This window comes from Mytilus trossulus, chromosome 3, assembly GCF_036588685.1.
Source record: "Mytilus trossulus isolate FHL-02 chromosome 3, PNRI_Mtr1.1.1.hap1, whole genome shotgun sequence".
Taxonomy (NCBI): domain Eukaryota; kingdom Metazoa; phylum Mollusca; class Bivalvia; order Mytilida; family Mytilidae; genus Mytilus; species Mytilus trossulus.
In genome coordinates this window covers 43,878,650-44,022,828 of record NC_086375.1, presented here as the reverse complement: position 1 = coordinate 44,022,828, position 144,179 = coordinate 43,878,650, and the positions used below count along the sequence as shown (strand labels likewise).

The window sequence follows — 144,179 nt, the reverse complement described above, 5'->3', positions numbered from 1 at the left end:
CAAAATTTGTATCAGTGTGATTCTTCACGTCTTCAAGGATAGCGATACTTGTGTTTTTTAAAGCACCATTGATATCGGGCAAATAAGAAGCCAAGTCTATTCTGATATCCGCTTCTTTGCGTAAATTACTTCCCCTTTTGTCTCCGCATTTAAGGATGCTACTTTCCACGGTAAGGCTGACAATAGCTGCAATAATTACCCTTACATAAGCTCGACGCACCAACGAACCAGCAACTGCACCAAGGGCAGCTACTAATAAAGCAGTTTTGAATCCTACTTCTTTACAATCTATTATCAAAATGTTGAACATATCATTAAAACATTTCCTCGAGAAAGTGATGGAGTCTGCGTCTGTTTGATCACTGACGCTCTCTCCGGTAAAAATATGGTTAATTACATGCTCACAATTGTTTGATAATAATTCGTACTTTCTCTCACCAATTCTACTGTTTAGACGATTAAAAGCTTCCTCAAATTTTTCTCCACTTGGATAGTTTTTATTCGTAACTAGATACAAACCCTCAACAAAGTCGAAATTTTTGTGTGTAACTTTTTCTCCGATAAAGACCGTCTGCTGTATAAATTTACCGATGCCATCACAACTTTCCATCCCAATTTCACCCGAGCTTGTGTATTCTCCGATGGTGACAGCATCTATAGCATTATCTACTTCAGAGATTGACGACACCACGAAATGGTGGAAGTAGCCACCTTTTCGTTTCACTTGTAAATGAGACATCGGTTTACACTTACACTTACGTCTGAAATCATCATAATTTTCCAGTTTAACTAGACCATTTAAAATATATCTAATTGCATGCTCACAATTATTTGATGATATATCATACTTTCTCTCACCAATTCTCTCGATGAGACGATTAGAAGCTTCTGCAATTTCTTTTCCTGTACTTGGATAGTTCTCCTTTTTAACTAAGAATACATCCTGCTCAAAGTTTAAAATAGCATGTTTAAGTGTTTGTTTTTTGATTTCGTCCATCAAAAACGTCTGCTGTACAAATTTACAGTCGCCATTACAATTCTCAATCCCAGTTTTAGACGAGCCTGTGCATTGTCCGATGGTTACAGCATCTATCCAATCAGATACTTCAGAAATTGCCAACACCACGAAATGGTGTAAGTAGCCACCTTCTCGTTCTACTTGTATATGAGACAACGGTTTACACTTACGTCGAAAATCATCATAATTTTCTAGTTTGATTAGATGATTTTCCTTTTGATCACTGACACTCTTTCTGGTTAAAATATAACTAATTGCATGCTCACAATTATTTGATGATACATCATACTTTCCCTCGCCTATCTTCTCGCTGAGACGATTAGAAGCTTTCTCAATGTCTTTTCTTGTACTTCGGTAGTTCTCCTGTTTAACTAAGTATACACCCTGCGTAAAGTTTAAAATAGCATGTTTAAGTGTTTGTTTGTCGATTTCTTCCATCAAAAACATATGCTGTACAAATTTACAGTCGCCATTACAATTCTCAATCCCATTTTTAGCCGAGCCTGTGCATTGTCCGATGGTTACAGCATCTATCCCATCAGATACTTCAGTAATTGCCAACACCACGAAATGATGAAAGTAGTCACCTTCTCGTCTCACTCTTATATGAGACAACGGTTTTTTTTTACACTTACATCGGAAATCATTATAATTTTCCAGTTTATTTGGATCTTTTTTCTGGCTAGGAGTTTCTGTATTTTTCTCTTTTAATTCTAAACTTTCAGTATCATCTTCAGCGTGACTAAAGCTCTACAAAATTAAAAAAAAATTTGTTTTTACAGTGATATTTTATGAGTGTTATATTACCAATATTGTGTTGAATTTTATTATGAATATTAACGGAGATGATAGACAAATGTCGAAAGGAAAAAAGTTCTGAAGTCGTAACTATAGAGCTACATGTATATATATATATATATATAAAAATATTAAAATTCAAAGGAAAAAATATTGAAAAAATAATTGACAAAATTCCATGTCATCGGCAAATAAATATTTTTTTAATTATAGAAAGCAATTCTGAAGCACTTCCGAAAATCGAAAAGCCCTCATTATTTACAGCATAACACTCCAGGATTTCAACTTTTCTCATTGGAGTATGCAAGTTATTCATGACATTTCATAAGCATGCTGGTGTTAAAATGTGAAAAACGTCAGTTTATCTGAATCTGATTTACGTAAAAAGACCTCCATAAAATGCCGGCTCCTTACACTTAAGAGAACCATTGTAACTTTTCGAGGATGAGGTGGTCTATTTAAAGGCAAACTTACTGCTTTTAGTTTCCGAGGGCAGTGCCAGTCTAAATTCAACGCATTGCAACCCCTTTGTAGAACCTACTTATTAGAGTTATGTTGATTTTTTCTCGTCCTGAATTGGGTGAAACATTTGCCGCTCGACCCAAACAAATAAAAATTAAAAAAAATATCATGTATATAAAATAATTCCCCAATGTGTTATAGCACTATAACCATCTCCTTACTTTGGATAGGTACATAAATAATGTGGCGAGTTTAAACATTATTAGCGAGTCATTGACACTACCTTTAATTTGGCTCTGCCATTTGAAAGTGCGCAGTTTCTTGACTGTTGTGGAATATACGTTTCACAGATGATATGGGTTATGTTCCTGATGTCGTAACTACAATCCGGTTCCTTCTGTGCGAATTTTACCTACCGAATTAGACTATTTACTTGTATTGTAATAACATGGGCAGCATGACCAGTTGCAACATGTGGAGCAGGATATGCTTACCCTTCTGGAGTGCCTGATATTACACTTGTTTTAGGTGGGGTCTGTGTTGCTTTGTCTTTAGTTTTCTATGTTGTGTTTTGTGTACTATTATTTGTGTGTATATTTTTTTTCTTTTTTAGTCATGGCAGTGTCAGTTTAATTTTGATCTATGAGTTTGACTGTCCTTCTGCTATCTTTCGCCCCTCGCGAGGTCAATAAGCAATGCAAAACTTTCAAATAAAAAGGAAATACTGTCAGAAATACAGACTGGTTTGTTAATTTGTCAAATAAATAAATAAAAGGAGAAAAATAAAGGCATGATGTTGTGCAATTAAAAAAAAGAAAATTAAAACATTGACATGCTGTATGGCTGCCGATGACGAAACGTTCAACCGTAAATCAAGGACAGATATGTAAACAACTGCATGGTGTCATCGTACAGCCTTAACCCTTTCACGTTCCGCCAAATTGGACGTAAACTTATGGAAAGACACTACCAAAGTTCAATCGCTTATAGCCGCAATGAAGTTCACACAAAGGTCGTTTTGGGTCCATTTGAGAGATAATTGATAAAATATTTCAAAATAATAACATATCAGAATTTTTTTCTTTTGAAGTCACGTGTTATCTGTCCAAAAGTCACGTGACTTGCGGGAAAAAAATGAAAAAATACAAAATTCTAGCGAAAAAGGTCGTGTGGAGACTTTTTTTTCTGGCTAAAAGGATATAGTTTTGGTGTCAAAGCAATGGCCTAAGTCTCATAGAAACAGAAAAGTTGCCATTATGGTATAGTTGGAGGAAATACCTGTTATATGCCTTCCATAAGTTGATGCCCGCAACATGCAAAATATCGGATTTCAGCCGTTTTTTCGACCAAAATCTTATCCTTGACACAAATTTTAGGCTAAATTGTGTTTATTCAAGCTGCACATAGAATTTTGACTTTAAAAGTAAAGATTCAATGAATTACCAATAATAAATTTGGTGTTTCGGGCCTATGATGTTTTAGTATCAGGGGGGTTGCAACTAGGACACACATTCTTTAAAAACATACAAACGTTGTTTTTAATTTGAGTTTTGTATGTATTCATGACTCTCTTTTTAAAATTGAAAGTAAAGTTAAGTTAAGTTAAGTTACACAAGTTATGTTAAGTCAAGTTAAGTTAAGTTAAGTTAAGTTACACAAGTTATGTTAAGTTACATTTAATATAGACTAGTAATTCATTTTTTCATCTCCGGCTTTGAGGTCCGAACATGCAATATTCCTGCTGTGGGCTAGTACAGCTTCCCACTGAACCACTGGAGTTCCAGTTAAAACTATCGAAATACTGAATCAGCCTGTTTTCGTTTAGAAATTAAGTCTCGATATATATAACACATAATTGTTGTAAATCCCATTATTTCGAGCAAATATAGGATGATATCATACTTTAGTCTGCCATTTTTTCTAAACTTTTACCGGTTCCTTAATTTCAACAAAAGTGTTTTCGGCATTTCCATAACCAGGCACTTCAGAAACAATGTTCTGTTACATCTATTTCAACTTCGAAAAAAATATCATGACTTTTTTTTTCTTTTTTGTCTCTTTTTCAATTAATTTGGTAAGAACTTACCACAAATTGAGAGTGCATTTCAAGTTAATGATTGCGTTGGTACACTTTAAATCACTTTTTTAACTTAAGTACAAGTTAAAATCCAACTATGAATAGTTTCCCTCAAAAATACACGGCGAAGTTAATAAAAAAAGAGTTATATTGCCCCAAAAATCAACAGTATATTTTCCCATACTCTACGAAAATATTGTGTTCAAATTTAATTAAAAACCCGGTTTTTACAGGAGAAAATGTTGTTTGTTAGGGGCGATTTGATACCAAACCGTACTCGGAAGAAGTCTAAGGCACCATGAATCACACAACTGTGATACAGGGGATTGATTTGAGCTCTCAACCACTTCTGTACGTCAACAAATGACAAAGATTCAATACTTTACGCAACTCGCAAGTTGCCCAAAAACATAGCCCATCGGTACCAGAGTACCGATGGGAACGTGAAGGGGTTAAACGAGTAATACCCATATCGAACGCCCGCCAAACAAAAAAATGCAGAGCAGATTCATCTATCTGCATCTTTATTTTAAGCTGGAAAATGACCATTTTATTCAGAAGTATGTAAATTATTCTCTTGTTTTACTTTTATTATTATTGACAATGTCATGTCAAATACATTACATATGTTTTCATTTTTCTTGTACATGTATCTCATTGGTTTATTTTTTTCCAAGATATATTTTGTATTTCAGTTTTTTTCACTATTTCCAAAAATAGTAATATCGAGTTAATATCCTTTCCAAAAAAAGTAACATCGAGTCAACATCATTTCCGAAAATAGTTACATCGGGTCGATATAATTTTCAAATTTACCGTTATTCATGTGTAATATCAAGGAATTGTATATTTAAATATAAAAAAAAGGTTTTTGAAATAAAACATTTTCGAAATTCAAAATGTGAGGAAAACTTTCCCTAGTTGTTTGTTCTTTAAAAAAACACTTACTAATAGATTTATTGAACAACTTACCCTATAAGCAATATTCGAATACCCCACGACCGCATTACTCTCCGCCATCGTTTTGATTAAAATCCAGATCTCACGGAATTACTCGTCGTCTTAGAAAAATATTCATTGTTCCAAAATCAAGGTCCTTGATTGACAGCATGACCTGATATATACTCACAAAACAATACACTACGATTTGTAACAAAAAAAACCCCTATTTCTTGCAGTAGAATGAGCATAACAATATCAGACATCTATATTTTCTAGGTCTGCAATCGGTCTGCGATCAAACTTTAAACACAAATACTAATGTAGTATGGAATGTTACGGTTCAAGTTCAAGCATTTACAAAAGGGATTATGTGACTGACATGGCATACCAATCTTTAGAAATTAAAGGTAGTAAACTGAACCTCAGAAATTACCGTCCTAGGCTATTACTATTTCTGTCTTGTCTTGGCATGATTTTTACATCTACTTTGAACACTAGATTATGTGATTATTTCGATAAGTATTCTATTTTACTAGAATATCAAGTCGGTTTCAGACATGGATATTCCACTACTGATAATTCACTTTCATTGTAAACGATATTTGAGTTACTTTATCTTTTTTATCTAAACTTTTAGAGAATAATATAAACGGTAATTTTTTCCAATTTATACAAAATATGTACGAAAATGTAAAATCGTGCATTATATTTAATGGTGAGAAATTCGAGTTGCTTGCTTGTGAAATACGTGAGAGATAGTGCGAAAATCTTCAAATGCTTTTTTGCAATATTTGTAAAAGATTTACAGCACTTGTTAGCTCTCTTAGTGATGACCCTGAACATGAGTTGACAGTATTTAAAAAAATATGTTTTTTTATAAGCAGAGGAGACTGTGATGTTTTCTGAGAGAAATGAAGATCAACAAAAACATGTTAAATGAATTTTGTGATGATTGTGGCAACTAAAAATAAATATAAAGAAGACCAAAGTTCATAATTGCTTCAAAGTGAGACAACCCAAATATATAAAATTACTTATACAAAGTAGAGATCGAACTAGAAATTGTAACTCTAATAAATACCATTGTATATGTTTTGCTATATGATTTCTAAGGACCCAAAAATATATTTGTGAACAAGCTACAAAATCAGTTAGTTTTATCAGATAGTTTTATGTTCTTCTTTATGTTTCGGCAATTTTGGGATTTGAACATTTTGATTTGATAAATCGTGTTGATTTAAAATTTTGTAATATAAGCTTGTTCTACACCTAAAACCGATGACACCTAGCTGTATTGTTAATGCAGAATTGGGAAGATATACTCTTATTATTAAAGGAGACCTGACACGATTTTTAAAATAAGCAAAAATCAATTAATTTTAACTCAATTATACTATATAAACATATTTCAAACAAAATATTCATTAAAAAACTCCAAATTAAACTAATAACACGTTTTGTAATCACAGAGTCCCCTGGCCTATGAATTTTAATTAGATAGAAAAAAAAAACTTTACACAAACATATTAGATAGAAAAAAAACTTTACACAAACATATTTCAAGCCAAAATATAGAAAATGAAGCAAAACCCCGATTCCGTGTCAGGTCTCCTTTAATGCTAAAGTACATATGGTCTGTTTCTTGTGTAAATTACTGTTGAAAAGAAAGTAATTTTTCATGTATTTTATATAATCTATTCTATATTAATTTTCTCAACTATGGTCTTGAATGTAAATGGATACAAATGATCAAAAAATGATTTTGATACTTAACTAGAGGCTCTAAAGAGCCTGTGTCGCTCACCTTGGTATATGTGAATATTAAACAAAGGACGCAGATGGATTCATGACAAAATTATGTTTTTGTGATGGTGAAGTGTTTGTACATCTTATTTTACTGAACATTCTTGCTTACAATTATTTCTATCTATATAGAACTTAGCCCAGTAGTTTCAGTGGAAAATGTTAGTAAAAATTTACAAATTTCATGAAAATTGTTAAAAATTGACTATAAAGGGCAATAACTCCTAAAGGGGTCAACTGACCATTTTGGTCATGTTGACTTATTTGTAGATCTTACTTTGCTGAACATTATTGCTGTTTACAGTTTATCTCTATCTTAGTAATATTCAAGATAATAAGTGAAAATGGACAAAATGTACCTAAAATTACCAATTCAGGGGCAGCAACCCAACAACGGGTTATCCGATTCATCTGAAAATTTCAGGGCAGATAGATCTTCACCTGATTAACAATTTTACCCCATGTCAGATTTGCTCTAAATGCTTTGGTTTTTGAGTTATAAGCCAAAAACTGCATTATACCCCTGTGTTCTATTTTTAGCCATGGCGGCCATCTTGGTTGGTTTGACGGGTCACGCCACACATTTTTTAAACTAGATACCCCAATGATGATTGTGTCCAAGTTTGATTTAATTTGGCCCAGTAGTTTTGGAGGAGAAGATTTTTGTACAAGTTAACGACGACGACAACGCCGGACGCCAAGTGATGAGAAAAGCTCACTTGGCCCTTCGGGCCAGGTGAGCTAAAAAGGAATGCCATGTATATGGTTGAACCAATCATTAGATAAATGGGTAATTAAAAGTATATTATATTTGTTATTCTCGTGGTGTTTTGTCTGATGCTTGGTCCGTTTCTGTGTGTGTTACGTTTCGGTGTTATGTCGTTGTTCTCCTCTGATATTTAATGCGTTTCCCTCGGTTTTAGTTTGATACCCCGATTTTGTTTTTTGTCCATGGATTTATGAGTTTTGAACAGCGGTATACTACTGTTGCCTTTATATAGGACTTAAACTTAAGAGATGTTTTTTTGCAGAATTGCCTAAGCGAATTAAACACTCCTACCTAAATGTTTAATTTGTATAAAAACTTCCAGACTGCAAGTTCAAATTATTGAAATAATAACCCTGTCACATTATCTGTATAAATAAAAACTTCTGAACTTTCAGTACGTGTTATCTTGATAACACATATTCCTGAATATGTGGACAGCCTTGCTTATGAAGTTCTTACTAAACATATCAAGAAAACTTTATGGCCTCAATGTGACTTTGAGTTGAAGAACAGCAAAACAGTACTGTTCCTTTTCTTTTTGTGTTTTTTGCTGTGCACATATTTTTTTTGGGGTCATGGATGGGTAACCTCATCTCCATTTTTTTCTTTTAGCTTTTGACATGCCAAGGTGACCCTTGATAGAATGACATGTAAGGTGACGGTACCCAAATTGCACCTATTTTGACGTTTTTTTCACATACATTTTTTTTTATGATAAAGACAAAATTTTCCACTTTGTGTTTATTTTGTAATCGTATCCTTCTTTATCATATAGGTACAACAATTTAGTTTTGAAACCCTATTGAGTGATAGAAAATTAACTCTGCACAAAAAAATTATGTAGACCAAATAAAGTTGACCTAATTATCATTTAATTGAAAACCAGATACAGCCAAAATGTTAATATTATTCAATGAATCCAGTTTATGTTACTCCTATAAAATTGTTAACTTTTTAACTCACAAATTAATTTAAATCTGAACTTTACATGAAAATTGGCATATATCATTGAACTGTAAAGTGAAGTTAAAAACAGATGGTAGATATGAAGGTATAATAATAGCTTTCTTAAACTGATTCTATAAGAATGGTTAACTAAAAATATCAAAATACCTCAAGATGGTCCTTTTGACAAAACATATAAATAAAGGCAACAGTAGTATACCGCTGTTCAAAACTCATAAATTGATGGAATAAAAACAAAATCAGGGTAACAAACTAAAACTGAGGGAAAGGCATTAAATATAAGAGGAGAACAAACATTAAAAATGTAACACACTCAGTAAAGGACTAAGCATTAGACAAAATCTGATGAGAATAACAAATATAAAAGATGAAATAAAACTTTTGAAAACCTTCATAATTACTGAATGCACATCTTAATAAAATGTTTTCATAGTGATCATGTTGAAATTTCAATACTTATTATTTATCAGAAAATAAAGTATTACTTTAAAGTGGAACATAAAATACTTAAAAAAAGAACACAGATTTTGTATAAATCCTTAAGAGTATTTTGTTGAAAATTTTCAATCCCAGATTCAAGACAGTTTGACTACTGGCATTAGTATTGTTGAACAAACATTATACTGGTTGCATTTTGAAGGCAAAACACACAAATAAATGAACTCAATAAGTGTTTATATCTTTTATGGATATATATCTTAAAGCTGACACAAAACAAACCAATGGATATCACAGCCTGTTACAAATGTTATACATACCCCCTCAATGACTAGCAGGGGTATAAATATCTTCAATTTCTTCAACACATAGTGTAATATTTTATCTAATTACATATGTGTTCTATCTCGAGATATGTGTATGGAAAAATGTCACAGCCATGTTATGTTTAAGTCATGCTGCTAATTATTTAAAAAGAAAAAAAAAGTATTTGTAGTTCAAAATACTCACAATATATTTATTTTGGTTATCACAATAAATTTATTTTGGTTAATGGGCTGTAACAATAAACATATGATGAAAAAAATCTCCAGGTGTACGTTAACATTTTGTACATTTTAAATTTTGCTCATTAATCCCATATCTAAATGATGAAATATATAAACTATTCATATTTCAAATCTACTTTTTATATATAACAAACTCTACTGACCTGTTCTATCACATTGTTTGAATGATATATTCACTAACATAAGCAGCTATAAATGTAAGAAAAACTAAATTCACATTTTATAATGAAATTGGCTGATCTAAACTCCTTTCGGTGTAAGTATCAGAAGCAGTTGCAAATGAAGCATCAGGACTATGGTCTAAATTAATGTACAGTAAACCATAAAACTGGTCAAGACTGCTTTTCAATCTAATTAAAACTGCATTCTTTAATTGCTTCAAATCTAATATTTCGCGCATCAAGGTGCGACATATCAGAACAGGAGCAATTGAAGAATTTAATTAGATTGACTCCTTTTTAAAAATCCTTTATCTGCAACTTTTTTTTAATAATAATATATATAGTTGTAAGCTGTGTTAGGTCACCAGTTTATTAAATAAATATTTGTTTAGGAAGACTACAATGTATATATATTAAAACATTAAAATATAATTAGATATTATGAACTTTCTGAAGACTCAATTATTTGACATGCAGACGACAAACACATGACATTTCAATACAATGTAATCTTTTAAATAAAATGATATAATTTCTGTATGACAACATTACAACAGTGCATAGGACAAAACTGTATATAACTTTATGGTAATATCATAGAAATGTAGTTCAAAGAATTGATCGAGTGCTTCTTTTCTCCATTTTAAAAGGTTGTCAAAGCTCAAACATATAAAGTGCCTTCATGTTTGATGAAAACTTGTTCCAGTCAATATTTTAACACACATCCCAATAAAATTATAAAAAGAACCATTCAATTCTTAAGTGAACAATAATTAGATATAATTCACACAAAGTTTAATTAAGAAGTTCTTGTCTTCATGGTATCAATTTTTGTGGATTGTGAAAACATATTTGGTTTGTTAGGTTTTCAATTCATGGTTTTAAGATAAACAGATTTGCACTCAATGAAAATATGAAATTTCTTAATGATCTCCCTTTAGTTGGTAAAAGGTTTGACCAAATAAAATTTGATTCAAAACTGCAAACAATACATTAGTTAATTGTTAGTAATGTTTTATCACTAAATTAAACCCAATAACAAGATTAAAATAGAACAAATGTAGTATACCTAAAGATAGACTAAATCCACTAATAATTTAGAAAGATACCCCAAGAACAATACTGGTCATTTTCCATACCTTTTAACTTAAATAAAGTAACAATTGTTTAAAACATATAACAAAAATCAACAAATAATGGAAAGTCTTCTGTATTAAATACATAAACATCAAAGTGTAGCTCTTTCATACAACAAAAAAACAACAACATAAAAAGATAATTGTCTTGCATATTATACAATATGTACTTTGTACCTTTTAATGTCACTTACAATATTAATCAGAGAGCTTGTGAGCACCTGAGGTTACAGATTTGCATTCATTTTGCAATGTGAATTTAGAACTCAACATTCATGTTTTGAGTTATGAAAGGCATTATTTTGAATTGGGAGTTATTTTCCTTTGTCAAAAATTAACTATGCCAAGAAAATAATGCTATATGGCCAGTGTCAAAGGAGTTTTGATTGTATTTCATTAAATCTTTAATCCAAAAACAAGTGTTGAACAAACAATTTCATTCTTCCCTTTCACTATGGTGTACATTGAATGAACTGTAACTAGAATTCAGTCAGATTGTGTCTTACAAAGACTAATGTGAATGTGCAACATATAAAATAAAATATTCATTCTATTAAAAAGCACTGGTTAAGTAAGTCATTTATTCCAAGCACAATATATCTACAACGCTCTTTCATTTCATAAATAAAAAAATACTATTTGTAAAAATAAAGGGCAGATAGCCACTTCTAGTCAACTTGGGCTTCATTTAAGTCACAAGAAGCTGTACCTTTACTAGATTTCTATATTTTACATTAAAAATCAAAGGTGCAAAAACAAAGAACAAAGAAATGGAGATGGCACGTTGTGTAAATCACACCCCAGACAGTCAAACTTTATACCCAATAAGAATGAAAATGCAAATAGAAATGCATCACAATCAGATTGAAAATAAAACTTGTGAAATGTGAGATATTGCAAACTAATGCTACCTGTAGTTCCTGAGAAAAAAAAACAACTAAAAATTGATGGGATGGACAGAAGGACAACAGATGTAAACCAATTTACTCACTGCTTTAGAGCTGTGGTAAAAAAAGAACTCTATTTGCTTTTACATATGTATGCATAAAAACACAATCCCACAATGAACATTTTAACATACAATAACAGACACTTATGCTGTAGATAACTTAACAAAGCCTTGTCAACTCATAATAATAGATGCCACACTGAGTTTGTATGTTCAACTTAGGTACATCTTTGACACATAGCCACTCCCCAACCTTAAAGAATCTCTAATTCCTATTAAATTGGTACTTAAGAGTATTTTTTTTTTTTTTATCTTTTTACTTAAAAACTATGACTGCAATAAATTTTGATTAAAAAGGATTATTAGTGGTTTCCATCTGGTTTATGTGGGAAACAATGGCTGCTCACCATAAAATAATCAATTATTAAGTTATTTTGGTTAGTTGTAGAGATGATCAAAAATAAATAACCCAAAACAGAAAAAAGACATAAAGCAATGGCAATAGCTCACACTTGTCTGCGTGGAAATCAGGTCAGAATACTGTACATAAATGCAGCTTACACAACCAAATTATTCTAATTTTACCACGGTAAAAAAAATAAATCATAAAACACAAATTTTCTACATTGTAGAATGATGCCCAATATTAAGAATTCTACTTGTAGCTGCTGTTTAATGGTCCAGAATTCTCAGATTTCCTGACACAATTTTATTTTCTAGTAAAGCTCCAGCTGGGATATCTATTCTGTCTCCATGATTAGCAATAATAATCACAGTTCCCTGTAAAACAACAAGAGCATTGTCAATTGTTTTGCTTCTCCATCATGAATTTGTAATTATTCACAATACTGTTAAACCAGACATGGTCCAGAAAGTAAACATCAAATAATTGTTTTTCTGTATATAAAGAAGAAGAAAGAAGATCATAGTTTTAATGAAGATCTAAGATTCTTGTTATCTCCCTTTAATTTGTATTGAACAAAGCCTTATCAACATTACACATTGCATACTCATGAAGATAGTATGAAAACATTATAGAATCATTTCCATAACACCGTGGACACCCGCAATAAAAAGAAATGGTCCTGTCCACACTGTTATGAAAATGATTCTATTGACATGCCCTGTTTGGTAATAGAGGACATAATGATTCTTCAAGACAAAAAGACATACCATCTTACTTAGACACATTTTTTCTACCCACAGCTGATCAGTCTTTTATACACCTTAATTTCATGTGCTTAGCAGAGAAACTGCATATTCTCTATAAGATTGCAAGTTGAAATGAAAATGATTGCCTATTTCCCAAGTAAGAAAAAAAAGTTTCACACACTGTAAAACGGACATAAAAGCAATGACAAAGTGTGAAACTGCTCACTGAATAAAATGAGATAAAAAAAGGTTGGAAAAGAAAGCTTTTAGAGGTTACAAGAACAGGGGGCAAATGTCCATTGACACATTTTATCAACTCATAGGTAAGTACTTGGAATTATAATATTTCAACAATAAAGCTTTTTCTGTTAGCTTCAAACAATAGGTAACATCAGTTTTTATGTTGATAATAAACAATAGGTAGTACCAGGTTTTATGTTGTAAATACTCTATAGTAATTGCAATTATCAAGTAGTAAAGTATAAAAGAGAAGAGACATTCCTACTGTTTTGAAGCTTAAACTTCTCATTCAAGATTAAATGAATTATTATACCTTTAAAGACACATTTTTGCCAAATGTCACATCTCCAGACACAGTCAAATGGTCTAATTCTAACATATCAGGTATGCTGGAAAATCTTGACAGGTAATCTTTCACCTGAAATGATATGTAAAACATTGTAAATGATTATTTTCCTCCTCCAAAAAAAAAAGATATCTAAATGAATTAGATTTTTTGAAATATGAGAACTTTCTCCATGGCCTAAGCTTTGTAAATGAAATCCTAATTTAAATATGTGGTCCCAATGAAATTGATTTATTAATTTTAAATGTATTACATGTACTACTATATCAAACTTGTGTATTATTTGAAAAGATGTTTCTATGGCAACTTCTTCGGATTCAATTCAAATTATATAATTATATTTGTACAATAGAAAGGGAACGTATTTTTAGAATATTTCCTTTAAAGAACTATTTTGTGCCATTTTGCATTGTGATATATCCTTTATAAAATTTGATTCTATTAGGCTACTTCTTCATATTTATTTTGAATAGTGATATAGACTTTGAACAAATAAATTAATTACCGGTATCAGTTATGGTTGTACCTTTGAGAAATGTGATCCTAGTTTGACTAGAGGTCCCTGTGGGAATGATCTCTTTGGGTTCATCTGTAATGCTCCAGTATGTAGACTGTATAAGTTAGACATCACAATGAGTAAATCAGATGTAGTCTTCACTGGCAAGAACCTTCTACGTGGAACATTGATTCCTACAAATAATGTTTGAGTTACAATTAGTCAAACAGACCTAACTTTTTCAAAAAATGTGTTTTTTTGTGGAATCAAAATTCAGTAAGACTTGTTTTGGGCATTATTGTAAATGTTGCAATTTGAATCTTTTTATTTGATTATTATACTTGTATAATATGTGACCTGCATTTGCATATTAAACTGTATTTGGTATTTTGATGATCCAGTTTGCCAAAAAAACATTGTCAGGTTTAATCTAGTTCTTGTTCATACTTTATCTAATGATTTTGGTGATGTCTTGGTAGCATCCTCAATTGCCGGAGATTGTGAGTTCCATTCCCCACAGGGTCAAACTAAATACTTTAAAATTGATATCTGAAGCTTTACAATAAGCACTTAGGAGTAAAAGTAAAGACAATCCTTTTCAGATTAATGTCCAAGTGGAATGTCACTACAAAGTAAACTAGCAAGCAGATTTAAAATCTGATTCAGCCCATCAGATAAGTGAACAGCAGGGTCCCTATTCTTATCACATTTACATGTTCTCATTCTGATATGTACAGAACATTTCACTAATATAATACTATTCTGTATCAACTTCCCTTACTCCATTAATATCATATAATATTTGTCTGTAATTTTTTTTTGTCATATGAAAATTGCAACTACTGCCTTGTACTTCCAGATGAAGAAAAGTTAGTAGAAAATGCATATAATAACAATACATATGGTTATGTAGACATAAGTTTACACTTGTTTTAATTGATATTTATGCTATTCTAAATAAATTGGTGTTTTTTTCCTCAAAACATAATTCATATACTGACCCATAGCACCCTCAAAACTTTTGATAGCAGCTCCAACAGCAGTTTCTAATTGAATAACATTTACACCATTGTCTAATGTCTGAAAAATAAGATTTCATTCTTAAATAACAAAAACCTTAGAACAGATCTTTTAATATTTTGAATTGGTAGCGTACTGTTTATATTGAACAGAGTTCTATCATCCATTACACAAGGTCAAACACTAGTGAGGGAGGGTAGGAGGAGTCCTGATTCCAAAATCCAGAGCTTAAAAACATGAAATCCGGAAATCCTGAGGTCCAGAAATTCAAAAAAAGAATTCCCCCCTCACAAGTGTTGTTCAAACATGTGTAACAATAATTTTTCTACAAAAACTACACAAATTATTACAATATATTTATTGGCATAGAGATAAATCTGAAATCAAATTATTCTTAATGTTAATTTAAAAGTTTGTTTTTTTTCAATATAAACAGTACATTTTTTGGTCTTTTGTGGATAGTTGTCTCATTGGCAATCATACCACATCTTCTTTTTCATATAAAATGTTATTAAAACTGAAATGACATCCTACTAATACAACATTGAACAATTGAAACTTTTTAATTGTCCTTTATGAAACACTAAACCATCTTTGTATGTAAACTGTTCCTACCTTAGGGTTGACAATGATCTCCATATGTAGTGACTGATCATCTGTAACTCTTTTGATTGCATCTAAACTTATCCATAAATTATTGGTATTGAAAATTCTGTAAAAAATATTAGTTAAAATTAAGAATTTTTATGCATGTAATTCCTTTAAATTCAAAAATTATTGCTATATCATAATTGCAAATCTTAAGACAACAGAAGATGAATGAGATAAAAAAAATTGGGGCTATTGCACATCAAGTCTGCTTATGAAATGTGAAAATATTTTTTGAGAGAATTTGATACCACTGCTACTTTTTAAAGAGGTCTTTTGTTGTTCTTGTCTTAGGTATTTTTGTGCAGTGTTTTATTGTCATATTTTCACTGTTTTGTTTTTTTATTTCTAATGTAAAAAGTTTTCTGACAAGTTCTGTTGTCCAGTGAATATCTCAGTTCTTGGATTATGTGTTGGTTCTTTTGATTACAATATCTTTGCTCACATTTATTTGGTAAACTATGCATTTATGACCTTCTTAGTAGTTAAGTGAAGATCACGCTTCATGCAATTTTTCAAGTTATAAAGGGGCATAACTCTAGAATGATAAATGACTCACTGCCAAAATTCAAATTCTGTCTGCAATTTTTTTTCTTAGCATCATATATGAGTTTAATAAAATATGGATGAGGAAAACTAAAGTAAGAGTGGGTAAAAGAAAATGGTATAAACAAGACAGACAGACAGAAGGAAGGAAAGACAGATGGTCCAGAATAACACTTCATGCCCCTTCCTCCTAGTAGCATGGGCATAAATACCACCTCAAAACAACAAAAGTAATGAATGCATACGCCTTAGTTTAAATGCTACTTACTTAAACTTTGATACACTTTTAAATTCATCAACCTGTAAAAACACAATATAATGTTACAATAGTTAATTTTAATGTCAATTTGTTTGCTTTTAACTACATGTATGTAAAGAATTAAATCAAGGTTAAATTTATTCAAAATTAAGAAAAAGATGAAAATGACTACTGTATCAAAACAGGAATATGACAGTTGTTGTCCATTAGTTAGGTGAGTTTTATTATTCTATTTTGCCATTTGATAGGGAATTTCTATTTTAGATTTTCTTCAGTGTTCAGTATTTTTGTGATTTTACTTTTTTTCTTGTACATTTATTCTTTGAAAAACATTTTTTTCCGAATACTGGTGGGAGGATCTGTGTATCATCCTTATCCTCTTCACTATGAGAAAAGAGGATGCTCTTTTATAAACTTTTACTGTGTCATATATTCTATTATAATCTCTTGTTTGGTATTTCATTATAATAACAATAACCAACACATAATCATTCTGATAAATGATGTAATAAAATAGACATCCTAAGATAATAGAAGTATGAATTATTTCTAAAGGATATATTAAATCCTAAATACACCTACAAGAAAAGCAAATTTTATTTTCGATAGGAAGTATTATTTTCTTTTTCCTTCTATAAGTCAGATTAAAATAACTAAATGTAAGTTAAATAGTTTATCCTTTTTAAGAAGTTTATATATATATACATGTAACAAATTCCTGTCTCTTCTCAACATTACATGTTAATATAATTACTTACATGTTCTTTTGGAACTTGAGCAATTTCTAACAACCGTAATTTGCCTTCATATTCCACAAGAGTACCACCCTGGAAAAGAAATAAAAAGTTCAAAATGTTATAAAACTGATAATCTCTAAGAAATCTTAAAAAAAAATGCAAACATTTACTACTTATATTCTATGAAACAAAAAAATCCAAAATACGTTGTTATGTATTTACCTAAAAATAAAACTTTTAAACCATACGGACATCCTGAACTGATATAATAAAAAACGGAAAAGCACGAAACATTTTGAGCTATATAATTATCATTCATGAACTTTAGCTTTTATTTGTTTCCCTGTATTTTCTGGGTAGCTGGTAATATATGATTATAGTCCATTCTTTCAACATTGAAAATGATTTGTAATATTTTATATTATCGGTGTCATTTGGTATTTTGAATCCCCTGAATAGTGAACTTAGGGTAAAATTATCACGTGGGTCATTACATGGCATTTTGAACCTGGGTTCTTTTTTCATGGTTTAAAAATACCATATGAAAACTGAACATTTATTTAGTCAAGAACAAACGTATAAACAATTACAATTTTCAAATCCTTGTTTTGTTCATTATAATTGTTGCCTCATGGAAAGTTCCCATTACTGTATAAATAACTGTATAAATAATGAATAGTGAAAAGCTGAGACTATGTAGCCTTACCTTGACATCAGCTCTAGTTTTATCTGTAACCTCCATTACAAATTCTGGTGGCTGTTCTTGTTCCATTAAAAAGTTTAAAATGTCTTACAATAATTAAGGAAGATTATTATATTTTTTAGATCGGCATAGCTCTACTTTTTATTACTTTCATTTTTTTGTGATCTATTTTGAAAAGATTTTCTGTACTTTCCTGTAATTTTTCTTCTACTTTTTTCAACATTCTTATTAGTTTTAATGAACCTTCAATTTGACTCAATATATTTTTATGCAACTAGGGTCAGATAAGATGCTGACCCTCATCCTTATGTGAAAATAGTTTAAGACACTTTGAAGCCAGACATTGTGGATGTAAAAATCAATGGAAATTTTAAGATTTACATTTTGAAAGGATACTCAAATCTACTGTGGCACCAAGATTGTCAATATTTGATATAAATACATATTTCTTCCCACTGTCCAGAAATTGTTTCAATAAACCAGAGTTGACTAGACTTTGATAAACATCTCCGTGACCAGGTGGGTACCAGCTGAAAGGAAGTACAAAAGTTTAATAAAGTAATTTACACTTATATATTTTCTAATTCCCCATTTGACTCTATTTACAGTATAGATGTATAACCAGATGAACTGTGACCTATTTATAACTCACTAATGATGAGTAAAGGGCTTTTCTACTCATTTTTATTTTTGTTCTTTTGTTGAATCGTAACACCACTGTCCAATTTGCAAGGTTTCTGGGAGGGTTTGGCACTAGGAAACATGTTAAACCCCGCCACATTCTGTATGAGACTGATATAGGAATGTTACTGTTGGAGAATTTTCTTATTGGCAATCATACCGTATCTTATTTTTATATGGAGTTGACACCCTCTTTATATTGTTTGTCTTTTTTATTGTTTTAGATGAGTCTGTGGTAAATAGTGAGTGATTTTATTGTGATGTTCACTATTTTGGTAATTGCTGATCTCTTTTAAACATTTTATATTACCTTTCAGAATGAACAGATGTAAAACTACTACCCATTGGCAACAGAGATTCTGTTAACTTTTTGATATCGATATACAGCTTGTCCAGCATTATTCTCCATTCAACTAACAATAACAGATACTACCTTTCAGTATTATCAGACGAAAACTGTTTCCTATAGGTAGCAGGGATTCTCTTTATATTCAGGTAAATTCTGTGATGTAACTTACCTTTCAGTATTATCAGATGTAAAACTGTTACCAATAGGTAGGAGGGATTCTCTGTTAATTCTAGGATATCTGGAAAAAGATATTAGCATTACAGTTGAATCATGACTGTGGTAACTTGTTAGAGCAATTTGAAATAAACCATTTCATTTCTAAGCACTTTAAATATAACAATACATGTTTTAAACATATTGATATCACAAATCTTTCTATATTTTATTTTTCAAATATTAGTTTTACATAAAACACAGAAATTATCTTCAGAAACTGATAAATGATTAGAAAAATAAATAATTGAGTTTTCTTTGGTTCAATAGTGCTATTTTCCAAATAAAGTACTTATTAGGGCTTGCGGGTCTAAATCATTTTTTTTTAATTTAATATAGGATTTCGCTATATTTTTCTAAAAACAAACTTTATCTTATACGTAATAAAAAAATGATTTAAAAAAATGGGGTCAACGTTCATTTACGCTCACAATATGCCGTCGGAAAAAGCATACATTTTTGTTAATGTCCTTTTTTCTGTTGAACTAATAGGAGAAATAGCGGTAATATCTAAATAACTAAATTACAGAAATCACTTAAATTTTACAATTAGTTAGTTTATGTACAGCTTATTCGAAAACAACAATAAAAAAATATATGTCACTGATGAGTTAAAAAAGATTTTTCAATGTCAATGCCAAAAATGGCATTTTTGCACCAAAGGGAGATAATTTGGAGTTTTTTATTGATTAGCCTGGGATCCGGCCCAATCTAGCTGTGCATCGTAATACTGGCAAGATTAGCCAGGACCCCAGGCTATTCATTGATATCTTCATTTTAAAAGTCACCTGGGGCCAACACGGAATTATTTTTTGGAATGATTTTTGTACCAAATGATAAAGTAACAACTACTAAAGGCAATTAATAAAATTTGTAATGAAAAATAAATGTTTATTTTTTTTTCGGAAAATCTTATACCTCCTTATAAAATTTAACCAAAACCAAATTGGTTAAATGTATAAAATTAATCTTGATCACATATCTTACCCAAAACATACCTACTGAACTTAAATGTATATATCTACATACCTGGTTTGGATAAATATAAAGATCCACCTACCTGCTTTGGTTAAATGTATGTATCTGTAGCTGTAGTTTTCCATATCTCTGTAAAACCTTGAGTGTATCCTCGTCAGTGTTGAAGGAATTCATCAATACAAGGGGAACATCTGTTCCATGGGTTCTGTTTAAATGCTACAATATATACAAGTTATCTTATTTCTAAAATCCTTCTTTTCTTCAAATTTGCCTCTGTATATAAGAAGAAAGAAATTTTTAGAAAAAAATAAAGATTGTAAATAGAAAATAGTAATGTACCGTTAAACTAAAATGTTGTATGATTTCCCATGAGACAACTTTTTATCCGAGACCAATGACATAGAAGTAACAAGTTACTGGAGTGACTGTTGCTTCATGTTTATTTTTCGTTGTTTTAAAGGTTTTAAAAAAGTATATTACTGGTACATTAATGATTGAAACATATATTTTCATCAATTTTTTGTCTAAATGATTTAATAAAAAAATGTAATCATTTGAAATGCTAGCTGTTTGCGTACTCAAGATTTGGTCTTACAAGTGCCTTGAATAATAATGTAAATGTGCGATTGTCTAGGTGGACAAACAAACGGCGAGTAAGGCCTACGATCTGATTAGCTTCATTGACAGCTATATTAAGTACTCAATTACATATTTATCTTTTTTTTACACATTGACATTCATAGCAAAAAATGCTTTTTCAGATAAATATTTATTTATTGGATATCTCAAGATTCTTCAGCTGTTTTCACCTTATTTTGAACCATATGACTTATAACGTAATCCTGACGTTTAATTAAAATCTTTTAGATAGGTCATTTTAATACAATATATCAATAAATGTATTATGTAACAGAATGTCATGAAACATCTGTATTCCCTATATAACATTACCTACATAATGATAAACTATGATTTTCAAATAATAAGAAAAAAAAATAAAAATAGAAACTTAAAATAACCCAATGTTTTCTTTCATCTAGAATCATTTTCATAACAGTGTGGACAATCACAATACTTTTGTTGATAACCAAACTGAATCATTATAAACCTTTAACTTGTTTGTCATCCGCTTCGATAACCTGAGCTCCCTAAGAAATGGTCTTGTCCATGCTGTTAAGAAAATTATTTTAACTATACATGCGTCAACAGACGCCTTTGTTATGAAATGATGTAATCTATTTTGTATATTTGTATTGATTCATGTCTGCAGATTATTTAAAGCAAACTCAAATTTTAAATTATATGACATAACAAGATATAAATGAACTGCATTGATAACCTTAATTAGATTTTTTTCTGAAAATTTTAGAATACTATATCCAAGATTTTGCTCTTTTAATTGGTTATGAACATATGTATTCTGAATTATTCTAAATATCAGCACTAATTTTAAATCTGCAGGATTCAAACTCATGCTTTGCAAATTTGCAGATAAAACATCCAGCATAACTTTCTCAAACAAGTGTAATTTCACATCTGATCATGAGTAAGGCTAAATGTGTAGTTTTTTTTAAGAATGTGTCTATTTAGCTTTTCTTACCTCTATTTGTTGTACTGTGAGATCTAAGAAGGTCAACTCATTTCTGACACTGATTGTACTCTTTGGTCCTTTACAGCCCATACTAGTCCCAAGACCTCCATTTAATTTGAGGACTACTAACTTGTCTAATAAGTCCTTAACCTTGGCTGTTTCAGGCCTTGCTAGATCATTATATGGTTTTGCCTATGGAGAATCATAATCATGAATTTTTATTTTTTTTTAGAATGAGACAAATTGAAAGATAAGCAGCAAGTACCACAACATTTTCATATGAAATTAGCTTTCACTGATTTTTTAATATGCAGAAGGTCCATTGATATTTGAGGGTACGCAGCCTTCATTTACCAAGAACAACTAGCTAATAGTTTTAGTATAGTTAGAGTGTTTAAAGTGGCATTAAAATCTAACTTTCAATCAAACAAAAATGTTTATGACTGCAAATTTTCTTGTTTAAAAGGTAAAAATCCTCAGATGAGTACACAAATGTATGTAACCCGCCCCCCTGATATATTATTCTGACTATGATATGAGCAGTTTTTGCTCTTACTACTAAATGCTTGGTACTGTGCTCAAAGCAGTAAATACAAATTCTAAAATATTTGATTTGACCAAAATCAGGACCAAACTCACAACATTTCACACTTTATCACAGGAACACCACCATGTTATGTGTATAGGCATTAACCATTTTATTTCTTGGTTTAGGAACGTTTGGTAAAAAAACATAAACCAGAGTTTAATATAATTGTTCAAGCCTTTGTTACTTTTATCAAATAAATGAATAGCAAGGTGCAGACTTGGATAATGGAATTTTATGAGAACCAAACAAACACTAAGAAAATCAATATAATATCTAACTTTGATAAAATTGCAACACAATTCTAGTATAATATGTTTTCTATATACCAACTGGTACTTACACCTCCTTCTGGTAACAGTTTAATTTTATCCCATAATACTGATGGTCCAGTTTCCTGTAGGTATCGACCAAATAACTGTTCAAATCCAGCTAACTCAGTTCTAGCTAACTAGAATGAAAAGTGAAAATATAATTATAAATCAGTTAATTTGCAAGAAAAATATTGTTAACCTATAAAGGTGGACAAGTTGACAGATAACTTTTTTTATGGTCATTAGGTTGACATTAGAGGTTTAAAATAGAACTTCTTATTATGGTCAACAGGTTCACAAGATGATGTAACCAAAATATTGTAGCCTCAACTGAAGTTCAGCAATATGTAGTTACCGTTATTAAAATGATATGTATCCATCTATTATGAAATTTGTAAACAATCTTTTGCCATGATTATAATGAATAAGCAGCAATAACCAATAAAAGGGCTTTTTACTGAACTAAATAATAAATGCAATGTTCAACACTGTGTAATACAATATGAATCCATTATAGTCCTCGTCTGTTAATTTGTAATTTAAATCTATTAATAATTTAGTAAACAGATGCACAACTTGACAGGGCAACAGATGTAAAATACAAAATAAATAATGTGTAAATAGTTGTAAACACATTTTACTTTTGTTTGTATAAATTTTGTTTCATCCACGAAACAGGTAACTTGTAAATGAACTAAGTCAATACTTGACATAAGTTTAATTATCAACAGCTAACAATTGGGTGCATACTGATAGGTATAGTAAAAAAAAGCTCAATAAAATCAAAATCCATAAACTTGATGAAATACAAATTCATATTTGGATAGTATGGAACATTTTGGGTGAAAAATACATTCTACATTCATAAGTTTAAAGATCATTCAGACATTCCCAGTAAACTTATTAAGTGCCCTAATACAACAATCAGATGCAGGACCTTATACAATCATACAAGGTACCAACCTTTCACCCCTTGTAAAATATAAATCAAAAGATTTTAATTCTTAAATTATTTTTTTTAATTATTTTTTTTATTTTCAATTTAATTTTTTTTTTATTGATACTTACATCTTGTTGTGCAGTAGGAGCAGTCAGAATTAATTTCTGAAGCTCCTTGCCCATGGACTGCTGAGCATCTTGTCGTGTTCTTTCTATGAACTGAACATCACTTCCAGTTCTTCTGTGTCCACGTACAAATGCTGTCTGTAAAACATGCAAACATCTCATAAAGCTGGTATTCAGACAAATCATTTATATTGAAACAGTGACAGTACACAATCTCATTCAGTGACTGCATGGGAATTGTTAAAAATCTGTTACTTTTAGGAACATTGCAAATGATATTTTGGGGTTACAAATAAGACAACAACAACAAAAAACACAAAATTCATAAGATTTTTTTCAGTGGAATTAAGTGTCAGAAGAATAATAAAAATTCTAATCTGTGAAACAAAAAATATTTCCACCTCTCTAAATGGTATCTCTATCTGTAAGTAAAAGTATACTGTTAGTAAGTTTAGAATTTAATGTGCATATTTATCTATGTCCAGCTTCTATAGCAATATCAGATTAATATTAAGTAAAGCATTTAAATTTTCTTACAAATCTTAGAAGGATTCATTGAAAATTTTAGATAACAGTTTATATCCTTACCTTAATTCATGTAAAGCAGATAAATTGTTTTAATATTAAAGTTTATTGACTTATATAACCTCATGCAAGTGAATATACCTCAAGTAATGTATAAAAAGATAGGCATTCTACATCTTCAGTTTCCATGATTGAAGTGGAACAATAATGGGATGAAATCATGTAATATCATATATGATTTAAAGTACTTATTTACATTAATTTATATATATATGTCTGAGGCAACATATGTTTGAATCTCTCAATGTTCTTTTAAAGACATCTTACTTTTAATGGTATACACAAAACAAATGTAAATGAAATTATCAATAAACTTCAATTGAATCATTACAGGACCTTATATGACAATAGCTTTGCAATTTTATCTATGGCTCTCCACACAATGACACATTGAGCTTAAACGAATGAACTCTGTACAGTACATGTAACTAAAAAGTACAGTGAAACCTGACTAAAACTAATGCTGCATAAACCGAAAACCTGTATAAACCAAACATGTTCTTAATCAAATTGTATACGTTGTGAACATATTAAAACCGAACACAACCTTAAGTCCCTAAGTGGTTCGGTTTACAGGGGCAGGTCCAGGTAAGGGCGTAATTGGCGTACCCCTTTATAAAAAAAAAAAAAAAAAAAAAAAAAAAAAACTACCGTTGTAATCTGCTAGTATTGTATTGAATAATAGTAATTTATCAACCTTAACTGATGTAAGGGCATGCTCGACATTATTTCCAAACATCATGAAAGTTCTCTTCTTACTTGCTTTGACGAGCGTCACGTCAAGCTCTACCGAAAGAGCTAACTCATCCCTTAAGATGATCAAGAATGATTTGAGAAGCACCATGAAGGAGGATCGCCTAAATGCTAGCTCTGCTTCTTTTATATGTTCACAGAGACATTAAACTTGATTTTGATATATTATTGCCGATTACGCCATGAGAAATCCACGTAAAATGGTTCTAATGAATCCACTCTAGTAATTCAAAATGAGAGTCCGTCAGTATTTTTCTGTGTTCATTTTAGGTTTTGCGTCAAGGTTCATGTATACTAGAAATATGTATATTTCCACATTAAAGCAATACTCAGAATGAAAGAACTTTATTCTTCAGTGTTTATTTGTCTTGTATCATGTGTGTCGTTCAATGAAACCCGAACTTAATCAAAAATAGAGGAATTACTTCATAATTTGATGCTAAATTGTTGAAATTCAGGAGCTTCTGAGCTTCCCCATGGACCCTCAACCGTAATAACGCCTCTCGTTCATAAAATCCTGGCCTAAGAATTGAAATGTTAAGTAACTCCTTATACCCTTGAGTTTGGAATTTCTCGTTATTGGTCTACTGCTTTTAAGATCCATCCAATCATTTTAATATACCATAGACAATTAATGGATAGAACTCGGCATAAAAAATGTCACACCCTGACACTTTAACTATAAAATATACATGCACCAAATCAGGAACCGTTACATTAGTGCAATTCTCTATTATTTTATGTTTTTAAGCCAAAAAAAGGTCCAAATTTTTTTTTTATTCTACGCCCCCCCTTTCAAATATCCTGGACACGCCCCTGGTTTAAACAGGTTTCATTGTATGTAACTTCGTTGAAACTGTTTACCTCTGCATATATTACTACATGTGAATTTACATATATTTCATGTTTTAATGAATATATGAAATTTTTTTGTGTTTTAGTGAAATTATTTTACAAAGTTGTAACATTTTCAAACCACAATCACCAGGGATGAACACACAGACAGAGGTGTATCATCACCTAATTATGTATAACAAAAACATTAAATTTAAGTTCATGAAATTTAAATTTATAAAAAGCTAATTTTACATGTAAAAGTTTATAATTCTTTAATTTTTTGTAAATCTTGTGGTATTTAAACCTTTCAGTGTTATATTGATATGTATGACATGTACAAATTTACCATGTAACAAGTTCATATTAACTTTTTTTTTTAAGAACATGTAAACTTTTAAGACTTATTCATTGGATTATGAATACATTTCCTTGGTAAGGTAGTGGAAAATTTCTGCAACTGTAGAAGTCTTTTCTGACTTTTGTTTTACCTCAAAGAAGATTTAAAAAAAAAAACAGAATTAGACATGTTGTTTACAGTATATGCTGCAGTTAGCTGGCTGTTTGCTGTAGTCTGGTGGGTCAACAATGTATTCGTTTTTGATTAGGTCAGTTTATCTTTAGTGGAAGGTCTGAATGATATGTGGCATGCCAATGTGATAACATTGTCATTTCCATGGTGATTATTTGGCCCTACCCACTCAGTCATGGTCTATTGAGTTAGAAAATTTTAAAAAGTTTACAGGTTATAATTTGTGATTATGTCAGTCTACTGGAAACCTAGTGGTATGCAAATGATATTTTGAAGGGGGTCTCATTGGGGGGGGTTCTGATCCCGGATCCCGCTTAGTGTTTTGTCAGATTCCCGCATCCCGCTTACACTGTGTACGTAAGCAATTATCATTTTTTTGTAATTTCCCATTTCCCGCTAGACTTCATTTCCCATTTTCACTGCACAATAATTTGACTTTCATGTGTCACGATTAGACCCCAATAAGACCCACTTTGAAAGCATTTGTATTAGCATTGGTGCATCTCATCTCATATAGCTTATTTTGCCCTGTCCCCTTAGTCATGGTTCATTGACTTCAAATGTTTTCCATAGTTTACATGTTAAAATATTGCCATTTTAATTTCAGCACTTGCATTATACCATTAGTACATGTATCAAAATTACATAAAGGTAAGATATATATTTGTGTCAACAATTTAGTAGTATAAAGTTTTTCTAATCTCTAGCTTCATATAGGCTATTTCCTCTATAAAATGTTTTATTGTTAATGTTTTATTGTATCAATGAAGCTATAAAAAATAAAGACTGAATAATGTTAATAGACCAATATCCCTGAACTGTGAAGGACACAAAAATTAAAATACTATGCTGTCAAAATTGGTTTTACTGATTCTAATAAATATCTGCTTCAGAAACACAAAAGCTTGGAAAGAAAAAAAACCAGGTTGAGAGCATAAAAAGAGAGTTGCAACCTAAGGTTTAAGTAAATTAATTAAACTTATTTAATGGAAATTAGCAAAGAAAATGTATCATTTATGTCATGCCAGTACCAATACACTGGTTACAGGGCACATGGTACACTCAGGCACTGAGTAAGTCCACCAGTAGTGGTAACAACCAAATGTTGGTAAAACAACTGTGATTCCTTTTTACTTGAGCGCAAGATATATATTTCTTATATAACCATGGTAACTATGGAAAGTCAAAATTCATTAAAAAAAAACATTGAGAGCAAAAAAAAACCCAAAAAACATTAACAAATAAAATACATGTAGAACAGCTAAAGTGAACTTATGGCATTGCTCATTGTTGAAGGCCATTTAGTTGCCTATAGATATTAACTCCTGTGTTATTCGTTCTCTTGTGAAGAATTGACTCATTTAAATATGCTGAGGAAGTTACAATCTGAGTTAAAACTCCATTGAAATAAGACATATCACTGTTCATTTCAACAACTGCAAGCCTAACAAATCCTGTTGAATCTGTGTGGTTTCTTTTGAAAAACTGATGGTTGCATAAGGAACTTCAAATGTTCTGACACCTGCCACAAAAATTGCTCATCCAGAATTAAACCCAATCTAAATCTGTAAATGTTTTAAGTATGTGTGACTCTATACCAAATGTGTAATCAAGTGATATTTTCTGTCAAATTAGTATAAAGTAACATAGTTATTATTCTTAACATAATAATTCCATACTTGAATCAATTTCTAGAATAGATACATTATGTTATGTTGACATTTGTTATTATCCCATAAGATGTGACATAAAGTTGGTAACAGAATTTCAGCAGCTACACTGATCACTTTCAATACAATTAAAACCATAAACTTCATACATTTATAGAAGATACCACTAATTTCAAAATTGAAACCTTAAAATTTTGAATCTTTTCAACTTTTCACTTTAGTAGCTTTAAATCTTACATAATCAAATTTCTATTTTCAATTCTGTTACTGAAATAATTCTCAAATCAACTTACCTCATATAAGTTAGTAAACAAGAGCCTCTCAAGAGCCTGAATCGCTCACCTTAATTTTTTTGGTTAAATCTCTCATCAATGATTATTTTGGCTTTTCAATTTATTTAAATGTTCTTTGAATCGTCCTATTTTCTTCAAAAGCAAAAAAAATAATCATTTTCGCCTATATTCTATTTTAGCCATAGGAGCTATGTTTCTTGACATACAAGGAAATAAAATATAAAATTTATACTAGATACTCTGAAACTCATTTAGCCTAAGTTTGGCTGAAATTGATACATCAGTTTCAAAGGAGAATATTTTTTAAAGTAAGTCAACATGATGAACAAATTGTGAAAAAACTCTTTAAAGGGCAATAACTCCTTAAGGGGTCAATTGACAATTTTGGTCAAATTGACTTATTTGTAGATCTTACTTTGCTTAACATTTTTGCTATTAACAGTTTATCTGTATCTATAATAATATTCAAGATAATAACCAAAAACTGCAAAATTTCTTAAAAATCATCAATTCAGGGGCATTATACCTGCAAAACCAGTTACCCGATTCGGCTGAAAATTTCAGGACAGGAAGACCGTGACCTAATAAATACTTTAACTTCTTGTGCTATTTGCTCTGAATGCTGGAATTTTGAGATATAAGCCAAAAACAGCATTTTAACCTGTGTTCTATTTTTAGCCATGATGGCCATGTTTTTTAACGAGATAGAAAATAAAACAAAATCTTTATTTTATACACCCTACTGATCATTCAGTTGAAGTTTGGTTGAATTTGGTTGAGTAGTTTTAGAGGAGAAGATTTTTTAAAGTTGGCAAATTTGATGAACAAATTGTGAAAAATTGTCATTAAAGGACAATAACCCCTTAAGGGGTCAATTGACAATTTTGGTCATATTAACTTATTTGTAGATCTTACTTTGCTGATCATTTTTGCTGTTTACAGTTTATCTTTATCTATAATAATATTCAAGATAATGACCAAAAACTGCAAAATTTCCTTAAAATTACCAATTCAGGGGCAGCAACCCAACAATGGATTGTTTGATTCATTTGAAAATTTCAGGGCTGATAGATCTGGACCTAATGAACATTTTTACTACATGTCAGATTTGCTCTAAATGCTTTCGTATTTGAGATATAAGCCAAAAGCTGCATTTGACCCCTATGTTCTATTTTTAGCAATGGCGACCATGTTTGTTGATAGATCAAAACTTCGGATACAATTTATAAACTAGATACCCTAAGGAACATTCAATTAAAGTTTGGAAGTATTTGGCCTAGTAGTTTCAGAGGAGAAGATTCTTGAAATAGTTTACGACGACGACAGACGACGACAGACGACGACAGACGACGACAGACGACGGACGACGACGGACGCCAAGTGATGGCATAAGCTCACATGGCTATGCCATGTGAGCTAAAAATGTATTTAAATTGAAACTGTTTTTTTCTGTTTTTAATAATATGATTTAAAAAGAAAAGAGTTAATTGGTGAAACAAGATATACAGCTTTTCACTTCTTTACAAAAGCAACCTTTCTTGTATAAATATATACATTTTGATAATATCAATAAATATACTGTATATTATTTCTAGCCTATGATATAGTAATGGTGTTCTTTTTTGTCAAACATAGAGTGTCTCCCATTTGCAAGTATATTTGTTTTCATAATTTCATAATCAGAAATGTATATAAATGTCATATTGCAAGTATAATTCATCATTAAAATTGTCCAAATCAATAAAATAAAGGTAACCTGCAAACAGTATCAATAATTTAAAAAAAAACATCCCGGAAAAAAAAAGATTTATCATTTTTCTCCTCAAATACAAACTTGAAGGTAAATAAGAAGTCTATGTATAAAAAAAATATTACCTTATTTTAAAATCCAAATATGTCATATATGAATATAGCACAGAATTCAAATCAAAGTTGAAAAATATAAAGATAAAACTTAAAAAGTAACAATTAGTTTTAAATAATTTTTTCTTTGATTTACTGAAGATTTCTTTACTTTTTTTCTGTTAAACTTTTATGAATCAAATAACTTTGTGTGAACAAAATACATTGCAAAATATATAGTAATAATAATCAAAATATCCCTTATATAATTACAAGTGGTTAAAATGTCTTGAGAATTTACTGGCCAAGAAATATATCGTTTATATTATTAAAATTGGTGAATCTCATTAAACAATGCCAAAGATTAACAATTTCCTAACCTGCATACAAGTGATGAATTATTTTCCTAAGAAGAAATTTATTAAAAATCGACAATTTACTCTTTAACATTTTTACTATTTCGACTATCTGTTTGTTTATAACCCTCTGAAATTACAACAAGTGAACAAGAAATCTATTTTCAAATTTTTAAATTGTCTTGCAAATGGAAGTATTGACCAACCAGAATCCCTTGCAAATGTGAGATAATCAATTTCTACTAAGCATAAAGCGTGTAAAAGTAGAGAGTCCTCACTTTTTAAGATCTGAAAAATAAAATGTACATAGCACCTACGCCCACACAATGACTTACCTCTGGCCACTGGAGCTGTTCAAAGAAACTTTTATTACTGTTCTTTATTTTACTCATACTTTTTTTATGAGGAGGAAGTATAACTAGAGGCTCCAAAGAGCCTGTGTCGCTCACCTTGGTCTATGTGAATATTAAACAAAGGAAGTAGATGGATTCATGACAAAATTGTGTTTTGGTGATGGTGATGTGTTTGTAAATCTTACTTTACTAGTCTTGCTGCTTACATTTATCTCTATCTATAATGAACTTGGCCCAGTAGTTTCAGTGGAAAATGTTAATAAAAATTTACAAATTTTATGAAAATTGTTAAAAATTGACTATAAAGATCAATAACTCCTTAGGGGGTCAATTGACAATTTCGGTCATGTTGACTTATTTGTAAATCTTACTTTGCTGAACATAATTGCTGTTTATAGTTTATCTCTATCTATAATAAAATTTAAGATAATAACCAAAAACAGCAAAATTTCCTTAAAATTACCGATTCAGGGGCAGCAACCCAACAATGGGTTGTCAGATTCATCTGAAAATTATAGAGCAGATAGATCTTGATCTGATTAATAATTTTACCCCATGTTGGATTTGCTCTAAATGCTTTGGTTTTTGAGTTATAAGCCAAAAACTGCATTTTACCCCTATGTTCTATTTTTAGCTGTGGTGGCCATCTTGATTTGATAGTCGGGTCACCGGACACATTTTTAAAACTAGATACCCCAAAGATGATTATTGCCAAGTCTGGATTAATTTGGCCCAGTATTTTCAGAGGAGAAGATTTTTGTAAAAGATAACTAAGATTTACGAAAAATGGTTAAAAATTGACTATAAAGGGCAATAACTCCTAAACGGGTCAACTGACCATTTCGGTCATGTTGACTTATTTGTAAATCCTACTTTACTTAACATTATTGCTGTTTACAGTTTATCTCTATCTATAATAATATTCAAGATAATAACCAAAAACTGCAAAATTTCCACAAAATTACCAATTCAGGGGCAGCAACCCAACAACGGGTTTACCGATTCATCTGAAAATTTCAGGGCAGATAGATCTTGACCTGATAAACATTTTTACCCCATGTCAGATTTCCTCTAAATGCTTTGGTTTTTGAGTTATAAGCCAAAAACTGCATTTTACCCCTATGTTCTATTTTTAGCCGTGGCGGCCATCTTGGTTGGTTGACCGGGTCACGCCACACATTTTTTAAACTAGATACCCCAATGATGATTGTGGCCAAGTTTGGTTCAATTTGGCCCAGTAGTTTCAGAGGAGAAGATTTTTGTAAAAGTTAACAACGACGACGGACGACGACGGACGCCGGACGCAAAGTGATGGGAAAAGCTCACTTGGCCCTTCGGGCCAGGTGAGCTAATAAAAAGTAACCTCACAAACTTAACTGCTAATAATCAACTGATCTAGAGTAATGAACAGTTTATAGTCTTAAGAAAAGTCAAACTATGTACAATTTAATCCTTAAATCATATTGATGATTAATTTGAAACAGGACTTATTATTATTTGTATGTTAGTTTTTGTGTCAGTTAGTAAAAACGACTGATTATGATATACTAAATAAGAACAAACATTAACACTTCCTTCAGCAATTTTATATGTAGTTCCCATCATTTTGCTCTATCACATTTGCAAAGGTGAATGTATTCATAAAATAATTTCTGAGAAAAATCTTGTGTGGCCTACTATGGTAAAAACAACTGTTTAACAGCTCTTAGTAAAAAAAGCCTTTTATGTTAACATACTTTTCTTTTTTTACTTTTAAACAAGTAGCGACTGTAGTGTGGGATAAAGTAAAACATATTTGACATTATATATAAACCAAATGTTCTCAACTTACAAATTAGATGACACTGAAATATGAAACTATGATGATAGGCCACAATAACATAATTCTTCGGCTTCTCAGTAGAAAACAATAAAGAAGAAAAATATTTTAACCATATTTCCTTTCATCATTCTTTTTCTCTTTAATTTTACCTGTCAGAGATAAAAAATATATGTGGCCTTACATTTTTTATTCAAAAAATAATCATTATAACTCTTTAGTTTGAAATAACATTTTTTTTAGTTAAGTTTAATATGGATCTTTTATAAATAGGTACCTTTTTTTAATAATTCAATAGCGATAAAATAGATGTTTAATGCAGATTTTAACGATTTTCACAATATTGAACAAAACATATTTGTTCACTTTGCTATCATATCACTCTGCCAATAAATATAAATGATGTAACAGATATATACTTATTAAAAATTCAAAGGTAATGATTGTACAAGGTGTGAGATGATACTAAACGTCTATAAGTCAATACACAAATTGATCCTGTTTTGCTTTTCTAACAAACATTTCATGCTATTTACTAAGGATGTCACAATCCATTTTGGTGGCTTCTTAGCAGTGTGTCTGCATCTAAGCAATGTTGATTTTTTGTTGGAAAGTTTGGGAATTTTAAAAGTGCAAAAACAATATACAAACAGTGTTGATAAAAAATATCAAATTTATTGGTACTCACTTTGAAACAGGGGTAAAGGTCCAAACCAAGCTGGCATTATATATATTCTTTATTGCCTCCAGGAGGAGAGTGAAAATAATGAACAAGTTTCTAAAGCTTGTACAAATATATTTGATATTTTCCAACAATATTCATCTAATGCATATGTATTTTTCAACAGTATGTGACTAATAAGCCACTAGTCCTATACCTGAGTAAAAATTGATGCCTGCCATTGGAAATTTCTGATTTGGGTTAGTAGCTGAAAAACTTTTTAGCAGACTGATACATAGTGCGCTGAATGGCAATTTAAAAAAAAAAAAAATGAACTCAGACAAATCAAAAGAAATGAGGAAGTTTTTATGAGACAAACAGGCTAAACTATTATCATGTTATTGAAACAATTTTCAGATATTTTCAGTGTTTTTATAGAAATTTGAAAACATCGCTACAAAGTATAATATACAACAAATTCAAACACTTACAATCAACGATGACATTGTTCATGGAAACGTCAGCATAAATATACTCCATTAACAGCTGTCTCTACTGTTACTTTTTTTTTAATGGTGAAAACATTTAAACAACTTATGTTTACCTTTGGATGACATTCACAGGGGGAAAAAGATGAGATAAGATAGAGTTTGAAAAAAAAAAACTGTCTGGCATTTTGTATTAATTCAGCAGTTTACATCAGTAAACAATGCATAGCCCATAGCCTAAGCCACTTGTCTCAAGATTTTTTCCCCCTTAAAACCATAATATAACATGTTAAGGTATATATATACTAAAAAAAGTTGGAGACAAGTGCCTGTGAAAGAGCCATTAAGAATATTTTTTTTTGGTTCACATGTACAGCTTGATATTTATATAATCCTCAAGCATCTCCTCATAATGTACCATCTAAATAGTTGGAAGAAGAAAATAAACTATCTGCTGTAAAATTTTGAATTATAATGTACTGCAAAGAAGATGATTGCTGTGGTCATAAATTCACACCTTTACAACAAGATTTTGACCTTTAACCTTCAACTAAACACAACCTTTAACCTTCAACTAAGCACAACCGTTTAGCCTTAAATCAAAAGGTGATATCCCTCTAACCATGCAGTCTAAACAATGAACTTAAAATCTACAGGCTAGGAAATCAACTTTTGGAAAATTTGATTTAGATTCTGTTGATCTGTAGATATGATAATTATAGGCCTGAGAGCAATTTAACAAGCCTGAGCTGCTGGGCTTGTGAGTTTCAGGAGGAGACTGTGCATTGGGAGTCCCAAAACTATACATTCATCATGAAGAATGTGAAAGTTGTTTATGTGTATGAAATGTACAGCTAAACTCCTATCAATGAGACAACAACCAAACAGCACAAAGGTTTACACAGCCCCTGGTATATCCTACTTTGTATATACATCAAATGCTTCCATGGAGTGCAATTTCAAGGAGGTAAAATGTAAATGGATAGTTATACATATGTCAATTGGACAATTTTTTTCAACTTCTGGTTAACAAAATGTAAATATAACTGATCAAAATAAATATATCAATAATCCAATAATGATAACACCTATCATCTGCTGGATTTTTCATTATTTGTCAGTTAAATAAAGGCTATAGATATAATTAAAATGTGACAGATTGTTGGATACCTGAGAAATATATGAGTGTTATAATTTTGCTATGAAATACGTGGACAATGATTTCACAACAAAATTTTAAGATATGAATTGAGAGCTTGGTTTTTCCCCTTGCTCACAGCTCATGTCTGTACACAATTTTAATTTAAACATTGAGAACTGTAGTCTTCAAAATAAGCAAAGGACAACAGGATATGTCCTGTAAAAATATTTTTCAATCCTGTCTTTTTTTTGTTAATTTTGTAGTACATTTCTAAGAAAAAATTGAAGAGTAATCAGTTTGATCCTGAAAGTACAATTTCTATGACTGAACCCCCTCATTTGACCTAGTGATTGGTTCTTAACATAAATCAACTGAATTATGCCCGTGTCATAAATTGGTGCAAAATTGCAATACATGTATAAATATGTTAGAAAGTTGTGTGAAATTTAATGTTTACCACTTATTCCTACTATTAACAGATTAAATTACAAACTTTTCTTTAATTCACTGCATTCGATCACTACTTTAAAAAAAAAAAAAAATAATAATTGAAGATTGATTTTTCTTTGTGACAGAACAATTATACGTTTTCACCTTATATTAGGTTTAATAGTTTCTTGGAAAGATTTGTATGCTAATAATTTTCACAAAAGAAATTCATATTATGATGAAATAAATTTTCCAGGAAATGGCTATACAAAAGAGATGCTTTGTAACTGTAGTGGTGCGATTTAAAACTCATTGAAAATGAATTCAAATGAAATCAGTTTTCAAAATGTACACAGGCTTTTTACAATATTTATTTAGAAGATTTTCCTGTTAATATCATACATGATTACATGAAGGACATCTCCACTTCTTTATGATAACTGGTACATTTCTAATTATGTAAAATGAAGAAAACTCAGTAAAGTATTGTGGTAGACCCCTTTCACACTAGGACATTTAGACCAATTGGAAATAGATCTGTTTGCTTTAAATCGATTTAAGGGCTAATGTGAACTCTTTGATTCAATCTATAATCTGTCTAAAACAGAGAGGAAATTAGTTAACCACCTGCATACATGTATGTACATGTGCTTTTTCTTATACCCAATCAGTGGTTGCATGATGTCATATCATATTGTTTTATGTTATTAGGAGACTTTGGTGTCAAGCACAGATCTTAGATAGTCCCTGATTAATTTAATCACAACTCTTTTTAGACAGGGACAATTAATAGCCTTGATATACTGTATAGTGTATAGATACATCATACCCGTCTATTGTTGAAAATAACTGGGTATGTGTTGACCTTGACCATTTGAGACAGTGCGTTCCTACCACTTTATTGATATGTATACATAGGTCTCCTTTTATTCATTCAGTTAAAACTGTTCATATATGTTACTTCAAAGAGGGTGATATCTAATTTACACCATGGTACTACCACAGCTAATGTAAAACGATAGCTTTCAATAAGTACAGAGGGTGACTAACACTCGTATATACTAGTATATGGTGGTTTATTTTAACTCAATGATCGTGAGAGCTGACATGAAGGTTATAATCAGTATGTGTACAATTTTGACAACAACAAGAATGTGTCCTCAGTACACGAATGCCCCACTCGCATAATCATTTTCTATGTTCAGTGGACCGTGAAATTGGGGTAAAATCTCTAATTTGGCATTAAAATTAGAAAGATCATATCATAGGCAACATGTGTACTAAGTTTGAAGTCGATTGGACTTCAACTTCATCAAAAACTACCTTGACCAAAAACCTTAACCTGAGGCGGGACAGACAGACGGACAAACGGACGCACAGACCAGAAAACATAATGCCCCTCTACTATCGTAGGTGGGGCATAAAAATATAAATCAAAACAAATACATGTTTGCAAGACCAATTAAGGGAATACAATTAATAAGCTCTGCTGACATGATCAAAATTAAATTCAAGTCAGTAACGAAAAAGATCATCTTCAACTACTTTTGTTTGCTAGCTGTAAAGCTTTCTTTAGTTGCATACTAAAATTAATATATTAGATTTGGTAAGAATGGGAAACACTTTAAAATCAGTGAGATATAGGCAATATCAGATCTTAAAATTTAAGTTAAATATTTAAAATTTATGTGAGTTGCATTGAATATTCAGTATAATGTATTCACTTTTTTTTCAGCTAGTGTGGATAATTGGTTAATTTCAATTTTAGAGCTAGGATATTGATGCATGTTTCAGTTATTACATTACAGTTAAATAAATTACATCATACATAATATTGCTGACGACATGGGTATAACAATTAATTTAATTCAATGCTTTTAAATTTGAAGTCATAAAAAAATTTGATTTTGTTTGAAGGGACAACACCTTGGTTCATCCATAGTCCAAATATTTAATGAAAAGTTTAAAATAGAATCAAATTACAATATAAATCACAAACAGCCATTTAAGAATTATCCACCAATCCATTAATAGCTTGAAATAATAAACATTAGGAACAAGGATTTTACATGGATTAATACAGGATATTGTTTGCTTTTCAAATTAAATTGCTTCTTGAAAAAAAAATCCTTTATACAAGACAGTGTATATCGTCAGATCATATGTTTTTGTACGTCATATGAATTTATATGAATTCGTATACGTATCATGCATACTTTTTCAATGGAAATTCTGACGTCACAATGAATTCTTAATAGCATGAAAACCCAAAATACGATGATAATATTAACCCTATGTTTAAACATATGTAAATGCTATTATAAATTAAATAAAAATGAAATGGAATATGAAGTTCATAAATAATATTACACATTTTACAAGGACACAATCTCACATTTAGTGATTTTAAATAGCAAAACAATTAAAAGGAAGATAATTATAAAAGCCAACAATTATTTTGAAAAGGTCAAATATTCAAGTCATATAATAATACATGTACATGGCAGGAAAATCTCATTTCACTGTCTTATTAACCTCCCCTCACAGACGTCTTTGGTGCCACTACATTATATATGTGCCCTCTTGAGCCAGGAGCCTGTGGTTAAGAGGTTGTTGGTAGCTGTCTAACATATTTTTTTGCCACTTAAAGTTATAGCTTATTAAAGCCTTCTCTTTCTTGTTTTGACTATTTTACCTTTTGTCATGTGGGGAAAGAGGGGGGGGGGGGGGGGGGGATTACCAATATACCAAAATATATGGTCAAGCATTTAACCTGTCACAGAAAACATATAGTGACAAACAGTTACATAATTCAGCACCCTTCGGTCTCTGGTGGATATCTATTTCATTGATAATTATGCAGGCGCTGATCCAGAGGGGGTTCGGGGGTTGGAACCCCCCTTTTTTTGGGACAATCAATGCATTTGAATAGGGACATGTAGTTGGAACACCCCCCCCCCCCCTTTTGTCCTAGGTTAGGACCCCCCCCCCTTTTTTTTAAATGGGTGGATCCACCCCTGTTATGCCACAGTGCCTTATCACTGTACTTGTATTTAACAGTCAAACAGTCAAAAGATAAGAACAAGGGAACATCTTTAAGAGGGGCATCAAAATGATATTTCTATTTACAATTACATGTTTTACATTGTATATCTTCTCAAAATAAGTGCCTTTAGTCTGTCACCAAAAATACACAAAACACATCTTTTATATGAAATAGCTAGTTGTTGTGCATTTTAAATATTAGGGTATGTAGTGCATTATAATATTATCATTTCACAGAAATTAAAACTCTCTTTGATATTAACTTTCAAAATCATGCATGACTTGTAAATACTAGTTTTACATTTAACATGTTTAAAAACAAAAATCAATTAAATGCTTTAAAATTTTACTTGTTATTTAAATTACATGTAATTTTATATTTATTATTATTTTCTTACCCAATTCTCAGTCATGTTCTTATCATTCATAGTTCTCTCCTACTCCTAACTCCTTACTTAGTTCATGATATGTCGAGAAAAAACCCAAATAAAAGTACTTGTTATTCATTAAACAATCTGACGAGTACACATAGTAATCTTGTCTCAGGTGTTCATTGATTGTTTTGCAATATGGAGTTCAATTTCTATAGTCTTTGTGAGTTTAAATAGCCAAATGGTTTAAAAAATATACCGTAATTCTAGAAATCTGTAGAATATACTAAAATATTCATAAGAATTGTTTATGTACTAAATTGCTGAAGACAAATTTCAGATTTGTATTTTTCTGACTTTTATAAAGCACATATACAGGTAAGTGATGTCAAAGTTGTCATTTGTGAAAATTATGCAAATTAATAATAACAAATGCCTTTTCAAATTTTATTGCTTTTTCTTTTTTTACGTTTTTAAACAAGGAAGAACAAAGATTTTGAAACCTTATCCTTCAAGCATATAAGATAAACAAGAAAAGATGGGGTTGTCTGACCATAAATTACTATTGAAAATAAGAAAAAAAATTAAATTAAAAAATACTGTTCCAGTGTTGGTTTAATTTGTATAATGATTCTAAAAAAACATGCGTCAACATTTAGTTTGAGGTCCAAAGACTTATGATTAAAAAAAGATGTGGGTTACTAGGTATAGTTTGTCAAACACTGTAACCAAATGACAAAACAATCCAAAACATCTTTAAGTCAACAGATCAGACCTACCCTAATCATTAATTCATTGAGAATTTGTTTTACATGTATTCTTCAATACACTTTTTTTCTAAAATGCTCATGCCCATGTCTTAATTCAGCTAATGCAGCAACAGTACTTTATTCACTTTTTTATTTGACATATAATGAAAACAGGTAATATTTACCTATGTAAAAAACTTCAGTGGATGTGACCCATGTGTGAATGATTGGTAGGTGTTATTACTTGCATGACAATAAAGAGTATCACAAGTCATAAACACAAGCATTTGTCCCTGAAAAAATACCTTTCTACTTTAATTTCAGAGACAAGTACCTGTGGTTATATAAATATTAGAAAGCATTGTTGACCAACAGCTATCAGAAATAAGCCATCCTCTAACAAAATAATTTAGGCTTCCATTCAAATAACAGTTCAGCAAGACTCTGTGGTGACAACAACATGTCAAATATGCAGGTATGACAAATATTCTGCATCTTTCCAGAGAAAAAAAGATAAATAATTGATAACAGAAGATAAGGGGAGATAACCTTCGAGTTTATAAAAAAAACCATAAGTTCAGCATTTTAAAAATATGCACATGTATAGTAAATGAACAATTTTATGGAATATCATAAAAGACAAAACCAATACATAACACTCATAAAATGTTTTGGCTGAGCGCAGCCTGATACAATCTCAGATGTCGAACCCTGAACAGTTGGGGCAAATTTGGACACAATATTCAAGCTTTGATTGTGATCAGATTTTGACAAAATATAGGTTTCTGACACAAAATATGAGATCCATACACTTACACACAAGATTTTGTCTGGAAACTAGAACAAGAGTGCACACACTGAAATGTAACGCCTTCTTTACTAATCATTGCATTTTTTGATATTATGTTGATAGTCCTAAGTACATGTATAAAGCTTTATTACAACTGTCACATAAACTTAACATTAACCAAGATAGATAAACAAAGACCAATGAACCATGAAAATGAGGTCAAGGTCAGATGAACCATGTCAGGCAGAAATGTACAGCTAACAATGCTTCAGCACATTAAATATAGTTGCCGTATTACTTATAGTTAAAGAAAAATAGACCAAAACACAAAAACTTAACACTGTGCATTGAACCGTGAAATAAAGATCATGGTCAAATAAAACGTGCGGGACTGACATATAGATCATAAAATATTTCCATACACCAAATATAGTTGACCATCTGCCCGCTAGACATATACACCTTACAATCATTCCATACAACAAATATAGTAGACCTATTGCATAAAGTATAAGAAAAACAGACCAAAACACAATAACTTAACTTTAACCACTGAACCATGAAAATGAGGTGAAGGTCAAATGACATCTGCCCGCTAGACAAAAACACCTTACAATCATTCCATACAACAAATATAGTAGACCTATTGCATAAAGTATAAGAAAAACAGACCAAAACACAAAAACTTAACTATAACCACTGAACCATGAAAATGAGGTCAAGGTCAAATGACATCTGCCTGCTAGACATATACACCTTACAATCATTCCATACAACAAATATAGTAGACCTATTGCATAAAGTATAAGAGAAACAGGTCAAAACACAAAATCTTAACTATAACCACTGAACCATGAAAATGAGGTTAAGGTCAGATGACACCTGCCAGTTGGACATGTACACCTTACAGCCCTTCCATACACCTGATATACTAGCCCTATTGCTTATATAGTATCTGAGATATGGACTTGACCAACAAAACTTAACCTTGTTCACTGATCCATGAAATGAGGTCGAGGTCAAGTGGAAACTGTCTGACAGGTATGAGGACCTTGCAAGGTACGCACATACCAAATATAATAATCCTATTACTTAAAATAAGAGAGAATTCAACATTACAAAAAATCTGAAACTTTTTTTCAAGTGGTCACTGACCCATGAAAATGAGGTCAAGGACATTGGACATTTGACTGACGGAAACTTTGTAACATGAGGCATCTATATTCAAAGTATGAAGCTTCCATATCTTCCAGCTTCCATAATATAAAGCTTTAAAGAAGTTAGCCAATGCCGCCGGATCACTATCCCTATGTCAAACTTTCTGCAACAAAAGTTGCAGGCTCAACAAAAATGTTTGTTTTTGGCCCTTTTTGTGTCCTAATTTCTAATCCGTTGTGACAATCATCCCCAAAATAAGTCTCATTCGTTCTTTTGTGGTATTGAACCTTCTACAATAATTTATAGAGATCCATTCACTAAAACTAAAGTTATGGTCTGGGAACAAAATGTGTCTTTAAACGACGAAGCAGATGATGCTGACTATGCAGACAACAACATGATGACCATCATCATAGCATTATATGAACAAAAAAAATGCTTGCAGTCTTATAAAAATATGTATAAAATAAGACTAATACAACAAGACTGTGTCCATAGTACATGGATGCCCCACTCCCATTATCTTTTCTATGTTCAGTGGACCGTGAAATTGGGATAAAAAATAAAATTTGGCATTTAAATTAAAAAGATCATAACCTAAGGAACATGTGTTCAAAGTTTCAAGTTGATTGGACTTCAGCTAAATCAAAAACTACCTTGACTAAAAACTTTAACCTGAAGGACGGAGGGACGGAAGGACAGACGGACGCACAGACCAGAAAACATAATGCCCCTCTACTATCGTAGGTGGGGCATAATAAAATGTATACTATTTTACTTTAATTTTTCAGGCAAAAAAGAAGAATACTTCAGACAGCCAAATAATAGATATGAGGATGATTTATCAAGGACAAAAATAAAGAAAAGAAAAGAACAGTTCTAATGTCCCCTGTGTTGCACTTTTTTTTTATAGAGTAACAAGGTACGAGAGCAATAATACACTATTTTTTTGTTATTTTAATTTTTTTGTAAATATCTTAGAGAAATGAATGCTTTTGAGTTAGTTCTCCGTGATTTCCATAATAATTATTTTTTCTAGACATAGCTTGTTTTAAACAACATTTGATCAGCACTTGTTTTTCAAAAGTGTCAAACTCATTACTGATATAAAGGTGCAATACCACCATTAATTTTCCCTTATTAGTCTTTGCACTTTTGAAATTTACACTTTTCAAAAAATTATGTAGAATTTATCTTTGTTTCAAATAAAGAAATACTAAGTCTTGGCATGAGTGCAGTTTTATCCTGTCTAGTACTAAAGAAAAAAAATTCACATAATGCTTCATTTCATATCAAACTTTCTGTATAAAGGGAAATAACTCAATCACATAATTACAACCACTTTTGGTAACTAGAAAAGGCTTTAAGTCAACAATGAGAAAAGCTTAAATCCTGAACAATGAACTCTACTGTAATTAAGTCACAGGAAATATCAACATAGCATATTCATGTTAATGAATGGACACTGTTGGTCTATTTGTGGTGTATATAAAAAAAATACAGTTTCAAGTAATTGTCTGATCCAAATTAAAAAAAAGAAAAAAAAGTCTTGAATTCCAGTGAAAAATAAAGGCCCCATTCTGAATTACCACAGACATATAATTTTATCCTGAAGTCCATTAAAAGTATCTTCTATCCCTCATACACCAAAAAACTGATTATTCCTAACCTGTTATTCCCCCTAATTTGATCTTAAATTTGTTTACAACAGTTCATATGCTTGATTTGAGATTAAAAAGTAATTAAAAGACTAAAACATATATATACAACAATATTTACAATAATACATGTACTATTGTTGCAATTTATACTATTGTTTCAGAAAAAGGGAGAAGGTTACCTACCATTAAAACGTTTAATTCCACTAAAAATGTTTTCACCTGTCCTAAGTCAGGAATCTGATCATGATGAACAGTAGTTGTAATTTTGTTTATATAATATACATGTTTCTCAGGTTTTTATATAGATAAGACTGTTGGTTTTCCTGTTTAAATGGTTTTACACTAGTAATTTTGGGGCCCTTAATAGCTTGTTGTTTGGTGTGAGCAAATTCTCCATGTTGAAGGCCATACAGTTATGGTAACCCACAGCTTAAATGTAGCCCACATGTATAGTCCTATACAAAAAAAGCAGAAATTTAAGTAGCCCACTGGCCACACAAAATTTTAGGGGTCATTGGACTGTGGGCCCCTGCTAATTTCATATCCTGCATGATTGATCTATAATAGTTTACTTTTATAAATTGTTATTTGGATGGAGAGTTGTCGCATTGGCATTCATACCACCATGTATCTCAGTCCGAGATTACTCTGACGTCCGACGGCTGTTTTGCCAGATGGCCCCAATCATGCAGGATGTTCAATGTGTCCTGCAATGCACATTAATTCACGCAGTATCTATGTACTGTAGTAATAAATTTGTAATTGATTAAGTTTGTTTTTGATAAAAGGCCATGCATGCAATAGTAAATAATCAGGTTTCATAACTTCAAAACTTATAAAAGAAGAAAGAAGAGTATTACCAAGGATTTTTCAGTTTGTATACAAATCTAAGAATTTGACATCTGCGTTGCACAGACTTTGCTAGTGTTGACTTTCATGACTGTCGTGGACTTTAAATAAATCAAATTTGAATGCAAAAACCAAAATAAAGAAAAAATCTTACAGTTGTAGGCACAGCAGTCCCTGTATTTGTTGTCATCCTTTCTGTACGAAGATTTACACAATATTTATAAGCAGATTAATGTATCCTTGAAAATTGGATTTTCTGGAATTTCGGATATTCTTTAGAGTATTCAGTATAAATCGTTTCCGAATGTATAAAATATAAATGTTGAATCAGGTCGGTACATTTCCGCAATTTTTGCCCAAGGTCATCCATCTAAGACCTCAGAACGAATTACTAATATTATTGTTCAAAGTAAAATAATAATGTAAAAAAATAAACAACTCTAATGGCAACTCTGTCTTATGCAGATGTGGCTCTTGCAGATCTAATTTAAAAAAGAAGACTTGATATTTTTAATTAGACGAATATACGAATATTTTATTTCTCATATTACTACAATATTACATAGTTATAGAGAACATAAACAAATGTAACTATAAGACACAATTTTATACAAGCATGTGTGAACAATACAATGAAATTATCTTGGAGGACTGACTTTCACATCTATAACTTTGATAACTTTACATAGTTTTTTTCTAATATTACACATGTACAATATAACATCAATTAAACAGTTGATCAAGTTTATAGATATTAGGGTTTGAAACAGTATGTAGGTATTAATATTTCTTTGTTTCAAACTTCAAAGATCCACAATTCATAATATAATGGTACGCGTCACCAATGCCGTTTGATTCAGTCACAGAGACGGCAGATTCTGTCTTCTCTCGGCGGTAAACCCTGCCACCTTCCAGACTCAATCGATAAGTCAGTGGTAGTCAGTCAGTGGTGACTACCACATCTATATTTGCATAATGCATAAATGAAATTTGGAGTAGACTGTTTTAAATGTAAAATCCTTTTACAAAATTGTAAATGTACACGTTTAAGTATATCTATATTTTCAAAACCCAATAAGCCTGGTCCATATATTAATAATTATTTATATTTGTAAAACTATTTTGTCAAATAAATCAAGTTGGCATACTATTAAAAAATTGTTATGTCTACCTTTTTTAAAACACTATACATAACTTTTGCGGCTTGTTCTTATAAATATTTTTTATTTGATAAAAAAGGGTCCACTTTAGACTGAAATAAAATAACTAAATATTTGTATTCTTTTACAATTTCAATGTCATTACAATATTAGATGTGAACTTGAGATTTGCTAGCATGTTTTCACCCCTGGTCATGTATAGATAATTTAAAAATTGTGTAATATACTTTATGTATGATTGACTATTGTAATAAAAACTACATCTCAACATTTTCAATTTTTTTGCTTTTGTCAGATTTTCCTAGCTCTTACTACATGCAGCGATTTTTTTTTATCCCTCTTTCCTATTTTAGCCATGTTGGTTGGCATGCAGGTGTAGTTTTCGGTCACCTTTTTTTAAAACGAAATGCCAGAAATGTGAGTCAAGTTTTGGTTATGTTTTGGTCAGTAATTTCAGAGTAGAAGATTTTTGTAAAAGTTAACAGACGACGGAAGCGGCTCACGGTGACGGACAAACGACGGCCGCCTAGTGATATCAATATCTCACACTAGACCTTTGGTGAGCTGGTACATATATTTGCATGAGTATTTAGTGTCACTCCGTGGGACACACAAATAAATATATTCATTGATATGTTATAGTGTGTCTTTCTAAGTTGTGATGTTGCACTATTGTTACAGGTAAGGGTGGAGGTTGGTACTTATTTAAATGTTTAAACCCGCTGCATTTGTTTGCACCTGCAGTTGTCCGAAGTCAGGAACATGATGTTCAGTGGTTGTCGTTTGTTGGCGTGGTAAATAAATGTTTCTCGTTTTGCTTTTTTCATATATAGATATATTTCCGTTTGAATGGTATATAATTACACTAGTCATTTTGGGGCTTTTTACAGCTTGCCTATTTTCCCGTTTGAATGGTTTATAATTACACTAGTCATTTTGGGGGCTTTTATAGCTTGCTGTTCGGTGCACGAGAGCCAAGGCTAGAGGTGTTGAAGACCGTACTTTGACTTTAATGGTTTACTTTTACAAATTATGACTTGGATGGAGAGTTGTCGCATTGGCAGTCATACCACATTTTTTTTTATATCTATAGGTTGTATTTGTGAAACAAGTATATATTTTCGGCATTGCATGTCCAGATGGAAAAGGACTGTGTGTCAAGTTGGTTTACCCTCTGTAATCTGCAATTTCTGAATTGAAACAAACAAACGAAATGAAATTTTAGAATGAATGACTTTTAAGTCTTTTAAAAAGTATAGCATGTTTGAGACTGATATATGCATTATCTCCGGGTGTGCAGGTTTTCGCTTCTTCCATTAGTTTAAAACTGTTCACCACAATGTAGCCATACTCAATCAACAAGTGGCATTGAATACAATTATCAATCTGCAACTCTAAAATTTGATTGTCAAAATGTATATGCACTATACTACTACAATGAACATAGAATCCATAATAAGTGGGGTTTAAAATTAACTATTTGTAGAAACACCACAGTCTTCTTTCCTTCTCTAGCATTAAACCCGTTACATCTTCTATCTTCACTGAGCGCCGTTCTTTAAATCTTCAACGCTGAACTTTAGCGCTAGAGTATACATCCAAGCGCTAGAATATATATTTAAGTGCTAGTTGTCATTCTCTATAAATAGCGGCTACACGTTACATCCTCGTTGTTTAACTTTACGTGTATCTTTAACACAAGAGGATACATTTTCGGTTCTTAACTTTAAATCTCTTGCGCTGGAATAATATCTCACGGCGCTTTGACTTTCATGTGTCTACTACTGGGCTTTATATTTTTAGCGCATAATTTTATACAGTGCTGATTTTTTTTTCATATTCAGTTAGTGGTAGATTTTTTTTACAAATATCTGGTGATATACTTTACATACACAGTAAGACACTAGAGTTAACATCCCGCTGCGGAGCAGTGTTGACTTTACATCTCCGTATAGTTTTTATCTTCAGCTCTAAAAGGAACACTTGAACGCTTAAGCTTTAAAAACCACAAATTATCTGTTGTTAGAGAGAACAAAAACTCATACTTAGAATACATGTTATTGTATCTTGTATGGAGGTCGGTAGGAGTGAAGTCCGCCTAGGATTATTTCTGGTTTCAGCAAGAAAGATGAGAAATATTTTGTATAGACAAGGTTTTGATTTTACAAGGCTCAAGCGTTTCCAACATTACTGGACACCACAGATGATGGATTGGTTTGTTGGTGTTTAATGCACTTTCAAAAAATACTGTCCTTTTTGTGATGGTCAGTTTTTAATAATTGGTGAAGAAGCCGAAGTGCATTTTTGGAGATAACCTCCAACCTCCGGTAGGAAATGTAACAATCCTAGTAAATTAAGATTGGAATCGAACGCACCTGTCCCGTGTGGGCCGGATTCGAACTCGAAACCTCATGCAGTTTTGACAGGCTAATGATACAGTATTTGCACTACTTTTTTCTTTTGATATGAACCGAGATTCCCATCATCACAACAATTTCCATAAATTATAAAAAAGAAGATGTGGAATGATTGCCAATGAGACAACTATCCACAAAAGACCAAAATGACACACAAAAAAACATGTTACAAGACAAAATGAACAAAATAAACAAAGCTGAAGCTGAATCAAGAATAAAGGACTTTCAATTGTGTATGAGTTTCAGACGAGCTTGTTGAAAGTATTAAATGAACCGATATAAAACGATTTTTTTTTTCGATAAAAGGGAGACCACTCTAAATGACTTGTGATAAAAGTCATCACCAGGATAATATAAAAAAAGAAGATGTGTTATGATTACCAATGAGACAACTGCCCGGCCACAAGAGACCAAAATGACACAGACATTAACAACTATAGGTCACCGTACGGTCTTCAACAATGAGCAAAGCCCATACCGCATAGGCAGCTGTAAAAGGCCCCGATAAGACAATGTAAAACAATTCAAACGAGAAAAACTAATTTCGGCGGCCTTATTTATATAAAAAAATGAACGGAAAAAAATATGTAACACATAAACAAACGACAACCACTGAATATTAAGTCTTTATTTGTGTGTAAAAATGATAAGGTGAAAAATGTTTACAATAAATTTAAATATACAACAAGAGGTGACAGTAACTTTGGAGAAGCAAGCAATTGTTTTTATATAATTCAATCCCTTAAATCTATTTTTACTGCAATATGCCATTCTTTCCATCTAAATCTTTATGACATATGACGAAGATGAACTATATAGCAAGGTCAATGATTAAATCTAAGTAGTTGCAACTTATCAAATGATAATTCGGTTTTTACCACTGTCAAAATTGCATAACAAATCACAACATGCACACACCAAGAATTTAGGAAGAAATTAAGTGTACTCAATTTCGCGATAATATATATGTCAATATAATGACAAACAAATCGTAAATAAAAACGACACAAAGATAAAGTCAGCTTAATGTCCAGAAATGAAAATAGAAGTGGGAAATGTGTCAAAGAGACAACAACCCGACCAAAGAGCAGAAAACAGCTCATGAAAACTATTATGAATTTAACAAATAGTGAAGTTTTAAATCAATTACAAAATGTAGTGACATAAATTACCGTAACAAAACTTCCCACTTAAGATAAACATTAAGACATGCTACATTTAATTTACCATAACTGATATCAGGGTGATATAAATGGTTTAAATAAGTGACAATGTACCAAAAGATTTTAATCATATAAGTACTTGCGGTCATCAAACCTGGTGATAAATCAATGTCCTTCTGAATAAGAGTATTATTTATTATACCTGGTCAGTTGTTAAGTGATAATAAACCTATTTATTTTGTGAATATTAATATAGGACACCGAAATAAACATCGACAACAACAAGTTAACAACGAACGTAAGGTGCAATCTTCATAAAATAGAACGTAATAAAATTCTACACGATTAGCGAAGTATGTACAATGTTGAAACAACCTTATGATATTTTATATTTATTATTTTATACATATAAGAAGATGTGGTATGAGTGCCAATGCGACAACTCTCCATCCATGTCACAATTTGTAAAAGTAAACCATAATAGGCTCAGTCTGGATCATACGAATAATGCAAGGATTCGGTAAGAATAAGGGCACATTTGGTTCCCATAAGAATGTCGACTGCCTTCTGTAATAAAACCCCCACATCTACCATAATCTATATGAAAATATTTCAAATGCTCTGTCAGGATATCAAGGCAATGATTTTGGAGATGAATTGGAGTTTTTGTTGACATGGTGGCTTTCGAAATTGCTGTTTTCAGTACCATTAGAACTTGTCATCAACTACAAATTATAACAACTGTTAGGAAGTGGGTAGCAAAACTAATCAATAAAAGTCTGTGTGTGCCACATGCATTCTCACTTGAAGTCGCTGTCTGATTTTGGGAAACTTCATGAACGTGAACTAGCTGTAGTTCATATATATGAGTATTCAAACGGATTTACAACTGATTTTACAGTTTGCTCTTATGTTGTGCTGCAACGCCATCGTGAAAGTCCCTGTCTAGGAAAGGGTTGACAGGTCATTAACAAGTTTAACCCTAGTCACAATATTAATTCTTTACATTAATATGGGCTTTTGTCCATGGTCGGCGTTAACAACTAAAATAATCAAGCGAGGTTTATTTTTTATATGACAAGACAACAAAAGCAAATTCTACTTATTCAAAATACATGGGATAAGAACACTAAAGGCATATTAAACATATGTATTTAAATATCTAAATTCGAAAACTTTACATTAAATATCTCAAATAAATATTTATTTATTTCTTCAAATACAAACAGAAACCATAATAGTTTAATACCGTTTAAAAAAGTTCAATGAAATATAACAAAAGAAGATGTGGTATGATTGCCAATGAGACAACTCTCCACCAAATGTCGCATAACTTAACAAGTTCGAATTGATCTATAGGGTTGGGGTAGGGGTGGGGCTGGGGGCAACCCCTGGATCCGCGCCTGTATAGCTCACCGTTCAGTCTTGAAGAATGATCAAAGCCGGTATCGCATAGTAAGCTATACAAGACGTGTACCCCGAAATGACAAATGTAAAACAATTCAAACAAAAACAAACGACCTAATTCATGTACACAAAAATGGACGAAAAGCAAACTATGTAGCACGTCAACAAACGACAACCACTGAATTAGAGGCTCATGACTTGGGACAGGCATATACATACAGAATGTTGCGGGATTTAAAATGTATGCGGGATCCCAACCCTCCCCTTACATCAGACAGTGGTGAAACAGTACAACATACGAACGAACTATAAAAATATATGGCTTAACTCAATAGATGGATACCAGAGGCGGATCTAGAACTTGTCATAAAAGGGGGAGGCTGAATAACCTAAAACAAAAAGGGAGGGGTCGTAATTCTTATGTGATCCCTGCTATAATCAACTCAGTAAAGGTCCCCCATCGAAGCCCCCCTTCCTGCATGGATCCGCCTATGAATATAAATAAATTTACATCTAACAAAAACACAGAGTGGAAGTGGCCGGGTACTTGTATATCCTAACAATAAATTAGACACCAAGTAGACCTACTGATCTTATAGTACTAACAGTTGCTGGCAGCTTGTTTCAAAGCCACTAACAACTTATAAAAAAAAATAATGCATCTAAGACTAAATGTTCATTTTTCTTGTTTTTCTTGAATTATTATAATATCTTTGATGCAACCCACGCATTTCATCGGTAAACCATAGTCCGTATGTGTATCTTTAATGACGTTTCTGTAATATCTTTACAAATATTGTTTTATGTAGACCGGGATGTCGATCTTGACAGATTTTGAAATAGCCGACATTTAGTTTTTTATTTAAAGACCCCTCTTTAAAGAAATATTCACAATTTTCCTTTTTTTTCAGAGGTTATAATTTATTTGTAAAAATTATTACAGAACGAAAAACTTTTTATCTTATCGTTTCTATTTCGACTGTTTTTACAAGTCCAAAATGTAGATATTTGTTTGATATGTTTTTTGTAAATCTGATAATCTTTTTCTTTCATACAAAAAATGTAGAGTCTATGCCGGTGAATCAGTAAATATACTAACTGACACAGATATACGACTGCTTCTATTCAACCTTTCCGGGCTGACCCGCTATCAGTAGAGTGGGGCGCTCATATTCGCCATGGACACAGTTTCCCGTTTTATGATTTTGAGGTGTAAAAACTTCAAAGGATGATTGAAATGGAATAAATATGTAGGACTCAAATCTATGGCGGGTTCCAAATCTGTGGCAGATTCCTAATCTATGGCAAATGTGACGTTACAAACGCCAAACAACTCAAATCTATGGCAGATTTTTGTTTACTCCAAATCTATGGCAGATCTTGTGGAAAGGGTACCGTATAACGTCACAATTGAATATACCGCCATATTACATCTTCGCCGCAGATAACGATGGCGGAACCCATAGATTTGAACACCATTCAAGATAAAGATATTATCCTGGCAACAATTTGCGGGTGGTTTAAAGGAAGATGTGACATATTATCCCGAAGATGGACCAAATGCGCTGTACTGGCCGAGTCCCGCGATGAATTATGGCGCCGCTATTTTGAGTAACGCATATTTTAGAAAAAGGATTTTTAGATCCTTTTATAGTTTGCTGTTCAGTGTGAGCAAAGGCTGCGTGTTGAAGGCCGTACCTTGACCTATAATGGTTTACTTATAAATTGTAACTTGCATAGACAGTTGTCTCATTGGCACTCATACCACATCTTCCTATATTTAGTTTGTAGTAGTTTACTGTCTACGGCTGGCAAAGTTTCTATGATATATAAAATTACCGGATACAAATTTGATTTAAATCGTCAGCAAATAAAAAAAAAGATGTATTAAAGATATCGCTGAAATAATATTATTTGAAAAATTCAAACTGGTTATTTTTCTTGGCCGTTACTTTTTTTATTTATTTTTTTATAATTAGCGGCCTCCTGGTTTGTTATTATTCTGACTTTGTTTTATTAATTTGTTTAATGAATTCGTTAAACAGGTACCATGCACAGATTAAAGAATGTTAATTTTTTACAGAGCACATCATTTTAATCTTGAAGTCTGTATTAAGGCATATGCTTTTATCATTTATGATTTTTTTTGGTTGACCATTATGAAATGTTTATTTCACAAATATTTATAGACATGCTCCCGTTGTCGTATTTTTTCCGCTTGCTTATGACAAGTCATTGGTAAACAATGTACTGCATTGTTTTTCATTTGCACAAAACTTGCCATAAATTTGGAAACAACATGAATCCGCCATAGATTAGGAAATTACAAAACTTGCCATAGATTTGGGATGGCATGACATCACATTTACCATAGATTAGGAATCTGCCATAGATTTGGAACCCACCATAGATTTGAGTCCTACAAATATGCCGTTAAATTATATTTTTATAACAAATATGATTATTTTTGAAAATTATTCTAAATTTCGGCACTTACGGCAAAGGACCGAAAAATGTTTAAAGCTGCAGTTATTTGGTTTTAAATAGATATGTAAAAACGGCGAATATGTGTCCCCCCTTGACAAAAAATTAGGAAATTTCAAACATCCTTTAATCCAACTTAATTTTCAGATGATTTTACTCAAAACAAACACGTTTTCAAGCTAAGAATATTTTGCATTTGAAGTTATCTTCATATAGAAATGTTAGTATACTTCAAAAACATAAAGACCTGAACATAAACTGAAGAAAACATTGAAAGATATGGCGAAAATGAGCACCCCACTCTATATGATATATTTCACATATGATCAATACTGATCGAGAGCTTTTTTGTCATGTTTAAAAATTATATTCTATATAAAGGTATTTTCTATTGTTAACGAAATTAATTGTTTTTTTTATAAAAAGTAACTACTAAAAATCATTTTATCTATCGGAGACTCATAGCGGTAGATAAAAAAATCACTTAGTCTAATATGATTTCTAATATCTATATTTTTGCATGATACATTTAAAAAGTCATTTCAATTTAGATATAATTATATTGCCATTTACTTGATAGATCCTGACATTGATAAAGAAAAATCTCAGTCATTACACAGAGGTCAGAGTCTGACTTTCGGTCATTACATTATCATAAACACTTTTTTGAAACAAACTTTACTACAAAATATTGTAAGTTTTACGGGTATAATAATATTATCCAATCATAATGTTTGTAACTAACAGGCTTAAATATCAACCAATCAGAATACAGCCCGCCAAACAATTGGTCGCGTCTGTCAAGAAGAAAGGGTGAAGAAGGTAAATAAACAATATTTCAAATTAATATAGCATGCTAAATTTAAAATTAATTAATAAAATAGTGAAAAGTTCTCCCAATGTATGTGCCAAATAGGTTACAGTAGATATAGCTACGGGGAATTGTCATTCTCGGACAATAAATCAGCTTTTTTTCAAATGAATGAATGACAACTGCTGTTGGTTGTGTCGCTGAACATTTACGACATTTACTGTAATTTCTTTCTTTCCAAACTCTAAAAGAATGAAAATGTTAACTGCACATCTTTTTGTATATTATAAATTAATGTTAACGAGATTTTATTTAGTTGTACGCTTAATATTTAGTCCACGTGTCTTTGTTTACTTTTAGAAATGTAAATTTCGTGAGAACTCGGCATCCAACAAATTTTGTGTTGTGGTTCGTTTGGTACGATATGACCTACATGTATTGACGAAATTCAAATCGGGTATTAATTTCTCTCGTCTGTAAATAAGTCCGTCCATTTCACTTTGATAACGTTACATGAAAAGTACAAGGATCGTCCTTGCACAATTTTCGCAACACTGTCAGAACAGAAATTGATAACTTTCGACTCATCTTTTGGGATCTTGTATATGCATACATACATTTGAACATAAGTGGACACTTCCATATATTTTACATATATACATGTAAATACAGGGAAATGTTTTATTGAAATTCAAATTTATATGGAGCATTTTTAGGAATTTTACTAGACAAACATCAAATATTGAAATAATTCAAATAAACTTTCTATTTTCAGTCCCAATAAAATTATTTAAAAATGAAACAAAGAAGTTTCATTTGATATTTCAAATTTTATCAATGCTTTAATTTGCAATACAGATATGAACACAATTAAGAATAAAACTAAAATAAGGAGATGTAGTATGATTGTCAATAGGACAAATATCCACCGAAGTTCAAATAATTATTGGTAACAGGATGGCTTTTTTTCATTGAAAAATAACGCATTATGCCATACTATATACATTGTAGATAGTTCTAAAAGGCCTGAACATGAAACAAATTCAATTGTGAAAAGAAATACATGTACCATTATTTAAATATAACAAAACGATTTTATAAAAAAACAAATTACCAATCACGAACCACTGACATCTACAGCCAGGTGAGATCTACATGACAGGCTAAGCATACTCTATACTCTAATAGTATATCTATAACTGGAAACAAACATAACTTTCCATTAACAGGTGAAAAACTGAAAGAATAGAAGATGGCATCACCAAGAAAGGTAAGCAAAGGCTTCATTTATTCCCTTTTCTTTCCCCCTGAAAGCCCTGTGACACTTCAAATAAAACAATGGTGGAATATTTTTTGCATACTTAGAAGGCAAATTTTACTTTAAAACAGATGGTATAGAGAAGGATTTGTATAGTGACACTACAAATCCTTGGTATAGACTTAGAGTATTGGTAAGCTATTACTTATATTATTAAATTCAAACCTACTAAAATTATGTAAACATGTGTTATGACTGCAAAAATTATGAAAAGTAATGTTTTTTAAATTTATTTATTTTCCTATATTAGTTTGTAAAAACATGATTTTCAACGTCTTCATGTTCTGAAAAAATGACTTATTTATAAAGTCTGGTATGATAATTATCTATTAATAACTGGTCAAGCAATAAAATGTATTTAATTTTATAATATGATTAAATTCACAATTCATTTTTGCATCACTGAATATACCTTTTATTTATGCTAAAAATAATACCTGTGGCCTAGATAAAACAAAATGTCTTTCTTCGACTCCCTAGTTAATTGTTTAGCAGTGGGTTGATTTTCAACCTTTCAAATAATTTGATTGAATATTTGTTTTAAAAAGTCTTTTCTGTTTTTTCTTTACCTCATGTGAGAAATGCTGAAATTGAAAAAAATAAAAACGTCTAATAACTTGTATCTTTAAATTTAATACATATAGAGATAAATACATCATTTAAAATACGGGTAAAATATGTACACTTATCATATTTGAAAAAATATTTAAACTTTAGTTAGGTCACATAAAGTTAAATAACTGAACTTTGGTCACATGATATGCCTTGAGTTCAGAGGTGTACATGAATCAAACCATAGGTATAGTCCATCAAAGGTTGACAGGTAAATTAAATTGTATTGTTATTTTAAATTTAAAAAGAAATGTATGGACCATAATCCTTAACTGATGATTATCTAAAAAAATGTAATTCTTATATTTTATAGTCTGTTTCTAAATTATTATCATGTTTCATAACTTCACATTGTTTGGCATGCTGCTGGAATAATAATGTATCATCCTGGGTCTGGTGTATACATGTACAGTGAAAGACCGAAAGTTTTTTTAAATGAATTTTTCAATTTCCTGTTTCAATCTTCCTAGGTCTTGACATTATTTATTCATTACTTATACATGATTATTCCTTTGCCACTGGAGGTTAGAAAATTTAGAAACAAAGTAAATGATCTGCAGGAATCTACATGCTAGATAAGGGTTGAGTTCCTGCATCTCATTAACATTCAGACTATGTGAGAACAATTTGAAAATGAACCAATGTCAGGGTCTTAGTCTGCCTATTTAAATTACACGTACAAAGATGATCAAACACATACGAAACATGTTCTCCCAGACTTGGAAGTAAGCATTACTAAATGTGGCTGGATAGCCTACACCAATAGGCAAAAACCAAATCCTATTGCAAGCAATAAGCCTTTTAGTGCTCCACAATGATAAAATGTAAAACAATGCAAATTTTTCCATTATACAATACTTTTTTTCTTAAACATCAAACAATTTAAATTCAATTTTCTGTTATACGAATGTTGTATACAAATTTATGATTTAAACATGTTGTATTTGTAAAAAAAATATACAAGTGAACTTGATTGTGTCATTCCAGACTAGATCATCAAAATCACCTTCTAGAAGGAGATCTACAAGTTCCTCTAGAAGTACGAGGTCAAGAAGTCGCAGTAGAAGTCGTAGCCGTGGAAGATCTGTACGCTCTAAAAGATCAATTTCCCCAGCAAAATCTACTCCAGCAAAAACTTCTCCACCAAAGTCTACAAAGAGACCAGCAACACCAGCTGCTGGGAAAGTGAAAAGGGAAGATAGAGCAGTAACTCCTACTAGGAGGTCTACTAGACTTGAAAATAAGGTATTCTTTAGTTTCATTTTATAATTTTGACAAGTAATTGAAAGCTAAAATGCTTTCATACTTATGAATATGATATAGTTTACAGATTTCAATATTTAATATCTGTTTATCTTCAAGTTCAAGAATTGTAGCTTCATGTACAGTATAACTGGAATATAAAAAAGAATTGAAATATGTATATGTACATGCATGTAGCTTGAAAACTACATGTACAAATGTAACCAAGACAATAAAAATGTCAGAATAAAATTGAGTCAGTCTTTTTGTATAAGTTTTATACATGCTAAACAGATTATACAAACAAATTTAATCTATTGGAGTTGTTGATGCATGATTGCTACAACACTCCAAAATAAATAGTAAATATCTGTTAAACAGCTTAAATTGAAAAAGTAATAAACACATCATTTCATTAGATACCAATTATTTTTACAATGCTTGAGAATGGAAAAGTAATTATGTATTGATATTTACAGCTAAAAAGTTATAATATAATTGGCATTCAATGATCTCATCTTTCCACAGACACTTCCAAAAGAAGATAAAAAGCCTGTTGAGTTTCAGATGATGGAAGAACCTGAGAAAGTACGAATTGGAATGACGAGGTCCCGAGAGTTTGGTGGGGCTATAGGATCATTCTTTATGGTCTTAGGATTACCTGTTGGAGTACTTGGGTTGAATATCTTGTGTTCTCAGGTATGTTTTTTTTTAATTGGTAAAGTACACTCATCAGGAATTAGTTCAATACCTTGTGTTCCCTGGTATGTATTTTTTAATTGTTAATGAAATAATTTGTCAATCAGTAAAGTACACTCAACAGGATTCAGTTCAATATCTCGTATTTCCAGATACAATATATATAGGGGTTGTGGGCCTGAAGGCACTTAAGTTGTTTTTGTACAGGTGGTGCCAGGTCATGAAGTTCCAATTGTGTGGTTGTGTACATGTATGCAAAGTTAAACGCATTGTATGGGTGATGGCCATTTTGTTATAGTTATTATGATCATGAAAGGGTAATAGCTCTTTTAATCAATCAAATATTATGAAACTAATACACACTTTTTATTACCACAAAACATAGATCTGACAAGTACATTTTGTGTAGCAGCACTTTTACCGTTCCTCCATTATGTCCCTTTATAACTTTAAATGATATGCAAGTGGGGGCTTATTGGACACATTTCCCATTGTTCATCTTTTATAATGAAAAAAATACAAAAGCCTACCCACTTAAAATGTTTATATAGCAGTGATGAAATTGCAGGGGTCATGAACTCAGTCATAATATGTTGACTGTATCCGTGACGACATTAGACTCATCTACATGTGGTAGATTTGTTGCTTGTTGTTGTGGATGAAACCGCAGTATTCTGAGCTATAAACATCAAGAATATCAACATTATAGACAAACTAACTCCTTAAAAACAAGAAGACATTAAAATTTATACATGTATAAGGCATACATATATTTTCCATTCCCTCGTTAATTTTCATTCTGCATAGGTTTGAGGAAGGGATGAATTTGGCAAGTTATTATCCTGCAGGTGTGATATTTACAGATTTGCAATTTTTACATTCAATATAAATGGGAGGGTTCTTTTATCTAAATTATAAAGTGTGCTTCCTAAAATTTGTGACAAAATACACAATCACAAGTTCACAACAATTTGTATGTGTCAAAGGTCAGTAATTTTATTTTGTCTAAAAAGGTGAAAAATAGTTCATGTGAAAAAAAGGTTATCAGTAGATATAGGTGTTCTGATTCAGGATAAAACAGGTTTTAGTTTTTGATGAAGTCCAATCAATTTGAAACTTAGTATACATATTCCTTATAAAATAATCTTTCTTATTTTAAGGCCAAATAAGAGTTTTGATCCCAATTTTATGGTCAACTAAACATAGAAAATGTTAACTTAGTGCGAGTAGGGCCTCCATGTACTATTGACACATTCGTGTTTATTATTATTTTAATGCATTAATTTCAGAATAAATGTGGAGTGCAAATGCCAAAAATTTCTACAAACTGGAAGCATTATTTGGACAAGGAAGCTGCATTAATATATGTTGGTTGGTTCCTGTTCCAAGCTTTTCTTTACATGTTACCAATAGGGAAAGTTGTCAATGGACAGCCACTTAAATCTGGACAGAAACTTCAGTACAGATGTAATGGTAATATATTATTTTGCAATATTTGTAAAAATGTAAAAACAGCAGACTGCTGCATTAGCAGTAAAATTACTTTTTCATGCTCATTGAAAGTGAAGAAAATAAAAGTATTAAAAAAAAGATGTGGTATGATTGCCAACTAGACAACTCTTCTCAAGAGATCAAATGACACAAAAATTAACAGCTATAGTGTCTTTTATAAAGAAAAAAATCAAGATGAAATTAAAAAATTTAAAGGTGGTGTATAAAAAGAAATAAAACTATGTTAGCTGTGGCAATTGAAACTAAATGCTATTTCATCAAGCTATCTGCATTTCAAACAGTTTTGTTAAAAAAAATGTAGACAACAGAAAAAAAAGTTGTCATGTTATGCATGATTTGCACATATTTAATTATTGTCTTCACTTAAGTTCACTGGGTGTTGGTGTATTTTTATGAGAAATTATTCCATGGCAGTTGGACAAATGTTTTTTATCTGATTGTCAATTGCAATGAATATATAGCTTGTTGGAATATGATTTAGAATAAATCTTAATTTTGAGCACCAAAAAATAAAATGAGCAATATTTTCTTTGCATGATCATATAAAACAATTTTCCTGATTCTAAAGATAAACCTCATTTTTATCCATTTGACTTGGATATGAGTTAAAGTGATGCATGTTTTAATTTCAGGATTCTTTGCCTTGATAGTCAGTTTACTGGCTTTTGCTGGAGCAGTTTACATGAAGTATCCTATTCAGATAGTCCACACTAAATTTATACAGTTGATTACCAGTGGAATTATATTCAGCTTTGTTTTGAGTCTATTGTTGTACATTAAAGCTCGTCGTGGACCAAATGCCAGTTTAGCTCCTGGTGGAAATACAGGTAAGAAATATTTTTTATAAAACTATAAAAAAAAAAAGACAAACTTTAACTGAATTATGTTTTATATATCCTGAACAAGTTGAATGTTCATGGTGAAAAAAGGTTTGCAGAGTGAACATGGCTTTTTACCTTTAAGTTTAAACAAAGATTATTTTTATTCCTTTTTCATTGGAAAATAATATACCTTAAAAAAGACGGCCAATGTTTAAGATACATGTGATTACAGTATGCAACTTGGTTTTGCATTCAGTTACAGAGAAAAGTCTATATCTTTGTGCAAATTGTTTCATACATAAATATTTAATAAACTTGGTTTTGCTTTATGTTACAGGCAACTTTTTGTACGACTTCTTCATTGGCCATGAACTTAATCCTAGAATTGGAAGCTTTGACCTGAAGTTTTTCTGTGAACTTCGACCAGGTCTTATTGGTTGGTTAATGATCAACTTAGTATTTTTGACTGAAGCTTACCAAAAGAACAATGGTGTTCTCCCTCCTGGCCTTACAATGGTGGTTGTGTTCCAGGCACTCTATGTTGCTGATGCTCTTTGGTTTGAGGTAATTAAAAGACTCAATATCTGGATATCTGTTTTAATATTTACAGAAAAATGCAACGAGTGTGTAGATAAAGGTAATATTTTTGGTTAGCTTGCTTGCTAGCTGAAACATGAAGTAATGATTAGGTTACGTTAACTATCCTCTTTAAAAATTAGACTAGTCTGATACTTAACCAATCTGTCTGTTTGTAGGACTAGACTACTCAAAAAGGAGGGTAGACTACCTAACCTATAATGACTTCGAGGTTAAGCTAACAAGCAAGCTAACCAAAGATTATACCTTTACCTACACACTCAATGTATTCAACTGTAACATATGGAGCTGTTCAATTTTGAGGTATTCATATTATGTCAGAGAGAGCATATTCTGTAAAATACGAAAGTTTAGATACAGTGAAGAACACAATTTAAAAAAAGGATTCATCAAAGGTATAACACCATTATAGGAAGATATCATTATTATTTTTTAATTAGTAACTAAAAAGGCAAGGTTTACCGAAGCCTATGGTCCAGAGTAAACATAACATATTGCTTGTTGAATTCTGCATCATTGTGAAAATTATTTTAGATTATAATATAGATTTGAACATGATTTTATTTCATATTTTTAGGATGCCATCCTGACTACAATGGATATTATACATGATGGATTTGGATTCATGTTAGTATTCGGAGATCTTGTTTGGGTGCCATTCTTATACTGTCTACAGACTAAATTTCTGGCAGAGAATAATGTCCATTTATTTTGGTATTGTTTGGCAGCTATTGGAGTCTTAAATTGTAAGTATTATTACAACCTCCTGTCAGAGGTCAGACATTAACAGCCATCTGAGTATTTCCACTAAGTTTATGTGAAACACCATTATGAATACAATATTATTTTAGAATTTAAAGCCATGCCACTGTTGACAGATAAAGAAATTTGGTATAAAAAAATAAAAACCAATCTCAAAACATAGTTAAAATTTTAAAAGTTGTGTAAACTGTTTGGAATATTAAGGATGAATCGAAAAACTGAATATGAATTAAAAAATAATATGTCTGAACCTAGCAATAAAAGGTACTAGAATCCACATTTGAAAATTTTGTCATAAGAAATAAATGATTAATTTTGAAATTGTCATTATATACAGGTGTTCCTCTATAAAATGGTTGTTGTTATATCTATTTTAGTCATTGGTTATTTCATGTTCAGAGGAAGCAATTCACAGAAAAATGAGTTTAGGAAAAATCCATATAATCCAACATTATCACGTAAGTATTGACAATAGACAATTCTAACATGACGTCCTTCAAATGCTTTGATTACACACCTGTGATAAAATATGAATATATTGTTTGGGCTCTTCTCATCGTACTCCCATGTCATATGCTTTTTTATGAATGAGCTATCCGACATCATAGAACAATGACATCAGAATAAAAGCATTTGTATGGGAAAATATATGCTTGTGAAACCAAACATCATCACATAAAGTTAATGTAAACAAATGATGCTAAAATGTAGTAAAAGCAATTTTTATTAACATATAAGACACACAAGTAAATTATCATTTAAAGGAGTAGGGGCAATAAGGCCCTTATTTGGTCCAAAAATTACTGCAAATGTAAAAGTTATCATACATATTCTTAAACTACTGAAAACTTGACTAAGTAATAAGGTACTAAGAAAAACAACACAAATTTGACATCGAACAAGTTACCATGGCAACAAATCATGACTTAATTTGCATATTTTGTTAAATTTCGTGATTTTCCTTGTTTTTTCATCAAATTTGAAGTATATTTTAGATTGATAAAGTATGTGCGCACTCAAGAAACAAGTTTATATTTGGTGACATTATGCCAATAGTTATAATAAAGCTTCTGTTAAATTATTTTGTTGTTTCTCGGCTGCGCACGATGTTTCCTCAACGGAAATAAAAATAAAGAAAGAAAACTGCATAAATTCTGTATTTTCATCGTTTTTGTGAAAATAGTATACATTATGACGTAATTGTGACATCATCAGATAAAAATCTTAATGTTTTTCATTTATATTTCTTGACCCTATGCATTTCTAAAAATTATGTGCCAATTTGAAATAGTTATCAAACATTTTATTTTCTTGGGCCAAAATTGGGCCTTAATGCCCCTACTCCTTTGTCAAAAACTATTGATTGCCAATAAGACAACTTTTCAAAGGAGATCAAATGATAAACTTGTTTGAAAATATGGGTCACTGTAAGGTCTTCAAAAATGAGCAAACCTCACTGCATAGCAAGCTGTAGTTATTTGAACATTGCAAAAATTAACATATTAATACAAAAGATATTTTCTAGTGATGTCAATTGTTTTCTTATAACTTCATTCAATTTGATTTATATTCTTATTTGCAGATTTGGAAACAATTCCAACGACAACTGGGAATAGATTATTGGTATCTGGATGGTGGGGATTATGTAGGAAACCAAACTACCTTGGTGATATAATCATGTCTATAGCTTGGTCATTACCATGTGGTAGGTATTCTTCATTAAGTGTTTGATAGTGTCAATACTAAGGGCTTTTGATAGTGTCAATACTAAGGGCTATTCCAGAAAAAAATGTATGGGGGGTTGGAAGGCACATTATATTAATAATACATGGGTGATGGGTATCAGAACAACTTTTCACACTATAATGCACTATAATTCTCAATTACAATTGTCTGGGTGGCGGGTGCTGACAAAAACTGCCTTTCAACCCCCCCATACATTTTTTTTCTGGAATAGCCCTAAAGTGAAAAAAACTTTCTCTCTTAGGCATAACAGAAAAATACCCATCCAAGTCTAAACTTACACATTAGTCAGGAAAATCAAGACAATATGTTCACAGGAAAAGACACCTATATATATTATATATATAGGTTCAACTAATTGTATTATCCAAAGATTGTTGAATCCCAATTAAGCGTACCTCTTTCAAACTCAATTGTACAGGTAATACTACTGGATGGTAGTTCAGCTTTCGTACTATTATGGCAATTTGAAGATAAAAATGTTTTCAAATAATCATTTTCCCTTGCATAGGCAAATTAACTATCACATACTTTTAGTATTGCAAAAATGATTCCCTTTGCTTTGCAAATAGTGTGCTGTTTAGGCCGAGAAAAAAAAGATCTGTGTTTCAGGTAACCAGACCGACCCTGTTTTTTTAGCCCCGACCCTAACTTTTTTATTGGATCTTCCAAAAAAAAATCAAAAAAAATTATCAAACGACCCTGTTTTTGACACAGGCTTCTGATAAATTACATAATATTTTTTCTCTCTTGCTTCCTCTTGCATAGAAAGCCAGTAAAACATTTTATTAATGTCTAAAGGTATTCCAAATAGGTTAAAATCCAAGAAATTTGCACAGCAAGTGCTTCAAAAACATTGCAAATGGCACACTTCCAGTTTTTGAAACTAATTACGGATCCGGACTTGGATAAAACATGATAATTTTCCGGATTTTATTTACGATGTCAAAAAAAAAGAATTCTGACCTACCGACCCTATTTTTCAAAATGATGTTACCGGAAACACATATCTTTTTTTTTTTTATGCCTTACGGAACATCCTATTCTAGTGCTAACATTTTTACAAGTAATTAACTTGTCATGCCTACAGATTTTTTTTTATTCAAACTATAAATTGACAACATCCACTCATCATATATTTATTTTTCAGGGTTTTCCACACCAATTGTATGGTTTTATCCAATATACTTCACAATTCTGCTCATTCATCGTCAGAGAAGAGATGAAGAAGTCTGTGCAAAGAAGTACAAAGGCAGCTGGGATCGTTACTGTGAGAGGGTACCATACAGAATATTCCCAAAAATCTACTAGTGCAAATCTGACTAATCCAGGGCAACATTCTCTTATATTTTGTTATTAATCATGTCCATTGATATGTTGTATTATTTTTATTTTGAAGCTAATTTCCTTTTTCATTATGTTTGACTTGAAAATTTATTGCTCAAATTATTTTTTGAAGATTTTAATTATTTTTTAAAATTAAACTAATTACAACTAATTTTATTAAATTTAATTAATCTACTTTTATTATATTTTTTTTTAAAACTATTTTGTTTAAATGTCTAGGGTAAACATAATTGAACAGAATGGAATACATGTATTAATATCTGCTAAGATGAGAGAATACTCAAGTTCTTAATGATCTCACCTTTAATGATAGCACTGCCTATGAGATAACATTAACTCTTTTGAATTGAAGTTTTGTTCCGTAATATATGCAAAACCTTGTGAATTAGTTTTTATTGGCACTTGTTTCTCTATGATACTTAGTTTGTTATTTGAAAACAAGAAAGTACTAATCACCAAAACCTTTTTTAAGTTTTTTTTTAAATCAATTGGAATACTATTTTATTTGTTCGGAACACAGTGCCATTGTTAATATATTAAGATAGAATAATATTTTCATATACATGCATGTTTCAAATTGACTTCTATATTTTTCTATTATATAAATGAAAAAAAAAAACCCAAAAGTACAAGCAGTGTAATTTATTTATTCATATTTTAACATTTACATGTAATTGCTTTTTCATTTTAAGAAGATGGCAAAATGTTTATGTAAATATGTACATACTGTAAAACACTGATCCACCAGATTCCTAGTTGTCAAATCATGTATATTTTTATGAGTTTTATATAATTTTATGTATAAGACTTTGTAAATAGTAGTGTATATAATGTAAATAGCTTTGTAAATATGTGTAGCTATGTTGAAAGAACAGAAAGAGAAATTGAAAAACAAACAACCAAATTTTTTTTTGTATTAAATTTAAGAGTTGCCCCAAATTTATTTAAAAAAAAATACAAAACTAATGGATTTATTTTACCTAAAAAAGTCGAACAAAACTAATAGGATTTTGCATTTTAGTAGCTGATAACTTTTTACCAAGTCACAATTATTAAAATATTAAGACATATTAAAATGTTTAAAAATTGTAAAAGTTTATATAGTGAGTGGAAAAATATCTGTAAAGTCAAGAAAATGTAATAATTCTTTGTGTCCTAAATAAGACATGATACATCTAAAAATGGCTTCTACAGGCATTATCATGATGTCATTGAGGAAATCCTGAAGATTTAGTTGCAACAATTTTCTTTCATAAATAATTCCAAGTAGAACAGTGCTGTATAAAGGTCATTAATTTATGAAAACTATAGTCGGATACAGATGATCTTTCTTTTTCAAGAAGTTTAAATGTTGTTATCATAACATTGTTGTACTTTTTGATAAATCAATTAAAACAAATTATAATACTATTGGATTTTGATGATTATTTAGCAGCTGCATGTTGAATGTATTTGAACACAAAGTCGTTGTCATTTATTGTGGATTCATTTATGGTGGGGATTCCAACTCTTCTAGACATTGCAAACAAAAAAAGAAGCAAATTAAAAAGTAAATGCTGACAACAAAATATCTTACCAAGATTTTTATGTCTCATTTATGGGCATTATGTTTTCTGGTCTGTTCGCTCATCCGTCTGTCCCACTTCAAGTTTAAGTTTTTTGTCACTAAAGTTTGTTTTTGATTAAGTTGAAGCTAAATCAACTTTAAACTTAGTACACATATTCCCTATGATAGAGTTTTGACCCCAATTTCATGAACATAGAAAACGGTAGTGCACTTTGGGCATCAATGTACTATGAACACATTCTTGTTTGTACAATTATGGGCATATGTACACAAAGTAAAAGGGAACTTGTTTTGACCATTGCTGTTTAGTTCTTATTCGAATGTGTGCTGTATGAACAGAAGTGAAGGGATGTTTCAGGAATTGCCAATGTCTATCTTTTTATGAATTATCCATATCAGAAATCATTTTGGTGTACAAAATAAAGATTTGTAGGATTAAGAAATGGGTCCGTCAAGGTAAATGCCAAATTTAGCATGACAACACATGCAAAATTCTTGGTGGTTTGCTATGTAACAAGCAAATTGGGAAACCATCAGTCACTTGAACAATTTCCCTTTTTATATGACTGCTAAAAAAAAGGGTCCCAAAGCATTTTTCTAGTTTCCAGACAATAACTTCTGGAACAATGTTTGTCTCTAAAATTATACCACAAATTTCCATACAACAAAGGGATTTTTAGGATTGGTTTTTGTGGGTTATGGCTCAAACCATTAAGAATTTAGGCGCTAAAAACGACATAATGAATTGCACATAAGTTAAAAAAAAAGGGGAGGTCAATTCACCGGTGTGTAATGCACAATAGCAAAAATTGAATATAAATTCAAATCAAATAACTAATTCTAAGTTCTTTGACTACAGCTATTCTGCAATCGTTTTAAGCTGCGCCTTGTGGAGCACCAGGTTGTATCATCGGATAAAAATGTTTATTGATGAGTATCTACAAAAATTTCACAAACTAACAGTTGTATTGGTAGGATGAAAGCAATGGGCTGATGAGTGACTCATCTGGTGTATAAAACAAATAATAAAAACACATGTAAAGCAGATATATAAACAAATTGAAAGCAATGAGACCGTTGTATGAACAAATCAATGCAATGACAAATGTTATGACTTGAAAGCTATAAGACCAGTGTAAAGCAGAAATCAATAGCAACGAGACAGGAATTACATTATGGAAAAGAAACAAGACATGATACAGGTATATTGATAATCATAAGCAGTGAGACAGTCCAAGAGATAAAAAAAAAACCAGAACCCCAGATGTATTAAAATAAAATACAAATGACATTGTATAGACAAATCAAAAACAACAGCATAAGTGTTTCGACAATTGAAGAGCAACGAGACAGTTGTTTGTCTAAATCAAAAGCAACAAGACAGTTGTACAGACAAATTAAGTTTATTGAATAATCAAATCTGGTCATGAAACATACCAGTATGTGATATGTGTTGAGAAATCAGTCAAAATCAACGAGACAAGCAATGAATCAGGCAAATTAAAAAAAAACAGGACACCAGTTGTATCAACAAAATAGGTAGATAAAAAGCAATGAGACAGTTGTATGAACAAATAAAAATGAGACAATTGTTACCACGAATCAAAATCAATGAATTTGACAATTTCATGAACAAATAAAAAACTTCAGTGTGTAAGCAATTATATCGGTATATGGACAAAAAAACTACAGTTTGTATGCACAATGATTTCGGTGTATGAAAAAAATAAAAATTCAGTGTGTAAGCAATGGAATCGGTGTATGGCCAAATCAAAAACTTCAATAAGTAAGCAATGATATCGGTGTATGGACGAATCAAGAAACTTCAGAGTAAGCAATGACATATGTGAATGGACAAATCAAAAACCTTGAGTGTGTAAGCGAAGATATCGGTGTATGGACAAATAAAAAAATTCACCGTGTAAGCAATGACATTGGTGTATGGACAAATACAAATTTCAGTGTGTAAGCCATGAAATTGGTGCATGATTGGACAAATAAATAACTTTAATGTGTAAGCAATGAAATCGGTGTATGGACAAATCAAAAACTTTAGTGTGTAAGCAATGAAATCTGTGTATTTGACATTTGACAGTTTTCGGTGGAACGATGACTTAAAAGAACAGTGTTACGAATCCTTAATTTTGAATAGTGGGTTTCTCAGCCAAATAGTTTTTTGTGATGCTAAAAAATCACAAGATGGTATTGACAATTATATTGAAAATTTTACTACTCAGTTAACGGATATCGTTGCTCAATTTTTTAGAAGTACCCATAATAAATCAATTGACTCTCGAGCTCAACGTACTAGCCGAAAATTTGTATGTAAAACTACTGAAAAGCCATGGTTCAATTGTGAGTGTAGAAGGCTTCGTCATGTTTATAACTTAAGTGCGTTGAATATGTTTAATAAGAACAAAATAGCAGAAAATCATCTACGAAGAGACAATACAAAGTGATAGAAAATAAGTTAAAACGGCAGTATAAACGTCAAGAAGGTGACATGCTTGAGCATCTATGTAAAAGCGACCATAAAAAGTTTTATAGAATGTTCCAAAAGAAGCGCGCTAAAAATATAGAAGTCCCCCTTTCGTCATTTTTTGAACATTTTAAACAGTTATCATCAAGTAACACTCCGTTAGTCAATGCCACACATAGTACACAAGACACTACATAAGAAGAACTTGACAGTGTTATCACGCAGGACGAAATTTTGAAATGTATTTCCAAATTGAAACGTGGGAAAAGTCATGGAATTGACGGGATTCTGAATGAAATGTTGATTGAATATAAGGATGTGCTGATTCCGTTTTTAGAGGAAATGTTCAACAGGGTATTGTCTTCTGGTTACTTTCCGACATCATGGACAGTTTTTAAAAAAGGCGATCCGTCTGATCCTGTAAACTATCGCGGCATAAGTTTGGTTAGTAATCTGGCCAAATTGTTCACGTCCATTATGAATATGAGATTATTACTTTGGTCCGATACCTATGACATTAAAACCGATGCACAGTTTGGATTTCGGCCGGGCAGCAGTACAGTTGATGCGATGTTTAGTTTATTAACTGTCATCCAAAAAACACTCTCTAGTAAGAATCGTTTGTATTGCTGTTTTGTAGACTACACACAGGCGTTTAATACAATATGTAGACTGAATTTATGGTTGAAATTGCCAAAAATTGGTATAACTGGGAAACTTTTATCATTACTAAAATCAATGTATTCAAATGTGAAGTCATGTGTACGAATTGATGGTTTTTATTCAGAGCAGTTCACGAGTACAGTTGGCTTAATGCAAGGGGAAGTACTCTCTCCAATCCTTTTTTTTTTTATTATATGTGAACGATTTTGAAATGGAATTTTTAAATAACGGTAATGTACCGTATGAAGTACAGGAGTTGTCTCTAATTTTGCTTATGTATGCCGATGATATGATACTATTTTCTGATTTTGTAAAAGGTTTACAAGATATGTTAGACACACATTTATTGTACACTCAAAAATGGGGTTTAACTGTGAACGATGCTAAAACAAAAAATATGGTATTTAGAAATGGTGGTAAAGCTATATACAATTGAAGTCAAAATAATTCAGAGATTAATAATGATAAAGTGCAATGGGTCGTTACCAGTGACACAATGTTCATGTATGTATGAAGTGAACTTTTGAGGTTTATTAAATAGATGAAGTTTGAATTATCATTTTATAATATAGCAAACACAATACTTTCTAAAAAAAGCTATAGTTATATATTTAGCATTTATTCATTCACATCATGCAAAATGTATTTTTTTTGAATTCATTGTAATCAGATGTAATCATGATTACTTTGCCAATGTAATCATTAATTTAATCAGACACTTTCACAAATGATGTACTCATTAATTTTATGTAATCGTACAAATGACAAAGTAATTGTAATTTAATCAATTACATTGAAAGTAACCGGACCCATCTCTGGTGTGCATGCAATGACGTCGGTGTATGGACAAATAAAAAAACTTCCGTGTGTAAGCAATGAAATCGGTGTATGGACAAATCAAAAACTTCAGTGTGTAAGCAGAGATACCGGTTTAAGGACAAAAAACTCCAGTGTATATGCAAGAATATCGGTGTATTGACAAATACAAAAACTACAGTGTGAATGCAATGATATCGGTGTACGGACAAATAAAAAAACTTTGTGTAGGCATTGAAATCTGTATGGACAAATAAGAAACTTCAGAGTGTAAGTAATGATATCGGTATATGGACACCAAAATAATATAGTGTGTAAGCAATGACATCGGTGTATAAACAAATAAAAACTTTAAAGTGTGTATGCAATGATATCGGTTTATGGACAAATCAAAAACGTCAGTGTGTATGCAAAGATATCGGTATATGGGCATTCAAAAACTTCAGTGTGTAGGCAATGAAATCTGTATGGACAAATAAAAAACTTCAGAGTGTAATTAATGATATCAGTGTATGGACAGAAAAAAACCTACGGTGTGTATGCAATAACATCTGTGTATAAACAAATAAAAACTTTGAAGTGTGTAAGCAATGATATCGGTATATAAACAAATTAGAAACTTCAGTGTGTAAGCAATGACATCGGTATATGGACAAATAAAGAACTTCAGTGTTTAAGCAATGATATCGGTGTATTGACAAATCAAAAACGTCAGTGTGTATGCAAAGATATCGGTATATGGGCATTCAAAAACTACAGTGTGTTAGCAATGATATCGGTGTATTGGCAAATAAAAAACTACAGTGTGTATGCAATGATATCGGTGTACGGACAATAAAAAAACTTCAGTGTGTAGTCAATGAAATCTGTATGGACAAATAAAAAACTTCAGAGTGTAAGTAATGATATCGGTTGATGAACAGAAAAAAACCTACAGTGTGTATGCAATAACATCTGTGTATAAACAAATAAAAACTTTGAAGTGTGTAAGCAATGATATCGGTATATAAACAAATTAGAAACTTCAGTGTGTAAGCAATGACATCGGTATATGGACAAATAAAAGACTTCAGTGTTTAAGCAATGATATCGGTGTATTGACAAAACAAAACTACAGTGTGTATGCAATGACAGCGGTGTATAAACAAATAAAAACTTTGAAGTGTGTAAGCAATGATATCGGTATATAAACAAATTAGAAACTTCAGTGTGTAAGCAATGACATCGGTATATGGACAAATAAAAGACTTCAGTGTTTAAGCAATGATATCGGTGTATTGACAAAACAAAACTACAGTGTGTATGCAATGACAGCGATGTATAAACAAATACAAACTTTGAAGTGTGTAAGCAATGATATCGGTATATAAACAAATCAGAAACTTCAATGTGTAAGGAATGCCATCGGTATATGGACAAATAAAAAACTTCAGTGTTTAAGCAATGATATCGGTGTATTGACAAATAGAAAACTTCAGTGTGTAAGCAATGGTATCGTTGTATGGACACTAAACAAAACTACAGTGTGTATGCAATGACATCGGTGTATAAACAAATAAAAACTTTGAAGTGTGTAAGCAATGATATCGGTATATAAACAAATCAGAAACTTATCTATATCTATACAAAAAGGCTGAAAGGATGGCATTGACAAATCCATTTTGTATTATCATTTACTAATAGAAAGCATGCCTGAAAATATCCTTAGATATGTGATTTTTTTTTTGCAGGAATATCAAATTTTACTGAAAAAAATGCGTTTTGAAGAACTATATAACCAAGATATGTCAACAAAATCACTTTTTAATAATTCAAATAAAAGTTGTTCTGTACCTAGAAATTGTTAATTTCAAAAGGTACTTTAAAAATGGTCTTTGAAAAATAGCATACAACTTGTAACTCGACACGACGATCTGTAAAACACAGTTGACAATTTTTTTCAAAAAATAATATTATTTTGACTGATTTAAAATCAGACACGTCATCTCCTAACGTGTTTTTTCCTCTTGGATATCTCAGTCAGATTCATGCATTTTCTGCTTGCTTTGCACCTTCAATCATAATGGGGATATCTGACATATATTTATTGGAAGTAAGTTTCTTCCTCTAACAAGTTTATGGTTATATTTTGCAATAGTCGGGAAATTATCCCATGCAGCGGTTTTGATCGTTTTTTCCCCTCCCATTAACTTTCCAATAAGAGTGTTATTGTTTTATCCAACTGTGTCATACCATTATTTATATTGAGGATGATATATTTTACATCTAAATAAATCTTTATGTTTTTGTTTCATTTTATTTTGCGAGTATCTCTAATAGTTATGAATTTATGGTTGAAAAATTAACAATATTGAACATTTTCTTTTAGGTGAAACTGTGAAGATTCTTGCAGTGTCTAAGATTTATTATTTTTTGTTCTTTAATCAATTTTAGTCTATAAGTATGGTGTCAGCAGATAACTCAAACCACAAAAAGCCGGGGGATCATCCCGATGGTCCTAATAGTGTGTTATATTTTTATGCCGGCAATTAAGGATCAAAGAGATCAAGTTATTTTAAAATTTGAGATATAAAAGAAATTCACACGTGCCACACATCAAATTGAAATAAAGATCCATCGTAACTTGTGTCATATGAGAATAACGAAATCTCTGATGAGAGATTTATATTATGATTAGATTGATATGTGCCACATCTGAAAAAAAACCAACAAAAAAAAAAAAAAACCAATCAAACTTACAAGTTAATGTCTCTCGAATGGTTTAAAAAAAAAAGCCAACATTTGTGAGCATATAAAGTAAAAGGAACTTTGACCAAATTCAATTAATTAAAATAATGTGTATTTTGAAATTAATGTTACTTAGTAAAAAAAATCATAGGAATGGCAAGATTATTAAAACCCATGTTTTATCGTAATCTCAGTTGGAATGTGAACATGTCTGTACTTTCTTTTACTTAATGAGACAAAAAAGTAACTTGTATCATATTCAAGTTGGTAACCAAGCTATTAAAATCAAAACTGTTTTTCGGAACACGATCGTCTCCTTATACATGACGACTCATATTTTATTACTGTAATCACATAAATGTTTGATAAAACGTGCGATTTTTCCTACCAAATATCAACATTGACAGAGATTTTTGTAAACAAATCCACGTGGACAATGGGCAGCAAAAGAACGGTTACTTCTCAGGTAGGTGTTTACTTAATCGTGCATGTTAAAGTAGGATGAGATTCCAGACGCATAAACTACGAGATGGAAACCTGACTGCATACAATTTAAATCGTTTGAACATTCAGTTCTGTCCGCACAGTTTGGCGTGTTGACCACTGACCAGACCAGTGGATGAAAAACAAATTTCCAGAAGGGGTGCCCACTGATTGCCTATAAGGGACCCGCGCCTGTCATGCTTCAGTCATTTCCTAAACAGTAATCGACCAAATGTGTCATACTAAAAGGGGTGGGTCTGACGCCTCACAATCCCGGCCTCCTAAGGTCAATAATTGACACGACTTGTCTCTCTTGTACTGAAAATTCCTCATACGGTGCACCATTTCTCCTGGTAATTTCTCGTGAGTACTTAGAAAATCTCTGAAACAATTTAAAATGAAATTGGAATCCAGCTAGTTGTCTTTATTTAACTGTAAAATTTGCTACAACTGCCCTGGTAGTTGAAATATTAATTGAAACTTTAATGTGATTAGAGCAAAATACGTTTAAAACATGTATACATATTATATATATTCAAAAATATTGATTTTCGTAAACATTTGAATAGTCTAGAGGCTGCATGTATTCAGATAAAAATACAAACAGGTAGGTATTGGGTTACTCTGTAAGAAAACCGAATCTACTGCTTGTGTACATGTACCTTACTGGTATTGTTACTCTGAAATACTCTGAAATGGAAAAAAACCCTGAAAGTTCCTTTAGCTTTTTTTCTGTCACATCAAGTTGTCTGTTTGTTTATGTATAAACGTAACTTGAAATGGTTAGTATTTGTTATGATATTAGATGTTAAACCGAATCTTACAGGCTTTAATTGTACACCAATCTGATACTAGGGCTAAGCTGTACTGAAAATAGTGATTCACCTTAATTGCTCCGACATAAAATATGGCAGAACCCAGGAGCCTGCAGCTTCATGGACATTGGTGGTCTTCTTTTTGTTGTTTTTCGATTTATGTCATTTTCCTTTTACTGCCATGATAAATGGTATCAATGACAACCAAGGTTGACAGGGCATGCTTTATCTGTATAAAAATTAAACAGTCAACGAATGAGAGAATGATAACCGATTATAACAAATTGATATAAATGTAGAAAAAATTGCTTTTATATATATATTAATTATAATAAAATTCAGATCAATCAGAACTCTTTATTGTACCCAATACCAACATGACCAATAGGATCAAGATCCCACTACGATCTCAGAAATTATGAAAAAATGTGAAACTCGTAGAAAGATCGTGGTTGTCTTGGTAAGGTCGTATTAAGAAGGCCTGGAAGTGCCAAATCTTCGTAATAGTGGAGGTCCACGACCAACTTTGAACATGTTCAGAACATTCAAAGTGCAGTCGTGGCCAAAAACCTAGTCGTATTAGAAGCATAGGAAGGACGTAGTAAGATCGGGATGGACGTAGAATCATCGTATTGGAAACGTGGTGCAATCAGGAAATACAATAGAAAATATTATGCTGTGATCTTACCACGCCGATATAACTCAGACTATCCCGATTTCAATATGTCTAACTCTTCTACTGCGACATTGGTACGATTATTCTACGAAGAGGAAGACACTATTTAGTACGCTGCTATAATGGGTTTGTTGTCCTCAGTTACGATTTTACTAAATGTATGTCCTAGCCACGCTAATTGCACGACCTCATACTGTTTATACCTCTGCTGTTACTTGAGATCGTATTGCGATCGGAAAGGTCTTGCTACAAGGAAATCTAGTAGCGTATAGATATTGTGTAATTCGTGGTAAGGTCTTTGACGTAGAAAGAGCGTGACACGATCGTGACTAGAACGTGTTACTATCGAAGCGAAATCGTAACAGGATCTTATCAGGATCATAGAAAGGTCGTGATACGAACATGCAAATTATGAAATATTGAAATTCAGCCAGACCATACCACGATCTCACCACGATCTAATTCTGTATACTAGTATATCGAAGTGGGATCTTCATGGTCTTTGTCTAGTGCAAAAAAATCTCATCGGAGACCAATCTACACGAAACAATAATATTATAGGGTACATGTACTTTGAAATTAAACTAAATCAACGTGTGACTTCTGGCGTCAAATTTCAAAATTATGTAAGATATTACACAAACCAAAACATGGTTTCCAATATAAGAAGTAAACACCAGTAATGCTATGCACAAAAAACATATTTTTTAACTTTTGATATATACACAGATGCCGGATTGTCCTTTATATGATTTTGGCTTCTTAAAATTGTGTTCGGGGAGACTCAGAAGGTTACGATTCAAACCCAAATTTCAGTGACCATGTCGCTTAAGGTTGTTTATAATTTTCATCATTGATCTTCCAACAAATCTTGTTTCTAAGACAGGTTCGCCCTGGATTGATTTGACTTGTTATTTTTCGGTTGGTTTTGATAACAAAGCTCTTTATGTGTTCAGATACTTATGCATTTGGGGTTTAAGCAGTCTGATGAAAATAAAATAACAAAAAAACTTTGGGCGTGTTCATGCATAACGTGTTGATTTCATTTTGTACCGTGACACCTTATTTGATCCTTGTCTGAATTGGTGAGCTGGAAGATGCATCATTTTTATATAAACTGAGCTCAGTTAAACTTAAATCATTTTATAGCAAACGTAAACCCCAAAAAGTTAACGTATTTACTCTATTACCTACTAACCGGCCTACACCATATCGTACATAAACACTATGTACGTTTACCATAATTAATATACAAATTAAGAACAATATTAATTTTGCCGACTAGCCCGTCAAGTACGCTGGACGCCGGATTTTATTTTAGATATACAACATGTAATAAATATGATAAACATTGTTTAAGTAAACATCCATTCATTTTATAATCATTGATCATTACAACTAACTTAAGAAAGTTCTTCCCCGTACCAACGGCCAAGACACGCCCAGGAAAAACCAGAGATAAAACCATACATTCTTTGATGGTCATAAAAGCTCTGGAAACCTGTGTTCTACAGCAAAAATATCTTTCGACAGACCGTCTCATAGGGACAACACGAGAACCTGCATTGATAATGAACTTTCATTCCTAATCAAAAACTACACTTATAATCTATATAACATTTCGAAATTGAAAATTCAAAAAATTAAAAATATACACTACTCCCACAACTTTGAGATATTGATAACTATTATCAAAAATGTAATTTTGATGTGTACACTTCAAAGGACGGCTAGAAAGTGAGATACATTTACATGTATACCTTTTACCTGTAATCAATTTTGATTACAAACAAATCCTGATTGGACAATACCTTATTTACAAACCGTTAATACAGACATTTTCCCGCTATTACTAGTCGAAACGCGGGAAAATTCATTTTCTTGCGTAATTACGTCATTCTACTGCTGGTTTCATAGTGGCATAAAATGGCGAGCACCAGGGACTGGTATACAAAACCTTCAGTAAAAAGACCAAAATTTCAAGTATCTTTTTTATTTTGACCTATGATAAGTCAAACGCCTTTGTGTCCATTTATATCAAAATATTTTTACACTTCATAAATAATACCATCAACATGGAAAAATAGGACAAAGGATTAGATTTGAAGTAAGATTATTAAGAACGTAAGAATCCATCAATCTTTATGCTCTGTTGAAAATATTAATATTATGTATTTCGTGCAAAATAAACACGTGACTAAAATGGTGCTATCTTAATATATGATTTAGATTTGTTCAGCTAGTCCTGAACCTGAATGAAATATTTGTCCTAAACCTGAATGAAATATTTGCCATTGGACTTAAAAGTAAATCACAATCACATTTAATCAACGTTTAAAATTCACATTTTTAATGAGTACATCCTCTTTTGTGCTTTTTAAAATCAGAATGCTTCGCAAATTTCTTTCCGCATTTTTTACACTGATAACGAGGTTCACCAGAGTGCACGTGCATATGAAACTTCATTGTTGACAGTTGTGTAAACGATTTGTCACACAGACTACAAGTGTATGGTTTTTCTTTTGTATGAATTCTTCGATGACAAGTATAAGCAGCATGATAAGTAAAACTTCGGTCACAAGTATCACATTTATAGGGTTTTTCACCAGTATGTAGGCGAGCGTGTCGTACGAGATGATGCTTTTCGGTGAACTCTTTTGGACAGTAGTCGCATTTGTATTCTTTCTTGGTAGGGGGATAGTGACATTTCATATGACGAATAAGTTGATGGTTTTGTCCAAAATTTCGTCCACATATATCACACTGGATTATCTTCCCCTTGTATAAGGCAGATTCTCCAGTGTGAACGCGACTGTGACGTCTCATGTGACTCTTCTGTTTGAAGGAGCGGTCACATATATCACAGTTATAAGGCCGTGCGTCTGTATGGACTCGCATGTGGTTTTCAAAATCACGTTTATCCTTTTTATATCAGAGTTGTGAGTTTGAGTATGACTTTCATATCGACTGAACTTTCCAAACGTTTTACCACAGATCTGACACTTGAATGTTCTATTGTAAACTGGTTCCCTTAAATGAACGTCCATGTGTCTTTCTAAATTGCTTTTACTTGAAAGGGTTCTGAAGCATATGTCGCATTCCAAAGTTTTATCTCTTTTTGTTTTTTTAATTTTTGGACCTATCTTATGGTTATTTTTCTTTTTATTTTCTGACTTTTTCTGTTTTTGTTTTGCTCTTTCACCATCATGTGACATGCGGTGTTGAATCATTGTGCGCCTGTCCGGAAAGTTTCCGAGACAAATGTCACACCTAACACGCTTTCTTCGATACGATTTCACATCTTTCCTTTTGGTCTTGATTAAATCTCTGTGATAATCATCTTGGTGAATTTGGTTATCAATGTCGTCCATGTCTGGCTCTTCAGATGCCTGGACTGTATGTACGATATATTTTCCATTAATATACTCTTGTTTGACATGATAAAATAACCTTGCACAATTTTCATTTGTGGTTATTTCGTCTTCTATCGGTATCTCGTCCTCATTTATTTCATAAAACTCAGGATCTTTTATAACGTAATTTCCATCGTCTTTAATGCAAGCCATAATTCATGTGTTTCAAAACATCCTGTGAAATGAGAATAGCATAAAATTACAATTAAGATTCGGGAAAACCAACGTATAAGATTTGCTGTGTTCCTCGGAAGCCATTTCAATTATTTTTTTTATTGAACAATAAAAAAGGACAAAAATATGAAGTATTGATAGCATAGGTTCCATTTATTATTGTTGAAATTGGTTATTGAACTTACTTTCAATAATTGCAAGTACTTTTTAAGATCGTTATACGTTGTGTGGTTGTGTCATTTGTTTTTGTGGCTTATACCAATGTATATTAGTATTTTGTAAATGGGTTTTAGTTTATTCTTGCGTTGTGTTATTATGTACCACAGCCACAAATAAATTCGAGGGTTGAAATCCTGCCCCGTGAGTCTAATCATTCACATGTTTTGCGTTGGGCAGTCTTTATGGATAGTTGTCCCACTGGTATGCAACCATATCAAATCTTTTCCTTATTTCTATCTAATATATAATACTAGTAAAGTTAAAACGGTTGATATCATGTTGTTTTTATATAAACACTAATGAAGTACAGCTTACTACTAAAGTTATACCACGTACTATATTTATTTTAGTTTTTGATAAACATCTATAAACCCTCTTGAATCTATCGTCATCTTGGCGTCTCGACCCAAACATTTCCGCCTTAATAACATATGCTATGTAAATTATGTTGCTTAGTGGAACCGGGTTATATAATGATGACTTTTCGGTATTTCTTTGCAATCGGTGGTGGTAGTGAATTTAATATCGCCCCACATTGCTAAGCTATACTCTTAACCTTTTAGGATGTCATTATTTTGTAAATTTGTATTGCATGCAAATAGATATAGAGACTGATTAATACTGCCTTTCGTTAAAAGATAAATACATACCTTAATCGTGTTGATAAGATACACTTATTTCTCCTCCACCATACTGTAGCACTTGATATCTACACACTCAGAAACATTCCACACATCAATCAATATGTTATATTAATTAACCAACTGCATTCAAGATTCGTAAGTGAATCAATTTATAGAGTATTGATGGTATCCTTCGAAGTCTGCTATTCTTAGATTGTTTGTCTTTAATCAACTATTCATCTGTACGTGCTGTAGATGGGTTGTGTACTGATGATGTGTATAGGATTACAATCGGAAGCTAGATAAAATGCTGACATTCAGATATTGAAAGATTCCAGCAGTAGTGATATATTATCCTGGGCTCATCGTTTACCAAGAAGTCTGATATACTATAAACCACCTAAATATCTAAGTTGTTTATTGTGTATTTGCTCTATTGATATTATTGTTTTAGGTGTAAAATGACATTTGAGTCTTTGGTCTAATTTAAATTTGTTCTATACATAACGTTGTCAGTTTGTCTGCGATTATGGATTTGAATATACCTTTGGTATAAAAAGCCTGTTGGGAACCAACATTACTGATTTTGTTCTTAAGTGTTTGAATATACCTTTGGCATTAATTAGCCTGTCAGTTGGGAACCAACATTAATGATTGACACAAAGCTCTTTATCTTTAGTAATGTGCTTTTCTCTTTAAAATGTTCATGGTCCTTGAAAAAAACGTTTTCCAAATTTTTTTTGTCATGCTTGAAGATATATTGAGTTGATATTTGTTTGTTTACATGACAAGTCATAGATAAAGTAAGCATTTTGTTGAGTACAGCTAATCTTTAACCGGTATGGGACTATGTAGCCATGCAATACTCTCGGATTCTTGTCTATTCTGTTATCTTAAAACTTTTGTATTAATACATATTAATAACTGACAACTGATGATAAGTCTGTAATGACAAAGCTAAGAAAAGTGAAAGGTTACTATCGCATTTTAATGCGCGGATGAAACTAGTATACAGCGAATTCTAAGTAACAACACTTAGCTAAAATTTGCTTTAAAATACATAAATCTTCAATGATTTAATTGTAGTTTGTGCTTTTTCAGACGATGGTGCTGACCAAATTTTTCTCCACATACTTTACACTTATAACGAGGTTCGCCAGAGTGCACATGCATGTGAAAGTTCAATGTTGACCTTTGTGTAAATGATTTATCACACAAACCACACGTATAAGGTTTCTCTTTCGTGTGAATCCTTCGATGACAAGTATAAGCAGCGTGAAAAGTAAATCGTTTGTCGCAAAAATCACATTTATAGGGTTTTTCACCAGTATGTAGGCGAGCGTGTCGTACGAGATGATGCTTTTCACTGAACTCTTTTGGACAGTGGTCACATTTGTATTCTCTCGTAGGTGACGGGTTGTGATATTTCATATGGCGTTTTAACTGCTGGTTTTGTCCAAAAAAACGTCCACATATTTCACACTGGATAGGCTTCCCTTTGTATAAAAATTCCCCAGTGTGAACGTTATTGTGTCGTCGTAGACCACTCTTTTGTTTAAAGGTGAGATGACACAGCTCACACTGAAAAGGTCGTTCGCCTGTATGAACCCTCATATGGTTGGCAAAATTTCTCTTACTCGACTCCTGTTTTCCACAAAGTTTACATCTGAACTTCTTCAGATCCTCTTTTATTTTATGATTGTGAGTTTTTGCACTTTGATAATTGCTTCTCTCCCCAAATTTTTTGCCAGAAATCTTATTCTTAAATGTTCTAATGGAAACCGGATCATTTGCATGGACAGCCATGTGTCTTTTTAAGTTGCTTCTTTTCAAAAAAGTCCTGAAGCAAATTTGACATTCCCTCGTTTTATCTTCTGTTGGTTGTTTTATTTTAGTACCAAGCTCATAATATTTTTCAATTTTGTGTTCGGACATTTTCTTTTTTTGTTTTACTGATTCCGCAGCATGTGACGGCTGGTTTTGTATCATAGTGTGTTTGTCCGAAAACTTCCGGAAACTATGCCGTCTCCGATACTTTAATTTTTTCACTTGTTTCCTATAGGTCGCAATAAAATCTCTGTGATCATAATCAGGCGGTGTTTGATTGTCAATGTCATATACGTCGGGCTCTTCAGATTCCTGGACTGTATAAACGACATGTTTCCCATTAATATTCTCTTGTTTGATATTATAAAATAACCTTTTGCAATTTTCGTTTACGGGCATTTCGTCCTCTATTGGTATTTCATCCTCAATTATTTCATAATACTCAGGATCTTTTATGGTGTAACTTTCACAGTCCTTACTGAACGTCATTCTGTCCTGTAAAATAATAAAAGCACAAAATAACAATCAAAATTCAGATGATTAGCCATATAGGAGTAGGTAATGAATGGAAACAAAACCATAAAATACAAGATTTTAAAATTAGAGCGACACTCCAAAAGTTACAGTAGGTTTGCTGCCTAGGTTAATGACGGATACTAGTAGTCAACTTTCCTTTTACAGGAATGGCTAGGCTATTTGCTTGTTATGTTCTTCATAATGTGCAGTCCTTTATATACATAACTTTTTTTTTACGTGCAGCATAATTCTTGTTTTTGTCAAATATATATGGTACATGTTACTTAAATAATGCCTTATCAGTAAAGGTCTTTTAACTTTATAATAAAGCTTGTAAACTTACTTACCAGTATACAGGTCTATTTACCTTACAAACAAAGTAAATACATCTTATCAGGGGCCGAGTAATGGCAAATTTAAGCTTGACCAGCGATCAAACCGATATACAATATACAATATTTACTGATAATGTAAAGAAGATTATGTAATAAATAATTGTTCATGGGATTTTTAATACTCTTGCGACATGTCCAGGTTTAAAAGTAAAGTTATATATATATCTCAAAAGTGTGAATTTTAATGAGACATCAACCCAATGACACACTAAAAACTAGTAGCGTGAACACATTACCATGATTACAGTTTTACCAAGAAAACATTCATATATACTAGTTATATCCCCAAAATGTTTGTACGAAATCTAAATGCATTTTTCTAAAACTTACCAGTATGTCAGTTCATCCGTTTATGATACACATGTTTTCTCTCTCTCCGAAAAATTGCCCCTACTCAACTAACGGTCTAATTAGGTAATTATGACACATCTATGTTTATTTAACGTTTCATATATCCAATTAAAACGGATTCACAGGTGTGTTCGGCGATTTTAATTAAATCAATAATTTGACCGTAAATAATTCTTTTATTTTGGTAGATCCTGGCGGCTTACTAAATTTAAGAGTGTCTGTTGTATGTTTCATCGTTTTCTTCTTTGTTGTTCGAAGATTCAGTCATAATAAACAACGGCATGTGTCTCTAATGTTTTTAACCTATTTACACTTTGTTTATTTTTTGTATCTAACAACACATCTATAAAAACAAGAAATATATTGATATTCGTGTACTGTAACATGTTCTGTTTACTGTTTTTGTCCCTCAGACTATCGACTATATCTGTGAGAGCTGATATTGGGATCTTTACATGTTGGATGGAAAATTAGCGGAGACAATGCCTACGATGTTGCATGGCATTGCTGTCGATATAGAGGCAGGCCGGGATCGACTGACACCTAGAATATCAAGAAACTCGCTATTCATTTAATAAACAAAACATCAAAGTAATTGCAATTTAATTTCAAAGTACAATTTAAAAGATTAAATAAATTGAAAACAATAATAAAATACTACGAACAATTATTATTAGATATTAAATAATAACAATAATAGTTACTGTTAAGTTAAAACTTTTAATTAAAATATTAGTTACTTATTAACTGTATTTATTTTTTTCAAAATAAAAGAAAAAGAAAACAATTTAAATCTAAATTATTTTCAAAACCAAGTTACTCACCTAGAATATCAAGAAACTCGCTATTAATATTATAGCGACTTGATTAGTTTATATACTAAGTTCTGAATATCATAGTAACCCTGAAGTTAAATAACTGACTGTTACAAACAAAATAATTTATGATTTATGGGTTATCAATAAAATTTAGAATGCTCAAATATAGTTATGGTCTAAAACCGGGTCAAAATTACAAGTCGTAGGTTGACCGTTGTCCGAACTTTCAAGATTTTTGATTAAACTTTGCTAGACATATAATCGAAAGTCAATTTAGCCACAGCTGACGTTATAATTGCACAGATACGTTCAATAGTTTATTAAAGTACTTATTTGCATTATTTGATATAGCATACGCTTTGAAAATGTACAGAACAGTTAAACAATAATTGCATATAAAATAGTTTACACAGTAGAACTTACATACATTATCTTATAAACTATATGGAAGAAACATAAACAGCATTTTTCTAATTACAATACATCCTTTTTTTCTTTCTTTTTCATCTTTGGAGAGTATCCTTGAGTAGCACCAATCAACCGTATCAAAATTATAGATAAATCAATTGTAAATAAATCTCCTATACAACAAGCGCAAATGTACAGTGAAAAAAAAGCGTATTGCGAAGTATGGCACGCCTGAACCACTTTTATAGATAATCCTAAATTATCTCAGATAAACCAAGATTTTCTCAGATAAACTAGGATTATCTCAATTTTTTACATTAAGCTCAAATAAACCGGGATTATCTCGATTTTTTCCAGATAATGCCGGTTTATCGCAGAATTTTCAGATAAACCGGGATTTTCTCCAGATAATGAATTTTCTTTATTTTCTCAGATAAACTAGAATTTTTTCGAATTTGAATTAAGCTGAGATAATCTTAGTTTATCTGAGATAAACCGGGATTATCTGAGAAAATCCGGGATTATCTGAAAATTCTGAGAAAATTGATTATCTGAAAATTCTGAGAAAATTGATTATCTGAAAAAAGGAGCCAATAGAAAGTCACGACACATTGGAAGAAAATTTCATGGTCATAAGGGATAAGATATAGAGACCATGGAGCATCTATACAGACAGAATAATGAAAGATAAGGCTCTTACGGGAAAAGTTTTAGAACGTTTATTTTTTTCTAAATTTTATAAAAATTAACAATTGATTTATTCAGGATGTACATGTATTACAAGTATTTCGATATTAATGAAGATCAGAGGGAAGTTGTCTTGAACGTTTCTTTTAAGATAATTTGAATGTAATATCCGTTTTTTATTTTTCCTTATGAAGAAAGTGAAATGTGTTACATAAATCTGACATCCGCACTATTAACTAGGACAAATAACTTTAATGTTGAAACAAGTTTAGCACAGTTGAAATACACCATTTAGAAGTCACAAAGAGTTTCCTTTAAGAAAGTGATAATCTTAATTAAAAAAGATACCACGCTCCATTTTCTTTTCGTAATTTTCTCTATTAAAACAGTGAAATATGGTATCATACATTTTATTGCTTAAATACACATTTTAGTACTTACATTTTGTGTTTAGTAAATTGAAATTTAAAATTTTAAGTGTTTTTGTCAATTAGATAATCTTATCATGATGATGGCAAATGCCCAATACCTGAAATATTTATTACCTTACAACTTTATTATATTGTTTATTGGTTTGTTATTTACGACACGTGCGACTGCCCAGTGCAATGTTAACCATTAAACAAACGCTGTTTATCTGTTTATTCGGGTGTTTGATCGGTTCATTCTCATTTATCCAACTTTTTAAAAATTATATGTAGTTGGATAGATGAGATCAAAGGTAATCAAGAACAAATTTTTTTCTAATTAGAATTTGGGTTGAAAAATAAGAGTCTAAGAGTAAAAATTATACCCGGATTAAATTTTCTGCAGTATTATTTAGCCGGCGTTTTACGTTTCCGAAAATTGGCATAACTTTTCCGGAAAAAAAAGATGACGTTTCCGGAAAAAAAAGTTTACGTTTCTGCAAATAAATATCTTACTTTTCCAGAAAAAAGTAACTATTCCGCAAAAAATAAATTATTACTTTTCCGCATATAATTATAGAATACCTGTTGATCGAAAGCAAATCCATAATAAAAAAAAATCAAAATTTATTAAGTTAAAGGTCATCAAAACATGCAAGTAAAATTCATCATTAAAATGGATGAAAACGTATGTTCAAAAGTCGGCACTAATTCGCCATATCTTGATATGAATTCATAAGTCAGTTCTGGCAGAATATTTGTAACCAAAACGTCGTACAAAGTCCAGAGTAGTACATTCACCGTTTACAAGTTTTGTATTTTCTTCAAGAAGAAGTCCATCTTCTCCTTTTCATATTTCCGAACGGCTACTTTTACAGTTAGAGTTCACATCTTAATGCAAGATGTTGTACATGCATTTTCGATAACTGACTCATAACTCATCGACACAAACACAAATAATAGGATGGCTTGAGTCACTCTGCTCTTTCGGGTGGGCATGAAAAGACTCGGCACCATTCGTTGTTCTCTTTTGGTCGGGGTCAGGAGGTGATGTCCAAATGGTTTGTGGAAATCTCGAATTGATATCTGTATAAAACTCCAAGATGTAATCCGCAAACTGTATGCATCTACCGTCAGATGGAGAATCGGCTATCCATTCAACAAAGCATGCTTTAATCATGTCATTGGCAAGTAAGCCAAACCAAAAAAATGTGATAGCCATTTACGAAAATCCTTACCAGGCCTTGAAGGCATAACACTTTGCTCAGTGCTCGGAGCACAAAAATCATGCTCGAAACATGAAATCCAGCAATTTGATTGGTTGATTTTCGAGTCTGAGTACAAAAATCTTGCTCGAAAGTTTTATAACCGTAAGACCAGAGTCAACTAGTTATATCTTATATAGACTATAGACAATAGACAATATTTTATTGCACACACACATTTACATTAAATGGTTATGGCATACAAAATTAAGGCAATAAACTTACAATAGTTAAATTGATTCTAATAATTATATTAGAGTGACAGTGGTATTCACAGCGAAGAAGAAAAAGGCTGTAAATATCAACAGTTAACACATTATTTATGTCCATGATCAATTAAAAAAAAAGAATACAAACAAAAAATAGGTTGCATATTAAAAGAAACACAAGTTATACAGATGTTCTAAAAAAAAACAATCATTAATATACTTTATGGTGATTGTTATAATGACTGGTAGACTGCTATTTAAAAGTACAGTCAAATGCTTCAATGGTATTTATATAAATTGAAATTAAGATTTTTATTAATATTTTGTATATAGGTATCTCTCAATGATGTATTATAGCATGGACAGATTGAGAAGAAATGGTATTCATCCTCAATTTCTTGTCTGTCACAGGATAAGCAAATGCGTTTACTTCTTTCAATGTTAGTATAACGCCCTCTTTCAATTGCTAGGGAATGGGCACTTAGTTTAAATTTACTGAGAACTGATCGGTCAGTTTTGAATTTACATATATCAATATATGGGGGCCTTTTTCTAATTCTATTAGTATGACAAAAGAAATTTAATTTTTCACATTTATTGATAGAACAATTCATAATTTGATAAGCCTGGTCATAGATTCTTTGTTGGATACTATTTATGTGATATTTTAAATTAAAGGTATCAAAAGTGAGATGACCAAAACCTAATTTATTTAACCAGTCTTTTACATTGTTAACCCATTTACTTGTTTTTTCTATATTAATATATATTTTATGGACTAAAGTGTTAGGCGAGTTTACAATGTGGTTTAGAAATTGTATAGCTGAAATCTGAATTTTAAAGTACAGGGGTTCTGTTTGTCTCAGTTGCACAGGCTACATTTGTTGTTTTGCACTGTACTCCTAAAATTATATTAAAGATATAAGATCTGAACCCTTTCTAAATGAAAATATTAAATAAAATATTTATCTGATATAATTGTATTCAAATATTTATAAATTACCGGGTAAATTTCCGGAAAAGTAATAAATACAAATTGCGGAAACGTATACTTTAAATTTGCGGAAACGTAGTATTGGGACTTAGAAAAATTAGCGGAAATGCAATACGCCCTATTTAGCATAGCATGTTAAACTGTGCAACTGACATTTAATTTTCATCCTCGTTTAAGTAGGGGGAATACTGCATCAGTGAAGACTAGTGATATACGTTGATGGTGATAGGTGTACAGAGTGGTAATATATATACAGAGTGGTGATAGATATACATAGTGGTGATAGATATACAGAGTGGTGATAGATATTCAGAGAGGTGATAGATATTCAGAGGGGTGATATATATACACAGTGGTGATATACATACAGAGTGGGGATAGATATACAGAGTGGTGACAGATGTACAGAGTGGTGATAGATATTCAGATTGGTGATAGATACACAGAGTGGTGATAGATATTCAGAGGGTCGATAGATATACAGAGTGGTGATAGGTGTACAGAGAGGTGATAGCTGTACAGAGTGGTGATAAATATTCAGATTGGTGATAGATATATAGAGTGGTGATAGATATACAGAGTGGTGATAGATATACATAGTGGTGATACATATACAGAGTGGTGATAGATATTCAGATAGGTGATATATATACACAGTGGTGATATACATACAGAGTGGTGATAGATATACATAGTGGTGATACATATACAGAGTGGTGATAGATATTCTGATAGGTGATATATATACACAGTGGTGATATACATACAGAGTGGGGATAGATATACAGAGTGGTGATAGGTGTACATAGTGGTGATAGATATTCAGATTGGTGATAGATACACAGAGTGGTGATAAATATTCAGAGGGTCGATAGCTATACAGAGTGGTGATAGGTGTACAGAGAGGTGATAGATGTACAGAGTGGCGATAAATATTCAGATTGGTGATAGATATATAGAGTGGTGATAGATATACAGAGTGGTGATATTTGTACAGAGTGGTAATATATGTACGGAGTGATGATAGATGTACAGAGTGGTGATATGTGTACATAGTGGTGATATATATACAGAGTAGTGATATATATTTAGATGGGAGATAGATATTCAGAGGGGGTGATAGATATACACAGTGGTGATAGACAAACAGAGTGGTGTTGGATATTCAGAGGGGTGATAGATATTCAGAGGGTCGATAGATATACAGAGTGGTGAAAGGTGTAAAGAGAGGTGATAGAGGTACAGAGTGGTGTTAATTATACAGAGTGATGTAGATATACAGAATAGTGATAGATATTCAGAGAGGTGATATATGTTCAGAGGGGTGATAGATGTACAGGGTGGTTGATAATAGACAAAGTTAGATAGATATTCAGAGCAGAGGTAGATAAACAGAGTGTTGGTAGATATACAGAGTGGTGATAGATAAACAGAGTGGTGATATATATATATACAGAGTGGTGATATATATACAGAGTAGTAATAGATATACAGAGTGGTGTAAGATATTCAGAGGGGTGATATATATACACATTGGTGATACACATATAGAGTGGGGATAGATATACAGAGTGGTGATAGATTTACAGAGTGGTTATAGATATTCAGATTGGTGATAGATATACAGAGTGGTGTTAGATATTCAGAGGGGTACTATATGTACAGAGTGGTGATAGATTTACAGGGTGGTTGATAATAGACAAAGTTGTAATAGATAGATATTTAGAGGGTCGATAGATATACAGAGTGGTGATATGTGTACAGAGTGGTGATAAATATACAAAGTGATGATATATGTACAGAGTGGTGATATATATATAGAGTGGTGATATATATTCAGAGGGGTGATAGTTATTCAGAGATGTGATAGATATTCAGAGGGATGATAGATATATAAGTGGTGATAGATATACAGAGTGGTGATGGATGTGCATAGTGGTGATAGATATTCAGATTGGTGATAGATATACAAAGTGGTGATAGATATACAGAGTGGTGTTAAATATGCAGAGTGGTGATAGATATACAGAATGGTAATAGATATTCAGAGAGGTGATAAATATTCAGAGGGGTGATAGATATACAGGGTGGTTGATAATAAACAAAGTTAGATAGATATTCAGATCAGAGGTAGATAAACAGAGTGTTGGTAGATATACAGAGTGGTGATAGATATACAGAGTGGTGATATACCTACAGAGTGGTGATAGATATACAGAGTGGTGATAGATGTACAGAGTGGTATTAGATATACAGAGACGTGATAGATATACAGAGTAGTTATAGATATACACAGTGATGATATATATATATACAAAGTGGTGACAGATATAGAGAAACTCCGACCCACTGACAAAACTAGACAATCCGCCAGACAAACTTATACTCGACAATAAATACTGTTTCAAATGACTGCTTCCTTGGGTTAACTCATTCCTGTAATCCAATAGGTATATTTAAAGATGCAGAAGATGTTTCAGAAGACAGAAATAAATAATTCGTTTCAAATAAATGATTAAATGAAGTGTCCAGTTATAGATATGTAATGCAGACAATTTCAATATCGTATATTGACAAAAAGTCACAGGATATAAACTAAATTGTCACAAATTTGATAGGACAAAAATCAAAGGACAAAAAGTCACAATTAATTTGTTAACAATTATTTGAATATATAAGAGTAAGATCTTAAAATATTTTCTTTTCGGTACATATTTTCATTTCTAGGCTTTGAATATTTGTTCATAATAGATATAGGTAGATGTGGTGTGAGTGCAAATGAGACAACTCTCCATAAGCCTTGATAAATTAAAATTCATTAAATTTTGATCATGCAAATGATATATTCCTTAGTACATAACAATTATTTTATCATTATTATATTTATTCAATACATTTAAATAACAAAGTTGTTTGTATAGAATACTTCAAGTAAAACTGAAAAAAATGCTTTTAAAATTAGTGTTTTTCTTATTCAAAGACTTTTTTTCTAAAAAAAAATGTATTTTGACCTTTTTGTTTGCGATTTTTTGTCCTGTGACTTTCTACATTCGTTTTAAATACATTTAAACAGAGTCTCAGAGGATTATCAACTTCCTTAGTTTACTATTGTCATGTCAATTGACTGTCTGGAAAAAATAAATAATTAAAACTTGAAGAATGAAATTAAAAAACATGTTATTTATTTACCTTCAAAAGAAACAAAGTGAAAGTGAGATTTTTTTCAAATAAAAATCTTGACTTTTAATTTTGTAACGAGTACCTAAGTTTTAATACATTATCTTGTCTTGTCGGTAAACGGACAGAAAGTCACACAACATAAAGTCACAAATTTGATAGGACAAAAAGTCACAAATATTTTTTTGACAATTGTTCAAATATATTTTGAAATATTTTCTTTAAGTTTTTATTACATATAATCCTTTTTAAGTTAAGAAAAAAGCTCATACACCTTGATAATTGAAGATGTATTAAATTTTAATCATGCAAAGGATATTTATATTGGCAAAATGAAGCCATTTAGGTTCCAAGTCACTTTGACATTTTATTTTCATAACAATAACTTGTTCGTTATTGATATTTATTAAGAAGATTTTTATTACAAAGTTGCTTGAAACATAAAACTTCAAGAAAAATGTGAAAAGAATATTTTCAAAATAAATGTGTTCTTGTTCAAACAAAAGTAATCTCAAAACTGAATTGTGACTTTTTGTTCTGTGACTTTTTGTCTGTGACTTTTTGTCCTGTGACTTTCTGTCATACGTTCGCCTTGTCTTACAAGATTGGTGAATTTATCTTGTCTTGCCAATTTTATGAAATCATTTATTTTTACTTATAAATCGACTAAATAATTGAATTCTCTCCATTTTTCATGCTTAGGACCAGCATTTTACAACTTGGTAGAGTTATTTTAATTATGTACAAAATATGCTGAAACATCTGTGTTTGTTACAACACAGAGACAATACCAATATCATCAAGAGGTATGTGAAATTCAGATGGATTTTTGGTTGAACTGGATAAAGTTCCATTCTTTCTTTGTACACGGATTGACGAACACATTTTAGATTTCTTTTCTTTCTTTTCTATATGTTCTTCGTCAATTTCGAAGATCTCTGAATTAATTATTATAGAAGGATATTTCCTGTGAGAAGGATCTAATTCAAGAAATAAAATTCATATCACGGGATTGTGATTTTGTGTCTTGTGTGTTAAAATATGCTAGTTTTCGAGTCAAGATTCTTTATTTCTTAAACACCATAAAGATACAATGGTACAAAGAAGTTCATCAAAAGTCATATATCATAACACAAACACACATGACAAGATGAGATGAAAATAACAAATAATATATAATAAACAGTATAGTAAAGAAGAGTGGTGATTAACCAGGAAGACTCACTTGAAAAGTTATAACCCTGATAAATTTGCACAGCTTTTTCAACTTATTTTTTATTTTTAACTGAAATAGTTTTTCAAATTTTAGTATTTTACATCTGTGTAAGAAAAAGTATCCAAATATTTTGCTCGAAAATTTGCCAAAGAACTACACTGCAAAGTGTAATGAAATTCATCACCAATCTCGTTACAATGACATAAGTTACAATATCTAAGGTTTCGCTCAATCTTATTCCATCTACCAGTTTCGATGGGTAACGTATGGTTACCCGTACGAAATCTACAATATGTTATTCTATCTTTATCATTTAAAATATTCAGATATTCCTCAAATTCAAAAGTTTGTTTATACAATTTGTAGGCCAAACCTTTTGGCGAACAGTCAATATCAGCTCTCCATTTCTGTTGAAACTGATCAAATAACTTTTGTTTTAAACTAATACCCAACCACTTAGAATTGAAATTTCCTTGTGACAACCAAATATTGCTGTATCCCGTTTATCTAATATATTTTTAATGTATTTCAACCAATCTGACCTAAATTGATTGTCCGAATTTTTCAAGAACATGTATTTGTATAGTATTTTAGCAATCCTGTTATCATCCCCGTTAACCATTTTTGACCAAAAATAAACCATACGCAGCTGTATATATAAAGACATGGGATAGTTTACAAAATTTTAGGTGCACTTTTTCTATAATATCAGTATTACTGAAACCCCAAATTTCACACCCATACAGGAGAATTGGCTTCACAATTTAATCAAAAAGATCATATTGTGATTTCACTGACAAGTTGTGCAACCTCCCATTTTTCAATACTTCATACATTACTTTATTTGCTTTCCTAACTAAAATCTTTTTAGCACTCATAAAGCTACCTGTTCTTGAAAAATTCAACCCAAGATATGTCAATTCATTGACTATCTGCAATGCATTTCCGTCATATATAAAGTTAATATTTTTGGGTAATCTACCACCAGAAAAAAATATAATCTTAGTTTTACTTGTGTTAACTTTTAATTTCCAGGTACTGCAATATTCAAAGAATATATCTAATTGCAACTGTAGATTGGATGCATTATCCGAAAATAACACTGTATCACCTGCGTATAATAACACAAACAGTTTTAAGTAGATATCAAACTCATTCTCTATTTCATCAGTAATACAATTTAAACCACATACATTTTTTTCTTCAATAAACTGTTGAAGGTCGTTCAAATACTATGAAAATAAAAAAGGAGACATATTTTCACCCTGTCTTACACCGATATTGCATGAAAAGTATTCTGACATTTAACCATTATACATAATACGAGATTTAATACCAGTGTACATATTAAAAATTACATTATACATTTTATCGTTAATATCATTCACAAGTAATTATGTCAAAACCCTTTCTCCAAACAGTAGCAAAGGCTTTAGCAAAATGTACGAATGCACAGAACAGTTTCTTTTTCTTATTTTTCAAAATACTAATAAGCATGTAGATAACAAAAAATATATATGTAGTAGAATAACCTTCTCTGAAACCAGCTTGATTCTGACATAGTAAACAAAAATCATCGGAAAATTTATTCAAACGTGAATTCAAAATAGAAGTAAATAATTTCCCAAAGCAGCTTATAACTGTTATAGGTCTAAAATTGCTAGGATCATGTTTGTTACCTTTATTTTTAAATAAAGGTATTATATTTCCAGAAAGCCAATTTTCAGGGATAGTTCCACTGTCAAATATAATATTAAAAAGTTTCACAAACACCTCTGACATAACACTAAAAGAGTGTTTTAAATATTCATTTACAATCATATCATCACCAGAGGATTTTTTTTTTTTTTTTTAACTTTCTCAAAGATTTTTCAATTTCCTCTTCTGTAATAGGTGAATTTAATATAACATTTAAATCTTTTACATTGTTCTGATTTTCTTAAACAATCTCTTCATCATCATAATTTCCTAAATTTAAATTCTTAAAATAATCAAACAAAATATTAATATGTACACATGGATTGTTTCCCCTTTTATCACCGTTCAAAATCTTCCAGTATTCTTTCGGGTTAATCGATTTTAAGTTTTCTATCTTGTGTCTAATTTTCTTTCTATGTTTACGAATGCTCTTATCCATTACTCGCTAAGAACTCTTTTCTAGTTTCAGTCAGAAGTGATAATTTAATTTAAAATAAAAGGTAAGAGAAAAATATAAAACAGAAACCTTAGGAATGTTAATCTTTCAAAATATCTTTTTCGTGCATGAGTTGTTTTTTGTTTTGTTTTGAGCAGTCTTAAAAGAAGCTTTTATTACTTTTTTCCTGTTATGTTAACATTTATTGGGGGAGGTTGTATATTTATTGCCCATATAACAGGCAGAGGTTTGACAATCATGCATGTCACCCGTAATTACATTTACATGTAAAAATTTCCCTATTTGGATCCAGATTTAAAAACAGAATGAAGAGGGTTTCTCCTGTTTCTTAGCGAGTAAGCAAACATTTAGTATTTCCAACAATGTACATGTATTGTTTATATCCTACAATTTAAATCTGGCTTTAAGGTTTAAGCTCTGACTTATGTATTTAATTATTTTGAAAGCAAAATGAAAAGTATGTCTTATCAATAACCATGATGAAATAATTGTTTTTCCATTATTGATAATTATTGAAACGTGCATTATTTGTGTATTGGATTACTTGATTTTCATCTCTATTTGTTTACTGACACATGACGAAATAGTTAAATTTAAGTATTTTACAAAACCGTTGTCATTATCAAAAGATTAAAATCGACTGATTAAATGAATATGAGAGTTCAATTATTATCGGACATGTCGAAATTAGCCGTCAGTAATAAACAGTCAGTTAGCGTCAAAACAGCTAAAAAATGTGTTTATTAAGTATGTTTAAAGTATATGATGTATATTGTATCTAATCAGCCCTTCTGTATTTCACATTTTTTTTTTATTTATTCAACAAATTTCGCTTGTCCAGGTGTCAATAACGATGATGTCCACATCATAAGTAGTTTGTTAATTGCCCCTCTTCTAAAAAAGGACGGTATAAAAACTATTTTTCATATAAAATCTTGCAAACGATAGTAGTCCAATTATAACACTCGTTACATTGTTCTTTGGTATATTTAGAATCCGTAATAAACCTTAATTATCTGGAAAATGAGATAATGAATTATCTGACGGTATTTTTTAAAAATAATCTGGCAAACGATTGTCGTCCAATCAGAACACTCGTTACATTATTCTTTGGTATATTTAAAACTAAATTATCTGGAAAATGAGATAATGAATTATCTGAAATTCAGATAATCAATTATCTGGAGATAAATTAGGATTATCTGAAAATCGTTCAGATAAACCTAGCTTTTCTTAATATTTTCAAATAAACCGGGATTTTCTCCAGATAATGAATTTTCTGTATTATCTGAGATAAACTAGGATTTTTTCGAATTTGAATTAAGCTGAGATAATCTAAGTTTATCTGAGATAAACCGGGATTATCTCAGATAAACCTAATTTATCTGAGATAATCTAAGATTAATTAATAAAAGTGGTTCAGGCGTGCCATAGCGAAGCGTTAAATGTTCTGAAGCGTTATTATAAAGTGAAGCGTAAATATCCTCTAAAGTGATCATATAAAGTATTGAGTACATTCAACAGCATAGTGTATTGCACAAACGCAAAAAAAAAAAACCCAACCAAACCCTAAAAAAACGGGGGTATTTTTTTTTTTTGGGGGGGGGGGGGGGGGTCGCAACAGCATAGTGTATTGCACAAAAGCAAGACATTGAATTTGAATTCACATCATCTGACCAATTTAAAGTTCTTTGACTACAGTTATTCTGTCAGAAACCTATTGTATGTGTCAAAATTTTAATAACAATTCAAATTCAGACCCGTATCAAGCGTGAATATTGTGTCCATTTTGGCCCTAACTTTTCAAGGTTGGACATCTGCGGTCGTATCCAGATGAGCTCAGCGAAGCAATTTATTAGATTATGCGATTGAGTTACAAACTATTTCACGTTTGGTTCCATGCATTTATGTGTTTTATGCAGAAATGACGAGGTGAAGACTTGAAAATAACATTGATTCAGTCTTTCATTCTCAAATTTCCTCTAAAAAGTTTTTCGTTTAGTTTGCAATCCCTATTGCAAAGTTCAGTTCGAACTATTTTGTTCATACAAGTGTTAAAGTTTTCACAGCAAACCAAACGAGACTTAAACACCCAATCAAAAGACAAGAAAAGAAAGGAAAAATGAGCTTAAAAGAAAAAAAAAGTATTACCGCGTTTGGATTGAAGAATATGCACACAATTCCTTTATCAACACAAGACAACTTCAAACATTGGATTTGATAATAGTCATAGTAAGTTAATGGTTGTCTCGCTTTTGTCGCAAGCGAGACATGATTAGGACTTGTATATTGATTGATTGTTGGTTGCTTTACGCCGCATTAGCACACAAAGGTTATATCGCGGCGAACTTGTGTACAGATGCTTGATGATTTGAAGTTTCCACCAAATTATTAACCTTTGGGTAATTTCTTGATTCATAGGTCAACTTTGAGTGTTCGCCGTTAATCATTTATATGTGTTGAAGTAAAGATTACAATGTGTGCACGCTCGTCTGGTAGGGTTCAACAGGAATTTACACCAATTTTGTACTTAATTATTCAAAGCCACACATTTAAAATAAGATCCGTGTACGTGTCTGTCCGGTAATATTATTTTGGAATGATTGTAATAAGTACGTTTCTGTCTGGTAATATTATTTTGGAATGATTGTAATGTGTACTTGTCTGTCCGGTAATATACATTTTTTGGAATGATTGTAATGTTTACGTTTCTGTTCGGTAATATTATTTTGAAATGATTGTTATGTGTACGTGTCTGTCCGGTAATATTTATTACAATTTATTTTGGAATGATTGTAATTAGCACGTGTATGTCCGGTAATATTATTTTGGAATGTTTGTAATGTGTACGTGTCTGTCCGGTAATATTATTTTGGAATGATTGTAATGTGTTCGTGTCTGTCCGGTAATATTATTTTGGAATGATTGTAATGTGTACGTTTCTGTCCGGTAATATTATTTTGGAATGATTGTAATGTGTACGTGCCTGTCCGGAAATATTATTTTGGAAAGATTGTTATATGTACGTGTCTGTCCGGTGTAATGTTGTGATGAGGTTTTTGATATTGTTGTTGAAAACTGAACATGGTGGTGACTTGTTTCGATGTTTGTATAAGGGTTGTCTTTGTTGTTTCTTTATTGATAAACATGATGTTGTTTTGCCTTCTCTCGTTTTCTGAGTTCTTCTACGGTTCTTGTAGGTAGAAGGATGTTTGAACATCTGGGGACTACATGTCGTTGTTGTGGACTTGCTTGGCAGCGAGAGTGGGATTCGCGCCTTCTTACCCCTTTTTAATGAAATAAATAAGACAACTCAATTTGCTGGTTGGAACAAGGATTGTAATGTAATGTAATGTTTCTTTTCTTTTTGATCGTTAAATATTACAGTGCATAAATCATACAGATTAACAATAAGATTATCATCTGACAATAACAAATATATTTCTATTTCAAATATTGCTCGAATTAAACTTATTATATTTATTGAATTATTTCCTATTAATTTGCAATTAATTTATTTTATTAAATTACTTTAATTAACATTATATAACTTACCTTTTTAATGATATAAAAAAGACAACTCAATTTGCTGGTTGGAACAAGGATTGTAATGTAATGTACGGCCAGTAGACTTATATTTGCTTTTATAGTCACTACTCATTATCCGACATTCTTGTTCCCCAGACAAGATTGAGCGTCTTTTGTAAACGATGGAATGTGTTGCCAAAACTTATATTGCTTCGTAATATGCAAAATGTATTTATTTGTTTTTGAAAAGCATTTGGACTTTTATTTCTTAAATTAAATGAAATAATATTTTTGGAAGAATTTCAATTTCCGATCTCTATTATAATTGATAATTAAAGATTTGTTAAATTTTAATTAATATCTTGTGTACGTCAATCTTCGTATCTAAACTTTTTGATTGGTTACTAATAACTATCTCGTGTGCCTAAATGTATTACTGAATATTCATGATGCTGTATAGTATCTACACATTCTGTGAATATGGTTATAACCTTGGATGTAATATCAATTCGACATACACATCTGTCCGTAGACCTGGCAACCTTCTAAACGCGTGCCAAATAACTAATGAGGTTCTTGACTTGTACTATTTTTGTTTATCATGCATCTAAGATATGCTTGTTATTCGCTATTTTCTTTATGTGTTTTCTTCTTATTTTATTTTCCTATATCAACGAATCATTTGACCTTTATATAATATTTTACTTGGAACTATCTTTATCACCTATAAACATATACTTTTGTTTAAATAAGATCTATTTTATTTCAATTTCTAATTATTTCCACAAGTGCCCTAAATCCTTTCATAACAGTAATATAATTTGGAATTGACATTTTCATGGTTTGTTGCACAGGCACTTTTCTCGGAGTTGGGGTTTGGGGATCCTTTATAGTGTAATATTAAGGTCTTTTTTTTGGGGGGGGGGGGGATCTCAATTTGAGACAAGCGCCTGGTATTTGTTGGTCAACGAGCAGATTCGTGATCAGATCCGTTTTTAAATTAAGATTCTGTGATTTCAAATGATTCAATGTTGACACGTCGGACCGTCATGGTTATTTTGACGTAGTCCTCATGTTCATGGTCCTTGGTGACTTTGTTTATGTGTTACATATTAGTTTTTCGTTCATTTTTTTTACATAAATAAGGCCGTTAGTTTTCTCGCTTGAATTGTTTTACAGCCGACTATATTCGGTATGGGCTTTGCTCATTGTTGAAGGCCGTACGGTGACACATAATTGTTAATGTTTGTGTCATTTTGGTCTTTTGTGGATAGTTGTCTCATTGGCAATCATACCACATCTTCTTTTTTATATTTGTAGTCTCGGCTACAGAGGAGAAAACCAATCAGATATATTGTATATCCCATTTGGAAGTTATGTGATAACACTAAATCAAAATATACGCAGAATTTGATTCTTTATTCCAACCTACGCTATTATATTTCACAGCTCGGTGTGTTTGGTTGTTTTGTTGTTTGTTTTCTATAATATATATATATATATATAAGTAAGTTACCTCATGTGTTACACTTTCATACAATGATTTGTAAGTGTAAGATATATGCTGTTTCAATAATGTGATGCATTGCAAATATAATATATATAAATGAAGAAAAACGGAATAAAAACTATAACAGCTAGCTTTGAATTGCTGTATATATAATAGAGATCACAAATTACATAAATAGATGAAAAAAGTCATAATATCCTTCAGGACATAAATATAACTGGAACAAATTCATTTCTTATTGTCTATATTCTATATGATATATACATTCTAGTCTGTGCTTTTGAAGATAAGTGTACCTGCCAAAATGTTCTCCGCATTCTTTACACTTATAACGGGGTTCCCCAGAGTGCACATACAGGTGATATTTCAAAGTTGACAATTGTGTGAATGATTTGGTACATATACTACATGTGTATGGCTTTTCGTTGGTGTGAATTCTTCGATGAGAAGTGAAAGAAGCGTGAAAAGTAAATTGTTTATCACAAAAATCACATTTATAAGGTTTTTCACCAGTATGTAATCGAGCGTGTCGGGCGAGATGATGCTTTTCGCTGAACTCTTTCGGACAAAGGTCACATTTGTATTCTTTCGTAGCTGTTGTGTTGTGAATTTTCATATGGCGAGTCAGCTGGTGGAGTTGTCCAAAATGTCGACCACAGATTGTACACTGTATAGCATTTTCTTGGTGTGCTATGTCTCCAGTGTGAACAAGATTGTGTCGTTTGAAATGACTCATTTGTTTGAATGAGAGGGGACAAAAATCACACTGAAAAGGTCGCTCGCATGTATGGACTCTCATGTGATCCTCAAATTCTCTCTTTCCATGCACAAGCTTTCCACACACATCACACTTGATAGGACCTCCTTTGTGTGATAAATCTCCAGTGTGAACAAGATTGTGTCGTCTGAGATGACTCCTTTGTTTGAATGAGAGATGACACAGATCACATTGAAAAGGTCGTTCGCCTGTATGGACTCTCTTGTGATCCTCAAACTCTCTCTTTGTCTGCACAAGCTTACCACACACTCCGCATTTAAACTTATATTTTTTCTCCTCGTTAGTAATTTCGCCATTGTGAGATCTTACATGGTTCACTAGACGGTATTTCTTCTCAAAACCTTTTCCACAAATATCACATTGAAATTTCTTATCACGAATTGATTCTCCTGTATGAACTTCCATATGTCTTTTTAAATTCCAGCTCCTTGAAAAGATTTTGAAGCAAATTTTGCATTCCAAAGATTTATCTTGTATTATTTCACCTAATGAAATAGCATTCCCAGATTTATGACAGACATCCGTTTTCTTTCTTCGTTTTTTTGTGACTCCCGTGTGGGACATTTCATGTCGGATCATTGTGTGTCTGTCAGAGAATATTCTGAGACGAATGTCACACTCGGCTCGTTCCTTCTGAGATTTTTCAACATCTTGAGGCAGGTCGGCTATCTGATTAATAATTTCAACAGGTTTATGAATTTCAATCTCTTGAACTGTAAATACCAGATCTAACGCACTTGTATATTCTTCTTTGATTTTATAAAATAATTTGACACTTTCTTCAGTTACGTCTAATTCGTCTTCTATTTCTTCTTCTGTTATTTCATAATACTCTGGATCTTGTATAAAGAAACTGTCATCGTCTGTTTTTATCGTCATGATCGGTTAATTCTTCCTGTAAACGAGAATAGCAAAATAATTATTCTAAGAGTCACGAATCTGGTTTATTTGTGTGTTGATGGCATTTTTTTATGGTCTCGATTTCTGTTATTAATATTTTTTTATGGGCTCAATTTTTATTATTGATATTTTTTATATTCCATTTTTTTTTTTATTATTTTGATTTTTTAAAACTCTGATTTTGGCATCTGTAAGATGATCTCTTAATGCCATTTAGATGTTTTGAAAAGTTGGACCTTTTGTTACAAATATTTCTGATAAGTCATCACCTCACAAAGTAAGACTAACCACATTTTCATACACTGGAATGTAGTTCCTATAAATTCTTTCCAAGCACAGGCTAACTGAGGAAAATATGTCTTAAATCTTGGAAGTTTTGGGTTAATTCATCATTAACATCATTAAGCTAAACCGATTCGAGAGAATTTTTAAATAATTCTTTGTTTCTATGTTTCTAGTAAATGGTACGAGGCCAACAACTATTTATATAACCAAGCATGTTATTGTACATAAGTTTCTTAATTCGCACAGAAGGCCGCGGACAACTATGAGGAAGCTACTGCTTGTAGAATATAACAATTTTGTGTTTTTTTAAACTTGGGGCCTACAACAATGGTTCATTAAATTTTTAAATATTTTTTAAAAATTTCTTTATTAGCACATTTAAAATGATTGTAGACGAAATACATTTGCTGACTGGTTTTGGTAATTCCGATTATGTGGATGGAAGTATTCCCCATACAATTAATACGTGTTAATCAACAACATTTAAAACAAAGGTGCACCTTAAGTTAAATTGTTTTAGTTAAATGTTTCATGTCCTTTTTCCCATAACTATGTTTACTTACGTTATGTTTCAAATTTTTCTTTTCCACTATAGTGTACAACAGTAGCTCTTTGTGAAACCACAACTTCACAAATGTTTGATAAATTGTCGTACTTTCGACTGATTTGTACAATTATATTTCATTGACTCTTGATCTAAATAGTGATCTGTCAAATTTTAGACGACCCAATTAGTGTCCAATAGCCTTTTTCACTCTGTCGTTAATTCTGGTAAATTAATTAGATTGGTGTTCACTGTTGATCTATGTGCATTTTCAACCATGTGACATATATGTAGATCTCGTCTTGCTAATAATTTGTGCTATTTTAAGATTATAGGCGAAAATGAAAAACAAAAGAAGACAACATTCGTCACTGATTTAAAGGCAACAACTCAGTCCCATCTGACAGCAGTTTTCAGAATAATAGACAAAACATGCATTGCCTCCTATGTTCTATTTTAGCCGTGTGAGGTATCTTGGTTGGTAAACGAGGTCACCGAACATAAATTTTAAATTATATACACCGATGATTACTAAGTTTGAATAAATTTAGTCCCGCAGTTTTAGAGGAAGACATTTTTATAAACTATAACGAACGACGACGACGGACGCCAAGTGACGAAAATGCTTGAAATGGACCCCATTAGCCATGACTTGTTTTATTTTGATATCTTGAATATGAATCTGCATATAATCAGTTTGGTTGACATCGGATTCTTTCTTTGGTTGGTTGGATTGTATTTATTAGTTCGTATTTGTGGCACTCGTATGCTTTTTTTTAGCTCACCTGGCCTAAAAGGCCAAGTGAGCTTTTCTCATCACTTGGCGTCCGTCAAAATGGTCAACTGACCCCCTATTAGTTAGGAGTTCTTGCCTTTTATTGTCAATTTTTAGCCATTTTTCGTAAATCTTAGTAATCTTTTAAAAAAATCTTCTCCTTTGAAACTACTTGGCCAGATTAAACCAAACTTGGCTACAATTATCATTGGGGTATTTAGTTTAAAAAATGTGTGGCGTGACCCGACCAACCAACCAAGATGGCCACCATGGCTTAAAATAGAACATAGGGGTAAAATGCAGGTCTTGGCTTATAACTCAAAAACCAAAGCATTTAGAGAAAATCTGACACGGGATAATATTGTTTGTCAGGTCATGTTCTATCTGCCCTGAAATTATCAGATGAATCCGACAACCCGTTGTTGGGTTGCTGCCCCTGAATTGGTAATTTTAGGGAAATTTTGCTGTTTTTGGTTATTATCTTGAATATTATTATAGATAGAGATAAACTGTAAACAGCAATAATGTTCAGCAAAGTAAGTTTTACATATAAATCAACATGACCAAAAATGGTCAGTTGACCCCTTTAGGAGTTATTGCCCTTTATAATAAATTTTTAACCATTTTTCGTAAATCTTAGTTATCTTTTACAAAAATCTTCTCCTCTGAAACTGCTGGGCCAAATTAAACCAAACTTGGCTACAGTCATCATTGGGGTATCTAGTTTAAAAATGTGTGGCGTGACCCGGCAAACCAACCAAGATGGCCGCCATGGCTTAAAATAGAACATAGGGGTAAAATGCAGTTTTTGGCTGATAACTCAAAAACCAAAGCATTTAGAGCAAATCTGACTAAAGTAAAATTGTTTATGAGGTCTAGGTCTATCTACCCTGAAATTTTCATGTGAATCCGACAACATGTTGTTGGGTTGCTGCCCATGAATTGGGAATTTTAGGGAAATTTTGCTGTTTTTAATTATTATATTGATTATTATTAAAGATAGAAGTAAACTATTAACAGCAAAATGTTCAGCAAAATAAGACCTAAAAATAAGTCAACATGACCAAAATGGTCAACTGACCCCCTAAGGAGTTATTGCCTTTTATTGTTAATTTTTAGCCATTTTTCGTAAATCTTAGTAATCTTTTACAAAAATCTTCTCCTCTAAAACAACTGGTCCAAATTAATCCAAACTTGGCCACAATCATCTCTGGGGTATCTAGTTTAAAAAATGTGTGGCGTGACCCGGCCAACCAATCAAGATGGCTGCCATGGCTAAAAATAGAACATAGGGGTAAAATGCAGTTTTGGGGTTATAACTCAAAATCAAAGTATTTAGAGCAAATCTGACATGTGTTTAATTGTTTATCAGGTCAATTCTATCTGCCCTGAAATTTTCAGGTGAATCCAACAAACAGGGTTGCTGCCCTTGAATTGGTAATTTTAGGGGAACTTTGCTGTTGGTGGTTATTATCTTTAATATTATTATAGATAGAAGTAAATTATAAATAAGTCAACATGACCAAAATGGTCAACTGACCCCAAGGAGTTATTGTCCTTTATAGTCAATTTTTAGAGGTACACGTAACAGTACAACTGTGTTTTCTTGCAGCTAACTGCAGTAGAAAACATGCCATCCCTTTCTTTAAACAATGGATTATCTTTGTCAGCACAATTTCTCTAACCCCATCCTCAACTTCTTGCAACAGAAGAATACATTTTTATAAAGTATAAGTATTGACAAGGGTAAAACAATCCCGTAAACTAAATGGAGATATTTGAAAAAAAAATAATTGTATGATTTAATACGGGAGATAACTCGGTAAACATTGCTTGAAATTCGGCAACAACTGACAACAAAAAAGAATACTGTTTCCATGTACACAATATAATGCCAAAATTCTTGTTAAATATAAATGGTTTGAATCAATAAATTTAAAAGAGTTTTTAACCATAAAAAGGTAATTAAGATGTTTTAAAAAAATAAGACTGATTTCATTGCGGTACTTAAATATTTTGCAGTAGACGAGTTAATTTGGCATAGGGTATAAAGGTTATTCCAAGAACGAACTAGTAGTTAGTTACGTGTACCTCTAGAGCACGTGAAAAAATGGTTACACTTAACTCTAGTGAACAAAAATTTACGTGTACCTCTACAGTACGTGAAAAATTGGTCATACGTAACTCTAGTGTATGTGAACAAAAATGTACGTGTACCTCTAGGATACATGAACACATAATTGCGAGTAACTCTATGGTACACGAAAAAGGTGTTGCGTGTACCTCTAGGGTATGTAAACAAAGTGTTACGTGTACCTCTAGGGTACGCGAACGGGCTGTAATACGAACCTCATAGCGAACGTTTAACAAAATGAATTATGACCCAATCGCACCAATCTAATGAAAATATAGATCTCCGATTTCGTAATTACATATGTGCAATCGCACCTTCATACTTTCTCCTGTCACTGAAGTACCACTGTTTTAGAAAAAAGTTTTATCTGTTTTTTACAATATTCTTGTGAAAAAGTCGCAAAATTATAAAGGAAATTTGCTGTGATGCTATATATAAATGTATTTTTTTTAAGAACAACCTAATAAAAATTAACAATAGTGCTCTCTCTCTATACAATGATATACTTGATACACTACAATAATTTATATGTACCATTTGAAAGCATAGTTTAAACCCAATTACAGATGGAAAGATGGAAGTGTTGACGTGTACATTGACAGTCTAATGCAATACAAATACAATGCAGATTTAACGTGTCAGGCTTAAGTTAACTTATTGAATCATAGCAAATAAAATTGAGAATGAAAATGTAGAATGTTTCAAAGAGACACAACCGACCATAGAAAAAACAACAGCAGAAGGTCACCAACAGGTCTTCAATGTAGCGAGAAATTCCCGCACCCGAATCCTTTTTCGGATGATACAAGCAAAAGACGAACTATATTTGATATATATGTCGTGTACACTGTTTTATGTTACATGGTTTATACGGAATGGTTGCGAGGTGTGAATGTCCTACCAGCCGAATTCACCTGCCATTGACTTCATTTCCGCGGTTCCTTGGTGAATCGAAAGACCTAGCAATCAAAGAGCAATCAAAGCAGTTATCATATATATCCCATCGCTAGTTTCAAATTATTCTCAGGACTTTGTTCGTATATACAAACATAGGTTAACATATTACACTTCTCTGTGTGTTTGTTTGTTTGTTATTCTACAATAAGTTGCATTTGATTTGGTCTTGACAGAGAAAGATGTACATTGATTCGTGTCATGAAGTTTTCAAATATATAAAAAAGATGAGGTATGATTGCCCATGAGACAACTCCCCACAAGAAACACAGAAATTAACAACTACATGTCACTGTACGGCCTCCAACAATGAGCAAAGCATACACCGCATAGTCAGCTATGAAAGGCACAAAGTACAGATCTGAGAGTACTCGCAGTTACTGACAACTTGTTCAAAGCCACTAACAACTACTAAACAAATCATGTTTCTAAGACTAAATTATCAATCAGTACACATTCAACATCCATGCAATGGATTTAGAGTAAAGGCGTCATAAACATTTAGAGAAAATCATGACCTTGTGCAATGCCAAGGTACATGTATCGGCAGATTGTATATCCATGAATGTGTATGTGTATATAACAATAATATTTTAACTGTAGCTTTTAATATATTGATAACAAAATCAAAATTAATACCAATAAAAACGATATTCAATGATATAATTACAGTGTTGAATTGGCAACCTTTTAATATGTTAATGTCTTCTTTCCCTAATAATTTGTTAGTGTCAGATACACCGTGTGTTCATTAATGTGTGTGGTGTGTTCATTAATGTGTTTATTTACGTATAATTTCAATAAGACGTTATTTTAAAAGTTGTGTAAATTTTCTATCTAGTTTATTAGTCATATTGGACAATATGCTAAAACTAAACGAAGCAGATATCATAATGACAAAAAAAAAAAAGAAACGAAAAGGAACTTGAAGTGATAACAGCTTTAATAAATATTGGAAATCACAAACTATATTTATCATATAGGTGACAAATTAATGACAATACTAGTAAAATTCATGAGTGGAACAAATTATGGAACATATATATACATTTTCAATGATGGAATTCTAGTCTGTGCTTCTTAAGATTACTGTGCCTGCCAAACGTTTCGCCGCATTCTTTACACTGATAACGAGGTTCTCCAGAGTGCACATGCATATGCAGTTTCAATCCTGACAATTGGGTAAATGATTTATTACAGATACTGCATTCGTATGGCTTTTCATTCGTGTGAATTCTCCGATGACTAGTATAAGATGTGTGAAAAGTAAATTGTTTGTCGCAAAATTCACACTTATACGGTTTTTCACCAGTATGTAGGCGAACGTGTCGTACGAGATGGTGCTTTTCACTGAACTCTTTTGGACAGTGGTCGCATTTGTATTCTCTCGTAGCTGATGGGTTGTGACATTTCATATGGCGAGTTAAATGTTGGCTTTGTCCAAAAGATCGCTCACAGACTTCACATTTGTGTGACAATTCTCCAGTGTGAATAGTACTGTGTCGTCTGAGAGAATTCCTTTGTTTGAATGAGAGGTGGCACAGATCACACTGAAAAGGTCTTTCGCCTGTATGGACTCTCATGTGATCCTCAAACTCTCTCTTTTCCTTCACAAGCTTTCCACACACTTTACATTTAAACTTGAACTTTTTATCTTCGTAAGTACCATCGCCGTTGTGAGATCTTACATGGTTAACTAGTCGGTATTTCCTCCCAAAACTTTTCCCACAAATATCACATTGAAATTTCCTTCTGTGAATAGCATCTCCTGTGTGTATATCAATATGCTTCTTTAAATTCCCGTTAGTTGAAAAGGTTTTGAAGCAAATTTGGCATTCCAAAGTTTTTTTTTGTATCAATTTTCGCTCTTTCTGAGAATTTTCCACATCTTGTGGCAGGGTGGATATCTGATTAATTTCAACAGGTTTATAAACAGTGTTATAAACAATCTCTTGAACTGTAAATACTGGGTGTAATGCACTTGTATATTCTTCTTTCATTTTATGAAATAATCTGACACTTTCTTCAGTTACGTTTATTTCGCATTCTATTTCTTCTTCTGTTATTTCATTATACTCTGGATCTTGTATAAAGAAACTGTCATCGTATGTCTTGAAAGTCATGATTTTCCTGTAACAAAAAATAGCAAAATTATAAAAAATGAGACTGGAAATGAAAAATATGTAAAGGAGATCAAAGAGCAGATAACAGCCGAAGACCACCAATGGGTCTTCAATGCAGCAAGAAAATCTGTGCCCAAGCTGGCCACTAAAACTTATAATAATATGCTCATCGCCCGTCAAGAATCCGGTATAATGGTGTGTTTGTGGCAGATTTTTTATTGTCTTTTTTTTGTGTGTGTGAAGTACATTTCTTCTGTGATAATAAACTTATAAAAAGGTATTTATTGTAAAGTGATTAAATACAGGTCCAATAAAACTCGCGTGCTCGTCGAAGCATATGAATATAATACTATAATTTTAAAGAGTACTTAACTATGTGGCTCTTGTAAATACATAGATTTTTTTTTCAAACTTGTTAAATTTGAACACAAAACATTATAATAGACGACATAGACAGATCCATGGGGAGGTGGATTTGGTTGATTATATAGGGAATAACTGAATCATGACTGGAGGGGGGCCTCGTGTCAGTCAGTGGGACCGCTTAAAAAAAGTTCTAGATCCGACACTGAACGGGGAGAGCATTCTTAAAATTAAGTATCTATCAACTTGCTGTCTACTTTGGTAATCAAAGGTAATTGTGATTAAGGTATTGGAACTTTAGTAATGGAAGTATTCAATACCATCAATATGTGATAATTAAAAAAAACAATTAAACAAAGATGTTTTTTTAATTCCCCCCCTTTTATGTCTCTTATTCTTGTTTCCATAACTTGTTTTACTTACGTTAGGTTAGTTAACTAATGTTTATCTTCCACTATGGTATACAACAGTAGCTCTAGATGCAACCACAATTTCACTCATATATGATAAATTGGTGTACTATCGACTGATTTGTACAATATTTAATTGACTCGTGATCTTAGTAGTGATCTGTCAAAATTTAATCAACTCAATTAGTGTCCAATAGCTTCTTTTATTCGGTCATAATTTATGGTTAATTAATTACATGCGTGTTCAATCATATAGAGGGTTTTAATGATGTGTATTTCGTCTGAAGAATACCGCAAGCAAAAACAATACTGTAATCCAGGTGACTCAAACGAAAGAGGCGATGAGTGTCATTTGATTCTAGGTTGTAACTTTGCTAGTTCTTAATAGAGATTTTACTGCATTATTGTAAAAAAAATAATTCAAGTTTTTATGTATAATTTACACTTTATTTGTTATGCTCATCAAGTGATATTATCGTGTTTGTTGACTTGTTTATTTACCATTCTACATCAGAAATGTTTGGCATATACAGTGAAAATGATATTTTAGGATCCGCACTTTCATACACTGGATTAGACCGTTGGTTTCCCGTTTGAATGGATTTAAACTAATAATTTTTGGGTCTCTTTATAGCTTGATGTTCGGTGTGTGCAAAAGATCCGTGTTGAAGGCTGTACCTTGACCCATATGGGATAACTTTTATAACGATTGTTACTTGGATGGAGAGTTGTCTCATTGGCACTCATACCACATCTTCCTATATCTATATAACAGAACGCCTTTTGAACCAGCTTATAATATTGATCAAAGTTACATTATAATGCCCTTTCTGAATTGTCATCATTTTGTGAGTATGATCTTACATGTCTACGTCCGCCAAATATTAACTAAAATATGACGAACAATTGTCATATATTGAGGGACCTCAAAAAAGGATTTGGACAATGTCAGGAAGTAAATCTATTGATGCACAGAAAGGCATTTTTAAACCAGATGCTCCGCAGGGCGCAGCTTTATACAACCACAAAGTTCGAACCCTGAACATTGGGGCAAGTATGGACACAGCATTTAAGCTTGATACAGCTCTGAATTTGGATTGTGTTTAAATAGTTGACACAATACAGGTTTCTGACACATAATTAATGTGGTCTAAGAACTTAAACTTAAAAACTTTAAATTTTAAATTGGACATTACCTATTATGGTCCATTATCCAAAATCAAAATATATGGATAGATTCAGTATATCAAAGAAGCCCAATAATTCAATTTTTGATGAAATAAAAAAAAGTTCAATTTTGGACCCTTTAGACCTCAATGTGGACCAATTTGATAACCAGGCCCAAACATCAAAAATCTAAATACATGGTTAGATTAAGCATATATCAAAGAACCCCATATATACAATTTTTGATTGAAATTAAACAAAGTTTAATTTTGGACCCCAATTTGAACCAACTTGAAAACTGGGCCTATTATCAAAAATCTAAATACATGTACATGTTTAGATTCATCATTTTAAAGAACCTCAAGGATTCAATTTTTGTTGATATCAAACAAAGTTTAATTTTTGACCACAATTTGGACCAACTTGAAAACTGGACCCATAATAAAAAATCTAAGTACATGTTTAGAGTCAGCATATCAAAGATCCAACAAACTCAATTGTTGTTGAAATCAAACAAAGTTTAATTTTGGATCTCGATTTGGACCAACTTGAAAACTGGGCCAATAATCAAAAAAACAAAGTACATGTTTAGATTCAGCATATCAAAGAATCCAAAGGATTCAATTTTTGTTAAAATCAAACTTAGTTTAATTTTGGACCCTTTAGACCTTAATGTAGACCAATTTGAAAACTAGACCAAAAATTAAGAATCTAAATTAACAGTTATATTCGGCATATCAAAGAACCCAAATTTTTTTTTTTTTTATGAAATCAATAGTTTAATTTTGGACCCTTTGGGTCCTTATCCCTAAACTGTTGGGACCAAAACTCCCAAAATCAATCCCAACCTTCCTTTTATGGTCATAAACCTTGTGTTTAACTTTCATAGATTTTTATTTACTAATACTAAAGTTATGGTGCCAAAACCAAGAAAAATGCTTATTTGGGCCCCTTTTTGGTCCCTAATTTCTAAACTGTTGGGACATCAACTCCCAAAATCAATCCCAACCTTCCTTTTGTGGTCATAAACCTTGTGTCAAAATTTCATAGATTTCTATTTACTTAAACTAAAGTTACAGTGCGAAAACCAAGAATATTGCTTATTTGTGCCCTTTTTTGGCCCCTAATTCCTAAACTGTTGGGACCAAAACTCTCAAATCAATCCCAATATTCCTGTTGTGGTCATAAACCTTGTGTTTAAATTTCATAGATTTCTATTTTCTTATACTAAAGTTATAGTGCGAAAACCAAATGTCTTCGGCGACGACGACGCAGACGACGACGACGCCAACGTGATACCAATATACGCGGTCGTATAAAAATCAAAAAGAAATATAAATTGTTTTATTGAAAAACGAATACTGAAGATTTTTCCATCAATACTTTAAGTGAAATCCGGTCTTTTACAGAAAGCAGAAGTACCGAAATACTTAAAATCAAAACGACCATAATTAAAAGCATTACTGAGTCACCAACGAAAATACCAAATATCAGAATCCGACAGAAAACATATAATTGATATGCCCGTGTATATGCACTATTTGAAAATTCAATGCTTGTGGTTTTTAAGATGGCTTGGTTTATCAAATTTCTCTCCGCATTCTGTACACGTATAACGAGGTTCCCCAGAATGCACAAGCATGTGTAGCTTCAATGCTGTCGATTGCATATATGCTTTGTCACACAAACTACACGCGTAAGGTTTTTCGTTGGTATGAAGTCTACGGTGAATAGTCAAACCAGTGTCAGTAGTAAAACAACGCCCACAAAATTCACACGCGTAAGGTTTTTCACCAGTATGTAGGCGAACGTGTCGTACGAGATGATGCTTTTCGGTAAACTCTTTTGAACAAAGGTCACATTTAAATTCTTTCTTAGCTGGGTAGTGGCATTTCATATGACGAACTAGCTGATGATTTTGGCCAAAATTTCGGCCACATACATCACATTGTATAAAACTTCCTTCGTGTAAATATTCTCCAGTGTGAACACGACTGTGTCGTCTGAGATGACCCCTCTGTTTGAAGGCGAGATCACACACGTCACACTGAAAAGGTCGTTCGCCTGTATGTACTCTCATGTGATCTTCAAACTCTCTCTTATTCGACTCCTGTTTCCCACATACTCCACATTTATATTTTAACTGTTTATCATCTCTAACAACGTCACCGATGTGAGATTTTTTGTGTTTTACAAATTGGTATCTCTTTTCAAAAATTCTTCCGCAGATCTCGCACTTAAATTTCTTACCATCACTTGATTTTTCATTATGAGTGTTCATGTGCCTTCTTAAATTACTAACATTTGAAAACTCTTTCAAGCAAGTTTTACATTTAGTACTGGATTTGTTTGTACCAATCTCAACAGCAATTTCCGTAACGATTTCGTCAATTTCCTTCTCAAACTTTATGAGCTTTGGCGAATCCCCAGTGTGAGAAACTTGTGTTTCTGTCGAATAACATTCTGATACATATGTAATGTTAAATACAGATTCTGCGAAACAATTGTCTTGTTCATATTTAGTATCTTCAATATTAGTCTGTATTAAATCAGGATTGATTATAAAAGTTTCAGTATTTGGTTGAACTGTAACTGTGGCACTCGTATGCTCTTGTTTTATCTCACAAAAACCTTGTAAATTTTCCATAGCTTCGTTCTCTTCCCTTTGTCATTACACTACTATTGTCTTTGATTTTCACAATGATCTGTATAAAATAAAAAGTGACAAATTTACAATAAATGTCTTACCAACTGGCAATGATTGTGAAGGTCCCAAATTTCTTAATGATTTAAAACAAACGATTTGATTTCAGCATATATATGCTATTGCTATATTGGAATGGGAAAGTTTTTATAGCAAAAAACAATCATGTATACACAGAATGGCACTACACAATAATGCATTAGACAAAGTTACTTCTATCAAAAAAAGCACTTACAGATGGAAATATAATAGTGATCATTGCCGATCTGATAAAATTCAAATTTATCTTTACTCGCTTACTAGTCGAAGCACAGCGAAATCAGTCATCATCTTTGCAAAGTTTTCGATTGCCGCATTAATTATCTGTTTAAAGACACATCAAAGTTCTTATCAGATGTCAAGATTATAAACACACTAAATAAAAAAAAATATGTATAAATAAATATTATTGTTGTGTGTTTTCGCCATTTTCTAGGTTTTAACTATTAAAACAGAAAGTGTTTTAGAATCGATCAGCCACTGCATCGTTCTATGAAGGAAAAAGCTAGTTTAACATTTAATTTGTGTCAACCTGGCTGTATAGTTTGCGTGGTGTATACATATGGTATTAACCAGTCTGTTTGTTTTTTTTTTGTTCACAGTTTATTGCTTTAGGAAACTACTCCCAATGTAAGACTAAACACAGTCATAGAATGATCACATACATTGGCGGAAAACAAGCTAAAACAGATCAATGTAAGAAAAGGGGATCACGTACACGTGGCTTACTCTTTCTGTACTGAAATATTTATTGAATACAGATGTTAGACAAAGTTAATAGTAAACAATGCAACATTCCATTCTGCATCATAAACTATATATACGTATATATCAAATCATACTAGTATATAGTGAACTGTAAAGTTTATATTATTGTCATGATGCCAATCAAGGGCTAATAATTAGTATAATACATATATATATATATACATATTTGTTTTCATTTATCGGTAAAAGTAAGTAGAAACCACATTTATGAATCAAAATGAATATTCGGTAATTTTGCTGTAATATTTGATATACTGTGCAAAGGGAGACAACCTTATAAAATCATGAATGACCACGACTAATCTCCGGTTCACAGTGAAAAAAATCTTGTGTGAAGGAGACAACAAACGAGATGTCAATATAATGCTATAAAGAAAAACTTGAAAAGTTATTTCATGCGCCCCTTTTATGACACCTTTGTACCTAATGTCCTTGTAGTTAAATCACATACCTGATTAAATTTTACACAATGATGATGATCCAATTCACGTACGTGTTGAGATAAAATTAGAACACACTTGCAAGTTCTCATCCAATGAAAACACAGTATTAATTTAGCCGTACTTTAAGAATCTGGATTTTTTAATTTTGGTTTAATATAAGTCTTAAAGACGTTCAGAAAATAATATTCTGCTATCATGATTGCAGTTCAGAAAATTATTTTTTTTGGCTTTATTAATTATATTTCGTCGATAAAAATTACCAAAATGTTAAAAGGAAATATTGAAGAAATCAACATCCACCTACTTTCCATTTCGGTTTACATTGTTCCCGAAGTCTTAACTTATTGAAACTTGTTAGCGTTGACTTGTATATTGTGTGCTTTTTGTTTGTTCTTGGATTTTATTATAGAAAAGGATAAAGTAGTAGTTAAAACAATCAATTAGTTTAAAACCTTATTATTTGGAGAAAATGCAAATATCGAACAAAGACTGTATCATTTTCTCCTCGAGTGTCCATTCATGGTGAAGTAAAGAATTTAGAATTTTGTTTCATAATGAAAATTGACAAATAGAAATCTTGATCTGACTTGTAGAGACATTTGAATAATCTATGGATTAGCATTTATCCCTCAACTCGAATTTAAAAACATGTATGATTGAAATTAGATAGATAGATTAAATTATACAGAGCAAAAGTAATAGTTATTTTATGAGTATTTTATGTCATTTGCTCAACTGGTTCCTGGGTAAGAGTTTCCCTTCAGTTCCTATTTTATATTATTTCAAAAAGTGTCACATCGTCCTATTATTGTATATATGATCTTACTGGTACCGGTTAAAATAATGTCCACATCGTGTATGCCTTTGTCATGAGAAAATTGTATCTTCTTATGAGTATGATAATTCCTAGGCAAACTGGACTCTTTGCGCGTCTGTTATTTCTAATCTTTTAGGGGTATTGAACGAAGAATATCAACATAATGTGTCACTTGTTAAGGTGATATATGTTCTCCACAAACCTTTAGCTAAAATAAAAGATTCGACCAGTGGCGGATCCAGCCATTTAAAAAAAGGGGGAGGGGTCCCAACCCAGTATTAAAGGGGGGAAACAACTAAACGTCCCCATTCAAATGCATTGATCATCCGGACCGGAACCCCCCATCTGGATCCGCCACTGCCGACCCAGTATCTTTATCCGCACACACATGACGATTTATTATAATATACATGTATTTTTCTGCGCTGGGCACTTAGCAGCAATCGATCGATTATATTCAATATCACGGTCTCTTTCCCCCGAAAAGTACTTTCTTGCATTATTTAAAGCAGGAATATTTTATTCTTTTTTATTGATAGACATTTTTGTTATTCTTTATAATTATAGATAGAAGAAGTAGAACGTCAAATATCAGAATATGAGGTGAATCTTGAAGATATAGAAAAGTCTCTCAGATTGGAGGAATTAACAGACCAAAGGAGGTATTTATCCTAGTATTTAAATATAAAAAAAGGTTTTCGAAATAAGCATAAGCAATGTAAAACTGGTTTATTATTCAGTGTGTATGATGCTACCCTGATGCATGCTTTCTTAATTTATCAACGTATAAATTGCAATATTAGTAGCTTATATAAATTTTGAAAACGAATCATGCCGAACTTACTCTGGCATGGAAGAACTTGAAAAATAATCTTGTCCAAGACTGAAACAATGTTATGCCAAACAAAGTGCAGGAAATATTACCCGTGTCATACGTCTGTGAAATAACACGAAAAGTACACACATATATATATATACGCTTCATAATTCAATATTCTTAATGACTAATAATCTTATTTGCCCTCACAAAGGCAATAGTGGATATATTAGTCGATCCTTAACAAAATAGTTCGTGATATCATAATGGAGCAATATGATACTTATGATAAATATAATAAGTTATTATAAAAGTCATAAAATCGTATTACAAATCGCTGACGCAATATTTTAATATAGCGCTTTTAATCGATAGAAACTGTTGAGCACAGAAACATATATTTGAAATGATCGTTCCCATTTCTATCATTAATAAAATTAAACTTACATTCATTATTAAAAAGACCATTTTGGGAGATTTCGATAGAAAGCAACTCTATCAACTCTATCAATACCTTAGAAGCATTTTTTGTATTTTTTTCGAGGTCCATTGGGGCAATTGAGCTCCTAACGTTTTTATACGCCATGCTCTCAATTGTTTCTGTTTAAGCGTTCCTGCTGAAGGTATTCTAAATTCAGTAAAAAACACTTCGGACGGCACGGCATAATTTAAGTGTTAATTTTATTTACTGACACTGGATACCATCGATACCATAAGTGGTTAACTGTATTCCTTAAAAATCTTCAGCTCAATAGTTAGTAATACCACACTGTCATGATTTTAACCATTGTCCTAAAATTCCAAGTTAATTACCCAATAATAAAATGTTTTAAAAATAAAATAAGGTTCTAACTCATGCGAGAAAAGTGAGTATTCATATCCCCAATAGGAAACGGCTTCGCTTTTCTATGTGTGCATACTTTTACGAATTTTTAATATGCATTGTTTATGATGGTTTCTTGTAGAAAAATAAGGAACTCCCAGAAATGTATAAAACTTCTATTTTCGAGCTGTACTTCTATTTGACATAACAATAGACGCATCAAGCACACGGTAAATATTCATTTCTCGTTTCTTTTCAGGAGAGAACTGACTGAGGAACAGAAGCGACTAAAAAAAGATATAACAATTCAAGGTAACACTTTTTTTCTGATATTATTTTCAAGTAATGAATCTGTTAGGAAGAATATTTACTACTCTGATCATTTACAAGGTTTTGCATGACTCGTCTTTTTGTGAGGATTTTTCTGACTTGATACGCTTTGAAATGTATTTCGTTTTAAATTCAGACATTTTGTCGACCGCAATACATTAAATTTAAAAATAAATAAAAAGAATAGTCCGAGCTGTCCACTGAGATTGTATGTATAGGATTGATTTTGGTTGCTTAACGTTCAGTTGCAAATATTTCATGCATGTTCAGGACGAGAACAAGTTAATAATACATACAATAGGTAGGTCATGTAATAAGAGGCCATTCGGGATGAAGGTTTGGGAACTTTGGACTGCCACTTGAAAGTGAGGGTATATTGGATAGGAACAGAAAAATTGCCTTGCAACAGACCACCTACGAAATCCTCAAAGAGTTGTTGCAAGCAATTTATAGGAGGATCATAAACTTGTTATATATTTTATGAACTCCTTTCTCATGTTTTGTTTTGTATTTTGAAGATGGTATATTCGTATGCTAACAACGTGAATATATGTTCGCAATATTATATATTTACAGATTCCGCACTGAAACAGCTTCGGAAAGAGAACTGGAAGAATGCCATTTTATCTTTGTTATTCATGGCTCTGATATATTTAGCGTATCATTCAATATGGTCTCCTTAATAGTATGAACACCTGACATTTGTATTAAGTTTTATATAAAAAATAAATAAAAAACTAACTATTTTTAATTTACTATTTATCAAATAATAATTTCATTAGATGTACGTTTCATTATAATACTTTACTTTGATTGGCAAACTGCACATCACGTGTTATTCCGTAAGCAACTGCATCACTCAATAAAACTTTTCATTCATGATATAAACACGTGGTCCCACAAAAAAGTGCACAGGTGAATAAAATAGAAAAAATAGAAAATTCGTGTTTTCATGATCATAGCTAAAAATGTAATTATAAGTATTGAATGCTTCTTTTTGTAACTTTATAGGGTTGTAAAAGCGTTGACCGTGCGCACATTTTTAGTATAAATACAAAATGTACTTCGGTCAACGCTTTTACACCCCAATAAATTTACAAAAAGAAGCATTCAATTCTTAAATAATTACATAGCAATTATCAACCACCTTACGGCTTTAGCAATGAGAAAAAAACCTCGTATATATACCTTATAGTCAGCTATCAAAGAAACGGACATGATAAAATGTGAAACAATCATACGAAAGGAGCTTATTTACGAGCTGCCTTAGCTAATGTGAAGTGTTCAAAAGCGTTGATATTCAGAATTATTAATCACTTCATTTACTACAGCTATGTTTGTATTATACCAGATAATTTAGTGTCATTAGTAATGTTTTAATTGACATTAAATATTTAACATATACGTACCATCTTAATCATTGTCAAGCACGCTATCCGGAGGCTTATGTGTATGATTAAGTTGTGGAAATATTAGAAATTTTGAACATATTTTCCTCACAATTTTTTCTTTTGTAAAGTTTTATATTTTCCATTTTATATAGAAATAAGAAGATGTGGCATGAGAGCCAAAGGGACAACTCTCAATTTAAGTCACAATGTGTAAAAAGTAAACATTACGGCCTCCAACACGGAGCCTTGACTCACACCGAAAATGCTGTTTGCTTAGGGGAGAAAACATGTTTCAATTTTCAAGTCTGGTTTTACCCGCCCATCTTCCATATTCTATTCTCAAAGTTAACGCTGGCTTCCACGATACCTCTTGAGCGGATTTTGTTTAAGGTATAAACATCAACGAGACAGCAATAACACCAAAATAAAAAAGCTTTAAGCTATAAAACATTGCTTTTGTATTGAACAATTAATCTGATCATGATAAATACTACAATCAAGTTAAAGAAAACTAATTGATAATCAGATAAGTAACAGCGTCATTCATGGTTCGTTGACAAAGAAAAATTGCTTAAATGACAACAAAAGTCATCAATGCATTAATTTAACAAATGTAAATAATATGTAGGTTGTTGTACACTATCATAGGTTCATTACAAATTTGACAACCTCGTTTCCGCCACGGTCCGGTTAACAGTTGGATTATTCATTTCCTTAAACATGTGCACTTTATATGGGATAAACTTTTATGAGCATTGTTTATATGAAATTATCAGAAATACTTTTATTTTCATTTTGTGGTTTGTGAAAGATTCAATTTATTACAATGAATCATAAGATATAAGCTGTTACTCTGAGTAATAGGAAAAGTATTTAGTTTAAAGATAAGGTAGTTTAGTTACAGAATAAAAATGGATGAAGAAGAAATTCTAGATAACTGGAACTACCAGCTCAGCAATCATTTGATAGTAAACAATATAATTCTAGTGTTATATATGGTTATAGGATTATTCGGTAACGTTTTAGTGATATTCATATACATTTTCAAGTTGAAGAAAAAGGATGACCGGTATTTCATTCCAGTTCTTGCGACGATGGATTTAACAGCATGTTCGGTTGGTTCAGCGTATGCCCTTGCGTTAAATCTACTTCCGGCCAAGTTTACAAGTGATATTATGTGTAAAGTGTTGTGGTATTTTAGTCAAGCTACGACCATTTCGTCTGGGCTACTTCTTGTTGTTATTGCAGTGCAGCGTTATCTGAAAGTCTGCAAACCATTGTTAACATTAACGTTACGTTGGAAACGGATTGCGATATTTTTGTGCTTTATTATATCATCGATATTTTCGATCCCGACATTATTCTTTTACGGAGAACTACAGTTTCCTCATCCAATTAATTCTTCCGTGATTGGATCAAGATGTGGACAAATTGGAAGAACAGACGATTTATTCCGTAATAGTGTCATAACATACACTATATTAGAATTCCTTGCGGCCATTGCTGGTTGTATATCATTTACCGTTCTCTATGCACTTATTGGAAAACAGATATATAAAAAGTTTATTATCTTCAGACGAACAACGACTCTCAGACGACGACCGCTTGGCAAAAATAATAAACCGATATCAACGTCAACTACAGACGACAATAAAAATAGAGCGTCGGTAGACAGCATAGATATAGACATTGTGTCTTCATTTAACAATAGTCAGGAAAGCATTGTGGATGACAATCAACCATCGCAACGGAAGAAGCGAAGATCTCTTGATGTATTGCAAGAAAACGTTTCAGCTTTAAAGCAGCATTTTCATACACATCGTTACACATACATGTTTATGGCAATTACTTTATTTTTTATGATAACTTTTACTCCTCGTATCACATTGATGGTGACGGAATCAGTTGACCATAACTTCTGGAGAAATCTGGTCGACCAGCCTAAAACAATAGCTGTATGTTTGTTTTTCTATCGTTTTTACATTTTCAATCACATTATTAATCCATTTATTTATGGATTTTTCGACACTACGTTTAAGTATGAAGTGAAGAAATTGTTTTGTATGACAACTAATTCACGGGCTCGAGACAGCGAGTTTTAAAGTAACATACAAACAGACTTTGACCTTGGTATTTATCACTAAAGTTAGATTCTTGTCAGAATTTAAAAGGAACTGATTAGCACCAACTAAAAATCTTTTTTTATTATAATAACTGACGAAATGGTATGTTTGTTACATCATATGGCTTCGAGTGGAAATCATAAAATTGAACTAAACATTGATTATAATTGAGATTCAATAAAAGTTAGTATTTCTGTATTGCTGCCATGTACGCAGTGTTCAATATATTCCCCATAGTTATGCTTTATTTCACTTAAAAAAATATTTTTTCAAGGTTATGTTTGAGTATTACACTTAACATTCTATTTTTGTGCAAAAACATTATGAATAAGGAAAAAGAAAGTCGGAGCCATTAAAACCTCTGTTTTTTGTTTTATTTTTTATTGCAACTTAGTGAAGAGCAATAATATATGTTCATAAAAAATTCAACCATTCAAAGTGCTATGCTCGATGTTCGTTACATTTTATCATTTTCATTTTCATATAAAAAAGGAAGATATGGTATGACTGTCAATGAGACAATTTTCCACAAAATACCGAAATGACACATAAATTAACAACTATAGGTCACCGTACGGCCATCAACAATGAACAAATGGCATACCGCATAGTAAGCTGCAAAAGGCACCGAAATTACACTGTAAAACAATCCAAACGAGAAAACTAACGGCCTAGTTAATGTTTAAAAAAATCAACGAAACACATAAACAAACGACAACCACTGGATTACAGGCTCCTGACTTGGGACAGAATGTGGCGTGGTTAAACGTGTTAGCGAGATCACACCCTAACCTCTGGGACTGTGGTATAACAGTAAAACATAAGAACGAACTATAAAAATCAGTGGAAAAAGGCTTTTAACTCATCAGATAGAAAAAATCATGTTTATTTTTTGTTTTTCTGAACACAAGTTACTGTATTAAACCTCGTAGTATCAGTGCCCTATAGAAACCACATATACTTGATAAAATACAACCTAGAACTCGAAGTTGTTTCCGGCATTTCAATGAGAGCTATATAATGTACATGTTATTGCGTAAACCCCGGACTATATATATACTGCAATACATCATAGATTTAATATGTTATAGTTTCTCTTGTTTTCCGGCATTTTACCATATGAAATAGTCATAAAAGAACACTTTTGTTAAATGCACATTTGGAACTGGAAAAAAAAACAGATGTGTCATTTGCTCAAAAGCTCGTAATGTTACTATTAGTGTTATCATATTTATAGATTATCGTTGATAATCTCAAAGAGACTGATATTCTCGCGTTAGCCGGTACGGCGAAAGGAGAAAAGAGATCGAGTTGAGATGACCAATGATAATCAGTTTATCGCTATTTTACCAATGACGAAGTTGTCAATTTCATTGTCAATTTCGTTGACAACGCCATGTGCGCCCTAAGTTTCTAGCGATAATTTTCATATCACTTGACTCCGCTTAGAAAGGAAATTATCTGTCAGTAAATCAAAGGAAAGTTTCGTAAAATAGCAATTAGCTTCGATATTGTTACAAATATGGCGTGTCTGAGTTTTATATGAATTTTTATGAACATGTATAGAATATAATTGATACTGTAAATATTTAACCATTATATCCTCGTAAGAAATATTTATGGTTTTATTTTTTGATGTGTATAAATAATGATGGACCTTTTGTGACTAGACTAGAGAATAACTAATCCTATAATTCAAATATAGAAAATAGTTCCATATCGGTATTATTTTATTAGGTATTTATACAATATGAATTCAATTTTGAATTACACATAGAATTGAAAATGGAACTGGGGGAAGTGTCAAAGAGACAACAGCCCGACCAAATTTCAGAAAACAACACAAGGTCACCAAATGATCTTTAACACAGCGAATCCCGCAACCTGAGGTGGGCATCAGCTGATCCTTAAACAATATGTACTAGTTTAGTGAAAATGGGCTTCAAATGAGCCAAAATTAAAAAAAAACAAAACACATACAAGACTAATAAAGGCAAGAGGCTTTTGACTTGGGATTGGCGCAAACATGAATTGGGGTGAACATGTTTTGTAATAATCCAATGTCCGCCGTATACCTCTAGCCAAATAGAATAAAAAAAACCACAACAAAACGCACAGTAAATATCACTTTAAAAGAAGTCCAACTACGATGGCAGAATAAGTAATAAGAAAAAACTTTATCTAAATTATAAAGATACATAAATTTACAAAGGACTACTAGCAGTTACTGACATGCCAGCTTTAGACCTCACTCAAACTGATTGAAATATAATGTCTTCATCATATGAAAATCAAGCGTAATCCCAAAGGTAAAGGGTTTAATATCAAACCACCATACAATATACGAGAAGAACATTTCCTGTGTCATGCCAACAATGGTTTAGAATAAACGTGTTCATTTCCGATGCAAATACACTTTTAGTATATCAATATTAATTCCAAAAATGCCATCTTTAATGACCCGATCGCAGTACCGTAACTTTACCCTTCTAAATAAGTCTGTTTTTAATGTTTGATTAATAGCTGTTGATGTGAATGACGACATTTTAAAGCTTTGTATAAAATATAACCATAGATTGAATGAAATACGTGAACGTATAAGATTTCTTCACGTTGATTTATATTTACGAATGATGTCCTTTTACCGATGATAAAATTAGTAAATGTTTTGACAAGCTTGTGATATCGAAAACCCTGGTATAATAGCTTATCAGTTACACAGAGATTTCTTTCGATCAGATCAAATACGTTGTAACAAACACGAGAGAATCGATCAAATTGTGATAAACACCATATCACCCCGTATAACCCCGATACAAATGAATCCGGACGTTGACGCGTTCGAAGCGATAATCAGGACAACATTTGGGATGACAATAACTTTGAATGCCTCTCTAGAACTTATTTGAGTATATATAAATATGTCAATGAGCATGTTAGTATCTTTATTCAATTATACAGTTGTTGTAAGTTTTAGATATTGTATAAAACGTTTGATTAAACTGCTAGATGCAAAACGCACAGACATGGTGCAATTTCATACGGTTTACGATGTAAACAATGCTGAATATCTTTTCGTGCATACACCTTTGAGTATTAATACCTTAAGCAATACTAAATAACTATACATTGAATTACTACGTGCCTTCAAATGTGCCCTAGAACTTGGAATAAACGCAATATCATACAAAATAAATTTTCTCTGACTGTATTGTTCGTTCCACCAAATGTGTCGCGTTCGTTGTGCGTTTTGAAATAATCACTGTACAGTTCGTTGACAAAAACCGTGACAAGCACTTTCTTGTCAAGGTTTTCGAGATGGTGTCGGCGACCCTTTTTCTGTATTTTATTGTAAATGTTTATCTGTTAACTTAGTCAAAGTAGTTGAACTTAAAATATCTGTCATACAAAGCCAAAATTGAAATATGTAACTCGCGTACAACTGCTCGGAATGTTTGTATTGAAAATTGAGACTTTCAATGTTTTTTCCAGATGAAATGAACAGTTAATAAATATATTCCAGAGGAAAGAAAGTTTCAAAAAGTATAGTACAGTCATTAAAACTTTAATGACTTCCTTTTCACAATTTTAGGCTTTTACAAATGCCGATGTTGGTCCAAATCCGCCTAGACGAAAGCAGAAATACATGAAGGAGTTCGTTGAACTTAATTTGCCGAATGCCATAGATGGCATTCCAACTGCTTTAATTTTTTTATTACTTTTTTTTTACATGCGGAGCTTTGTAGATGTGGTGTGATGGCCAGTGAGACAACTGTCCATCAAAGTTTAAATGAAGTTGGCGTATAAACTATTATAGTCCAATGTACAACATTTACCAATGAGGAAAACCTATACCATACAGTCGCCTAAAAAAGGCCCCGATATGAAAAAAAAATATGAAAAAAAACGATTAAACTAACGGTTAATAATTTATAACTTATGAAATGACAGATCTATATAACCAATGTACTGCAGGATTCTGACGTTGGACCGACAAAACAAAGTGCGGCAGGTTTAAACATGTGAGCCCCCAACCCTCTCCTTAACATAGAACACTGGTGTAACAGCACAACATGATAAAAAAGTTCAGTTGCAATTGGCTAAACTCAAAATGTCGGTACAAGGCACAAAACCATATACATAAAATATCGACAAAGGAGTAATTGTAGTTACTGATAGTTATTTCAAAGCGATTTACAACTAAGAAGTAAATCGTGTATCCAAAGTGTTTTAATCAGTATATCCTACGCTTTTAGGTAAAGACGTAATAAAACGCACGAACTTGTGCAATGCCAAATATGAACAGTATCGAGAGGATGTACGGTATTATGAGTTCTCTGCATAAATTGTAATAATGTTAAGTGATGTTTTGAGTTAACAGGTAGAGCAAAACTTTCTATATTGTGGCCAATTGTTTTTTTTATTTATGAAAGAATTTGGTGAAGGGTGACTTGGAGATATACTATAAGTTATGATCACTTTGGTCTTTTTCCGATCGGCAGTAAAAACTGACTGAAGTTGGCCACCCATTTAGTTGTGTGGGATGTAACAGTACACAGTCACGTCCTGTCCGAATGGGAATATAAAATCCAATGTCTCGTGTAAAGATAGTACCACGCTAACTACACAGTACGAACCCCTGCAAAAACTTCAAGAGAGGTCTATAAATAGCCTGTTGAAAGGCACCATTTGTGTCCTTATAAAATATACATCATTTTATCCAGTGGCAATCCAAACGTCCCTGACGTAATTCCGGAGGGTCTCCTCACAGGACTTACATGTATGTGTTGCTACTTTGTGCTTATCCTGAACATGCATGGCATATTTGCAAGTGATCGTTAAGCAACCAACAATCAGCCATTACGTACGCGTGTCATAAACAAATAAAAGGGTCCATATATTGTTAAGTACCAACAGTAAAGAAGAAACACAGCAAATGTCTAAGGTTAGGTTGGTGATTGATGCTTTGCTAACCCATAATTTACCAATGACGCCAAGGGTAACTGGGGATTATAAATATGGTCCATGTGGTCTTCTGTGAAATAAAACAAAATTTGAATGAAATGCATATGGGTGAGTATAGACTTTAAAGGTGTTAATAATAACCATAATGACCTGACCAATCATTTAGATTTTTGCACCACAGTAGAAAGACTGTAGTGTTCGAGGAATTTAAGCATAATCTTTATACCATAAAAGTTAAACAAACACAAAAACATAATTAAAGAAAGCAAACCAGTTAATATTGAGTGCTGTCTCTTCATCTTTATATCTTCACATTAAAGTAACTGTATTACTATTGATGGCTATCAGTTACATGTTCCTTGCATATACCTATTATTGAGCCTTAATGTAACTCTATGGTAATCTATGACCGCCTTGGACCCGTCTCTGAGATTCAGGCCAAAAGGTTTAACCTATAATCCATTGATTATATTTGATTACTTTCATATCAAATAGAAGATGCGGTATTGAAACAGCTCTTTGCAAGAGACCAAACGAAACAAAAATGAACACCTACATTGTATAGGTCACCGTACGGCCTTTAACAATGAAAAAGCCCACACCGCTATTAAGCACACCGAAATAACAAATGTAGTCAGTGCATACGAGAAAACTTACGGCTCAATTTTTGCACAAAAGTGTGAACAAAAAAATATATACAACCACTGAATTACAGGCTCCTGGCTTTGGACAGGCACATACAGAATATGGCGGGATCAAACATGTTAGCGGGCACCCAACCCACCACCTAACCGTACATTGACTGTTGTATGGTAAACACTTTCAAATATGCTATGAAATTAGAAATCGGAAATCTGTATGCTTTGTCATAGTTGCATCTGTTGAGTTATTGTATTTTCCTACCAATTCACACTTTTGTATACATGAGGATTTTTTCAAATGTAAAAATTTCCTCCAAGTGTTTTTCGACAATACAAGTGACATTATGGGTTGCTGTCTGCATGTTATGATAGTAAATTATTATTTTCAAACATGCATATTGGTTATAATCATATCAAAGCATAATCTAATACATGCAAAATTCATTGACAAACGCAATATTTTGTCAACGAAGCGTACAGTATAAAAAGGTGAAATGACAACGAAGCGTACACAACATGAAAATAGAGACATTTTAAAACGTGTATTTTTTTGTTTCTAGATACAACATAAACAAACGATCTTTATAAGTTTGTTAATTTATACTATGAAGTTTTCAAAAATGTATGTTTTAAAAACAATGAGGTACGAGAAACATTAAGTTTTGAATGTCTAAAAATACCAAGCACGTTTTATCATTGATATCGTCGTGCGTTTTTTGATGTTTGTATAAAAAAATGTCACATTTTTGAAAAACCTTTTAGCAACTAATGAGTATTATGGCAAAGAATATATTGGCGCAAAATATACGAAGAATAGATATTGGATTGTCTTTAAAAGTATGAATTCCTTACTGTCTGAACTCAGTGCTATACGGTGTGCTCGACTCGAACGCGTCAACGTCCGGTTTTATCTGTATCGGGGTTATACAGGGTGCATATACTAGCGACAAAGTAACGTCAACATTTTAACAATAGTACATGAAAAATCATCTCTTTTATAGTAAATTTTTGTATTAAGATTCCAGTTAAAGATATTGATTACAAGACGCAGGACAGGATAGCGTTCTTTGCTAATTTTAGCTTTATTTACATTCAGTTTAGAAGGACAAATCGCTTTAGGTCGTAATTATACAGACACAGGTCCACAATAAGTGGTACACAGTTAATTTCCATTGGAATGTCGACAACATTGACGAAATATATTGAATCTCCATAGCGAACAAAATGATATCTTGTAAAAACTGACATGGTTCTTTTGTCTGTTGTTACTTATACATTCCCTATAAGAGTTTGAACATATATATTCGCATTTTGAATTTTTAAATGAACATTTAATTAGGTGTGTGAAGTTTTTCTTATGAGATTATAATGCAAAGTGGTATATAGGGTAGACATTGAAATCAAAACTTTGAAAAGATTAAGATTCAACATTATGAGCATGTAATCTGACGAGTACTTCCTACGAATTTTTGACTGGCACTTAAAAATGACTAATGTTTCTATATTTTAAGGCCTCATTTGAACAACTGATTACCAGTTGTTCACTAGACCTTCCCGCTTGTATATAGTTGGTTCTGTGTATTCATTGAAATTATTTCGGGAATACTCTATTTCAGTGATAAAACAAACATTTGCATTTAAGCAACATAATTTTTTTTGTCGACAAATTTTGTCATAATACCCATATATGACAGGATTTTATGACGTTTATCTCACTAGTTGCTACTAACATTGCAAGTTCACCTTTGCATTTGTTTATCCAAAGTTATCGTTTCCAACCGACATAACAAGTATTATGTACTTTGACACAAACGACAGAAAAAACGCAATCGCTACCATCATAAACACGTAGGAGAAATAGTGAGAAAACTAACCAATTTCCTTTCAATGTTTCTCTCTTTTCCCTGTTATAATTCTGCTCTGATATTGACACACTGTTCTGGTGCTTTGATATGGGTGTACTGTTCTGACTCTCTGATGAAGCTGTTTTTCCTACCATGTAACTGCCTATAAATTGTTCGCCCAAATAAAGTATTGAAAACTAGTACCGTTTATTTAGATTAGTATTTTAAAAATAATTCAAATTCTCTATTTTACACTTGCAGAATCATAAAAAAGAATGGCCAACGTAGATACAAGTATCTTGTCTTAGGAAGAAATACATCCTACTTTGTAAAGGATCACGCTGATTCAAACAAAAAATTCTCTGAAACCGATATTATCAAGATTCTTGATTTTTTGATTGACAACATCTTTGTTACGTTCGGAGGACGCGTTTTTCCAACAGACTGTCGGCATTCCAATTGGGAACAAACTGTGTCCCTCTACTAGCCGACTTATTTCTTTATTATTATGAGGCTGACTTCATGCAGGAACTTCTTAGGAAGTAAGATAAGAAGTTAGCAATAACCTTTAACTGTACTTTCCGCTTTATAGATGATGTTCTTTCACTAAATAATTCAAAATGTGGTGACTATGTGGAACGCATCTATCCCATTGAACTAGAGATAAAGGATACTACAGATACAGTTAAGTCGGCTTTATATCTTGACTTACATCTAGAAATTGACAATGAGGGTCGGTTGAAAACAAAACTTTACGACAAAAGAGATGATTTCAGCTTTCCAATTGTGAACTTTCAATTTCTAAGTAGCAACATTCCAGCAACACGGGGTATATATCTCCCAATTGATACGATATTCCCGTGCTTGCATTTCCTATCATGATTTTCTTGATAGAGGGTTGCTGCTCACAAGAAAGCTAGTAAACCAAGAATTTCAACTGGTGAAGTTGAAATCATCCCTTTGTGTATTTTACGGACGCCATTACGAGTTGGTTGACCGTTATGGAATAAACGTTTCACAAATGATATCGGATATGTTCCTTACGTCGTAACTACAATCTCCTTCCCTTTCATGAATGTGACCTACCGAATTAGACTATTTACCGGATTTGATATCACATAAGCAACACGTCGGGTGCCACACGTGGAGCAGGATCTGCTTACCCTTCAGGAGCACCTGACATTTTTTAAATTTTTTTAAAGAAAACATTTACATATTCAGGTTCTCAAATATGGAACAGTTTACCAAATGAAATCAAAATGAGTGATACACTTGTATCTTTTAAAACAAAATGTTACAAATTTTTCATCAATTGTGCAAATTAATATGCATTTTCATTATTATTTCAATACAATTGTATATTGTGTATAATATAACTTTATTATACTGTTTGTATTTATAACTATGTTATATTATTTTGAGGACTCTCAGGAAGATTAGTTTTAACTAATGGGATCATCCTCTTAAAATAAAGATTATTTATTTATTTATTTTATTTATTTTACATCACCCATAGTTTTTGGATGGGTTCGTGTTGTTTATTCTTTGGTTTTCTTTGTTGTGTCATGTGTACTATTGTTTGTCTGTTTGTCTTTTCAGTTTTAGCCATGGCGTTGTCAGTTTGTTTTAGATTTATGAGTTCGACTGTCCCTTTGGTATCTTTCGTCTCTCTTTTGCAATACCATCGCGTGATTGTTGGAAGAACAGAAAATCCAATACGTAGTCGAAGTGCAAATCTTTTACATGTCAATGTTATCTGTTGTCCGAACGGACGACATGTGAAATGTTATAGCTAACAACAGAATTGCAGGAGTAATGTTTACTGGAATCCAACATAATTTGAAAAGCAATGTTCCTCGAAAGTTAACAGGGTTGATTTTTCTCGAACGATGATCTAAAAGTACAAGCTAACAGATCCAACAGTGCAAGCCATGGAGTAAAATACCGATCTTTAACATTTTGTTTTATTTTATATTTATAAACTATTAATACTATGGCGTTACCAAATATATCAAGTACGATATAGGTTATGAAGATGTGTCTTTTACATAATCGAAACGCGCGTCTGGCGTAAATACTCTAGTACAACATTTAATCCTGGTATCTATAATGAGTTTATTTACAACCACTGGGTCGATGCCACTGCTGATTGAGTTTTAATTCCTCGAGGGTATCACCTTCCCAGTAGTCAACACTTCTGTGCTGACATGAATTAAATTGATATGGTCATATTTATAAGTTAACTGTTTGCAAGAATTTTGAAGTTTTAAAGTACTAAGACTTTTCTACCTCAGGAATAGATTAACTCAGCTGTATTTGGCAACACTTTTGGGAATTTTAGTCCGCAAAACTTTTCAACTTCGAACTTTATTTGGCGTTTTAAATTTTTTTTTTTGGTTCAAGCGTCACTGATGAGTCTTTTGTAGACGAAACACGCGTCTTGCGTACATACAAAATTTAAGCCTGGTATTTGTGATGAGTAATCAGTTTATTATTAATAAGATATAGTTTACAATAAATATCATTGCTAGCTCCTTTTCCCCTTTTCTAATCATAGTATTTCTGTTAGTTTCATTTTTTTGTGAGTTTTTGCAATACAGTTTCCGACTGAATATAATCTGACAAATTGTTGTCAAATAATCTTTAGTAAAGACATTTGAAATGTTTCAAATTTCCATTTACACAAGGGAAAATTGAATCCATTATAATAAAAGAAAATTGGCATAGAAAATATTGCTGCACTCAATTTAACGAGATACTAATGGTGATTTTTACCCTTGGTATGAATCGAGCAAACTTATCGTTTTCATAATTAATTTCCCCTCAGACTAAGTCACTTTAGCTTATTATGCACATGAGCAAAATAAAATAATCATATACACAATATAAAAACAAATGCTTATCAAAACAATTGCCCATAATATATTGAAATAGAATGAACCATTTGTTTAAATTCACATAATTTCGTAGATACTCTGACTAGGATGCATGCTAAGGACGTTTATCAGCTTCTTTTTTGTGTAAAGAAATTTCGATTAAGATTCAGAATTTTATTCAGTTTGTTTCTTATATATGAAGTTCCCTTAGACATTCAAATGATCGTCACCTGCAAATTAACTCCACCTTGCCGCCTTTTCATTTACTTTACCTTTAGATTACAAGAAAATGCGTAAAACAAAACTATAAGATGCATTACCAATTACCAAATACGGTTGTTGATTAAGTGTTGGCCAAACAAAATGCTCAAATAAAAAAAAGTTAAAAAGGCCAAATAAAGTGAAAAGTTGAAGATCATCCAGGACCCAAAATTCATAAAAGAAGGAGTTTATATGATACATTGACGTTACGCGCGATGTTTGTACCTCATTGGAAAATCGGTGTAGTTGGATAGATGCAAGTCCAAAATATTTAATTTTTTGTGATATCATATTCATTGCTATTGTACAAAAAAGAAAAAAAAAAAATTGTTGAAACTATGTTTTATGCTGTATGGGACAAGCTTCAGTTTAACAAAACGGCTATTTTTAGGCTGTCCCGCGTAACATATTTCAATTATTGTAACCACTAAACTGTGATTTTCGTCTAAACTATTTAATATTTTAAAAAAACAGTTTTGTCCATTATTTAACAAAAAGGTTCCTTCAGTTTTTTAAGCAATTTTTATGACGTTATGATGACGTCATAGAAAAATAAAAGTGTTCCATGCTACAAGGGCAAATCTGTCCCACGGGAAAAAAAATTGGTATTCCATATTTGAGATTCAAAAACATTTATCTAAAATGGAAAAAGGTTAGTATTTGTATTTACTACATCAATGTTAATTTGCTTAATTTTATGAATTTAAAGACAAATATCCTGAAAAATGAAATAAGGTAATTTATGAGCGATTTTTCAAAGTCCTACAAGGTTGTCGCACCTCTATTTTTTGACGTAAAAACGAACTCAACTAAAATTTACGTCAATTGTTTGCTTATCAGAGCTCTTATAATGGTAGAATTTTATGATTTTTTAAAATGTTATTTATTTTAATTTAAAAAAATCTAAAGTACATCAATTTTCGATAAGAAGTTAAAACGCACCGTCGATTTTGCGGAGTCTTACAAGAATGTCGCACATGCTTAAAACCAAAGTTTCAGTCGAAGTTTTGGTTTGAACGTTACGAAATATTCGCGACGTTGTGTTACACTTACATGTACGAACATCGCGCTTAACGTCATGCATTTTCTTTATATTCAAAGAATTTTAAATAAAGGATGACTGAAGCTATTTGTTAAATGTTGTACTACTGAGAGTACATATATGTAAACGTTCCAGTACTTTATTATTTCCGGAGATTTTAGTTAAATTTATTTAGATAAATCCCTCATCATGTTTCATAAGGAAGTAAACACTTACAACATAAGTGGTAAACATGGTAAAGAGAACTTAACGAACGTACTGTAAGGACCTGTTTAGTAGTTGGTATTCAGCGTTGTTTTCTTTGAACAAAATTAAATTTACTACGCTGATAAATAAAATAAAATTTTAAGAAGTGGTTTACATCATGTACAATAGAACTGAAAATAACTAAAAAGAATTCGAACACAGGACCTCTGTGTTACTAGTCAGAGTGGAAAACACGGGTTGATTCAAGCAAAAAAAAAAAAAAAAAAAAAAACAGGACCCAACAGGATAATCTTTTGTTCATTCTACAAAAAAATGAAAAAAATAATTTCGACAAGTTGCTGTTAAGTAAGTTACTATAAATATGGACCTTAAAACGTCTTTGCACGAAACAGAATTAATAGTAAACATATTTTGCGACGAAACTAACAGCATCAAATGAGCCAATTATATTTAATTTTAGTCAATATTGTCCCCCTTTCTACCTGTCTAACCAAAGTGACCTTTTTGTTCAAATGAAGTTCTAAAAAAACTATATAATAATTGAAATTTGAGTGAGATGTGTCAGTTTTAGCATTTTCATGACATGGCAGCAGTGTCATCGTGTACCATGTTTTTGTTATTAATAGATTGCCACAACGATGTCATCTTATCATATATCAAAAACCCAATAACATTCGTCCGAACAGCTTTTCTGGATTTACCTTCATAAGGAACATTCAAAGCCGAATATTTGAAAGAATAACCAGTTTTGTAATTTCATAGTAGTCCCAGTAATAACACTTGATCATACATACACCTTTGACAATGCGTATTTCTGATTTTATATTTGGACATCACAATATGATGAACATTAACAAAGGAGTAAATGCATATAATAAATAAATATGAAATGAACATAAGTATCGCATTTTAAGGATCATGGCAAGTTATTTCATGGTTTTATTCAACCACAATTAAAAGTGGAATATCATTTGTTCTATTAACTCCTTTTTTGGTATAGATCCATGAATTGATAACACTTTATGCTAAACTAATTTTAAACCAGATACCAACCAACTTTTGAAGACATGTAAATTGTCATGCAATATTTGTCAGATTTTAATGATATTGTCATTCTTTAAAAATACCAGGAGAAAAAAGACAAAAAGCAAAAACAAAACTAAAAACAATAAAAAAATGGAACTGGAGATCACAAGACATTCACCATAACAAAATATGACTTATCAATAATTCAGAATGCAATGTGTAGGTGAAGTGTCGCACAGTCTATATATGTTGAAGAACTTAACAAACAACACTCCGAAAATTATATATTTCAATAATTACATTAGATGTAAGTTTCATTATAATACGTTATTCTGATTGGCTAATTGCACATCACATGTTATTCCGTGAGCAATTGCATCAGACAATAACATTTATCATTCATGATGACACGAGGTCCCACAATAAAGTGCACAGGTGAGTTAAATAAAACTTCATAAAAATCGTGTTTTTATAATTCTAGCTAAACAATGTAATTATAAGTATTGAATGCTTCTTTTTGTAACTTTATAGGGTTGTAAAAGCGTTGACCGTGCGTACATTTTTAGAATGAAGCGCTTCCGCGCTTCATACAAAATGTACTTCGGTCAACGCTTTTACACCCCAATAAATTTACAAAAAGAAGCATTCAATTCTTAAAATGCAAAGTGTTTTTTTATCCAACGTCATGCCATCATTTTCAAATTATAGTCCAATTCCTCCAACGAAAATTATACAGTATACCTTCTATACAAACTATTAATGTCGTGTTATTGTATCACATGCATGGTGCACTTGACACTGGACGATGAGGTAACTGAAGTGTGAAATATGAATATTTGGCAATCATACCACATCTTCTTTTTTTATATATAATTATTTCGTGAAAAATATTATTGACTGTTCTGTTTAAGTTCAATGTAATATGTGGCATATTTGAAGAAACAACCATGTAATGATAAGAATTTAGCAAAGCGAATAGCAAACTATTATTAAACCCTCGGTTGATCATAGAGAATTCTCATCAACAACAAAAATCATTTCTCTAATATAATGAATGAATGATTTAAGTTAAAGCAATATAGATAATAATAATTACGAAATAGTCGACGATAAGAAATAAAAAGTCATGAAATATGCTATCTAAAAGCATCCATCCACATTTATTGCTTCTTTTGGTATTTGAATGATAAAATGTCACAAATCAAGTCCTTAGAGAAATTTAATAGACATATATATTTATCAGACATAACAGATATACATACATAATTGGCTTGTTTGATAGGTAGAGTTGGATTTAAATCACAACAGAAGACTATTTTTGGTGCTTTTTGGATAGAGAAATTCACAAGTTGAGAATTCCCACAACCGTACAGGTACATATTTGATGCCTTTGATATTAATAGCAACATGTTAACATTTCAATTTGACTCTCTCTGATTTGATTATGTTTTGTTCATTGCAATAACATTATCATAATTTTTTCTCTTAGATATTTTCCTTGGATGTCTATGTCCATTATAATTATTTTATATGATACTATAACCGAACGTAAGGGATTAATTCATCTCATATTTTCATTATACAATGCTTCGTAATGGTTTAAAAATTAAATTAAAAAAAAGATTATCTCTTTAATGTAATCCCTTGTATATACTGCAAACATGAAAATCGATTTTTGTATCTTTATTAGTTATTATAAAATCTGATATTTCTCATTGTAAGTCTGGCTTCTATTCAGAAGACTCTATGAAATAGTGGTATCTCATTGTACAATTTGCTTCTATCCAGGAGAACTTTGCTTCAATTCAGGCGATGCCATGAACTAATTGTTTCTCATTGTATTTTTTTTTCTATTCTGTTCAGGAATCGACATGAACTTATCACAGGCACAAAGACTGGAACAATGGAACGATGAACAAATTCAAATTTATATCGTCAACGACGTACTTCTAATAGTTTATATTTTACTTGGATTATTTGGCAACACTTTAGTTATGATTGTGTACAAGTATAAAATGAAACAGAACGTTGACGATCGGTATTTTATTCCATGGCTTGCATTGTTAGATCTTTTGGCTTGTACGTTTAGATGTTCATTTGAGTTTGCACGAAAAATGACTCCAGTTAACTTTCGTGGATCAATGTTGTGTAAATTATGTTGGATTCCAATTAATATAACTGCCTTCTCGTCAATGATTCTCTTGTTTGTTATAGCTTTACATAGATATTTAAAGGTCTGTCGACCTTTCGGAAAACAGATGAACTTGTGTTGGAAAAGAGTGGCACTAGGATTAACGTTAGGAATTTCTCTCATTCCTTCGATTGCATTAAACGCTTACAATGAAGAAGTTAAAGTTTACAACTCAGAATTAAATGTAACTGGCTTTGTATGTGACATTGATATAAATGGTATAGATGCTGGGTTCATTGTGTTTATCGTTTTTGCAACTGTCTTTATCCTTGTAATTATGGGCGGATTGTTATTGCTGAACATTTTGATTGGTCGAAAAATTTACAAGCAGATTCATTTTAGAATGAAAATGAAAAGGATGGATCAGTCGGCTGTTTCCAGAGGAACAACCAGTCATGAAACCGACCAGTTACCGTCTGTTTCTAGACATCCCAATGAAGACACTTCAAATTCGTTTCCGCAGCGAAAGGAAGTGAAAAAAGAAAACATTTCACACACATTTTCGTACATGTTTATGATGGTTGCCATTGCATTTTTCCTATCATATATTCCACAGTTTATAATTCTTTTTATGTCACTTGGAAGCGATAACTTTTGGATAGGTAAAAGTGACGCTGAGCTTTCACTTTTGGCTGTTATTCGAGAAATGAACGTCTTAAATAATATCGTAAACCCAGTTATTTATGGATATTATGATAAAACGTTTAGAGAGAAAAGTGTTCATTTTCTGAGATGTAATAACTGTTGTTTGTGTCGATCAAATTCTGTTGTACCTGAAACATATTAGGATTTAACATAGAGTTAAATTGTGTATGCGTTTAAAATTCAATTGTTAGCTTGTTTTCCTGAATAAAAATGTGAATGTTGTAAAATTAAGAAATTCAGTATTCATGACAGTCTTATATTTCTTTTCATTTAACCATGGTATGGCATTTAAAATCAATTATTTAACCCTGAGCGTTCATAAACATGACATATATGATACATTACATAATATCATATTAGTTACTCGTTTCCACGAAAAGCTGCAGAAAGGCTTAATCAAATGTGATAATATACACATGTTAATCATAATCCTTTTAACCGAGGATTGATTGATTGTAAATGACAGAAGAGGATTATTGTTCCTTGTTGTCGTTTGCAGAGCACAACTTTGATCACAAATTTGCTCTCTTTGGCTTTATGGTTGTTTTGGTCTGGGCGACACTGGTTGGTCTTGTGTCGACTGGGCGCTTGTCTGGTGTGTTTGGTTGTGGGCACCAAGAAACTATGTTAAAAAAATAGAAGTTTGTCTCTCAGAATGAGACACGAGGTGATCTATAATTCTATTAGTAATGCACTTTCCAGGCACCGACTCTAATACCTATTGTTTGTATCATTCTGCACCTTTTTTATCCATTGCACTCTCTGTCATATTATATATATTGCATAATTTTATCATGTTTTTTTCTTATATTGTTTATGCATTAAATAATACTTGCTAGGTAATGTCACTTTTGGGATATTGCTTGAAATAATAAATATTTGATATGATTTGATTTGATTTGTGACAGATTGTATCAAATTGAATACAAGTATATCATATTCGTTATAATTCATTATTAATTATGGATACACAAACTGAAAGTACAAAATAAAAAAACCCGATATAAACAACAATATACAACAAAGAAGGTACAACATTTGAAAAAAAGAATAAAAGGTCAAGGTTAAAGACTCTTGCAGAGTTACTGAATTTAAGAACAATCCATTGCTAGACAAAAAAAATGTTTGGGCTGGCGACTTTTTATGTCTGATATATCATTGTCAAGAAACAGTACATTGATTGAAAGCATCTTATCTAAACTTTTTTAATTAGCTCTTGGTGATAATTATATCATCATATTGGGGACTCTTGGTTCGACGTTAAGTTGATATTGAAAACACCGAGACGTTATCGAATGAACCAATGACACAATAATCGACATTTTTACTACGTTTTTAATTCCACAAATTCTTCGGTATTGATAAGGTCTCTGTTATGACATCCTGGATAATGTGATTGAAATTCCGTGTCAAGCTGATATTGCAGCAAATGACACCGTTACAACGAACCAAATTTCATTCTGTTGGGAGGTCTTGTAGTTCAAACTAGTAGCACTGTCATATTATCATGTGTATTACTGCCGGATTCACATCAAACATTTTCAGGACGAATTATAAACCGTACACTAGAATCCACTTTTTAAATTTCAGCCAAAATTGTCCTAAATTCTCCCTGTAATGTATGAACGTTTTGCTGCTGGACCTCAACCAGTAAATCAATCTGTTCTATAAAACAATTGATATTTTGCTACAATCTATAATAATGAAATAACGAGGTATAATATGTCAATTTTAAATGCTAAAAAAGGAAAATAGTTTTAATAAAAAAAAAACAACACTCAAGGCCCTTTTGTTTTCCAAATAATTAATTCCTCCAATAATTAACAAGTTCCGGTCGAATCCGATACCGATATCAATAGTATATGCCAATTATGAACTAACATGTACCATGCGTCTCTGCTAGGCGCATATCCAAACAGGGAATTTGAGATTGGATATCTATAATCACATTTTGGCAGTATCACAGCTGAACTCAGAGTCGTTTAACCTATCTTCTGGTATCTTTGATGAGTTTATTTTCAAGGGTAACAATCGCATCTGAACATAGTAATTTTTCAGAGATTTACAGTATTAGTAAGAAAACCAGGACGGGTTTAAACTGGAAGATTTTGAAAGCAGAGAAAATTGCTTTTTTTTTATCAGACGACAATATGAATACTTTAAATCCAGTCTGAAAACAAAGCGTAGTTATGTTAATTCAGTCACGGACTCGTGGATGTGTTCTAGTATGTCTTTACATTTAGGAATTGTTGGTCCTCTATGCTCTTTTACTTTGTGCTTCAATTTGTCTTGTTTTTATTCGAGTGTCACTGGTGAGTCTTTTGTAGACGAAATGCGCGTCTGGCACAAATACAACGTTGCAACCCTTGTTTCTACGATGAGTGAGTTTTTTATTCAAATTGTTCGTGCATGAGTTACATGTATACGGCTAAAATATGTTTCATAGTTATTATAATCCTGGTACCTTTGATAACTATTTACACCACTGGGTCGATGCCACTGCTGTTGGACGTTTCGTTCCCGAGGGTATCACTAGCCCAGTAGTCAACACCTCGGTGTGATCGTTTATAGCTTGTTCGGTGTGAGCCAAGGCTCCGTGTTGAAGGCCGTACATTGACCTATAATGGTTTACTTTTTTAAATTGTTATTTTGATGGAGAGTTATCTCATTGGCACTCACCCCACATCTTCCTATATCGATTGTTATAAATTTCCTGTTTACAAAACTTTGATTTTTTTTCTCGAAAAACTAAGGATTTTCTTATCCAGGGCATAGATTACCTTAGCCCATACTGGCACAACTTTTTGGAATTTTGGATCCTCAATGCTCTTCAACTTTGTGCTTGTTTGGCTTTATAAATATTTTGATATGAGCGTCACTGTTGAGTCTTATGTAGACGAAACGCGTGTCTGGCGTAGTAAATTATAATCCTGGTACCTTTGATAACTATTTCATAGAAACGAATATGTCAATTGACATTTGGAGATAAAGATTTGAGTTTTGACATTTTTCATGACAGGGTCATCGTAAACAATAATGTATTATAACTAAAGCAACGCTTTATACATTTAATTTGTTTCAATAGCTTATCTGGATTTACCGTGATAGGGAACGTTCAAAGACAAACATTTTAAATATAACAATTTTTGTATCTCAGATGCCCATTATAATCTTTTTTTTTTAATTTCATAATCTTTAGAGTAAGCCTACACATTATTGGCCGAGCGATTTTGAATGAGACTGGACCATACTCTGGTTGTAAGCGGATGGTCATAACGTTAAGAAACAGTTAGCCCAAAATGGGAGACAACTCTAGAGATAAGTTCACTTTTGTTATTTTCGTGAAGTAAAAGGTTCATGTGACCCAAACCGCTTTTCTCATACATACTAATAGTGTGTGCGTTGATATTGTAATATAATTTGATACATAAAATTCGAATTTTCCTGAACAGTCATTCAAAAATTCTATCATGTTGGTCTTAACTGAAACAACAAATTATTGGAGGATGGTCATCATTTAAAAAGGTCCGAGTAAGGCAAGTCAAAGTTTGAAGCATGCCTTTTTTACATTAATACATTACATGTTATATTTGTTAAGTTTATTTTTTTTACATACAACGTATACTGAACGACTTTAGAAACGCAACACTCATTTTGTTGATTTTTTTTACCAAATCTTTTTTGATTCTTTTACAACTACTTTTCATGCTTATCATGCTTCTTTCTCCTTACAAAAAATCAAAATCTGATTTACCTGTGGTTATTGAACATACCGAATTTTGAAGTCTTAAAGCGAAATTTTGGTCCCATGAAAGATTGTTTCAGTTTTTTTGCTTTGTGAAACAGTTCTTTCAACCCTTTGCCTTACTTACTTTTTTTTAAATGTTGCATCTCCATTTTGCCAAGTCTGAGAAAAAAAAACCAAACAAAGACTGAATTATCCCTTAAGAATACTGCAAACATGAAAACATAAATGTGCTGCAACCATACCGTATGACTTCAGAAACTCGTTCTGCTGTCCTTCCGACAACGATACAAGTAGACAAGATTTGTTGCTGGTTATCATTGAACAGATCAACGTGTAGTGACAATGAAACACATCAACAGAATTTGATTATGCAACCTCATTTGTCAATCATTTTTACGGCCGCAACGTCAACTGCTAACCAAATTACCGAGTGCCATTGAGTACAGATTCATGCCATAAATGTTTCCAATGAACTGAATTGCCAAAGAATTGACGGAAGGAAAACATGTAAAGCCCTCAAGTTCCAACTGCATAATTGCCAAAAACAATTAATGGGTTGAACAAATGCAAAATCAGAAGGTGTAAAACAGAACCCAAAAAATGTCAGACAGAATTTGTTGACCTTTCTGACAATCATTTTGGCGTTAGTAACAAGCAGTCATCTCTTTTGACGTTGACATATTCATTCAAAAATTACACAAAAATAATCTAGTGTTGCGTTTCTAAATTCGTTCGGGATATAATAAAGCAATTTCGGTCCGTGTAACACTGATTATCAATTAAGAAGAAAAAAAAATCAAATTCCTTTTCTTGCTCATCACAAGTGAGCATAGTGTCGACTCACCTGTACCTCCAATTCAAACCAATTTTAAAGAAATGTGTACAGTGTATTAATACATAGCAAAGTACAGTCATATTGAGGCGTATAATCCATGCAATGAGTAGGGAAGTGTTAAAAAACTCTCAAAATAACATTCCAGTGGTGACTTAATGCAAAACACAACTTCGTTTATCAAACTTGCCCTCATTTTTAAGTTGCAGACTAAAATCTGTCCTTCATATAAAAAAGAAGTTGTGATATGATTGCCAATGAGACAACTGTCCACAAGAATGACACCGACATAAACAACTATAGGTCACCGTACGGCCTTCAACAATGAGCAAACCACAAACCGCATAGTCAGCTATAAAAGGCCCCGATAATACATTGTAAAACAATTCAAACGAGAAAGCTAAAGATCTTATCTATATAAACAAATGAACGAAAAACAAATATGTAACACATAAACAAACGACAACCACTGAATTACAGGCTCCTGACTTCATGCCAATCGATCAACTTTCAAATCTAATGTTATTCTGATATCATGTGCATAGCTATATTTAACACTGACCGTTAATAAAACCCAATTATTTATGATTATTAATATCCGGACAATTTGATAAGAGCGACATATCATTGTAATTTCCTTTTCGTAAGACCATTGTTCCATTCAAAATTAAATGTTATATAAGTGGGACGTTTAAAGCAACAATGTAAGGACGGATATATTAGCTAAATCTTCTTTCCGCAATTTTGCCTGTTTTCAGTATCCGAACTATAAAATGTTAAGAATCAAATACTAAGAGAGATTTGTAGACATATTTATCCGAAATAATAAATATATTACTTAATAAGTTGGTTTGGTGCGTACAATTGGATTTAAAACACAAAGACTATTTTATGTGATTTTTAGAGACAGAAATTCACTAGTTGAGAAAGTCTTCAATCTTACAGGTAAATATTTAATGCATTTGATATTCAAAGGAGTATGCTAAAAGTTCAGTCAATTTATTTCTAAAAGGGTGGTAAAGAGGGCTCTGAACATGCAAATACTTGAAATAAAAATCTTGAAAACGTTGCATCAAAAGAAAAATTGAAAGAAAAAAAGACCGGATCTATAAAATAAAATCGTAAATATTATGGAAAAAAAGTAATTATATAGGTTATCGTTGGTCACATCAACGAGATATATTTTTTTCTTTCGTCGTACCTGTGTGTAATGAAATGAGGGAAATTAAGAGTACCGACACAAAAACGGATAATCTGTAAGAGGGAACACGAAGCACGCCACGTCGAACCAGACAAGAGAAAACGAGACCTTAATATCAAAACATAAAAATTCTTGAGAAAAAGACCGAAAACGTTTCACAAAAATAACCCTTTACCACCCTCTTCTAAGATGCGTTCTGATTAAGGTTGAATTTCTGTCGTTCATTGCAATAATCTTTCCATACAATCATTTTCTTTGAAACTTTTATCTAAGATATTTGTGTCTTAACAGCTAAGAATGCTTTAGTTTAGATTATATGATAATAATATTCAGATAAAAGTGATAGTATGGAAAAATCATTGCATAATACACTCCACAATTTCGTTTAAATGAGAGAAAACAATAAGAAAAATGCAAACCTTTAAGTTTATCCTGCAGAAAATGAAAACCAATTTTATTCAGGCCTTTTAATTAGTAATACCAGCTGACATCTAATTTATTATTTTTATTTTTATTATTTATTCTTATTGTTAATTTTGCTTCTATTCAGGAGACGACATGAACTTATCACAGGAACAAAAACTTCAGCAATGGAACGAAGAACAAGTTCAAATTTATATCGGCAACGACGTACTTTTAATAATTTATATATTCCTTGGATTAATTGGCAACACATTAGTGATAATTGTGTACAAGTATAAAATGAAACAGAACGTTGACGATCGGTATTTTATTCCATGGCTTGCATTGTTAGATCTTTTGGCTTGCACGTTTAGATGTTCATTTGAGTTTGCAAGAAAAATGAAACCATTTAACTTTCGTGGGTCAATGTTGTGTAAACTATGTTGGATTCCAATTAATATAACTGCCTTCTCGTCAATGATTCTCTTGTTTGTAATAGCTTTACATAGATATTTAAAGGTATGTCGACCTTTCGGAAAACAGATGCATTTGAATATGAAAAGAGTGGCATTAGGGTTGACGTTCGGTATTTCTGTCATTCCGTCTATTGCATTAACCTTTTACAATGACGAAGTAAAAATTTACAACTTAGAGCTCAATGTAACCGGGTTTGTTTGTGAAATTGATATTAATGGTATAGATGCTGGTTTCGTCGTTTTTATCGTTTTTGCAACTGTCTTTATCCTTATAATCACGAGCGGATTGTTATTGCTGAATATTTTGATTGGTCGAAAAATTTACAAGCAGATTCATTTTAGAATGAAAATGACCAGGACTGATCAGTCAGCGGTTACCAAAGCAAAAGATAGAACAGATCAGTTACCTATAGTTTCTAGCCACCTCAAAGAAGACACATTAAAAACTATTGAGCAGCGAAGGGAAATGAAAAAAGAAAACATTTCACACACATTTTCGTACATGTTTATGATGGTAGCCATTGCATTTTTCCTATCATACATTCCACAGTTTATAATTCTTTTTATGTCGCTTGGAAGCGGTAACTTTTGGATAGATAAAAGTAAAGCTGAGCTTTCACTTTTGGCGATTATTCGCGAAATGAATGTTTTGAATAATATCGTTAACCCAGTTATCTATGGATATTATGACAAAACGTTTAGGGAGAAATGCATTCACTTGCTAGGATGTAATAGCTGTTGTTTGTGTCCAACACATTCGGTTGTTCCCGAAACACGATAGGATTGAACATTCAAGTAACTTTTGTATGCGCTTAAAGTCCAACTTGCTTTATGCATACATGATTTGAACATAGTATAATAAGTTTAGTAAAAAAATGAAAAATAGAGCAAATAATTATTGTATTTTTTTCTATACCAACATGTATCGTTAAAGTGATTGCTTACCTATATCTATATTTCAATATGTGTAAGAGCAGTCCGACGAGTTTATTAGTTTAGGCATGTATCTCATATTGATTTCATCTATAGAAGTCAATATTCTGTAAGTATTTCAGCTCTCGAAACAATGGATTATTTACCATCGCTGGTTTGTTAATTTTGTTTAAAGATTCCCTTACTGTCATCATATGACTATAAATAGTCGTCATCTTTTGATACCATAGTTATTGCACCCACTCGAATCATCTTAAAACATATTTTCAACCATCGGGGGTATCCGAACCTTTATTTTCATAGAAATTGACAAGAAGGAATCGAAAGCAACCCTAACCTTGTGGCAATTATGAAATATAAGACGTAGCTTGACACCGAATTAATGATTGATTTTTGTTTTTTATATTTATCAACTTGTTTAAAGGGGTCAATTAATTTTAACAATATACAACTTCATAAACGATGTTGATGTAAACGCCTCCTGTATCACTTGATATAACGATGAAATTCTACTCACTCTGCATTTTATTTCATCTATTGCGCTATCTGTCATATCATATTATACTGCATAATTTATGATGTCTGTTCTTTATTTTGTGTTTCTGTTAATAACAATTGCTTGGTAATGTCACCTTTGGGAACTTGACATTAATGATAAATACTTGATATGATTTGATTTCTTACAGATTTGTACAAAATGAAATATATCATATTTGTTGTAATTAATCATTGTTACAAACCCTTATGTGCAAAGCTTACAAGAAAATCAATTTATCCTAGAGATTGCCAGGAAAAAAACATTAACATGAACAACAGTAAACAAAAAGCCGAAACAAACACCAAAATAGAAAAGACAAATTAGGCAAGGAATGAAGCGATGTCTAGTTTTTTCTTTGCAAGTTTTTCTTTTTGACTTTTTCATGTTTTGATCCAAAAATTAAGGAAACATAGTATGTTATTCAGCAGTAGGACTGAATAATATGTTAAAAAATCAATATCTTTAATTTTAGTCCTCGAGTGACTGTTGCATTCGAAATTCCTTATTGGAAAAAAATGATATTTACTACAATAGGCATAGTAGGATATAAAAGGGGGGGATTTAGCTTGATTTTTCATAAGATGAAGACATAATCTTTCAATCAGTTGAACTGCGGTTTAGAGCTTACATGTCAGTATCTGCTAGTAGTACTTTGTTAATTTGTGTATCATTGTCATTTCGTAAGTTTCTTTTGTTACATGCTCTGGCATGAATTCGGACTTCCTTAATCCTGAGTTTTACTGTGCGTATTTCTATGCTTTTTTTTCTTCTACGTTGAATAGATATATAGGGGAGGGTTGATATCTCACAAAACATATTAAACCCTGCCATAGTTTTGAGCCTATCCCAAGTAAGGAGTCTTTAGCCTTCCTTAGTCTTGTACATCTATGTCTTTTTACTTTATTTGATATAGGAAGATGTGGTATGAGTGCCAAAGAGACAACACTTCATCCAAATAACAATTTATAAAAGTAAACCATCATAGGTCAAAGTACGGCATTCAACACGAGCCTTGGCTCACATCGACCAACAAGCTATAAAGGGCTCTAAAATTACTTT

General features: G+C 31.8%; 8 protein-coding genes across 14 annotated transcripts; 4 read left to right on the top strand and 4 right to left on the bottom strand.

Annotated features, from left to right (window-relative positions):
• Positions 1 to 9,502: 9,502 nt before the first annotated feature.
• LOC134711561 (UTP--glucose-1-phosphate uridylyltransferase-like) lies at positions 9,503 to 44,709 on the bottom strand. 4 transcript variants are annotated; one of them, XM_063572213.1, is made up of 16 exons: positions 39,212 to 39,360; positions 31,213 to 31,227; positions 24,016 to 24,150; positions 22,977 to 23,084; positions 22,057 to 22,239; positions 20,539 to 20,672; positions 19,435 to 19,503; positions 18,632 to 18,765; positions 18,239 to 18,321; positions 17,554 to 17,622; positions 16,805 to 16,836; positions 15,958 to 16,054; positions 15,324 to 15,402; positions 14,353 to 14,516; positions 13,794 to 13,898; positions 9,503 to 12,868 (listed from the first exon to the last, which is right to left on the bottom strand). In XM_063572213.1, the coding sequence occupies exons 1-16, from the start codon at positions 39,239 to 39,241 to the stop codon at positions 12,761 to 12,763; spliced, it is 1,545 nt and encodes a 514-aa protein (XP_063428283.1). In that variant the 5' UTR covers positions 39,242 to 39,360; the 3' UTR covers positions 9,503 to 12,760. The 4 variants fall into 4 exon arrangements, with proteins under 4 accessions (XP_063428283.1, XP_063428284.1, XP_063428286.1 ...); XM_063572214.1 differs by lacking the exons at positions 31,213 to 31,227; positions 39,212 to 39,360 and adding an exon at positions 44,546 to 44,709; XM_063572216.1 differs by lacking the exon at positions 31,213 to 31,227.
• A 9,040-nt stretch (positions 44,710 to 53,749) lies between these two features.
• On the top strand, positions 53,750 to 65,896 carry LOC134711555 (delta(14)-sterol reductase TM7SF2-like). Of its 2 annotated transcripts, none has more exons than XM_063572206.1 (11): positions 53,750 to 53,844; positions 55,063 to 55,103; positions 56,751 to 57,008; positions 57,534 to 57,704; positions 58,994 to 59,177; positions 59,849 to 60,043; positions 60,375 to 60,601; positions 61,212 to 61,380; positions 61,774 to 61,854; positions 62,979 to 63,101; positions 64,290 to 65,896. In XM_063572206.1, exons 2-11 carry the CDS (start codon positions 55,086 to 55,088, stop codon positions 64,448 to 64,450), a joined length of 1,587 nt encoding a protein of 528 aa, XP_063428276.1. In that variant the 5' UTR covers positions 53,750 to 53,844; positions 55,063 to 55,085; the 3' UTR covers positions 64,451 to 65,896. The 2 variants fall into 2 exon arrangements, with proteins under 2 accessions (XP_063428276.1, XP_063428277.1); XM_063572207.1 differs by lacking the exon at positions 53,750 to 53,844 and adding an exon at positions 54,033 to 54,055.
• Positions 65,897 to 76,672: 10,776 nt separating this feature from the next.
• On the bottom strand, positions 76,673 to 107,963 carry LOC134710804 (zinc finger protein 271-like). Its single transcript, XM_063571203.1, has 6 exons — positions 107,884 to 107,963; positions 106,052 to 107,104; positions 104,343 to 104,365; positions 98,861 to 100,245; positions 81,362 to 81,463; positions 76,673 to 77,634 (listed from the first exon to the last, which is right to left on the bottom strand). The coding sequence occupies exons 2-6, from the start codon at positions 107,095 to 107,097 to the stop codon at positions 77,062 to 77,064; spliced, it is 3,129 nt and encodes a 1,042-aa protein (XP_063427273.1). The 5' UTR covers positions 107,098 to 107,104; positions 107,884 to 107,963; the 3' UTR covers positions 76,673 to 77,061.
• On the bottom strand, positions 80,144 to 83,119 carry LOC134711552 (zinc finger protein OZF-like). 2 transcript variants are annotated; one of them, XM_063572202.1, is made up of 3 exons: positions 83,055 to 83,119; positions 82,210 to 82,773; positions 80,145 to 81,463 (listed from the first exon to the last, which is right to left on the bottom strand). In XM_063572202.1, exon 3 carries the CDS (start codon positions 81,455 to 81,457, stop codon positions 80,210 to 80,212), a length of 1,248 nt encoding a protein of 415 aa, XP_063428272.1. In that variant the 5' UTR covers positions 81,458 to 81,463; positions 82,210 to 82,773; positions 83,055 to 83,119; the 3' UTR covers positions 80,145 to 80,209. The 2 variants fall into 2 exon arrangements, with proteins under 2 accessions (XP_063428273.1, XP_063428272.1); XM_063572203.1 differs by lacking the exons at positions 82,210 to 82,773; positions 83,055 to 83,119 and adding an exon at positions 81,832 to 81,925 and having other exon boundaries at positions 80,144 to 81,463.
• Positions 107,964 to 110,366: 2,403 nt separating the features above from the next.
• On the bottom strand, positions 110,367 to 117,285 carry LOC134711554 (gastrula zinc finger protein XlCGF8.2DB-like). Of its 2 annotated transcripts, none has more exons than XM_063572205.1 (2): positions 117,188 to 117,285; positions 110,367 to 111,742 (listed from the first exon to the last, which is right to left on the bottom strand). In XM_063572205.1, the coding sequence occupies exon 2, from the start codon at positions 111,682 to 111,684 to the stop codon at positions 110,587 to 110,589; it is 1,098 nt and encodes a 365-aa protein (XP_063428275.1). In that variant the 5' UTR covers positions 111,685 to 111,742; positions 117,188 to 117,285; the 3' UTR covers positions 110,367 to 110,586. The 2 variants fall into 2 exon arrangements, with proteins under 2 accessions (XP_063428275.1, XP_063428274.1); XM_063572204.1 differs by lacking the exon at positions 117,188 to 117,285 and adding an exon at positions 113,000 to 113,079.
• A 476-nt stretch (positions 117,286 to 117,761) lies between these two features.
• On the top strand, positions 117,762 to 119,302 carry LOC134711551 (cholecystokinin receptor-like). The gene has a single exon (XM_063572201.1). The coding sequence runs from the start codon at positions 118,081 to 118,083 to the stop codon at positions 119,269 to 119,271; it is 1,191 nt and encodes a 396-aa protein (XP_063428271.1). The 5' UTR covers positions 117,762 to 118,080; the 3' UTR covers positions 119,272 to 119,302.
• A 13,216-nt stretch (positions 119,303 to 132,518) lies between these two features.
• Positions 132,519 to 135,177, top strand: LOC134709454 (probable G-protein coupled receptor No18). Its single transcript, XM_063569612.1, has 2 exons — positions 132,519 to 132,589; positions 134,018 to 135,177. Exons 1-2 carry the CDS (start codon positions 132,556 to 132,558, stop codon positions 135,130 to 135,132), a joined length of 1,149 nt encoding a protein of 382 aa, XP_063425682.1. The 5' UTR covers positions 132,519 to 132,555; the 3' UTR covers positions 135,133 to 135,177.
• Positions 135,178 to 140,315: 5,138 nt separating this feature from the next.
• LOC134709453 (cholecystokinin receptor type A-like) lies at positions 140,316 to 143,216 on the top strand. Its single transcript, XM_063569611.1, has 2 exons — positions 140,316 to 140,515; positions 141,322 to 143,216. Exon 2 carries the CDS (start codon positions 141,330 to 141,332, stop codon positions 142,428 to 142,430), a length of 1,101 nt encoding a protein of 366 aa, XP_063425681.1. The 5' UTR covers positions 140,316 to 140,515; positions 141,322 to 141,329; the 3' UTR covers positions 142,431 to 143,216.
• The last annotated feature ends 963 nt before the right edge of the window (positions 143,217 to 144,179 follow it).

Coding starts and splice junctions, on each gene's coding strand:
- LOC134711561 (XM_063572213.1), bottom strand. CDS start 39,241: ATGAATGATAAGAACATGACTGAGAATTGG. Junction 20,673..22,056: donor TCACAGTACAACAAATAGAG/GTAAGAAAAGCT, acceptor TATATATTGTAG/CATTTAAACAGAACCCATGG. Junction 18,322..18,631: donor TGGTGCCACAGTAGATTTGA/GTATCCTTTCAA, acceptor AATTATTGTAAG/ACATTTTAAACTTTTTAATG.
- LOC134711555 (XM_063572206.1), top strand. Junction 57,009..57,533: donor CTACTAGACTTGAAAATAAG/GTATTCTTTAGT, acceptor ATCTTTCCACAG/ACACTTCCAAAAGAAGATAA. Junction 59,178..59,848: donor ACTTCAGTACAGATGTAATG/GTAATATATTAT, acceptor TTTTAATTTCAG/GATTCTTTGCCTTGATAGTC.
- LOC134711552 (XM_063572202.1), bottom strand. CDS start 81,457: ATGACGTTCAGTAAGGACTGTGAAAGTTACACCATAAAAGATCCTGAG.
- LOC134710804 (XM_063571203.1), bottom strand. CDS start 107,097: ATGACTTTCAAGACATACGATGACAGTTTCTTTATACAAGATCCAGAG. Junction 104,366..106,051: donor AGGCACAGTAATCTTAAGAA/GCACAGACTAGA, acceptor TTTCTAAAACAG/TGGTACTTCAGTGACAGGAG. Junction 81,464..98,860: donor ACAGACTAGAATGTATATAT/CATATAGAATAT, acceptor ATTATTTTACAG/GACAGAATGACGTTCAGTAA.
- LOC134711554 (XM_063572205.1), bottom strand. CDS start 111,684: ATGGAAAATTTACAAGGTTTTTGTGAGATAAAACAAGAGCATACGAGT.
- LOC134711551 (XM_063572201.1), top strand. CDS start 118,081: ATGGATGAAGAAGAAATTCTAGATAACTGGAACTACCAGCTCAGCAAT.
- LOC134709454 (XM_063569612.1), top strand. CDS start 132,556: ATGATGACACGAGGTCCCACAATAAAGTGCACAG. Junction 132,590..134,017: donor TCCCACAATAAAGTGCACAG/GTGAGTTAAATA, acceptor TATTCTGTTCAG/GAATCGACATGAACTTATCA.
- LOC134709453 (XM_063569611.1), top strand. CDS start 141,330: ATGAACTTATCACAGGAACAAAAACTTCAGCAATGGAACGAAGAACAA.